This window comes from Thunnus albacares, chromosome 17 (assembly GCF_914725855.1).
Source record: "Thunnus albacares chromosome 17, fThuAlb1.1, whole genome shotgun sequence".
Taxonomy (NCBI): domain Eukaryota; kingdom Metazoa; phylum Chordata; class Actinopteri; order Scombriformes; family Scombridae; genus Thunnus; species Thunnus albacares.
In genome coordinates, this window is record NC_058122.1 from 13,417,181 (window position 1) to 13,556,096 (window position 138,916).

The 138,916-nt window shown below is 40.9% G+C and overlaps 12 protein-coding genes and 1 pseudogene across 28 annotated transcripts in view; 6 read left to right on the forward strand and 7 right to left on the reverse strand.

Annotated features, from left to right (window-relative positions):
* Positions 1–1,333: 1,333 nt before the first annotated feature.
* Positions 1,334–9,834, reverse strand: LOC122967331 (far upstream element-binding protein 2-like). 3 transcript variants are annotated; one of them, XM_044331919.1, is made up of 18 exons: positions 9,602–9,834; positions 8,820–8,925; positions 8,679–8,738; positions 8,397–8,433; positions 8,220–8,272; positions 8,010–8,081; positions 7,861–7,918; positions 7,352–7,523; positions 7,011–7,109; positions 6,826–6,924; positions 6,613–6,715; positions 6,037–6,158; positions 5,402–5,695; positions 5,108–5,223; positions 4,842–4,930; positions 4,261–4,467; positions 3,387–3,574; positions 1,334–3,254 (listed from the first exon to the last, which is right to left on the reverse strand). In XM_044331919.1, exons 1-18 carry the CDS (start codon positions 9,728–9,730, stop codon positions 3,246–3,248), a joined length of 2,013 nt encoding a protein of 670 aa, XP_044187854.1. In that variant the 5' UTR covers positions 9,731–9,834; the 3' UTR covers positions 1,334–3,245. The 3 variants fall into 3 exon arrangements, with proteins under 3 accessions (XP_044187854.1, XP_044187856.1, XP_044187855.1); XM_044331921.1 differs by lacking the exons at positions 1,334–3,254; positions 3,387–3,574 and having other exon boundaries at positions 4,376–4,545; XM_044331920.1 differs by lacking the exons at positions 1,334–3,254; positions 3,387–3,574 and having other exon boundaries at positions 4,376–4,554.
* A 197-nt stretch (positions 9,835–10,031) lies between these two features.
* On the reverse strand, positions 10,032–13,918 carry LOC122967339 (annotated as a pseudogene).
* Positions 13,919–15,307: 1,389 nt separating this feature from the next.
* On the forward strand, positions 15,308–27,064 carry atad5a (ATPase family AAA domain containing 5a). Its single transcript, XM_044330981.1, has 22 exons — positions 15,308–15,703; positions 16,465–16,528; positions 16,635–18,448; positions 18,589–18,667; positions 18,775–18,933; positions 19,454–19,598; positions 19,695–19,955; positions 20,093–20,241; positions 20,478–20,628; positions 20,863–21,183; positions 21,715–21,811; positions 21,931–22,013; positions 22,125–22,261; positions 22,365–22,530; positions 22,644–22,811; positions 22,927–23,169; positions 23,285–23,349; positions 23,532–23,721; positions 23,910–24,070; positions 24,213–25,096; positions 25,278–25,436; positions 25,708–27,064. Exons 2-22 carry the CDS (start codon positions 16,478–16,480, stop codon positions 25,784–25,786), a joined length of 5,562 nt encoding a protein of 1,853 aa, XP_044186916.1. The 5' UTR covers positions 15,308–15,703; positions 16,465–16,477; the 3' UTR covers positions 25,787–27,064.
* On the forward strand, positions 26,761–33,065 carry adap2 (ArfGAP with dual PH domains 2). The gene is made up of 11 exons (XM_044330982.1): positions 26,761–27,180; positions 28,426–28,550; positions 28,693–28,784; positions 29,078–29,166; positions 29,456–29,568; positions 29,929–30,078; positions 30,180–30,263; positions 30,419–30,481; positions 30,838–30,915; positions 31,009–31,237; positions 32,530–33,065. The coding sequence occupies exons 1-11, from the start codon at positions 27,093–27,095 to the stop codon at positions 32,556–32,558; spliced, it is 1,140 nt and encodes a 379-aa protein (XP_044186917.1). The 5' UTR covers positions 26,761–27,092; the 3' UTR covers positions 32,559–33,065.
* Positions 33,066–34,584: 1,519 nt separating this feature from the next.
* Positions 34,585–50,323, forward strand: rhot1a (ras homolog family member T1a). 7 transcript variants are annotated; one of them, XM_044330369.1, is made up of 22 exons: positions 34,585–35,004; positions 36,937–36,995; positions 37,182–37,263; positions 37,398–37,441; positions 37,544–37,597; positions 37,757–37,809; positions 38,487–38,595; positions 39,329–39,430; positions 39,571–39,669; positions 39,889–39,997; positions 40,143–40,263; positions 40,576–40,660; positions 40,882–41,027; positions 41,227–41,327; positions 41,511–41,641; positions 42,046–42,129; positions 42,309–42,431; positions 42,526–42,728; positions 44,520–44,642; positions 45,130–45,216; positions 48,057–48,200; positions 49,000–50,323. In XM_044330369.1, exons 1-22 carry the CDS (start codon positions 34,968–34,970, stop codon positions 49,115–49,117), a joined length of 2,214 nt encoding a protein of 737 aa, XP_044186304.1. In that variant the 5' UTR covers positions 34,585–34,967; the 3' UTR covers positions 49,118–50,323. The 7 variants fall into 7 exon arrangements, with proteins under 7 accessions (XP_044186304.1, XP_044186305.1, XP_044186306.1 ...); XM_044330370.1 differs by lacking the exon at positions 45,130–45,216; XM_044330371.1 differs by lacking the exon at positions 44,520–44,642.
* A 93-nt stretch (positions 50,324–50,416) lies between these two features.
* On the forward strand, positions 50,417–54,060 carry LOC122966298. The gene is made up of 10 exons (XM_044330379.1): positions 50,417–50,614; positions 50,715–50,792; positions 51,007–51,039; positions 51,474–51,560; positions 51,695–51,792; positions 51,958–52,193; positions 52,374–52,478; positions 52,588–52,680; positions 52,766–52,831; positions 52,981–54,060. Exons 1-10 carry the CDS (start codon positions 50,555–50,557, stop codon positions 53,007–53,009), a joined length of 885 nt encoding a protein of 294 aa, XP_044186314.1. The 5' UTR covers positions 50,417–50,554; the 3' UTR covers positions 53,010–54,060.
* Positions 53,208–59,050, reverse strand: c17h17orf75 (chromosome 17 C17orf75 homolog). 2 transcript variants are annotated; one of them, XM_044330376.1, is made up of 10 exons: positions 58,683–59,050; positions 58,117–58,191; positions 57,552–57,677; positions 57,134–57,262; positions 56,923–56,983; positions 56,656–56,775; positions 55,809–55,873; positions 55,543–55,682; positions 55,331–55,434; positions 53,208–54,974 (listed from the first exon to the last, which is right to left on the reverse strand). In XM_044330376.1, the coding sequence occupies exons 1-10, from the start codon at positions 58,823–58,825 to the stop codon at positions 54,759–54,761; spliced, it is 1,179 nt and encodes a 392-aa protein (XP_044186311.1). In that variant the 5' UTR covers positions 58,826–59,050; the 3' UTR covers positions 53,208–54,758. The 2 variants fall into 2 exon arrangements, with proteins under 2 accessions (XP_044186311.1, XP_044186312.1); XM_044330377.1 differs by lacking the exon at positions 58,117–58,191.
* A 904-nt stretch (positions 59,051–59,954) lies between these two features.
* Positions 59,955–65,223, forward strand: LOC122966300 (BUB3-interacting and GLEBS motif-containing protein ZNF207-like). 3 transcript variants are annotated; one of them, XM_044330382.1, is made up of 12 exons: positions 59,955–60,084; positions 60,696–60,822; positions 60,903–61,041; positions 61,133–61,315; positions 61,816–61,891; positions 61,994–62,064; positions 62,230–62,384; positions 62,598–62,690; positions 63,492–63,719; positions 63,942–64,080; positions 64,235–64,357; positions 64,681–65,223. In XM_044330382.1, the coding sequence occupies exons 1-12, from the start codon at positions 60,044–60,046 to the stop codon at positions 64,686–64,688; spliced, it is 1,383 nt and encodes a 460-aa protein (XP_044186317.1). In that variant the 5' UTR covers positions 59,955–60,043; the 3' UTR covers positions 64,689–65,223. The 3 variants fall into 3 exon arrangements, with proteins under 3 accessions (XP_044186317.1, XP_044186316.1, XP_044186318.1); XM_044330381.1 differs by having other exon boundaries at positions 64,235–65,223; XM_044330383.1 differs by lacking the exon at positions 62,598–62,690 and having other exon boundaries at positions 59,956–60,084; positions 64,235–65,223.
* A 4,637-nt stretch (positions 65,224–69,860) lies between these two features.
* On the reverse strand, positions 69,861–76,591 carry LOC122966299 (sterile alpha motif domain-containing protein 9-like). The gene is made up of 4 exons (XM_044330380.1): positions 76,491–76,591; positions 75,494–75,551; positions 75,199–75,238; positions 69,861–73,408 (listed from the first exon to the last, which is right to left on the reverse strand). The coding sequence occupies exons 3-4, from the start codon at positions 75,221–75,223 to the stop codon at positions 69,960–69,962; spliced, it is 3,474 nt and encodes a 1,157-aa protein (XP_044186315.1). The 5' UTR covers positions 75,224–75,238; positions 75,494–75,551; positions 76,491–76,591; the 3' UTR covers positions 69,861–69,959.
* Positions 76,592–78,799: 2,208 nt separating this feature from the next.
* On the reverse strand, positions 78,800–84,095 carry LOC122966304 (zona pellucida sperm-binding protein 3-like). Of its 2 annotated transcripts, XM_044330390.1 has the most exons (9): positions 83,580–84,095; positions 83,358–83,473; positions 83,163–83,266; positions 82,910–83,087; positions 82,717–82,834; positions 82,545–82,630; positions 81,413–81,486; positions 80,639–80,686; positions 78,800–78,897 (listed from the first exon to the last, which is right to left on the reverse strand). In XM_044330390.1, the coding sequence occupies exons 1-8, from the start codon at positions 83,967–83,969 to the stop codon at positions 80,649–80,651; spliced, it is 1,104 nt and encodes a 367-aa protein (XP_044186325.1). In that variant the 5' UTR covers positions 83,970–84,095; the 3' UTR covers positions 78,800–78,897; positions 80,639–80,648. The 2 variants fall into 2 exon arrangements, with proteins under 2 accessions (XP_044186325.1, XP_044186324.1); XM_044330389.1 differs by lacking the exon at positions 80,639–80,686.
* A 1,228-nt stretch (positions 84,096–85,323) lies between these two features.
* On the reverse strand, positions 85,324–87,948 carry LOC122966303 (zona pellucida sperm-binding protein 3-like). Its single transcript, XM_044330388.1, has 10 exons — positions 87,478–87,948; positions 87,284–87,399; positions 87,103–87,206; positions 86,820–86,994; positions 86,617–86,734; positions 86,448–86,530; positions 86,193–86,362; positions 85,844–85,999; positions 85,601–85,729; positions 85,324–85,526 (listed from the first exon to the last, which is right to left on the reverse strand). The coding sequence occupies exons 1-10, from the start codon at positions 87,874–87,876 to the stop codon at positions 85,342–85,344; spliced, it is 1,635 nt and encodes a 544-aa protein (XP_044186323.1). The 5' UTR covers positions 87,877–87,948; the 3' UTR covers positions 85,324–85,341.
* Positions 86,676–96,973, forward strand: LOC122966305. 2 transcript variants are annotated; one of them, XM_044330393.1, is made up of 4 exons: positions 86,676–86,761; positions 89,836–90,192; positions 90,284–90,390; positions 91,110–96,973. In XM_044330393.1, exons 2-4 carry the CDS (start codon positions 89,847–89,849, stop codon positions 91,323–91,325), a joined length of 669 nt encoding a protein of 222 aa, XP_044186328.1. In that variant the 5' UTR covers positions 86,676–86,761; positions 89,836–89,846; the 3' UTR covers positions 91,326–96,973. The 2 variants fall into 2 exon arrangements, with proteins under 2 accessions (XP_044186328.1, XP_044186327.1); XM_044330392.1 differs by lacking the exon at positions 86,676–86,761 and adding an exon at positions 88,040–89,626.
* A 1,003-nt stretch (positions 96,974–97,976) lies between these two features.
* The window catches only part of LOC122966301 (trinucleotide repeat-containing gene 6C protein-like), a 44,408-nt gene continuing 3,468 nt past the window's right edge, over positions 97,977–138,916 (reverse strand). The window contains exons 2-21 of one of the 4 annotated variants that reach the window (XM_044330384.1): positions 133,174–133,276; positions 130,952–130,973; positions 121,949–122,302; positions 109,241–111,763; positions 107,681–107,875; positions 106,635–106,801; positions 106,439–106,516; positions 105,587–105,805; positions 105,138–105,287; positions 104,765–104,884; positions 104,411–104,494; positions 103,955–104,186; positions 103,694–103,858; positions 103,099–103,275; positions 102,404–102,553; positions 101,849–101,959; positions 100,732–100,950; positions 99,836–99,909; positions 99,602–99,741; positions 97,977–99,498 (exon numbers count right to left, since the gene is read on the reverse strand). In XM_044330384.1, coding sequence (XP_044186319.1) covers positions 99,102–99,498; positions 99,602–99,741; positions 99,836–99,909; positions 100,732–100,950; positions 101,849–101,959; positions 102,404–102,553; positions 103,099–103,275; positions 103,694–103,858; positions 103,955–104,186; positions 104,411–104,494; positions 104,765–104,884; positions 105,138–105,287; positions 105,587–105,805; positions 106,439–106,516; positions 106,635–106,801; positions 107,681–107,875; positions 109,241–111,763; positions 121,949–122,302; positions 130,952–130,973; positions 133,174–133,236 — 5,640 coding nt within the window. In that variant the 5' untranslated portion in view covers positions 133,237–133,276 and the 3' untranslated portion in view covers positions 97,977–99,101. Of the gene's footprint in view, positions 99,499–99,601; positions 99,742–99,835; positions 99,910–100,731; positions 100,951–101,848; positions 101,960–102,403; positions 102,554–103,098; positions 103,276–103,693; positions 103,859–103,954; positions 104,187–104,410; positions 104,495–104,764; positions 104,885–105,137; positions 105,288–105,586; positions 105,806–106,438; positions 106,517–106,634; positions 106,802–107,680; positions 107,876–109,240; positions 111,764–113,677; positions 113,783–121,948; positions 122,303–130,951; positions 130,974–133,173; positions 133,277–138,916 lie in introns of those variants that run through there. The other 3 variants (XM_044330385.1, XM_044330386.1, XM_044330387.1) reach the window with 3 other exon arrangements.

Genomic DNA, 138,916 nt, shown 5'->3' on the forward strand with positions numbered 1-138,916 from the left:
AAACAGAAACCACAAATACCGTGAATCTATTTTATGACGTCTTACTTCTGCATGCTTGTGCAGACTTAACACTTCGCATGTGTTTTTTTCAGTTTCAGCAGTCAAGCTGGAAAACAAAATGTGGCATGAAAGTTACTACAAAACCATCAAGAGTTCTGAAAAATACAAAGTAGATTTTGCTGACAAGTATAAAGCCATGGTGTACATGGTGTACTGCCATGCTTTACATGTCATGGGTGCAGTGCACTTGTTTGTTAGAGATATTGTGGCACAGTAGGTTTCTGAGGTATAGGATTAAATGCTTGACTGCACACATGCACAGATGGCTGATAAACTGAAAGGAAAAAAAACAACACGTGTCTGAAGTGTTGAGACACTGTGACACGCCAGACCAAACAGGACTCACACAGTCTTCCTCAGATTTTTTTGATTCACAAGTTTGGAGATTTTGAGTGTTATGTCAGTTACTCTTTTTAATATATACAGACGGGGGACAAATTAAAGGAAAAACCGGTTCAGGTCTGAATGCTTGACCCCTGCAGCGAGGGGATCTGGGGGCTCTGTTATGCTGTAGGGGACATTTTGCTGGCATGGTTTGGGTCCACTTGTCCCTTTAGAGGGAAGGGTCACTGCAAAACATATCCTGTTATGAAACATTTCTATCCTGATGGGAGTGGTTTCTTCCAGGATGACAATGCACAGTGAATTAATTACAAATAACTGTTAGGGTGATGAATATGAGATGATTGTGATGCATGTGGTTGTATATGGAAACACCAACACCGAACTTCATTCAGTATCTCTTCAGCCTAGCAAATTTGGAGATCTGGACTTACAAATATGTACTTTGGATATTGCAATAAAACTCTGAAAGACACCTCGCTCTCTGTGAATTCATCTTAAATTTCCACTGCAGTCATCCTGGAAGAAACCATTCCCATCATGAGACATGTTTCAATAAAAAGGATAAAGGTGATCACTCAGATCAACTTTGTATTGATTTGCAGTCACCCATTCCTCTAAGGGGACAAGTGGACCCATATTATGCCAGCAAAATGCCCCCCACAGCATAACAGAGCCACCAGATCCCCTCACTGTAGCAGTCAAGCATTCAGACCTGGACCAGCTTCAGTATACGTCAATAACCCGGTATTGTCTTCGCAGCACAGTCTGATTTATCAATCAATCAGTGGAAGACTATTGACATCTAGTGGTGATTTCTCTGAACTGTGCTTCTGTTATGTCTGGAGACAACAGGCTGTTTTAGTTTTATGTTCATACTGTTTGTAAAAGAATATGAAACACAACAAAATATTCAACACACATTTGTAAGTAATTGACACTTGCCCCTTTTTAATTCACAGTATTGCTGCTGGTGGTCATTTATTAACAATATCAACACTGCTGCCAGAGGCAGGCTCACAGCTGCCATTCAGAATACAAGAATCATACTTGATACATCTCTGTAAGTCAAAACCAACAGCTTTATATTGCTGAATGTATGTACATATATAATAAAGAGGGACACGTTGGAAGACTAAATTTTTTTGCACACAATGACTGTGGACAGACCGTTGGCGTCTGTAAACCAAGATGTGAAAAGTAAAAAGCAGTAACATGCAAATCTGAGATGAAACACAATCACAGCATAGTTCAACTGCAACATAGAACAACTGTAGTGTCTTTCATGACATGTACAGGCAGAGACAGGAAGCCTGTTCCCATTGTGGTAGAACCTGCACCTGTCTGAGCTGCAGGGGAACAAAATGACCAAAACCTCCACATGAGAAAAGACTCCACCTTAAAGTCCCTACATGACAGTTACAAAGACTACATATGCAGTTGCCTCATTAAGGTGAATGCCCACTAGCAGTATGTGTGTAACTAAGAGCAGGTTCACACCAAGCTGGCCGAATTTGAAAACCATTTCTGGTCTCCAGAATGGACATTTAAAGAGGCAAGAGCTTGGAGTATAGATGTGTGCAAAAAAGCAAAAATAAACTGAGGGAAGGAGAAAAGTCTGAAATCGTGGCAGCATAAACCAAACGTATTACATTAACAAAGTGGTAGACATTGCAACCCCAGAGATGAACACAGAGATAGATAGCAGTCTCAACAATCTTTATGTAGTGATCCTCACACATGGGGATTTATGGCAGGGCCAAGACAACGATGCCTAACCTGGTATAAGGCGCATACATCCTGGAGCCTATGGCTAATAAACAAAGAAAATAATTTTTCCTTCAACCTCCGAGGACACCAGGATGAAGTGTAAAACCTTTCATGGCCTCCCCTGATGAAATATCTTAACATAAACTTTTGAATCCCTAAAACAGCTCATGGCTTTGCATCTTAATCCCTGCCACGTGTCATCATTACAACTTTCATATCTCCAATAGAAGGCCGACTGAAGATGAAGGGCTACCCCGCTCTTTGTTAGATGCCTTACTTGTAAGTGTTTTAAAAATCTACCTCTAGCAGCTTTCAACAATTATCCCACATGCATAAATCAACATTATATAATTCCATTAGTACACTATAAAACTGGCTCACTCATACAAAGTACTGTACTGGTGAACGCATTAATAAACAAAAAGAAAAACCATCCAAATGTTGAAACAGCTAAACACCATGCAAGCCTCAGCAGAGGTAATGTGACACTTTAATTTTAAAAAAAGAAATCAAAAGACTGAGCAAATCAAATGAGCTTTAAAAATGATTTCTCTGATTAATTGCCTGTTCCAGATACATATGACTATAGTTCTAACAGCTTTGCGTAATTCAGTTTAACACTGCAATATGAAGGCAAGTGCTTTAAAAAAAAAAAAAAAAAAAAATGGGACTTAGAAATCTTAAGAAGTTAATAAAAGGCAGACGAGATAGATGTACTGGCAACTCAGTCTCCTCCACAATGAAGTAAGCATTTGCAGGCTTCCATGTTCGTAACAGCATATTTACGTAGAGGCATTGAGAAGCTTTGCAAAAATTGTGCACCTGTCATGACGAGATGATCAGTCTTCTCCCTCCCCTCAGCAGCAAAGCACTAGAACGTTTGTTCAGTTAACATTTTTTTTTATTAAAAAGTATCCAGGTCATGTTTGGTGGCGAGGAAGGGTTTCGCTTCCCCTCACAACAAATAAAAAATAAAAAAATAAAACTTAATAGGCTAGATCCTGGCCTTAAGTTCAAGGTCCTCTTCATCATCCCAACTCTCTCAGGCATCAGAGAACTTCTGCCATGAACTTTCATTGCGCCTGAAATAAAGATGTTGAAACAAAGCACAGGCTTTGTGTGAAAACCACTAAAGGGAACTGGACTTACTACAGCACACGAAACAGGAAGTGTTTTCTAGCCCACAATGAAACCGTTTTTGTTTCTATACCAACCTGTCCTTGCTGGGGAGTGGCTGGCTGACCGGAGGCCTGTCCTGTCTGTCCGTAGTACGCAGCCTGCTGTCTGTAGTACTCTGCCCAGGCTGCGCTGTAGTCCGGCTGGCCTCCTGATGCGGGTGCTGCTCCCCCTGCTGCTCCTGGAGCTGCAGCTGCTGTCCCCGGAGCGGAGCCACCTGCTTGAGCTGGGGGGGGGGGGGGGGGGGCGACAAGAGAGACATGGCCCAGCTCACCACAAAGATGTCTTTAGGATGCAGAACTAAAACTGACAAGCTGTACCTCAACCTGTTGCTGCATGTCATTTATTCAATTTTCTTTTCTTTACACAAGATATTTCTTTCTTTTCTGCGCAAAACATCGACCTCCCTTCATTGTGCAAATTATACAAATCAGTTTGTGGGTGGAGAGATTGAGACACTAGGGATGCTGAATCATTTCCCTAAATAAAACATCAGAAATTACAAAAATAATATGTAAATAAAATATGTAATAATCAATTATTATTGATCAAACTTATCAGATAGAATTATGGTTTTGATATTTTTTCTGTCTTTGATCAAGTACTATAAGATTTTTGGCTTTTAACTAACAACTATTTTCATTATTAATGGAGATTATTAATTAATTTAGTCCAACAACAATCCAAAAGTCTAAAGATATTCAATTTACAATGCTATGAAATAGAGAAAAAGTTAATCCTTACAATGATGTTGTATGTTTTTAGGTTTTACTTTATAAATTATACTTTATAAATAACTAAAAGCAAACCACCTGTCATTAAAGTTGATTTTTCTGTTGATCCGACTGATTAAAGCTAATCAATTCAGCACTAAGATAAAAATGTGCTCGGGAAAGCTGTAGACAGCCTCACCCATCTTCTTGTAGTACTCCTCCCAGGCCTTGGTGTAGTCTGGCTGGCCCCCCGGTGTCTGTGCGGGCTGGGTCTGGTCGCCTGCAGTTTGGGCACCTCCACCTGGGTTTGAGGGGTACTGGGCTGGCACAGCCCCCGACGGCTGCTGGTAGTACTGAGCATAGTAGGCCGCCCACGCTGCGTTGGGGTCATTGGCTGCTGCCTTGCCTAGAAAAGATGCAGGGTGGAGGGGGTGAGGTCCTCATAGGGTGAGGGTGAGCCCCTGCTACTGGCCTGGAGACCGGGCTTGGAGACCAGGGGGGGAAACAGAGACACGGTTAGCCAGAGATGCTTATGGTAAAGACAGTGCATCTCATCACAAAATTTCCACCAGAACTCCTGATGACCATCCCAGATTTAGAAAAAAAAAGTCATCACTCATTTGACATGACTGGGATACAGTAAAACATATAGATTGTAGTTAAGTAGTATTGATGTGTATATAAAGAGGGCCGACATGCTGAAATGAGCTGAAATAAACACGATTCAACATCATTAACCCCTGAAAACCAGCAGAGGCAGTGAAGTCAAAGGTGACTCACTGGGATCGTGGGGTGCCTGCGGCTGCCACTGCTGGTAGGTGTTGCTCCAACCCTGAGGAGTATACTGGTGAGGACCTGGAGGACCACCACTGTGGAGAAAAATGTTATAGTGTCAAACCCCTCTCAGTATTATCACCCTGACATGATGAGAAATAAGATCTTAAATGTTCTTCAGGTCTGCTTATATGTTTGTAAATGAAGTAAAGTGACAAAGACAGCTCTTGCAGTACTTTCTGTGTAGTTGCTCACTGTTTGTAGCTACTCACTGTGGTGGCCCAGGGGCCCCAGGTGGCCCAGGGTTGTATGGGTTGGGGTTGTAGGGACCCATTGGACCAGCAGGACCTGGTCCACCTGGCCCTGGGCCCACAGGACACAGAGGACCCTGGAACACACAAAATAATTAAAATTTAGCGGTATTTGTAAAATAATCTCATTCAGCATAGAAGAAATTAAACAAAGTTAAGAAAACCAACTGAGATATGATAATTCTCGTTCAGGTTAGGCCTCTAGCTGCTGCTTATCAGTTTGCCTTCATGTTCAGTAACTAAAACCAAAAATACCTCAATCTTCTCTTCAATCAGCTGCTTGGCGTGGTCAATCTGCTGCGGTGAGCCACGAATGATAAACAGCTTGAAGTTGGGGTCTCCGTTGGGGGGCGGCTGCCGTGAGATTTCCACAAAGGCTCCTGTCTGCTGGTTGATGGACTTGACGTTCTCTCCTCCCCGACCAATCACAAGCCCACATTTGTGGGCAGGAATAGAGAATGTCATTTCCCCTCCGGGGGGCCCCCAACCACCTTGTCCCCCACCTCGGCCCCTGTTGCCTGCAGGTATTCCTGGAGGACCTGGGGGGCCCTGTGGATGATGGAGAGAGCCTGATGACTTTAGCATATTTCTATATAGTAAGTGTGTTTCATAGAAATATTTATATTGAATAAAAAGGGTTTTATGACTTAAGTGGAGGATATTGCATTTTTTAAGAGTTTAGATCCACTGATGCAAACATTATGCAGCTCTAAAGCAAAAAATAAATAAACTACCTCAAGCCTGCTGCTATACATTTATTATTAGCCACAACTGATTAAGATGATATTTTACTACATTTTAGGGAATGTGTGTATTAGATTATGAGTGGCTAAAAGCATGCTTCGGAGTGTGACAGTTCATTCGTGTGTGTGTGTGAGAGTGATCCATACCCCCTGTCCCTCCTCCCTGACCCTAATGCTCTGCAGCAGGTCATTTATGATCTGTGCTGCATGTTCGCAGCGGTCAGGGGGTCCGCTGATGTGGGCAATCTTATCTGGACCAGTCCCATCATCTGAGAGAAAGATTTAAATTGCATTAAGGAATGTTTTTGATATTAACACTGATTACTGAATGAAAGGTTCACTTGTAGTGCTGGGCCCACTGAGAATCAACACCAACTCTGTAGCTTGTGCAAACAATTTTTTTTTTTTTTTAACGGATAACAAGGTCATTGCTCTGGTGTCTGGTTTATGAGCTCTGACCAACCTTCACAACAAAAGATGTTGAGGGTATGAAAGACGGACAATGAGGCCCCATCTTCAATCAGGATCAAGTGTTATTTAAGATTATTTTTTAAATTGGTTCACTGTGTCAATTAGTGGCATCAAACATCAAATTTGCAAGTTGTCTTCACACTTGCATGTACCTGTACATGAACCTGCATGTAAAGACAATGCAAGATGTTGCATCAAAACATGTGAAATATCTGTAAATGCAACTAGTATAAAGTCATGAGAGGGTTCTACCTTGTTTGAACTGTATCCGAACTCCTGCATCATTCTGGATTTTCTTGATCATCTCTCCGTTGCGCCCAATGACCACACCGACCGAGTGTCGTGGTACCGCGATCTGATTGGAAAACAGATGGTTCCAGATGTTTGCTCTACTTTTTATGTGTTTGGATTTGGTTCAAAGTCCCCTGATCCCATTCTTAATCTTTCTCCTAAACACAAACTTACATCCATGCCTCCTCCCATGCGAGAGCCGTAGTCATTTCTTTCACTATAACCCCCATGGTCTCTCTCTCTCAAAATCTCCTGCACCATTTCCTGGGCTTTCTGAAAGGAAAGACACAATGATTACAGTAGGTGGCAACACAGCACCGCACATTTTTTAACTGGATGAGCTGATTTAATTTTTTTACCTGGACTTTGTATGGATCTCCAATAATACGCAGTGGCTTGTCAACGTTGGGTCCCTGAGAGGCATCCTGGATCAGGATCATCTTCACCCCTGCTCGCTCCTGCAATATCACACAATTAAATATTACGGTTAGGTACCACTGGAGAAAAAAAAAAAACATTTTATGAAACTTTTTCACATATAAAACAGTAAAGATACTACATTGCAAAATTGTCAGTCTGTAAAAACAGCTCAATCAATCAGAGGGTTGGTGCATTTCAAAGTGCTTTTTCAGTAAAACTGTCCCACCTATCTCTGGAAACAAGCCGTCAAGATAGTTATAGTTTATAAAGTGACAGATACCTGTAGCTGTTTGATAGTCTCTCCTCCTTTGCCAATGACAAGTCCTGCCTTGCCAGCTGGAATCATCATCTCATGAACCGCGCCGTTCTGCCCGTTGGTGGACTCATGATAAGAAGATGGGGGTGTACCCCTCCCTCGTGACACTATCTCATCCAAAAGCATCTTGGCTTTCCTAGTCGGGGAAGAGCTGACCAGTTACTCAATATCCATTTTATATGAAATCATGTCAACATGTGGATTCACAGCTAATATAATGGCAAAGGACACTGACCTAATATTATGTCATGTAGTACTTATGAAATTAAGCAATAAGTCATTACAGATCTAGAAATGGCATAATTGAATGGGGCTTCCAACAAAGTGAATTATATGTTTTTTGATTAGGCAACAAACATTTTTTCATAGTTTTGGTATTTGACACAGTTCAACCTGCTTCATCATTAGTGACCATTTCTGATGCTTTCACATAAAATAACAGTGCGCCTGTTTGCATCAAGTCTGAAACTTACTGTATGGACTCGGGTGAACCTGTGAGAGAGACGCTTCTATCTGGAAGGCCTCCGCTGTCTGGACACAGACAGAGTACATGTGTAACGCACCTCAACAGCAAAAGGAAAATAACATTGCAAACTATAATTTTAAAAATAACAGACAGTACCTGGAGCTATCTGCACCTTGCAACCTGATTCCTGTTGTATCTTATTGATCTGTTCACCTCCGCGGCCAATAACTGCAGACAAAGACAGAAAAAGTTGTGCGTTGCTGGTGGGTCACATTTGCAGCAGTGGCATTTATGTGTGTCTTTTATCACAGAAAGGGATCACTGTGGCATCAATATGTGCTAAAAAAAGATTTGGTCTGCACTCACTGAGTCCCACCATGCTGTCTGGAACACTGTACTCCTCTGTGGAAGAGGCGGGCCTGGCATCACCAGCAAGCAAGGATGACAAAAAGGCAGCAACATGTCACACAACTTTCTAATTGCGTATTTGCTACAAAAGACCCTATACTTCTACACAACACACAATCAAGTGAAAAATCTCACCTTTGATGTGCAAGAGCAGCTAGCTGTGCGCCAATAGCTGAGATGGGACAGCAACAGAAAGAAAGAGAGAGTGAGAAAACAGAGCAAGGCAGAGGATTTGGATTACTGATGGACTGTGAGATGAGAATGTGACACAGACAGAGCACAGGAAGCGTGGACAGGCAAGGGTAAAAGGGCAAACTACTGAAACAGGAATACTGTACAACTGGAAAGGTCAACTGTGGGTTATAAACATCCCCAGCAGGAAGTAAACAGACCATAACATAATGGGATGAAACTCACACAACGCTGTGGCTGAATCCAAGTCGCTCTGTGCAGCCAGCTTCTTGCTCTCCGGCTCATCTGTCAGGTGAGCAAATGAAAGTGAGGAGGACTGCATGTGCCAAAATCAAGTGTGCATTTAAACAGTGTAGTAATCTCTACCTGCATCCTCTAGCTGTCGTTTCTGTGGAGTGAACGGAAAGCCATCTGATGCATTGTTGTTGTTGTTCATGGGAGGACCAGCATCGCCCCCGATCTTGGCTGCAATCTGTAACACACAAGTAGAAGTCACCATGACAATTAAACTATAAAATCCCTGACCATACTACTCTGCCAGTGAAATGTGTGCACAAATTAACATATTTATAAGCTAAACAATGAATAGAGCTCCATCTTGATGGCCCAAGAGATCCACTATTATACTGTGGATATCATGATGCCAGACTGGATACAGTAGCTACTACACTACCTTGATGCACTGGTGCGTTATCTTAAATGTTTTATTTTCCGGGCCTTAAGGCTGCGCTTTGCTACCATGTGTGTATTTCATGTCACTTTTAAATCACCCAAAACAATATGTTTAAACATCTTCTGCAAGTGCTAATAGTCACACATTTAATGTCGTTCCTTCATTAACTTAGAGGTGGCCAGTGAATTTAAATGATAATATTAATAGAGCCAATTTGTTGTTTTATTGTTGTTTACACTGTGGGTTTTGCGGTCGTCAATGGTTTGTAACGTATATATTAGCCAACAAGGAGAGACATGACATGTCAGCGTAACTAGCTTAATTGTGCATTTGTTGAAAAACCGTTAACTCGGTAAAACAGGTGAATCCAAAATATTTAGCCCCGTGTTATGTGTCAGACTGTGCCAACGATGCTAGCCCTCAAGCTAACTAGTTAGCTAGCCCTTCCTCCAGACATGCTCCTGTCACATCTCACCTGCCGGGCCCGCTGCACCGCGTCCGCAAATGCATCTTTCTTGACGCCTCCTGCTCCGTTCCCGAGAGTTGCCTGTCCGCCGAGAGGGGCCCCGGAGCCGGGTGGAGGTACCGCGTTGTACTCAGACATGTTGACCCGAGCACAGAGCAGAAAACCGGGATAAGAGCTGCGCGAGAGAGGGGGGCAAAGTCAAGAAACTGACAGGATAAGGAAAGCGCTGGAGACACGACGGCGGCCGGGAAGGTTCATACGCGTCCCAGTTTAGCTCCTTGAAATAATAACAAAAACACTTGCCACCGGCGAAACATGATACATTCAAATAGTATTTGCTTTGATTATTGCTGTTTGAATTTATCACACCAGACAATGTATTTTTAACTTTAATAGGGAAAATTAATTTAAGTCCCCCTCCACTCAAAAATATGTTTTCTTCCTGTTCTTACAGTTGAATGTTTGAGCTTCACTGTGCAGAATGAAATATGTGCAGAGTTTGACACTAGGAGGCGTGTTTAATAATAAGTGAGCCTCACCAACATATTTATGAGAGATCCTCTCTGCACAACTCCATCACTGGTGAAATAACAGACTACCCCAGACAGTGTAAATACAGTCTCTTGATATTTATGAAGTATTCAGTTAAGAGAACATGTTATGTTATTATTAGTCATTGCATTAGTCAATACTGCATTTCAATTTGTGATACTCATACAACATTACTGGAACTAATCATGTTGGCATTTCCATAATTATTTTCCATATCCTTTATATGACTAAAATGTGTTCTATACAGTTATGATTGTTAGGTTAACATTATTGTAAGACTATGATCACTACCTCTTCAGTATTCAGTACGCTTTTCAAGCCTGTAAAGTGTAAACCTGAACATTTGTTTGCTTCATTGATCTCTGTGTTTATGTAAGTCATTACCACTGCTCAGTTGTTTTCTTCCTTAACATGTCAATTATTAATGTACAGATTATAACAGTTTATAATGACAGTAGAAGAAACCATAAACAATATTTATGCTTGCTAAAACACCAGAAAACTATCTGCCATCAAAAACTACTCCCAGTAGATATGGAGCCATCCAGTCCAGTCCAGTGGCTTTTTCCTGTTGGCATTTTTGCAAGCGTTTCATTTCCATCACTGTCACCAGTCAGTTTTTGTTCCACTATGTTTCTTTTTGTTTTGGTGCTACATTTGTTGTGCTTAACAAGAGTGTCTGCGTTGGGTTCCCACAATGTCTGTGGAGACCCTAGGATGGTGAACGATGTCTAACATGATTTTGTCTTTTTCTGAGAACTGTGTCATTGGTTGATGACTGTCATCTGGCAGAGGGCTCACATCCAACCTCTCCACATAACTGGCTGAGGCACTCATGCTGCCAACCCCCAAGGTAATTTCAGAGCTCCCAACTCTAACAGTCAGCCATTCAGACACCCTAGCACGTGCTTTTTGACTCCAAAATGTGCTTCCAACCTCTGAGGGAGCACCTCCGCTCACTGAAAAAAAGAGAAAAGTTGAATGGTGTAATTCATAATAGCAATGCATATATCTGAGTATAATAATATATAATATCAAACTCACTGGTTGGAATGAAGGCTTCATCAATGCTAGCCGTCATCCTCACAGGTGGTGGCATTGGTTCCTTGGGATCTTGTGCTACAGCTTTCAGCATATGGTCTATCAGCTCCTGCTCCCTCCTGTTCCACTCCTCTTCTGTCAGCATAGCTTGTCTTGCTTGCCTTGATAGCACTGGTATCCGTTGTTTCCCAACTTGTCTTCAGTGGTAAAGTAGTGGCCCTTGTTTCGTGTTACCATGTCAATAATTTTCTGGAACAGCTTTATGACCAAAAAACCATCTCCAAAACGATTGCAGTTGAGAACATGGTATCTGTTCTGACACTTTTCCACAAGCCACTGGAGGGCCTTGCCTTCTCTGACAATGTGCTCCTCAATGGATCTGTCTGTGAGCCAGTCTCCCCAAGTGAACAGCACCATACAGTGTCTCCAGACTCTCTCACCGAATGGCGTCAAAAGATCTACTACTGCTTTGTGGTCTTTCTCTGTAAATGCCTTGGAAAGGGGAATAACCGAGAGAAATGTATGATACTGCATAGAACTTCACCTCTGAGCCAGTCAGGTGTCATCGTGTTGGTAAACCAGCCTGGTGCCTCAACGACTGTGATATCTACTCCACCGATTTCGCTGTTGGTGCTTTGCAGACATTGCGCTCCATCTCTGATCTTGGAATTCCTACACAGAGGTAACAAAGCAAAACAAAAATTATATCTATGTTCATGCTTATAATCATAGCAGACTTAACAAATCAAAGCTTGTTCCCAGAAACCCTGTTCCCATATTATTTTCAGCTTTCTGTTTCAGTTTAGGCCATATATTGGGTTACCTTCTTCATCCAAGCAGTGTCAAACAACTCTTCAAAAAGGATTCTGTTTCTTGCCATACTCTTCCCTGACTCTTTCTTGCCAACAAATACAACCTTCACCTTCAGTGAGTGACTGCATCTCTCCTGGAAAAAAATACAAGATTTCTTACTAAACCAATGTTTTTGGAGACATGTTTTGATCATGAAACAATAATAATAACTGAAGGAATTATACATGGTAATTTCTTGATTACCTCTAAACAACTCTCTTAGTACTCTTGATTGTCTTTGAGTCGTCTGCCTAATAATTTCAGCCATCTTGTCTCCAGCCTCTTTCCTTGCCTCCATCTGTTCTGCAGGGCCCAGGCCGACTTCATAATGAGGATCTTTGTTTCCTGCCCACATCTCTTCAATCTTCTCCAGGAGCTCAGTCACCTGCTTCTCATCACTGTGGTTCATGTTGTCAAAGACGTGATACCTGTTCCCACACTTTTCCACTAGCCACTGCAGACCTTCCTCACTCTCTATACGCTCTTCCACAGTCTTCACTCCCAGCCAGTCACCTCTAGTGAACAGAACAATTGTGTGCACTACAACAGCACTATCAACAGAATAGCGATTACCACTGTTTTCTGCAACCATTGCCTCTATTTTATTGAAAAGCACTATGACTTGAGGACTATTCCGTCTGTTACTGATATCGAGAACATGTGTTCGGTTTCCACACTGTTCAAGAATCCATTGAAGTGCTGGCCACATACTGATTTCATCTTCTAAACCTTTATCAGTACATGGAGCATCTACACTAAACAGCACCATGGTGTGATTTAACACCCCTTTGTGGAAAAGTTGCAGGTGCTCTTCTAGTGATGATTTGAAGATCCAAGGAAATACTAAACCAACAGGAATGACTAGAAGAAAAGCATGAGGCCCTGGGGGGCACAGATGGACACTGTTCTCGATTTCTATCTCATCCAGCTCTGGGGTATTTTGTAGTGGATAGCGCCACCACCAGCCTGGAGTATCAACCACAGTGACATGTCTGCCACGTACCTCCTGCTGCCTCACAACACTCTCAGCAGTTCTTCTGTTGGTCTCAAAAACTCTTTTACCCAGTATGATGTTGCCAATCACACTCTTATCACTGGCTTTGCCGCCTAATTCTCTTCCACCTATCAACACAATCCTCAGCTCTGGACAGTTGTGACTTTTCCCTGTAAGAGAGACGTAGTGCATTATATAAAATGAGTAAGGTGTCTTTCCTATAAAATCAACTGATTGACTGGTCATCATGAGAAGAATAGACCAGTAATTTAATCACATGTGCCTGTATAGGCACACAACATCATCCATATCAATTATAAATATATTCATAAAAACAATAATGTCAATACAACTTCATATCCAATAATACAAAGAAGGACATCTATTGTTAGCAAATGCTGCTGTGATTAACTCTTAAATGCCAATTTGAAGCCTCCCAAATCGTAATCTTCTCCTGAGACTTACAGCAACATATGAACGTGGTTAAACCAGAGAGAAAAAGATCAGTGAAACCAGCTGTTGGAGGATTTTATCCTGTAAATTTGAAATCAGATCAGATGAAAGGAAATAGTGAGCATACATTTGTTTAGTTGTTTGCCTGATTTAAAAGCCTAACCAGGGATGTGGGCTGCCAATTAGCTTTAGATAGATATACAGTAGAGTATTACGGAGGAGAAGGAGAACACTTACCAGAGCAGGAAACAGCACATACATTAGGCGTAGTTTTCAATGACGCTGTTGACTTTTCTGTTTCCATTGGGTAACTATATTGATAAAAAGAAAGAAACTGACGTAACAGTCCAAATCAACAACAATCTGTAGCAACACAAGGGAACAGTCTGTACTTTGAGAACTCGGTCTGAAATGAGAGCTAGATTGAAGAACAGAAAGGGCAACTTTTACTGTACTTCCACATATCTACTGCTGAAGGGAAATTTAATCAAAAAAACACAGCCTTTAGTCATGGTGTGTGTGTGTGTCTCTGAGATCATACTTGTTACTCTGGAGTTTTTAAAGTGATGCTTGGAGATAATAAATGAATATGCATAAGATGAATTACACATACAGCACTATAAAATCATTGCAATCTCTTATTTGACAGGAATTTAAAAAAAACACAAACTCCACAGGACATCTAAGTTCTGTGGGGTCCTTGAGAATTTTGCAGGTCTTCCTGATGTACACACATTGAAAAATGGAGACATCTTTTGGATAGTACAAAAAGTTAGGCCTATTAGACTCTTTCGCTGCCAGGTTAATGTGTTGCTTTGGTGGCTGCTGATACTGACTACTATTGGTGGTGAGCATGTGGAGGAATCATCATAAATAATCTGGCAGTTCAATGAAATGCTCTTCACTGAATTTAATATGAAAGTGTAGATTGGTGCCAATTCTATGTGAAACAATATTACTTAGGACAGTTCAATATATATGTATTGCTTTCTTTGCAATTTATTTACATTTATCTTCAAATAATACCTCTGTTGTAAAACTCACAAGTTAAATATATAATGACAAAGTATTTGATGTTTGTGATCACTGGTAAAATCTGTGATAATTTCATGTTGAATTGGTGCAAGGATATTGTATAAACTTGTACATAGATTCTATTTCACCCATAGTACATTAAAAAGGATGGGTCTTTCAGAAAACAATTTATGTTAGAAATGTAATGAAAAGAAAGGGACTCTAATACATGGAACCGTAGTGTTTTCTATCCACTGTGGGAAGAAATCTTAAAGACTATGGAGGAGGGACTGGGCTTTCCTATTCCTAGGACACCCAAACTATGTCTCCCAAACCATAAAACAGAATTTAAAGGCATTAATAAAAGGCTGTTTCAAGTGTTAAGTCTGGGTATAATTACAACAGTGAGACTTATCCTGAGTCACTGGAAAAGCCCTAAAGGTCCCACTTTCATTGAATGGATTAATTTGTTAACTAAATCAGTGTTCTATGATGTTATCCAGAAGATTAGACATATGACACAAAAAGAGATGAAATTTTTTCTTTCTCTTTTTTTTAAAAAAAAAAAAAAAACTGCGTTGTGTTAAGAATTATTTCAAGAACTGTGTATTTATTTACGTTTTTATATGTTTAAAATATAAATAAACTTGGGTAAAAAATGTTGAATCAGCGCAGCCAGCAGAGGTAGCTGTCACTTTTTCCTCTCTGTTAAATAAGTGAACCCCTACAAGCCATCTTTGTTATGGGCGGAAAACGTCAAGCGATGACGAAATGGCATCCTTTCATGTGATTGGTGGAATTTTGCAACGCAAAAGGTCACGTATATTTGGCGCTCTTCATTCACGACCAGCCTGGCGCGTTTTTGAAAGAGCAACACACGTCAAGAATAATGTATCCTGGATTAAAACTCGCAACAATTCGGAAAATGCGAGTTTAACGTTTTTCACTTTGCGTTCATATATCCGTGGCTGACATGTGGGAAATGTTTCGACCACTTTTGGGACCAGCGAGGAGCGGAGATACTTTGAGAGTAGCATCGAGCGAAGTCTGCTAGCTTGTTGTTTTACAGCGGACTTTGTATGTCTGCTGGCAACAAACAGCTGTCCTCCTCACACAATGAACATTGCATCTGTTGTTCATTCACACAGACGGGAGCGTGAATAAGAAACGCCAAGAAGACAGTCTCTGAAGTTACAGCATTATCGGTGAGTGTTTTCCTGACCTTTGTTTTGTGGTTGCCCGTCTGTCATTTGGCACAAAAACTGGTAGTGCTAACTTACTGGGCGCCATGTCGGGAATGATAACAATGTTCATGTTACTTGCTATCCCTATGGGAATTTAAAATTATCTCTATATGATTTATAAACACTGCCTTCTACTGTATACTATCTAGATGGAATACAGCCTTCTATATTAGCAGTTTTCCAATACTGACTCTGCTTCACCAGAACACACAACCTCCCGTATAGCATAGTATTAATGCCTTACTCTTACTTTTACCGTACTCTGTATAATGTGTACAGTGTAAACAGTGTCAGCAAATTACTGAAGGGTTTTGAGAATTGTGCAATAAACATTTAGAGATATTGCTGTGTTATGGAAAACAAAATGTGTTTACATATCAGCTATAAGTCATCTTGAAGTGATTATTTGCAGGTTGTTGGGTTGCAAACTAACACTTGGTCATTCAGCTAGTTTCTCCATCATCCAAATGTTATTTTTATGGCCATTTCACCTTTACTGAATAATTCTGGGAAAGATGAAGAGAGAAAGATGATGAAGCTCCCTCACTGGAGATGATCCAGGGATTTCCATGTTTGACAGGACATGTGACCAAGATTACTAAAACACTAGGAAAGCCAGTTAACACTTCACCTGAGCTGCTGTTCTCTTCAGAGACCTACAGCTCTTTTAGACCTCAAAGTGTATGTCCATGTTTTTTATTTTATTATTTTTTTTACTTTAGGTCTCTTCAAATTATGGCTGGTGTTGTGGCTATGGCATCTGTCATTGAGGACTTTGACACCCAGGTATTTTAATGACACAGATTTGGGTTATATATAGTGTTCAGTAGCTGTTACATTTCTAATTCTTAGCCATTCTCATATTTGATTAACTGTGACACTCCCTTTACAGCCTTGCAAGAAGTCTCGCAAAGATGGTGGCAGTCCTGTTGTCAAGACAATCACAAACTATTTCTCTCCGGTGCCCAAGCCCGTGGAGAAACCTTTCTCTCCTCCTCGCTCCAACAACATCAGGGACTACTTTAGCCAAAAGTCTCTGTCTTCTAAAGTAAAGACCAGCTCACCAGAACAGTCTAAAGAGAACTGTCAGAAGTCCCAGTCTGCAGAAAAACACACCAGCCCAGAGGCCATAGTGAAACAGCCATCTCAGAAAAGGAGAAGAAAGGTCACCAAAGCTGCAAGGAAGCTTGTTGAGGCTGAAACCTTTAGCTTCGCTGAGGAGACAAGCTGTGTGATTGTAGAAGAATCACATGAAAGCAGAGACTGTGCAGCAGAACCAGCCAGCAGCTGTGGTATTCTTGGCAGCGATACAGCAGCTCTGCTGGCCCAGCTTAGTGCTGAGGCCTCTATCACTGCTGTAACATCAGAGATGAAGGCAACTAAGACTGTCAGTGTTGAACAGGATGAACATCATGATGATGGTTCCAAATGTGGTAACCATGGCAAACATGAACCAGAACTGAAGAGTATTGCCTTATCTCCAGTTGTACCTTCAAATGACAAAGCTAAATTGGTCAAAACTGCTGCACGAAATACTAGGAAGAGTCAGCAACAGGAGGCAAAGTATTCAGAACCAGAGGAGAAAGAGGCAGAAAAGTCCTTCTGTGATGTTAGCATGGAGGTTAATGTGGATGAGGCCTCTCAGTTAAACAACAGCACAGTGACTATCTCCTTTGAAGAGTTTGTGCGGAGTCAGAGCCAAGAAGACATAGAAGATGAACAGGATAAAGGAGATGAAAGTAAAATCACAACAGAGGCTGAGGAAATGGACACTGAGCAGTTGGACATCCCAAAAGCGGAAGAAAATGTGGGTTCTGGGGAGCCTCCTCTTCAGGTCTCGCCCCGAACCGTCACCATCCAGGCTGAAGTGCATGTAGTCTCACCCAAACAGGAAGCAGTCAAGCCTGTGGGAAAGGTAGCCTCTATCTTCAACAGGAGAAGAGGAGCGATGAGCCCTGCAGATGTAGCGTCGCCCCCTCACACAGAGGCTGGACACCAACTTCCACCTACCTCTTTGACTGTCAAACGGAAATCCAATGTGGTTTTGCAAGAGGAAGATCTAGAGCTGGCTGTGCTTGAGAGTGAGTCTACACCAAAGTGCAGTGAGGCAGAGAAGAAGCAGTTCATGGCTGCCTTCAAACAGCCCAGCCTGGATGGGTCCAAAACCAAGCCTGGTAAGAGTCAGGCTAAGCAGAGGCAACCTGAAGAGAAGACTGTGGATGCTGCAGAAAAAGTTGCCGAAGAGGACACTGTAATTCCATCCCCTGTTGAGCAAGTCTCTGCTGCCCCTCAGGAAAAGAAGGTAGCTAAAAAGAAACCAGGAAGAAAAGGCGGAAAGAAGGGTGAAGCAGAAAAGGAAGCAGTCACCACCTCACCTGCTGTTGGACCTGCTGCTCCTCCCGCAGAAGAAATGGTGGCCACCAACGCTGAAGTTGATGATAAAAGAGAGGAGCCTCCGATCACCTCAACTCCCTCCATCCCAGCTGTGAGGAGGTCTAGAAGAGAGGCTGTTGTCAGGCAAACCCCTAAGGCCACACCAACAACTCCTATTAGGAACACCAAGAAACAAGACAAGTTAAAGGATGCTGTTGCTTCACCTCAGGACACCCCTGTAAAGATGTCCACCCCAAAGACATGCAAGTCCAAACATGGAGTCTTTGTAGCAGAGATGGTGTGCCCACCTGACAAAAAAGAAAGTCCAATCAGGTAACACATGTATTAAGTTATGATTTAATTCTTTCACGCATTCTATAAAATGCATGTATATGTATGTGTGTGTGTTAAGGGTCATTTTAATGTTTCATGTTTTTTTTCATGTTCTAATTAAATGTTCTGTTTTTCATAAGGATTAAATTTACTAGAGTCCATCAAAATGTTAAAGTGTCCAAGAATGGAAGTGGCATAAACTCTCCTTTGGCTACTAAAGTAAGTATAAGATTTTTTACAAAGTGTGCAAGTTGCTAAAGAAAAATCATCATTAAACATATTCATAACTATGGTCTGAGGATGAGGAAATACTCCATCTTTTTCAGACATCAAATGACTCTAAAAAAAGGAAGCAGGCAAAGAAGTTGGTGGAGAAAGCCATTGCGATTCAGAAGAGTAAGATAACTGCTGTTGAGCAGAAGAGCACCTTAAGGCGTTCGTCACGAACTGAGGCTTCCATCACGAAGAGTTACTGTGAAGATGAGGTACAGTTGCAGACCAACTACACAGATGAATCTCTCTTCTTTTGCAGTTTCAAAGGGATGGTTTGGACATATTGTAACATGCAATATGTATTGTTTGACACTTTTTACGTATTGTTTGGTCTAACTGGTGACAATAACTGATGTGAAACCCAGTGAGAAGCAAGTGTACTCAGTCCATCCTTGAGTGCCTGACACATGTTCACTCACTTGTTACCACTTGGAATTGGTAGTAAAAAAAATTGACAAAATAAGTGCAGATCAAAATTTATGACATCCTTTAAAAGCCTACAGAAGTAATATGTTCACAAAATGAACCAGTTCAGAGATTGTTTGGGAATTTGCTCTTGTTAGGGTATTGCAATTGATCAAATTTGGACATAAATATTGGGGATCTGGACTTGGCTTAATAAAGTGTTCATACACAAAAATTAAGACAAAACCCTAATTTTTGTACACGTTTTTTTCTTTTTATTGTGTGTGAGTTTAACTAAGAAGTTCATTATATGGTTTGTTTTGTCAGGATTCTGTCATCTGCCTGGAGGAGGACCAGACTGCAACTCCTCAGACGGTACCAGAAAAGGGTAAAACCCAGAAGCATTTACGCAGTCTAAATGATGTGCTAGGCAAAGCCGCACCTGTTGGCAAAGAGACCAAGGCACCCCCAGGTAGTCTTTCCCACTCTAAATCACCATTTACTGTTCAGCATTTTGTTGTAATCTCTAGAAAGCTCATCCAATGTTGCTATATTTTCCATCTGACAGGCTCCAAAGTGGCATCGCTCGGCCAAGAGAAGACTGCTCGGAGGGTGTCAGCGGTGGTGTCGATCTTTGATGAGAGCAGCCGCGAGGGCTCTGAAAACTCCCAAGATGATGAGCAGTTCAGGGCACGCAGAGAGTTCTTGAAGAGCGGCCTGCCAGAGTCCTTCAGGAAGCAGATAGCCAAGACCGCTGCAACTAAGGAGGCATACACCCTCTCCTGCTCCTCCTTCCAACCAGTTATACACATGAGGCAATCACCAAATGGTATGCTCTTCCTTCATAGAAATAGACTTGGTGTCATTGTCATTTGATAAGGTTAAAATAATTGTTTTTTTAAATTATACAGATTAATCTAGAGGGTTAAGGGCCCAGTAAAAATTGTGTTTGTTGTGCATTGACAGATTGCCCTCTATGGAGTCTACCATGGCCTGAGTCTTCATTACTGTGTCATTTGAAAGAGCTTTGGAGCCAAGCGTCCAACCTACCTCTATCTGTTAGTGGCTCCTTCTGTTTGAAGACGGAACCATCCCCAAGAGCCTTTTGTGAAAGGGTATGTTGAAATGACTAATGATCTGATTGTCTTTGCACTTGTAACCAAAATGTTCATGGTCAACCTTAGACCAATACTGATTGACATGGTCGACTTTTCAGAAGGCATTGTCCAGTTGATAGCTGCTGCCTGTCTTATGTTCTTATTTATATTTATCCAAATTCTGCTTAAATAAGGAGCTACAGTGGAGTTTAACTGTACACAGTGTTTGATGACAGTATTTTTCCTTTTTGAAGGGTTCTGGCTGGAGGCCTGAGATCTCTGAAAGTGTTCGTCAGCTTTTAATGGAGGACATCAGCACCTCCAACTCTCCCTTCCCTCTTCAGATGTTTATGACTCGCTTCTTGAAGAGACGCACTGATCACCAGCAGCACTGCACAGCCTCGGGTTAGTCTGACAAGCAGTTATTGCACTCATACACTGAAACTAAAGTAAATGTATTGCATAGCAAAGCTTTAATTTGCAGTTTTATTCTAGGTTCTGATGAAGATCTTATTTCCTTCACTTTGATTGTATACAATATTTAACATCCATATTTTATTTATTTTAAATGAACGCAGCCAAAGTAAAGATCACGTTTTTGCATAAAATTACAACCACCATGTTTCTGACTTGAACCAGAGGCTACAACCAGAGTCACAAGCACCTCATTGTCAGCTGAACCAGTAGGAGGGAAAAGGAAGAGAATGGATGATGACGGAGTAATGACAGTAAAAGTGGCTAAGAAGCAGCGGGCCGACTGTTCAGAAGAGAATATCTCCATGTCTGAGGTAGAGCCAACGAAAAGGGGAGGCCGTACAAGACGAGGCAGGAGACCCAAGCTAGAGGAGGAAGAAAAAGAGAAGACTAAGCTCTCACTCAAAACTGCTCCCAACCAGTCTGAAGACGACTCTGTAGTTGTGCTGGATGACTTGCTTTTGGGAGAGGACACTATGATAAAAGGTGAGGTTAAAAATTGTGTGACCAGGTGCTTAACTCATTAATGCAAGTTTGCAATCAATATATATATTAGAGTATCTAAGTAAGTGAAAGCATTTAAATTTCTTAGAAAAGACAGACACACTACTGGACCAACTTATATTACACTCGCTGATGATTGCAGTGACTGTTTTTACTCATGTTTTTATACCAATCGTTCAATATTTGCCTTTGTCGCCAACATGTCTTTATCAAAAAACTGTGCATTGGCTCTGCTATTACAGTGTGGTAAGAGCTCAGTGTTAAGTACTAAAAATAGAGCTGCTGTTGTTGACTTCGCCACAACAACGTATGATTACCTCAAAAGCCACCTATCAGAGGAAAACAGACATTTCATGCAAGATCCTCCAAGGTGCTCTCATTTTTTACATGTTTGCTGAATACCCATCCAGTTGCTGTCTGTAAATGTCATCGACTGTTATGAGTTTTATCACATATTAGATATTTAAAGCATCACTTTATCCCCTGAAACTCAGTCTGCAGTTTATTCCACAGATGTAGTGAAGGAGGAGTTGTTGTGGACGGACAAATATCAGCCCCAGCACCCCAGTGACATCATAGGCAACACCGCCTCAGTAAGGAGGCTGCACAGGTGAGGAGACAAAACTGTTTAATTTCACTGCATCTGTTTAAAAACAGTAGCCACTATATTTGCTTATACTGTATTTCATATACCATATGAGTGTTTCAAGTATTCCTTTTTTTGTATAGTTGGCTGAGGGAGTGGAAACTCCGTGCAGACCGAGAAGAGAGAAATAAGCAGAAAGATAAGAAACAAGAGGAAGGCAGCAATGGTGAGATATTAAAAAATGCGTCTTCTTTTCTTTTCATTTGACAAGATTGTATCTACTTCTGTTGGGTTGATGCACATTTGTTCTGACTGTGTGATGGCTCTTTTTGTTCAGACTCTGACTGGGACTGTGAAGAAGGGGATTCTCAGGATGGAGAGGACATGTTGTGTAATACAGTGCTTATCACAGGACCCACTGGAGTAGGAAAGACTGCTGCAGTCTATGCTTGTGCCCAGGAGCTTGGCTTCAAGGTACAACAGCATTTCAAAGCAATTCATTTGTCAAATGGAGAGCTGCATTACTGTGACACTTGTGTACAATTTGGATTTCCTAACTTCCCTTTGGTCTCCCAAGGTATTTGAGGTGAATGCTTCATCTCAGCGGAGTGGCCGTCTAATTCTGTCCCAGCTGAAGGAAGCCACTCAATCGCACCAGGTGGACAGTCAGGGGGTCAACGCCCACAAACCCACCTACTTCAACAGCTACAGCGCTGGCACCGCCAGGCACGGATCCTCTCCCAGTATGTACAGAGCAGTCTGAAATTGATAGTACTGCTTCTGATGAGTGCCATAATTTTTTCTGATGATGCAGATTTTGAGATGTTGGAAACTGATTCTTCTCAATATCTTCCAGGGAAGGTTAACTCTCCTCGCAGGGTGGTTTCCTCTCCCAGGAAAAATCCCCAGTCGCCAAGAGGTGCCAAAAGAAGCGGCCTGGCTCCCACCTCTTTAGCTAACTTCTTCAAAATGGGCAGACCCGCCAACAAGGAGCCACCAAACACTAAGAAGAATGAACAAAAGGGTAAATACACTTCCACTTTGTCAGTTTCATTTATATTATGATGTAACCTTACAGTTTTTATTAGGACCTTAACAGCAACTAATGGATTTTCACTTTTCCTCATCTCTTCATATAGCTGCTTCCAACAAAATCATGAAAGCAAATGAAGGTAACAATAAGCATAAAGATGCCACTGTAAAATCACCAGCATGTGCCACACCTAAGGAGAAGAATAATGAAGAACAGAGCAAGAAGACAGCTACCTCGCTCATCCTGTTTGAAGAAGTGGATGTTATTTTTGACGATGACTCAGGGTTTCTAGCTGCCATAAAGACATTCATGACCACTACCAAGAGGCCAGTCATCCTCACTACCAGCGGTCAGTAGGAGAAAAGTCAAACGCACTGCCTTACAGTCTAGCTGTTTTTTGACCGTATTCATTTATGCAGTGTGTCTGGTCTTTGAGTTTAAATCACATCTTGCATGTTTTGCAGATCCTACTTTCAGCACCATGTTTGATGGCAACTTTGAAGAGATCCATTTCAAAACGCCCTCAGTGGTGAGTGAAGGATTTAAAAACATTGGGCCTTAGTTTCACTGATAGTATTTACTGACTGAATGCCTTGTTTAATGTGGCTTAATCTTGTGATGCTACTCAAGTGAGAGATCAGTTATCAAAAGTGAAATATGCGCATTATGACTTCAGTAGAGGTTTCAGTTGTCCATCTCTCCCTGCTACAGTCGAATGCGAGCAGCTACCTGCGCCTGTTGTGTCTGGCTGAGGACATGAGGACAGATGTATCAGATGTCGACTCTCTGCTCAGACTCAATGGCTGTGACATCAGGCAGAGCTTACTGCAGCTGCAGTACTGGACTCGCAGTGCAGGGGGGCGCCACATAACCAGGCCATTGGCACACACTGGCAAAAATGGTAAGAAGATGAGTTGTAGAAATGTATGGAAAAGGTTGATTAATAATTGCATCCATAATCTTTATACTACTGCTACTATACTATACTACTTTACAATTACCTGCTATTTTATGTATTGATGCCAGTATTTAACATTTTTTGTAGATGTCAGTTACAAATAAGTATTTTCCCCTCATTTGCATTAAAAGATGAACTAAAACCAGAGACTCATGGAGAGGCAGCAGGCAACACGTCTGTGTGTGCAGTGACTGACCCGTCCACTCTACCTCCCTGTGACACTGGCTGCACTGAGAGCATGCTGGGCCTGCTGAATACTGAACCTGAGAGAGACATCTGGGAGCTGCTCAGGGTAACGTAAACTGTTCATTTACCAAATGCACTGGTAAAAGTCAGAGCACATATGTGAGGTCTCAATTGATGTCACCATACAATTGTTGGTGATTCAGAGTACCTGCTTTAAGATAACGACCTGTTATGTGTTGCATCAACAGAGCCAGAGTCTGGTGGAGGAGGCAGCATGCTGGGAAATGCTGAAGGAGAGCAGTCGACGAGAAGTGAACCTGCTCTATTCAAACATGGAAGCCCTCTTACCTTTACCCCTCACACAGATGACTACTTCCACCCACAGACCTGAGCAATGTGTTTCTGTATCACAAGACCATTCTTCTGTCGATGCAAAAGAGGTGCCGTCCACCAGTCTGCAGTCTGACACGCTGCCATCCCACGCCAGGTTATTGCACACGGCAGAGTCAGCTGAATGCTCAGATGATGGCAGTCCAGTCAAAGTGTCCCACGGAATGAGGAAGAACAAGAAGAGGCACCGCCTACCTGACCAGGATGGACTGCAGTCTGACTCAGACTCAGAGGAGAGTTTTCAATCACTCTACAAGCCGCAGGGTGCCCCTGAAGCAAAGGAGGAAATCAAAGAGAGTTTAGTTTCAGAGAAGGTGAAAAGGAAGCCACTGACTCCTGAGGAGCGGGTAAAAAGTCTCCCAGTCTCTCAGGGTCTAGAATCAATAGCTGACTTTTTAGACAACATATCCTTCATGGATGCCTCCTTGCTTCACCCAGAAGGGGGGGACATTCACAGAAGAATGTTACCAGTCTCTGCAGTGGTGAAAGACGGGATGACAGATGAGGCAAGGTTTGATATTGACAGAGGGAGCTGGGTGAGGGGAGAGCGCAACTTGGACATCCAGGCTGCTGTGGAGGCTCTGAGCTTCCACAAGTGTCGGGTTTCAGTGGCGGAGGCCTGGGACAAAGCTCAACAACTAGAAGGGGAGCTGGGAAAGGAGGCCGCCGCTGAACTCAGCCTCCCTGTGGTGCATCATAAAGAAGGTTACAGCTTCACTCAGGACAGCCCCTGTCAACCACAGTGAGTCCTGCTAGTATTTCTTCACATTATGCATCATTTTCAACTTTTGTACAATATAAATTTGCTTTACTGTGACCTAGTTTGGAAGCATGTTGTTGGTTACAGAATGAACTTTTAACTCTGACCAGTTTCACCAGTTAAATCAGTTCATAGAAATGTAATGTTTACTGATATGTTCCAGGCTGGTGCAGCGGAGGAGAGAAGTTATGGAGAGTCTGATGTTCAGAGGAGTGTTTGGTACTCTGGGCAACAGATCAGCAGCTGCTCTGGACTACTTGCCAGCCCTGCGAACTATCTGCAGGTCAGAGCAGCTCAAGGAGCAGGGCAAGCTCAAACGAAGGTGAGCATGGAAACTATATATATATATATACTGTATATATATTGTTTTTCATTTGGCCAGTGGCAGCAGGTCTTGGTTTTCATTGTGGGCAGGATGTGGTTGAACGCCTGCTTTAACAGACATGATATATATTGGTTTGATTGTGCCTATTGACAGGCTGCAAGTAAATGTGTAAAAGTGTAAACTGAATTGTAAACATATGCAAGACAAAATGCATGCATGCAAAAAATTGCTGCCAAGTCTCTGAGCTGTTATTTTTTTCTTCCTCCAGGTTCCTGCACTACCTAGATGCGAACCATCTGGGTCTTGAAAAGAGCACTCTACAACACCTCGCTGAAGACTTCCCCTAAATCGCAGAGAAGACAAGACGTGTTATCATGATCATAAAGAGGCTTTAAACAAATATTGCCTTTTGAGTGGTCATACTTTAAGGCCCTTGAGTTTAGGTAGTCACGTTTACAGTATGTGTTGCGGCATCAGGACAGACAGTCTGGCAACGATATAAATCAGTGTTGCCTGTTGTCTGTTTGTGACTCTGACCTCGGCATGAGATGAGGTGGTTAGCTGGTCAGTAGATGGTCAGATGTGTGTGTGTGTGAAGTTTCCATGTATACAAGATGGAAATGACTTCTGACCTGAAGGGCACACAACTAAATAACCTCACATCCCACATGGGCCTTTTGTCTAATCAGCACATCTTTTGGTGCTTGCAAAGAATGCACTAAATATTAATACTTATCTGATTTTTTTTTTTTGTAATATTAAGCTGTGCTGGAGTGTGTGTTTTTGTACAGTAGTGTTTTATACTTTGTAGCCTCATTTATCAATTTGCTTTGCATTTTGCAAAGTGTTTTTATCAAGTAGAAATTGCTTTTGAATACCGAGTGTCACTAATGATTTGTAAGAGTTTGACATGTAAAATAGAATTTGTAAAGGCTGTGTGTAAATTGTCATTCTCCACACAAAGTACTGTTGATGCATTCAGGATCTCGTTCATTTTCATAAAATGCAGGCAGCTTTTGACAAAGTTCTGCTGTATTTGTCAGCCCTAAAAGTCACCTTCACATTCATGGCAGTGATTTTAATGTTTCTGTTGTTTTTCAACCTTAAATATGTACACATTCACAATGGGGATTTGTTGTGACCAAATAAAGGTTTATCACAACTAAAAACAAATTGTTCTCAGCAGTTATATGTTTTATTCTACAGTAAAATAGTCTATGCTGTCGTAACTACAGTGTGATTGATATCGTGGGGGAAGGCAGGACATGAAGTGATGGTTTGCTTAGCGCTCAAAACGCTTCTACACCTGCACAGCGGGTAAACCGGTTTCGGGTGAATTTGCCTTTTGCCTCCGTGAATGCTTCATCAGCATTTATAATTGGAAGAAGCGCAGTCTGCGTGGAGCTATATTGTTAAAAGAGACAACCGCCGCTGACAAAAGGACAACCTGTTTGCGACAGTGCAGCAGGATTGGATTGAGAGGAGGGAGTTTATGCTGTTGTGACATCCCTGAGTTACCCGCCGAGTCAAGTTCCAGTTTTCAAATGGACATTTTGTCAGTTGCGTTGCTCCACGTGTGACACTATGTGATCACCATGCTGAGTTTTAACAGCGGGATTTATCAGCGAGCGAAAAGAGAGCCTTTGTACCGAAATGGCAAACAGTGAGCGAAACAAAAAGATCTTACTGGAACTACTGAAACTGCCGGACAACAGTGTATGCGCTGACTGCGGAGTGCCTGGTAAGAACAATGTGCCGCGCCAAACAATGCACTGCTGATCCTTCAAGTTCATGTGCTAAAACTACATGCGTGGCTGCTATTTTTTATTTTAAACTTGCATTGTTTAATATTTTATCAGAAAGTCTGCTTCATCAAATGTCTCAGCAAACAATTTTCAATTCGGGAAACGTTCCGTGAACGTTGCCTGAAGGGTAGAGGAACGTTTGCCGGACGCTACAGCGAATATCACCGGAGGGTTATATTGGAAAGTTGTCTTAACTCTCCAGAATAACCCACAGGGAGCGTTCCCTAAATGTTCTGTAACGTTTCTTTTTAAAATAACCTTTAAAGAAAAGGTAGGGGAAATTATAACCTTCAGAGAACCTTTAAAGAACATTACCAGAAGGTTATCTGATTACTGGGGTGTCAGTGCCAACACCCTAAAGATTTACCTTCTTCCTACTGCTTAAGTTTTTGTAATTATTAGTTACTTTTTTTCTTAAATCTGAAGCTAATTAGTCTCCATTGGTGGAAAAAATAACTCAGATGTCTTACTGAAGTGAAGTTACCATCACAACCATGTAAAAATACTCAATTAAAAGTAAAAGTAGCTATTGTATTACAAACCAGTACTTCATGTATCAAGTGCAGTTCTGGAGAAAAAAATACAATCAATATGTTATCCATGTGTATGACATTATCAGACTAATGCTGATGTTGAGCATCAGTATTTATCTTGATCAGCATCATTTACTGTTGTGGCTAATGGATGTGGAGCTAGTTTGAACTACTTTAGATAGGCCTACAGTTATTGAGTTTAGTCCTGTGGGCACCCTTTAAAGTATCACAAGATAAATCTGGGGGGTCATAAGATGATTTATTAGGTAAGAAAGAAAAAATTAACTGGATGATTTTATCTGGTTGGATTTTGAACAGTTTAAGTTAAGTTTGGAGGGGAAATCTCTCTGTGGTGGAACTGCTAACAACTCATCAACATCTGAAATGTGACAAGGGCCCCCAACTAGACTTTTTTTGTAAGGGGCCAAAAGCCAAAAAGTTTGGGATGGTGTTGAAATCTTAATCTGACATCAAAAAATGTATATAAAGTTGCAAAAAATGGATAGAGGTAAAGCAAAAATCGAAACTACTTGCATAAATCTTCTTACAGTAGTTACTTCCTACCACTGTCTGGCTCACACTGTCACCTCCTCATTTATGTCAGTACAAAGTCTTGCGTTTGAATCCCTCCTCATCTTCACACGGCAGATCCGGACTGGGCGTCCTACAAGCTGGGCTTGTTTGTGTGTCTGAACTGCTCTGGCGTCCATCGCAGCCTGTCCAACCGGGTCAAATCCATAAAACTGGACTTTTGGGAAGATGAGCTGGTGGAGGTATGGATTGCTTTGTCATGTCCCAACCTCTGTTATTGCTATGATAATATATTAGCTCAGTCAGTCAGAATCTTCCAGTGAGAGGACGAATCAGATGCATCCATGACTAATCTTTATGTGTGTCTTTGTGGGACCCGGAAAGTTCATGAAATCCAATGGCAACGCCAGTGCCCGAGCTTTGTACGAGAAAGCTGTTCCAGCTTATTACTACCGGCCCCAGCAAAATGACTGTGCGTAAGTATTTTTCCAAGGTGTTGATATCCTAAAGAAAACTGACTTTGTGACCACATCTGGTCTAGTGTGCCAATATTAATGAGCAATCACATACTGCTGACACAGCAGTACCACGTAAAGAGAAGTGCAACTATTGACTGTAGAAGTGAAATATGGATGAATTTCTGCTGCTAGATCAAAGGTTGATGAATCACGTTCTTGTAAAGCAAATATAAGTTGACTCTATGTTGACTCATTGCTGTAAAACTGTTTTGCATGTCTAAAATTATTTCACATTTACCCTTTAACCTCAGTGTCTTGAGAGAGCAGTGGATTCGGGCCAAATATGAAAGGACGGAATTCACAGGAGAAACCAAGTATCCACCTCTCTCTTATACCACAGGTGATATTTTCACAGTTTTGTTTATACACAGGTCTACTCTAGAGCATAGTATCTATCAGTCTGTTAGAGTAAAACTGATATAAACAATGTTGTTCCTCATACGCCTACAGAACTATGCAAGAAAAACCTGTCCTTTGCACAACAAAAGAGCCAGGAAGTGAAAATTGACAAGAATGTTTCTTTTTGTAACATGTTTGACCATGTGACCTAAACATACTCATTTTGTGTAAGACCTGCGTGAATCGAAGCATCTGTGACTTAGTAGATTTCTTGTATTTGTTCGTTCTAGGTTTCTTTGAAGGGATGCTGTGGAAGAAAGGGAAAGAGAACACGCAGTTTTTAAAGAGGAAGTTTGTGCTGTCAGAGAGAGAATTTACTCTGACCTACTACAACAAGGAAAATGTGAGTTCCCTGCAGCTCTGATACAGCTGAATTACACTGTACGATACATGTATAAATATATGGCAGATATACATACATGCTGATAAACCTTTTGTTCTACTTGAACAACTGTTTCCCCCATCAGACTAGAATCTCGTGTACATTTATTTGCACATAAATTAAATATAATGATGATCTTGAAACAATTTAAATTCCTTAATGCTTCAAGATGTGGAGCTGAGATTAATATTCCTTATGTGTGTGAATAATAATGAATGATAAATCAAAAACAGAAAAACAAACAGCAACATTTCAGTTAAATCCAGCTGTTGCATCCTTTCTACTGACACTGATGTGCACATCTGTGTATTTTCGATCTAGGAGTCCAAAGGCCCTAAAGCTGTAATCCCTATCAAGGACCTGAATGCCACCTTTCAGCCAGAGAAGATTGGTCATCCTCACGGGCTGCAGCTCACCTACCAAGACGACAATCACACCAGGAGCCTCTATGTTTATCACGAGAGTCCTGAGGTGGGACTTGTTGACCATCAACAAGTATAAATAACAGTTAACTGGCAGGTCTTGTACTGATATAGTCATACAGTAGCTTTAGGTTTCTTCTTCTACTCTAGGAAATAGTCACATGGTACAACGCCATCCGTGCCGCTCGCTACGCGTACCTGAAGACGGCGTACCCGACTGGAAGCGATGAAGAAGTAAGCATTTAATGAATGTTACAAAGCTCAAAATCCAATTTAAAAAAAAGTCTCTGTCAAAGTCACCTTTCAGTTACCTCTGATTATTTAAAAGCTCAGTTTAGATGTTTTTAATGTTTTAAAGCCTAACGTGTAACTTTACATCTCCTCATCAGCTGATACCAAAGATAACAAGAAACTACCTCAAAGAGGGATACATGGAAAAGACAGGGCCATTGGTAAGTTAAAGGACAAATAGTTGATAATATTCAAAGATACGTATTATTACTTTAGATTTATTTGTACATTTATTTATAATTTATTTTCACATTCACATTTAGCTGGGCGGTCAAGGTGCAGTCTTCACAACTGGAGTTGTTTTTGACAGTACTTTGTCTGAGTTGTATGCATGAGTGTGTGTGTGTTTCTGTTCCTCTTATATACGCACATACACCCTCGACATGAAAAGTTTTGTAAGAATGGATTGGTATGATAAAAGAGGATGAGAGAATGGAGCTGAGGTGGAAAATGTTGAAACTCTTTTTTTTGTGTGTGTGTGTGTGTGTGTGTGTTGACATTGAACATGTTTTAACAGCAAAAGGAGGCATTCAAAAAGAGATGGTTTATTTTGGACTCCCAAAATAGGAAGTTGTTCTACTTCAAAGGCAAGCTGGTGAGAACAAAACCTCTTCTCGTTTTAACCCTCTATGTTGTGTGCTGCTGTGATGTCGGAGGTTTTGAATTATGTTTGTTGCTTTGAACGCAGGATGCGGAGGAGTTGGGCGTCATTTTCATCGGCACGGAGAACAGCGGTTACTCTGTGAAGGAGTGTGTCCCAAAGCATGCTCGGGGAAACAAGTGGAATTATGGTGTTTCCGTGGAGACGCCTGAGCGACAGTTTGTCTTCATGTGCGAACAGGAGAGGGAGCAAAAAGAGTGGCTGAACGCCCTCAGACAGGTCCTGTCCAGGCCCATGGCACCGCAGGATTATACCAGTAAGCAAGGCTGGGAAATAGTGCACACACAAGCACATATGAGTCATTCCTGTCATGTGAAAGCTTTAACTTGATGCATTTTTGGGTCTGTCTAGTGTATTTTGAAAAGATTTTATTATCTGAGGGGTGATGGAAATGTCAACACATCAAACTCCTTATTTTCCACATTGTATTCCAAGTTGAACATGTCGCATCTGTAGCCACATCACACAATATGACAGAATTAAACAGCAACTTCAAGGGACACAAAGCTTTTCCCGGAAAGTGACGTTAAGTCTTTATCATTAGAATTAATCAGTAAATCCAATTTTTCTTCAAGCGAAGCAGAGCTGTATGTTGATTTCAGTTAGTTTAACAAACATTCTGTTCCTCTAAATCATATCTTAGTTCTTGCTCTTCCTGTTATTAATGATGTCTGTGCCTAAAGTCTGCAGAAAAAGATAAGTGCATCCTGTGTGATCACAGTCTTTCATATGATAATAGTTTTATATTTTTGACTACTACGTCTACAACCATGCGGGCGGCTCTATGAGGTCCTTCTTAGTTACAGCAATGCTTTGAGTTCATTTTAGCATGCTAACATGCTGATGTTTAGCAGGTATCACTATTGGCTAATACTGGCTACTTAGCACTAAAGTAAGCTGAAGCTGATGGAAATGTCACTAATTGTGCAGGTATTTGGTTATAAACCAAGGTGTGGACAAATTAGAATTTTGACCTGATGAAAAATCAGTGGATCACCAAAGTGATTACAGTTCATCCTGCGGTAAACACAAATGTCTGAACCACATTTAATGGCTACCCATCCAATATTTAGAGATATTGATTTATTTCACAAGAAGCCCCCAAATGTCAATTTCACGGTGGCGCAAAAGGAAAAGCCAAAGAATCATCAAAGTTATTGTGATACATCGTCTAGAGGCCACGAATGTCCGTGCAAAATCTTGTGCAGACATCCTGTAGATGTCGTGATATTTCGTTTGGATGAAAGCGGTGGGCTAACTGACACTGACAATCAATAGAGCCATGTCACTAGTGTGGTTAATTACTCAGTTATCAGGTTAAAAATTTCCAGGTTTTACAGAGTTAGTCCAGGCTACGCAGACCTGTGTTCACCTACAGTCCAGACAGTAAGTAAACCCACTCAACTTAAAGCTGAAACTTGGCACTTTAATGTAGGATCCATTACTTTATTTCAAATTGAAGAACCAAAAATGTGTAACTGTCCAAATACAAACATGATGCTGTTATTATACTCAACTTTTACATTATACTTCTGTTTCTCTTTCCAGTTGAAGCAAACATCAGGTATAAAAGATGAACTACTGAGACGTATGACAACAGGATGGCGATGAGACGACAGCAACGTTTGAAAACACAACTGACTGAAGTACAGCATTAGAACAGATGAACAGTGACCTGCTGTCAGTACCGACTGGTCACCATGTCGCTCCCAGTATGGACTCCCATCATCTGTGTTGTAGAAAACCGTCGTACTGACTGCGCACTGTGGATTAAAGACTTCAATCCTCTCATTTCAACTGACAGTGGGTCTGTTGCTCAATCTCAGACTTTAAAACATATGGTATCATTATGTAAAATCCATTCTTAAATACCAAAAATGCACAAAAGATCACCACTGTTATATTGTAATAAAAGATACAATTTACAGTTACAATCATTGCATATCATCATACTGTTATTATACTGTTTCTGGATTTTTTTATATTTTATATTTTCCAATGATGAATAAGTATATAGTTTTGCATTGGTGGTGAACATGTTTCATGACACTATGCTTAGGAAAAATAAATAATTAAAAAAAATATATAAATAATGCGTGTGATTTTACTCATAGATTGCATGTTAAGTGCATGCTGGATAACACTTTACCCATTGATCGACTTTATTATTTAATACCAGATATTATTCCCCCCCATTTATAAAATATTTTTTAATTTTTTAAAAATCTGGTTTTACCATTCGGCAACATTTCTGATGTTATTGCAAATGAAAATTTGATGGTAAATCATTATTATCTTACTGTAATACTTCCTTTAACATTGGTGTAATCATGATGGAGATGTGTTATATACTGTACATGTTGCCAGCCTTCCTCAACACCTCACAGTATTTTCTTTTCTTTCTTTAATCTAAAATTGTATTTTTTTTTAAAGTAGATTAGCTGAGAGAGGAGAAGGACAAGATAAATTATTCCTCCCTGTATTTATTTCACTTATTTCCTTTTACACTGAAACACAAAATGTTAAATACTTGATTTAATTTGATTAAATCAAGAGTCATAAACAACAAAACAAATAAAAAACGTGAGAAGAGAAAATCAAACAAAAAACTCGATCCAATATCAGAATCAGAATCTGTTTAGTATGAAAACATACAAATAATGTATCTTGGTGTTTGTTCCCACAAATGCAACATAGAAGAATAAAAACAGAACAAAAGTAAGGTAAGAATAATAATTAAATAAACAAAGTAATACTAAAATTAAATTGAAATTTCAAAATCTATTTACAGAATGGAATAGTGATAGGAAATTTAGGCATCCAGTAGCTCAATATGATAAATACACACAATAAAATAGAATAAGAATTAGTAATACACACAACAAAAATGAGCCTGTACAATAAGAAATGGTGACTGCACCATATACATAAACTAAAGGCTTGAACTACAAAGTCCTGTACGTATGTTTATGCAGTAGGTGAATGTTTCCACAGTGCAAAAAGAATATGCAATGACATTAAATAAAGTGACTATAACGGTAATTAAAGTGACTATCATAGTAAGAAGAGGAGCAGAGCATCAGGCCCAGTACTCAACCCTCAACTTAGTTAATGCTGCCTCCCTAGCACACCACAGCATAGAAAAAAATGGCACCCACGGACTGATAAAACATCTGCACGAGTTTCCTACAGATGGTAAAGGACTCCACCCTCCTCAGGAAATAGAGCTGTTGCTATTGACTGTATAAAGGAAATATAGACTGTGCTATGGACAAAGAAATGAAGTGTATGAAATATATGAAGGTGACAAAAGCAAAAAATAAAATACTTAAATTATGTAACAGAGGAGGTTGAATGCAATGCACAATGCTGAGTCCAGTTTCATGAAACATCTGAAAGTGACATGTGCAGGGATGAAATGAGGGATGTGAACTGTAAAGTCCAGTTTCATTTATTTAGTAGACCAACAGCTTCTGGAAAGAAGTGTCTTCTGGTGGAGGTTTTTAGGGATCTTTTCCTGAGGACCAGACTTGCAAAGACAATATGCAGTTCTTCATTCTGGCAGGTGAGGGCAGCATAAAGCGTTTTTAAATTTCAAGGTGAGGTTTGTCCCGTACGGCTTGCTGTAGTTGCCGGGGAAGTGGAGGTCAGGCATGCTCATGAAACATCCGCTGCGAAATGCCATGCAAGCGGCAAAAAGAGTATGAATTACATGTAATTACAGACATACGCGCTACAGAGGACTTCTTAAATTGCATTTCAGCTGAACCGAGAAGTCGCAAGTTGAAAAGAAGCGCGTAAAAAACACAAAGAGGCTCCGAAAGCTGTCCGTCCGTTTTGTCCTACAAAGGCGGCGAGAATCTGACAGCGGCAGCGCTTCACTGCGCAGGCCTGACATTAGGTAAACTGCTGGAGGTGGACGGCATCCAGAGGACTACATGAAACAATAAAGACTGTCATCTCTGCAGAAGGAAGCGAGCTGAAACATGAGGAAGGACGTGAGGATACTACTTGTAGGGGAACGTAAGTAGCTGAAGTCTTTAATCTCAAGGCGGCTGAATGATTTATTAGCTAAAATGCTACCAGTGAAAGAGCTAAGTGGCTAACTTGCAGCTAGCAGATGCTCTCATTGAATCTAACAACATAACAGGAGTGTGATTATATGTGCAGTGAGGAGCTGGTTAGTTTATTCCACTGTCAGAGTCACACACAGTGACTGAGAGTTAAACAAAAACTGTGATTAGTATAAATATCTTCTGCTGCTTTGACTTCTATCTGGTGTTGATACCTAATTAATATCACATGGTACATGATGGTTGTCTCAAATGCATTCAGCCTGCTACTTTTCATAACTAGACATAATCAGAGGTCGAGTATATATATGATAAAAATCACAATTTCTCACAATCATAAATCTCTCAAGCCCAAGGTGACATCTATAAATGGCTTGTATTATCTGACCAACAGTCCAAAACCCAAATATTTTCAGTTTACTATGACATAAGATGAAGAAGAGCTGCAATTCCCTGCAACTGTGAAGCTGGAACTAGGAAATATTTGGCGTTTTGACTGCTAAATGACTTAAGCTATTAATGGATTATCAAAATAGTTGCACATGATCTCATGTTGATCGACTAACCGATAAATCAACTAAAGGTTTCAGCTCTAACTTGCACAGAGATGCAGAACAATGGGTATATAGTTTATTTCAAGAACCCTTAAACCAAGAAAAAAAGCAACAGATCCCGTCCTCCCTAACTGTGTTTCACCTGGTCTGTTTGTTCTCTTTAAAGATCATGTGTTGTCGGTACTATTTATATTTCAGCTGTGGCTATGCAGGATGGCCTACATGGCCACATTAGGCAGGTTGGTACTGACTGTTACTGAGAGGTGCAGCCAAAATGCTACGTGCCTACTTCAGTGTTGTTGAAGTTCAGTAAAGTGCAGACTAAGGGTTTACCCGTAGAGCTGCGACGATTAGTCGATCAACAGAAAATTAATTGCTTAACTATTTTGATCATTGATGAATGATTTGAGTAATTTTTAATCCGCTCCAGGTTATTAAATGCGAATATCTTCTGGTTTCTTTATTCCTCTATGATAGTAAACTGAATATATGTAGGTTGTGGACTATTTGTCGGGGCAGAACAATACATTTTAGGTTGCATCTTAGGATTTGGAAAACATTGATAAATAATTTTCACTATTTTCTGCTATTTTATAGACCAACTAATCAATTAATTGATCAACAGTGAAAATAATGGTTTGCAGGTAGATACTCAGCTAGCCTGTTGAGACACTGAGGAGCAAGAAATACTTCCTATAATCCTCCAAACCACAAAAAGTTCTGGCTGTTAAAACATCCATCTTACTTTGGCCTTTTCACTGTTAATCTATGTGCGCAAATATTGTTGTGTGATGGATGGAGGTGTTGTTGTTTTTGATGCTCCCTTTGTGCTTTTGTTTTTGCAATATTGGAGCTTCTTATTCGTAAATTGTGAGGGAATGTGGCAAAATCATAATACTTCTGTAGTTTATGTGGTATATTTTGATGTGGTCGCCCATCACTACAGCTGAATAAATGTAGAGGATTCACTGAAATAGATTTATTTGTCCTATTATGGAGTTCTGCGTTTTCCTGAGCAAGAAATGAAAACCCTGGAAAATTGTAGAGTTAATGCACTTACTGCACAATAACATTGCAACTCTTTGTTCACTCTGTCTATCATAGACTTAATTGCAGATCATGTTTCTTCACCCTGTATTGTGGCTTCGTTCTGTGCTCATTTGAGAACTACTAACTCTCTTCAGCTGCTCATATCTGTGCCTTATCACCTAACACATTACCCAGACCTCTCAAAGAAAATGGTAGAGAGGTGTTAATGCCCATATTGTCTGCAAAAGATGTATGCAATGCCAGATTGTAATAAAGATGTTTTTCCTGTGCACATACAGCCAAGGTGGGGAAGACATCGCTGATTATGTCTCTGGTCAGTGAGGAGTTTCCTGATGAGGTATGTATCAACAGACCGTCTTATACATCCTGATTGTATACAAAGAGATTGCACAATTAATGCTGTAGATGTTGTTGTTCAGACATGTCAGAATCATGAGGTAGAATGAAACACAAATATACGTCTAATATGTATCGAAGCTCGCTTGTTGTCAGCAGTTGAGATCTTATGTCTTCTGTCTTTCAGGTTCCTCTCCGAGCTGAGGAGATCACCATCCCAGCTGATGTCACCCCAGAGAGGGTGCCCACACACATTGTGGACTACTCAGGTATTTGCTATATAAAGTCCAAATCCCTTAAAGGAGGGACATGTCTAATGACCTTGTATTGATAGAATTAAAATGATTTCGTGACACTAATATTTGACGGCATGTAAAACATTGTACCGTTTTGACACATTTAGAGGCAGAACAGTCAGATGAGCAGCTGTATCAAGAAATATCCAAGGTTGGTTTGACTTAATTTTTACTCTCACCCGGTCTCGTAATGTCTGATACCCATGTAAGTCATATGTACACGGAGAGCTAATATTTCTATTTCTCCTTACAGGCAAATGTTATCTGCATAGTTTACTCAGTCAACAACAAGAAGTCAATTGAAAAGGTGAGCATGGACTCAGAACTGTTCTCACAACTGCAGTATGTCTGGAATTTGAAGCAGTAACGCTGCACACGCTGGTCATTTAATCTGTGAAAATGAATTTGTGTTTGTAATGAGTGTTTGCCTGGCTACAGTGTTTGATGTCGTGTTTTCCTCCCCCAGGTGACAAGCCACTGGATTCCCCTCATAAATGACAGAACGGACAAGGATAGCAGGTGTGTGTGTGTGTGTGTGTGTGTGTGTGTGTGTGTGTGTGTGTGTGTGTGTGTGTGTATGTGTGTATGTGTGTATGTGTGTATGTGTGTATGTGTGTGTGTGTGTGTCTATTTCCTGGTGCTGTGTCTGCAAGCTGATTAAGCCCTTTATGTTAAAATGAGCAGATCTGGCTTTTACTAGCTCTTTATGATCTGTCCCATCGTCACTGAGCATGCTTTCTGATTGTAATTCTGATTGATTTGTAGCACATTAACGTGTCGCCTTGTTACTGTTTGTATCTGAAAGTTTTTGCAAACAATGTCGTCATTCGGCCACAAAGAAACAATATCAGCTGGAGTGTGAGATATAAAGACTCATACTGTAGATATCGTCAGTGTTGATATCATTCTGGGTTTTCATTTAAAGGGATCAGCCCTCTCATTAAGTCTTATATGTTTGTTTAAACTGGTGGGGTCAGTAGTCCAGTTGTTGAAACCAGTAGCAAGTTTTGAAATCACTGAGCGATGGGAACAACAGTTAAGTTAACTGAATGATTCATCAGTGTGTTTTTATGCCAAGTAAGGATTTTTGTAAACTGAATATACATTTGCTTGGTGTGCTTCATTAAGCTGAATTTGTATTTAATTTTTTGTGATATTATGAGAACATAATGTAGTAATTAATGGCGTTACTGCAGGGTACCATTGATCCTTGTGGGGAACAAGTCTGACCTGGTGGAACACAGCAGCATGGAGACCATCCTGCCAATCATGAACCAATACCAGGATATTGAGACTTGTGTAGAGGTAAGAGATCAATATAAACACATCCACACCACCCATGTATATATAAACACCTTTTTAGATCCATTCAGTCAGGGCTATTTAGAAGTCCCACTCGGTTAAATGTCAAAGCAAACTTTGATGAAGCACTGGAGAGAGATGAAGTGGCAAACGATACGTGAAAGGCTCACCGGCTGTCAGAGCGAGGCTGGTTGTGTGCAGGACAGATCGGCCCCCAGCTGCTCTCGGGCTGCAGTCCAGCTCCTGACTCCACTTACACGCTGACTGAGTCATTAATAGATTTATATCACTGAACCCTGAGTGCCGAGGCCAAGGCCCGCCGACTGACTGACTGCGAGTGTGTTGAGAGGCTTGGTTGTTATGAAGGAAGCTGGCCTCTGTCTGCATTACAGTTCAATTCAAATTTCCCTCTGTGGCATGAGACGGCTGAGTTATTCCCTCCTCAGCCAGATTAGTTACAAGGATAAAAGAAGGAGATGGGGAGGACGTGAGGGAAGGCACATACAAGTGGAAACAGTTTGGGGACAGTCACATATGTGAGCCAGCAGTGTTCGACCAGGCCCCTGGGGTGGTTTTATGTCCCGCTTTCATTTATAGTTTGTTCTGTGCTGCTTCATCAACACCGTGTTTGATCACTGACTCTTTATTAACACACTGAATCATAATACATAATTGTGCTCCAGACACGCCGTCGCTCAGGGCATTCATTCACACATGTGCTCTTTGTTTCCTCAAGTGCTCTGCCAAAAACCTGAAGAACATCTCTGAGCTGTTCTACTACGCCCAGAAAGCTGTTCTCCACCCAACGGGACCCCTGTACTGCCCAGAGGAGAAGGAGGTGAGGTCTACACTGTAGATGCAAGTCATCTTCACCAACTGCCGAACATCGCACTAGTTATACAAGTGTATAATTGTCACACTTGAAGATGGTTGATTATATTTGACCGCCTCAATGAATGAATTTCTTCTGTATTACAGCTGAAGCCGTCTTGCATCAAGGCTCTAACTAGAATCTTTAAAGTGTCTGACCTGGACAATGACGGCATCCTTAACGACAATGAGCTCAACTTCTTCCAGGTAATGTTTCTCCACTTAAAAGTGTAACTGTCAACATAATTTTCACAACAACATAAGAGTTACAGATAGTGGAACTTTTCATCACAAGCACAACTTGGAGGACCTGATTGGTATCAAGACTGGTTTAGGGAGGCATGTTTAGACTTGAAGCAGACCTGAAAAAAATGTTTGTTTTTTGCTTTTGGTTAAATGTATCACTTGGTGTGTTTTTGTATGTAGAGAACGTGTTTCAACACACCACTGGCGCCTCAGGCTTTAGAAGATGTAAAGAATGTGGTCAGGAGGAACATGACAGATGGAGTCAAGGACAACGGACTCACACTTAAAGGTCAGACACTCTTTCCTCCCTCCTCCTCCTCTTCATTATTTCATTACTCACATTCATGTCCTCTTCTTTTCATCATTGTCACTTCTTCCATCAGTCGCTGGCCACTAACCCCATCTCTTTTCCTGCCTCATTGGTTTTCTTGCAGGCTTCCTGTTCTTACACACCCTCTTCATACAGCGAGGTCGACACGAGACCACCTGGACCGTGCTGAGGAGGTTCGGTTATGACGACGACCTGGAACTCACACAGGAATACCTGTTCCCCATGTAAGTGAGGCATTTGTGTTTTATATGTGTGTTTTATATATATTTATACAATAATATCTTTATGTATTCATTATTCGTCATATAAATGTCAGGTTCCTCTTTTTCTATGAGCTATTTGCAGTTGACAGTTGACATAATTTCCTTTCTGTTGCTACAATGTTCTGCTCCTCTCTATGACCTGAAGTGATTTAGACACATTGTTTCCTCTACTTGTGCTGCCAGTTTAAGTAAATTTGTGACTCAGGGATCCTCGGTCTGTACTCTGGATCTTTACGTTAAATGAGTGTTTTCTGTCTGTCCCCTTTCTTCCAGGATAAAGATCCCCCCAGACTGCACCACAGAGCTTAACCACAACGCTTACCTCTTCCTTCAGAGTGTCTTTGACAAGCATGACAAAGTGAGTGGTCAGACGTCTCATTTTTTCCCCTGTTGTTGAACATGCATGCTTTATTTATTTATAAATATGGTTTGTATCTTTCTAGGATTAAACTTACATAAAAATAACGATGTCTTATTGATAATGGGAATTTTGTTAATGCTTTTTACAAGTCTGCCATGTCTTTGTATGTCTAAGGAGAATCCGAAGTTGGTTAAAGTTGTGTTTCGATGTACGTGCAGGACAGAGACTGTGCGCTGTCGCCTGAGGAGGTGAGAGACTTGTTCAAAGTGTTTCCCTACATGCCGTGGGGTCCGGATGTCAACAACACGGTCTGCACTAACGATCAGGGATGGATCACATACCAGGGATACCTCTCCCAGTGGACGTGAGTGTGGAACATGCCTATTAATACACACACACACACACACACACACACACACACACACATACATTCATAGTTGGACGTGCATCATTATGTAAAACACAGATTATGTTACATATCACACACACATGTAAATCTCAAGCTCTCATACTGTCAGACTCATTACTATCATGTGTCTTATCTTATGTGTTTCCTGTGCTAGGTTAACAACATATCTAGATGTACAGCGTAGTTTGGAGTACTTAGGTTACCTGGGTTACTCTATCATCTATGAACAGGAGTCCCAAGCAGCAGCCATTACAGGTAAGAGAATGTAACTCCATTCAACTCTCTTCTGGTGTTTTATTCACAGCAGCACTGTAACAAAAACTAGAAGTAAATAATAGTAGACACATGATAGACGCTTGAGAAGTTTATTGCAAAAGATATATATTCAAGTTACTGCATGTTGCTACTGTTCATGTATAATCTTGCCTGTTCTTTCAGTGACCCGTAACAAGCGCATCGATCTGCAGAAGAAACAAACCCAGCGCAGCGTCTTCCGCTGCAACGTCTTGGGGGCCCGGGACAGCGGGAAGAGCGGCTTCCTCCAAACTTTCCTGGGCAAGAACCTGCAGGTTAGTGGAATAATGGGGCGCAATCCTTTTTAAGGTCCTGTTAAACTGGTATTTTCATCCTATTTTTTCACTCAGTTTAATTGGCTATCGCTTCTATAGGGCAAAGGCTTACATTTATATCACATCTCAAGTGACTTTCCCAAACCAAAACAAAGTAACTTTGGTCCACTTTAGCTAGAAAACAGATATAATAACTTGCAAAGACTGCATACTTTAGACTGATGGATATGCAGCAGACTAAGGTTTATAAAGACATCTTAAGCAGTAGTGCACACCTCCACTGAAGTTTTTTAGTGTGTAAGCTTGATCCACCTTTGCATTGACCAAAGACTGTGTGTAATTTAGTAGAGTTGGAACTACTCTGATACATGATTATTATTGACCGTGTTTATTTTCCACCACAGCAACAGAGGCGAATTAGAGAAGATCACAAGTCCCTCTATGCCATCAGCACGACCTATGTTTATGGTCAGGAGAAGTACCTGCTGGTAAGGACTATTTACTGAGAGGAATCCTCTTACAGTATCATCTGCTCTTTGGATTACCGTTACATATTTTGAGTATTACACTTTACTATTTATCAGCATTAGTTCACTGCAAAATGTTAATCCCTCCATCTGCACGCTGTCTCTCTGTCTGTCCCCCGTCTTTATCTGCGCACTACTAGCTCCATGAGGTGATGCCAGATTTTGACTTCCTGTCAGAGGCGGACCTGGCCTGTGACGTGGTCTGCCTGGTGTATGACATCAACAATCCACGCTCTTTTGAATACTGCGCCAAAGTATACAAGGTGTGTAACTTTTTTTTTTACAGAGACGCACCGAGGCTTGTAAGCTCCGCTGTAAACAGTGTAACCGGTTACATTGAACGGTTGTGTTTTGCAGCAATACTTCATCGACAGCAAGACGCCATGCGTGGTGATAGCTGCCAAGTCGGACCTGCACGAAGTACGGCAGCACTACAGCCTCTCGCCGCACGAGTTCTGCCGTAAACACAAGCTCCACCCACCCCAGCCGTTCACATGCAACATAACCAACGCACCCACCAAGGACATCTATACTAGACTCACCACCATGGCCATGTATCCGTGAGTATTGAACCTCTTTGTGGTCTCATCTAGATTACCCTTTATACCTCTGTCAGTCCTGAGTCCTTGACTTTTCCCATCTCAGAGTGTCTTTCCACGTTTACCTTCCCCCTGGATGTATGTATCAGGCCGTGACATGTTGCACTTAGTATTCAAAGGTTACAGCTTAGGAAATTTTAAAAAAGTGAACGTCTACATGTTGTGTAACATGTTTAGAGAAGTTAGAAGCTGGGCTCAGTGCTTGAATATTGGTGAGTCAATAAATGAGGACTTTGGTTTCCTGACCTTGTAACCAAGCAGTCAAAACAAATGAAATGCATACTTAAGGTCTGTTCTGTGAAAGTAGCGTCTCTGTGTGTCCCTGCTTGCAATTCTTTGATGTTAATCCTTCGACTTTAAAGAGCTTGTAGAGTGTCTTAACTCCTCAAAGCCCTCTCATCAGATTAGATTTCAGAGTAGATTAATCAGCACTAAGTGGGGCTTGCCCACTAAATCTCATTTTAGCTGCCCAGGAATCCCGTTGTCTAAATTATGAAACCATTGGATCTACTGCACTCTAGGGCAGGAGTTTGAGTAGCGGTGCTTTGAATGAAAGAAAACTGTTTGTTGAGTCAGGGCGGAAGCTTGCCTCTCAGTAAAGAGTTGGAGTCCTGATTGAAGTTGAATCCTGGCCCAAAATTGAAAAGGAAGAAGTTATTTAAAGGATAACTTTTTAGAATTTTTCAGGTCTGTCTTAAAACAGTAAGGTGCCCATATGAACACTGAAAGAGGTTTTCCTCCTGTTCATACTGGCTATTAAAAGTGATGGGACCAAAATCCACAGTGTGTCCACACAGTCATTTTGTACAAAAATGCTTTTAAAAGTTTATCTGAATCTTATATGAGACTTCAGCAGTCTGAGTTAGTCATATCAAGTGGATATCTGCCACATTTACAGTCTTTTTAGCATCAAATTCCCTCTTTGTGTTTCCTCGGACAGTGTTTCCTTGTTGAGCTCTGGTGGAAGTATTGTAACAAAAAGAGGGACTTTGGCATTAAATAGACTGTAATGTTGAAAGATATCTACTTGATTTGACTCATTGAACGGCTGAAGCTTCATATTGGCTTCAGATAAACTTTGAAATACATTTTTGCATGTAACTATTTCAGTGTTCATTTGGGCACCTGACTATTGTTTTAAGAAAAAAAAGTGGAAATCCCTTAAGCTGTCAACCCAGTGCTTCTTAAAAACAATGTTTTAATACAGTTAGATTCCTCAAAGACCAGAGCTGAAGTATAACGTGAATGAAACTGGTCTTTTTTGTTGATAGTGGTGTTTGGATGCTTTATGATCACAGCTGCTGATCTAAGTGTAGCCAAATATTTTTTTTGTTTACCACAAGATAAGCAGATTATAGTTGCTGTTGGTCCTAGAAAGGTTTCAGCGGTCAGAGCCAAAAATTAGACAGATTTTTTAATTTATCCATTGTTGTTGTGAATGTTCCCTTCTTTCTTTGTAGTTTCCTTCTCCTTACAACTCCTTGTATTTATTTTCCTTATAGCTTTAGACTTGATTATAGATATTTGCTCGTCTATACTTTGATTGAAGTAATAGAGTGGAGGAGGTGGCGGTAAATTGCAGCTTGGAGAATCTCCTTTGATCTAGCCTAGAGGTTAAACATGGTTGAGGCTTTTATCTACCTGGCTTTGGCCTCCTCCTCCTATGTAGGTATGTATGTATGTGTGTGTTATTTAGTGCGTGTTGTCTTTGTATGGTGGTGAATACACGCATTTTTGTGTGTCTTTCCGCAGCCACGCCCGTCTCCGCTGCATGTGCGCCTGCAACAGGTGCACCTATTGCCTGTGTCAGAACCTCCTCAAGTTGGAGCTGCTGCGCAATATTAAGGCCCAACTCCGCAGGGTCATTTTCAACAGGTTCATACATAGAATAAGCTCTAGTCTTTTAACATAGCCTCATTCCTCCTCTCTCTCTCTGTCTCCCACCCTCGGGCTAGACCTCCAGGATGGGTTACAGAGAGGCTACTTTTTCCACCCAAGCGCTCTAATACTGGTGATGGTGACCGCTCCTCTGCTTTCCTTCAGTGCTCTCCAGTGGTCAAGTTTACATTGCATATCCACTGCAGGGAAAAAGGGAATATTAAATGTTGGTGGGGATTAAGTGTTTTGCTCAGCTGCACCTCAGAAAGGTCAACCATCTGTCCTAGAGGTCATTGTTTCAGCTAACCGACTAGCGAAACAAATCAGAACTCATGTCTGTGTAGATCTTTTTTACATGTTGCTTCCCACCCGCATGTGAAGCAACACACGAAGCATCAAAAGTGAGCTGAGATTTCATTCACTTCCTTTTGTCATATACTCAAAAACCCATCAGTCATTTTCGGTGTCTTGGTCTCTGCTTCAGCTCCAGACAGCCCACCCGTTCTCTGTACAGTCTGACACAGCGAAGTGTGACCATGCTGTGCCAGTTAACACCCAGGCTGCTAGCCAGGGAGGTAACCGTGTGTTGGGACCCGCATGAAAAATGCATGATTGTGATTTGCATGTACAGTGCTCACTAAATTCCCAATATTGACCCCCATACATAACACAAACATGTTGAGAAGTTGGAAACTGGAAACATTTCAATTTCATTCGGAGGATTTTATTTTTGTATTCTGGATAGTTTGCTTTTAAAACTTGTTTTGTGGAATGTTATAAAGGCATAAATCCTGATTGATGCTGAGAAAATAGTTACAAAACAAGTTTTATGCGGTAAAAATGAATCATTTTGCTGACTTGTGTTGGCTCCATCCTGTCCTCCAGTGGATATGCAAGCTGTAAATCTTGACTAAGCATATCATTTGCATAGAAAATGACAGAAACACAACCATTTTCTTTGGTTTGTGCTTCATTCAAACTGAAAACCTCAGTGAAATCTGCATGTGTGCATGTTTGACATGTCACTTCTTTTCAATCACATACAATTCTCAAAATTCTTCCTGTGTCTTGATTTCTTTTTTTTTGGCACTAACCTTCATCAATTATACATAAAATGCTTGATTGATTGATTATCTATGATGTTTTCAGTCTCACTTTGTCATTTCCATCCGTAAACCCTGAAGTCTATAACCACAGGAGACACTTTATTTTGACAAGCACAGGTCTTACATTAATTGTGTCTACCAATTAAAACCCTTTTGTTTACTGGTTCTCCTGTGGATTTAGACCTCAGAAATTAATATTACTGACTGATGTTTCAAATCAAAATGTTTTCCTTTGATGTTTAAATTGATTGTATTGTACTGTACCAACCACCCTGTCATTTCATCCTGTTTTTTTTTTTTTTCCTATCTTCCTGTCTTTGTGTTTTTCCTTCCACTCTGTAGGTGTTCACACAAACGTTTTTGGCTGCCCCTCTGCCTCTTCCTCTTGCATGCGTTCACCCTCTGCTAATCTGCCTGCTGCTTCTTGTAGCATGGCTCACCTGTTCTCTACCTCTCTGGGTAACCAAAGGCATGCCTCGGTCCTTAGCAAAATATCGCCATCTACTGGCAGCTGGGAATAGCTTTCTCATCTGTCCAATCTCTACAGTAAAGAGAGCTTGGTGTGCTTAATAAGATGGAAGAGTTTTACTGGACCCCTAAGCAGGGTTTGAATGGCTGTTTTTATGGTGTTGGATTGGGCTGTAGTTTGTTGTGTGTTTGCTGATTTTGGCTGATTTTTTTATAATGATGCGTGTGGACGTTCATGGACCCAGGCAGAGCTGCATAGTGTGTCATTCAGCACTAACCCTTTGTGTTGTTGATGCCTTTATAATCTCTGGGAGATGTTGATACTATTAATAGCATGACACTTTAACAGGCTAGCTGTGGCAGTTACAAGAGACCGGCACACCACATTGAATGCCAAGCGTTGTTTTGGAAAAGTGTGTTGGGTGACTGGGTTAGATAACACTGCCTACATTTTTTTTATATATATATAGTGTTAATTCCTTGAAAAAAACTTCCTAGAACAACAAGCAGCAGTAGTTAGGAGGGCAGTGTCCAGAGCCACAGTGGTCAAACAGATACATTAAAGGGGACCTCTTATGCTTTTCCTTGTTTTCAGTCATATATATATATAATGTTACAGTGTTGGATGTTCATATTAAATGTGGCCAAAGTGTCAAATAATGAGGGGCTGAACTGAGGGGCTGCATAAAGGACCAGTTTAAGATTTTTTGACTCTAGTGGAGTCCAAAAATAAAAATATAGAGTTGAATATGAGCATAATAGGTCCTCTTTAAATGAGCAAGAAATGCTTTTCCTTTCTCTTTTTTTTTTTGTAAAGCCACTTGAGAAACCAAATTTTTAAGTGAAAGCTGATGCAGAGGGAATGAAACGTAAGAGTTCCTAGTTACTTTTATTGGTTTGCACTTTGATTTGTTACTTACGAAAAAAAACAGCTGCCAGACAATGCATGTAAAATATGCGAGGACATTTATCAACAGTGAAAGTAGGAAAAAACTGTCAAACTGAATGAAGACAAATTGGATATTACAATATTTCCAAAGAGTCTCCCATTAACTGGCGACAGAGAGACTCTAGAAGTGGCTCAATGTTTCCACTCTGGCTGCCATGTGGTGTGTACAGTCTGTATTTGCGGTATGTGTGTGTGTGTGTGTCTGGCTTTTCATCGTTTGAAGTGTATAGTGATATTTGATTGGGTATGGTTGCAGTCATGGTTGAGCTTGTGCTTCAGAGGTTTTAGTCGGTGATTGCAGTTCTTACTATCGGGGTTGGGTAGAGCTGGAGGATACTGATCAAATAAGACATTACAGTAATATTCTATCATTAACAGACAGTATTTTTGGTAAATTTATTGATGCTTTTAATCTATACATTTAATAGAAACCTCCAAAAATCATCAGTATAAATCTCATTTAGCCAAAATCTAAATGATTTGGGCACAATATCAATTTTGTTTTGACTTGCTGTTTATAATATAATGTTCATAATGTTGCTGTTTTATAATGGGGTGATAATTTGAGCTTGGCTGTACTCTGAAAAGAAATTTAAACAAGAAAAAATGCTGTAAATCATTATTACTAATGTTAATGAAGATATACTGTAGTGCAAAAGTAAGAACAGGTATTAATTTCCTCAGTCACTCACTCACTCACTCACTCACTCACTTATGATATTATGACATCCAAATCCCAGATAATATCTAGTGTCAGATAATGGCGTCTATGATATTGATGCATCTCCCAGCTCTACCTACTGTATTTAAGTGTGTGTGTTTGTGTGTGTGAGCACACCCAGGGCCACTGTGTGACTGGGTGACTGTGTGTGTGTGTGTGTGTATAAGGCTGCTGGGCTGGGTGGAGGCTGTGGGGGGATACCTGCTGTCGGAGGAGGATATCAGACTGACTCAGCGGGTTTCAGCTGTCTCCAACGTGGAGGGGTCCATCTTTATGGAGGCCTCTGCGGAGCAGCTAATTCCCTCAGACAGGTAAAGGCAGAAACTCCATCCACCAGGAGAAGGATGTTATATTTTTGTTCAGGACGAACGGGCGAGGATGCTTCATTACACGTTATTACACGATACACTGAAAGGTTGTAGAGAGACGTAATGGAAGTTAAAGGCTGCTAGAGAGCACGAGTGACTGATGTTGGAGCTAAATAATGTTGTATGCAGGTTTCTCTGCTGATGCTACCGGAGTACACAGGTACTGGTCTTGTAGGTTTCACTGTAAACCCGTCAGTGCTGCTGGAGGGAATTCATTTGCATATAACACTTTCTTCTTTGCTGTCTCCTTCATTGCCTTTTCCTTAAGCTTGCCTTTGTTGCAGTCTATGTAGTTCCTCAGTGTGTGTTTTCTTACCAGGTCAACTGGTAGGGCAGGTGATAACCCAGTTTTAATAATCAGTTGGTTTTGTGCCTCCCAGTGCAAACTAGAGCAGCTGCTTCCTATAGACCTCTCCTCCTTTTCACCCAACTGCTGTGTTGTTTGGTCCTGTTTCCCAAAACCAAACCAAATGTCAAGAGAAAGCACATGTTCCTGTTTGAAGCTGGTATCACAGATATTCATCATTTACAGTCCTGACTCAGGAAGTTTTCTCTGAAGAGGGCACATGACTTTGTTTTGTCATTTGGCAACTCATCCCGCTGTGGTTTTACAAATGTAGAAAATATGGCACAACTCATTTTTTGTTTGTTTTTTATATGCTGCTCCCTCTTTTCTTTCATTTCTTTTTTTTTTTACCCCTCACCTGCTATCTGCCTTTTTTCTCTCGCTACTTTTTCACAGGCACATGGCTCAGGCGGACCTGAAGAACTCAACCTTCTGGCTGAGAGCGAGCGTCGGTGCCACAGTGTTCGCCGTGCTGGGCTTCGCCATGTACAGAGCACTTCTCAAGCAGCGGTGATCAGACAGCATGAGACATCAACTTCCTCCCCGGTCCCTCAGTTGACTCTGCTCCTTTCATCCTACCTGAAAGACTCAAAAGACTGGCTGACCAACCAACCAACCAACCAACCAACCTGGCCCATTGCCTCAGCCCCCAACTCCACCTCGTCCCCCCTTCACTCCAAACAAGAGCAAGAAACAAATGAGCTAAATCATTAAGCATATAAAAAGTACATTTTATATGTATTAAAAACTGAAGAGTCATTCTTCTGTGATTTTTAGTTTTTTTTTGTTTTTGTTTAGGGGGGGGAAAGGGCAGATTATTTTTGAAATATCACTCGTCTATCAGCCGATTTATAAAATGCTGACTTTCTGTGATCTGTTGGTCTAGGCTAGTCCAGGTCGGTCACTGGATGTTTTCAGCCAACGGTCATAAACCAGTCCGCTTTTTGTTTTCTCTCAGGTCAGTATTATTAGTCAGATGGTTGGACACCAGAGAGAAAGAGAGAGAGAGAGGCAGCCATATACAGAAACACCACAAAGGGACTTAAATCTGTTTATAGATGTGTATATGCAGTATATTATGTATGTATTCCCCAAGAATTTTAGGATCGGACCCCTTTAGACAGCATCACAAGCCAGAAGGAGAGCTTCAAAAAAATCGACCGGGAGCAGCTCTTCACACCTACAAGAGGTGTCGGAACAAACAGCGCTACATCTAACACTAGAAAGGTCATGGATGTCATGCACTTGTTTATTTTGTGTGTTAATTTATTAACCTGTTTCTTTGTTTTCTAGTCTGTTTTTTTGAGTGCTTTACGCTGCACCGCATGAAACAGATGGAGGGCATTTTTCATGTATTTTTTGTATTTAGTATTATCAAAGCTATCCTCATGGTGTATGACTATCTGCTTCTGTTTTTATTTTAATTTTTTTTCTGGTTTTCAATTAGAGCTTTGTCCCTCATTATATTTTTATGATATTAGAGGCACTATAGAGCAAGAGATTACGCTATTAACAACAGCCAGTCAGTGCACCTCTCCCACCTTAAAACTATCAAAGTGTTTCTTCTCATTCTTCTCTTTTCCAGCATTTACAATAAAGAATTGTATGATCTGGCACAACTGTATGCGTGTTATTGGGTGAGATGACAGCTAATTTCACAGCAACAAAGAGAATAAAATGGTTTTAAATATCTGTAATAAATGACATTTACACCCATTGACGTCACTGTGTCCTTGTATCCTTGAGAAGAGCATTTCAAAAGTAGATGTGTAAAACGCATGACTGCAGTTTTTGTGCCTAACCGGGAGTTCTGTGAAGCAGAATAGGGAAGTGAGTGTGTGATGTGGGCTGTGAACGATACTGCTCTTAGCGTAAGAGAGGAGGAAGTCACAGGTAGACTAACTTGACACTACCGGCAGTCACAGTGTAAAATGATCTTCTGAGGGACAACATGTCAATAGATGAGAAGCTGTTGTTTGAGGGTTTCTTGCAGAAAAGAAAAGATACTCTGGTAAGTTGCAAGCTGTCTTTAAACTAATTTGAACATATGCTTAATACGCTAATAAAAAGTGCATTTGGTTGTCGTCCATCTATATTTTTTATCCCTATAGAAAATAATATGGGTGACGTATTGGTTCAGGCTTCAAAACACAACCTTGTTCTTTTATACCAAGAAGAACGGCAACGCTGTGAGTAGATATTTACTGTGATAATTAAAGTTTCACATTAGTGCTTTACATTCAAAATTTCCCGCCTATTAGGTCTATTATCTCTGAAGCAAAAAAATAATCAAATATAGATGGTTAACGTGCTAGAGGAAATTGACTTTGCAAGGGTTTTTTTTGTTCTTTTTAAGATTTCATTGATTTAAAAATGATTGCGTTGACATTTTTCTCTTCACAGTCACATTTGAGAGGATATTACTACATTTACACAGTAAGTCCTCCATTTATTACAGTTGAAATATGAGAAATTGTGCTGCTTGAAATTCTGCTTGAATAATTTAATATCATGCTACTTTATATTTCCCACAACATTTCAGAGGCACTTATACTTTTTACTCCACTACATTAAAGCTTTAATTATTAATTACTTTCAGATTCAGCGTATAATCAACAAATTAATTATGATGTATTAGATTAAACAGCAAAGTAGTTCAATTAATTCCACTTTTACCTGCTTAAACTATCTGATAAAGGTACTGCTTACACATTATTCTGCTTACTTTTACTCGTAACTACATTATGGTATTGCTATGTCTACTTCAGTAAAACATCCGAGCACTTCCTCCACCACTGTTGCTTTGTCTCTATTAGGACACATAAAATGTATTTACCTAGATATCTGTCTATATCCGCTTCTCGGGTCAGGTGCAATCAGTACGAGAGGTCCAGAGAACTGACAGCAAGCGCTTTATGTTTGAGATCAACATGACCAATGGGAAGAGAAAAGTGTTGGTGAGTCTCAACTGTGGTTTGTCTGCGTTCTCAGTTCAGCTGGTAAGTCTGCAGGCTGTGAATGTGCCAGCTCTAACCAAGTCATGTCAACCATACCTCCAAACCACTGTGTGTGTGTGTGTGTGTGTGTGTAGGCAGCAGAGACAGATGCTCTCAGAAAGGAGTGGGTAGGACAGCTATGGAAAGCAATGCATCTTTCTACCTCTGCAGTCTCAGACTCCAGAGGTACACAGTAAGTAGGAGGAGGACTTTCCCTTTGTGGCAGATCTGAATTTAACCTAAAAAAAACAAAACACGAATGGTCAACTAGATTTTAACTCTTGACATGCATCTAGGTGGTTGATTTCTTTAATTGCACGGTCTCCTTCACTGAGTGCACACTTTCTCTGCTCCTCAGACTCAGAGTGTGTGAGCAGCGAGAGAGACGTAACAGCAGCACACCCATCTACTCGGAGAGTGACAGTGTGACAGAGTTTCCACCTGCTCGGCCCCTCTCGGCCCCTGCTCCACCGGGCTATATCCACCACGAGAACAGCAACCTCACCTCCCCCGTCTGCCCGTCTGAGGAGCCGGACACTGAGGACGCTCCTTTCCAAAACACACTGCCAGCCTGTAACTACCAGCATCACGATGGTAAACTTTAAAATGATTTGTACCTTTACAAGTTTCAGTGATTTGGGACATAAATCCAACATCCTCACAACAGTGAATGTGATAATGTAGAGGGAACAACAACAAAACACAAGTTCATTTTTCAAATCACTGTAATTTAGTCGTGAATTGAGTTCACATGGTGCTAAACTCTGATTTCAGGTGACAGTCTGAATCAGTCTGAATCCGAACTGAATCTATGGTCCAGTGAGTTGAGTGATACGGAGGACAAACAAGGAGACTATGATGTTTTGCCACTCAGAAACAGTATGATCTTAAATATATTTTAAATAAATAACTCAACATCTCTTTTAACATAACATATAATAGTGGTCAAACGTCCAAACTGGCCTGATCATGTGTTATATGTCTTCAGAGACGTGCACCATCGACATCGACCCTTCAACAGAGACGAACGAGGGTGTGTACGACTTTCCTCTCTCTTACAAGAGAGCTTCTGACAATCAAGGTGAGATGACATGTTTTGTACAACGGCTAGCTTTTAAATAAGTGGTTATACCGAAATAATAAACAGTTTTTTTTGTCCATTTCAGACGCCACAGACAGCATCTATGACGTACCAAGCTCTCTTTTGAGACAGATGTCTGATGACACTGAAGGTTTTTTTTGTCTTCTCATTTATACTTATACATCTACCTAAATGTAGACAGTGGTTTATGCAACAAAAGGCACACATGTCAATTGTGTAACGCCTGAAAACATTATCTTAGCTATTTGTCTCATCTCATCTGTTTGTTTCTGGTTGCAGAGGAGCAGCCGGAGGAAGGAGCCTTCTGAAGTGGATGAGGTCAAGTTAGAGGAAACCAGTGGTGGACTGGAGGACAGCAGCAGCAGCAGAAGCCACCTCTGACTCACCATACATGTAACTTTTGGGACAAGATACAGATTCTTAGTACAGAAGACTGTTGCTGCCTAATTTTAGCAGCTTTGTGTTCAACTTTTGTATGCTAGACAACATGCACAACCACAACAGGCACTTGTTCATTGTTGTATTTATTTCAGCTTCCTATATACAAGACCAGAAACCACACAGATATTTATAACTATACAACACGCTGTACAGAGATGTCTACACACACATACTGTGGGTCAGTTGCACTATGGTTCACGATAGCAAAATGACTCATTTACACGTCACTCAGTTCACAGTTTTTAAAGTATACACCACCAACATTAATATTGCTATATTACAAACTTTGGACTGGTTTGAATGGGAATGAGCTTAGTTCTAAAACCCTTTATGGGTTTTATGGAATATAAAAACCTTCACTTTCTCAGATGAGGCTTGGTTCATTACATCAAACTGTTTTGCTGCAGGCACACGATGAAAGGAAAATAAAATATGGGCATGCTAACATCCACTGTTCAATATGTCATCTTCTTTTATTCTACATTTTAACTCCTTACTTGTCCTCACAACATTTTTTGTGGGTATTAATATACATAGAACATTTTTTGTGGGAGCTTTAAACTAAACAAATGCTTAGTAAATGTAGTGAGCGGCTGGTCACGTAGTGCCCATTTTGTTCTCATGAACTGTTTAGCTGGTGAAGGCTTGGAAGATAATGTTTGTAAACAGAACATAATTTGCACTACTGTACACATGATATCCAAAAATTACACTATATCTACAACACTGCATTCCCAGAGAAGGATTAAACATACATCTAATATCACTTGATAGACATATGTACATACAGTAGCAGTATTCATTAGACAATAATTATATAGTAGTGCAGGTACTGGGATTGAAAGTGAGCAAAAGCAAAGAATATGTAACGTGCTATGCATAAAAGTGATTTGTGCAATTCTCTTCTCATCTTCTATTAAGAAAACCAGTACAATCAAATTAAATACAAAACAATGTAAAGAATATTTGGACATCAACTAAGCAATAGATAATTTCGCACCAGTTTGGATCAACTCTGTTGTGATCATTGTCAGTTAGCAAAAGACTAGTAATAATATTTGGTTCATATTATTGTTATACACACTCACGCAACACAAAAATTGCAGAAGGAAAAGGTTGTGAAAGTGCCACTTTTTTAAAATTCACCTTCACCTGATGTGGGGTATATAGAGGTAACTACCACATGATGCACGAAAATATTTTTATCTCATCTTCAACCAGCAACTAATCTTAATTGTCAGGATCAATGCAGTGAAGTTACTTAAATAATGAAGTTATTAAAATATGATTAGACCTAAAAAGACACATTTGTTGAGAAGCTGAGTGTAAGTTGTCAGTGTTTTACAGTACATATTCCAAATCGGATCGCCACTGTTTTAGCTGAGAGGCAGCAGAAGTGCCAGTACAGGAAACTTATGTTTTATCGCTTATATTTAAGTTCTGGATCTGCCGTAGCCGCTGCCAGAATTTCCCCACTGCCACATTTAATCTGGCAAACATGTTTAAGATAGGATGTAGTGCTATGTTTAGAATGATACTAGGTTATCTGCTTTGTGGTTGGTACAGCAGACTATCTTACCAGGCGCCACAACTTGGACTTAGGTGTTAAAATGGAATCAGGCCTGGGCCTGGGATTGATCCCTGAGGAACTCCTCCAGGACAGTGATGATGCTGCAGGCTTCAGGCAGGTCGCTATGCTCCGCCCTGGCATTCTGCAGCAGCACATCCCCGTTTCCGCAGCCCTGCAGGAACTGGCAGCAGCGAAACAGAGCGTAGTGACTCATCTCCGCCTGCCGCACGAAGCGCTTCAAGCTGTTCATGTCCTGGATGGCCTGTAGAGATGGAGAAATGATTAATAAGAGAGAAAAAAACAAGTTAAAAAAGGGAACAAATCAAGGACAGAAAAAAAAAGTTGATACTGTGTCTGTTAAGAGGAACTGAGAGCTATAATCCAGAGTTTCTCAATCTTGTGGGCTGGTGGGATATTTTTAAGGCTAATATGTATGTGAAACATACAAGTTGTGCAATATTCTACCAATTTTTTTTTACCAATTTCGTCGTCAGCTATAGTCACATAAAAATTACATACAATACAGAAATATGCTATTCTAAAATTAACACGATAGTCCAGAACCCCAAAAAGCTTGAGAAACCATATTATAATTTGTCTGTCTGTATGTTTTCCCACCTTAAGTTTGAAGTTCTCCAGAATCTGTCTGAGCAAGAAGGGATTACACCTCTCTGCAGCGTTTAAAAAAGCCTGAATCCAGTCGTCACAGAACCGATTACTCACTGGGGGGAGAAAACATCTACATTAAACTCCTCAGTTGTGACATTTTGCAGCAGAGAGAAACATTATTTTTCCTGGCTTTACTTAGTATGTCACTGAGCACGACTTACCAGTGTTGGTAAGTGTGGGCGGGCTGGTGGAGCAGTCTATAATCAGGTCAGAGTGTGTGTCTTCTGAGATAGCCTTACACAGAGACGCTGTTGTGGTGTCCTGCTGGGACAGGCCCTGCAAACTGGCTGCTTTAATGAACCTGGTGCAGTATACAGAAGACAGCTATTACATACTGTACTACAAAGAAATGCAGGAAGGAAGACCTCTTAAGTTGTAGGATTTGGTCATGCCGTCGTGTAGGTACAGTGATTCGAACCTAACTCACCTCAACACATCAGCCTTTGTCCTTTCGTCTGAATTGATGATGTCCACGTGTGTGTGACTCAGGGCCTGTGTACAGAAATTGTAGTGGCTGCAATGCATTGTTCTGAGGAAAACGTTTATCTTACAACTGTGTCTAACAAAATAAATAAACTCGATTACTGTGTTTAAATGTGCAGTTCAGCCTAAAACACAGTCTTACACAGAGTGCCATCTATGCATCCAGATACTTTTTGGTAAAATTTACTGTTGGTATGGCTCAAACCTGTACTGATGACATAGCACTTACATGAGAGGAAGAAACACTAAAAGAAGAAACATTAGTGTTATCAGATTTAATTGTTTTAGCGGTTTTAGCACATCAGTGAGCTCCACTGTCCAAGTCCAGACTTTTTTAAACCAAACTGGAGCTATCTGGAAGTAAGCTTTTTAGTGTTTTTTTACTTTCATTTCATTTTACTATCACACAACTCAACAGAATGACTATATATCTATACAGAGCGAGTAACAAATTCACAGACACATTTTGGTAGTTTCACTATGACAATACATACTTTTTTTTTCACAGGGCTTCTGAATGAGCTGCTACAAGTGAGGGGTTTGTGGTCAGGACCATAGTGGTATATTCACGAGGTGAAATGATGAGAAAAACATCCGCACACTCCAATCTGTGCATATTCGTTGACTGATTTATGCATTATTAAATTGCATAAATCTGCATAGATCAGAGTGTGTAGAGGCTTTTCCTATCATTATATATTGTATCTTAAATCCAGCAGCTCAAAAAAGCCTTTTTAGTGAGCATTAATCTTTATATATTGGACATATTCAAAAGGTGAAAAATGACTCACAGCATGCAGCAGGAAGCTGATGTTGCTCTGGACCAGCTGCACCACACGATAAATGTGCATCACAGACTCCTCGTACCACCGGCTCAGATAGGGACGCACCTCTGTCTCAAGATTTTGCAGCTGACACACACACACACACACACACACACACACACACACACACACACACACACACACACACACAGACATAGAGGGAAATGTCAATCTTGCATTAATAATACAATAAAAAACAAACTGCTTAATTACACTGACATTACATTCTCATACCTCTGGGGTTTGCAGGCTGCTATGTAGACCTTGGACGTATTTATCAAGCTCTAACCTAAATGTGCATTTGGTCAAGGAATATGAACTACTGCCTGCTTCTCTGTACAAAGTTACAATGATGCTGAAGCAATGCAACAATGCAGGAAAGCAATAGCAAGGACTGTGTATACAATTGTGCATTTCTATGCAAAAAACTGCGAGCAAAGGATATAGGTTCAGTCCTTTTTCAGAGCCCCCCATAAAGCAGATGACATATCCATTGCCGTCAGCATCAGGCTGTTCAGGAGACCTTTCCTGCTCCAGGAGACAGCAGTAGCAGCCGACTGCCTGCTCTGGGATACTGAGAGGAGTAAATAATCAACACATTTGTGTTAACCAACTCACTGATTTTGTCCATCTCTGAATCTTCATTTCCAGAAGTTACATTTTATTACTGTGATGAAACAAAACAGGCTCCATTCACTATGATATCAGGTATGATATGATATGATAATGAAGATTGTGCTGCAAGAATTATGAGGTCACACATTGTTTTGGGTTGTTTTGTCCTGAGATCTTGACTTTGTGCCCCGCTGGTGGGGAAGAAATGGTGATGGAAAAAGTTATGAATGAATATGTAAAATTATTACCTGAGTTCCACCGTGGCGATGTTGCCCATGCCTCCAAGCAGGGCTCCTTTACTCAGCCTCCTTGAAATATAGGTCCGCAGCTCAGGTTCCGCCTCCAATGGCAGGCTGCTGTCAATCAGAGTCAGGCTGTGGACAGAGCAGAGAGTCAGTACGGATACACGCAGCCAGTGAAGGCGACGAGGAAGCCACTCAAGTCAATGGAGAGCAGATGGAGAAAGCTGATGACCAAAAGCCACATCCAACACAACACACAACTGAGTCACATAGCTGTAACTGCATCATCTCAGTCACTGACAAAACACATATTTTGCCATTTTTTCAACTCCACTTGACATATAGAAGTGGAGATCCCCATTCAGATTGGGGAGAGACCTTAAGGCCATGTAACTCAGCACAGCACAGCAATGAACAATCAGGACAAAATCACAAATGAAAACAGCACTGATTCCATGTTGATTGGATTTCCCGTAGCAGCCCGAGGACACACCAATGCACAACAGTGAAAGCCAAAGAGAAAATGACCACTGAAAGCAAGGAGAAGGTAGGCGGATGGCTCCTTTGTTACCTAAAGTCATCTTGACTGGTTGTGGAGTCTGCTCTTCTCTGGTTCCATGCCACATTTTCCCCAGTAGCCTCAGATCTAAGACAATTGACAGTTTACTCATCATCTGGTTAGTTTTTAATGTACAAATCTGTTTTTACCTACATGAGTGTCACTGTCAGCAGGTTCAGGAACAAGGGACTACAATAATTAAAGAGTGCTTTAGGGTATGAATCACATACTGCATAATAATTCAAACAGTGATACAGACAAACAAACACTCTTAACCCACCAGGAAGCAAGTCGTATTCAGGAAAAAGAACAGTAATTGTGTGATGTCCTGTAAGAAAAGTTTTACCTACTATGTGAACAAAAATACCGATAAGAAATAATCCAACAATAAATGTTCATCAGAAAATGCAGTAAAGACACATTATAAAATAATTCCAATACATTCAACACATGTAAAATGACACACTAGACAAACACTCCTAAACACGACCTTCATTTATTTTAGGGATAGAAAAACAATTTATTAAGGCAACATCGGCTGTGCAAAACAGAAACTGGGACAATTAATTGGCCGTTACCTGGTGCCTTGATAAAGGTAGATGGTGTAGTAGCAGTTCAATTGAATTTTCTGGCTGTATCCAGCAATTTCTTCGCTGTCAAAGTCATCTCTCTCCTCCACGTCGATTGAATCTTGGAAGGACGAGGTTTGGGAGGTAAACATGATGCTACTACTGCTAGCAGCCGGCTAAACTAGCAGATAACGATTGTTTAGCTGTGCTGCTGTGGTAGATACTTATAATTATTATGGTAGATAGTATTATTAATTATTAATGGCGTTGGGATGTCTGGCTGATATTGCAATGATATAGAAGCGCACATACAGCAGTTACAGCTGTGGAACAGCTATCTCGTTTATGTGGCCTTTGCGCATGCGCCAATTGTGTACGTCCTCAAAAACAGTCCGACTATGATATGAATATGTGATGTGCGTTCCTGGGACAAACGTTTATTTATTTATTTATTTATTTATTTATTTATTTATTTTCTTAATATTACAAGACAAACAACAGTTTGAAATTCCATTATTTATTTAGGAATTTATTGATGTGTTTTTAAATGATTTACTTATTGACTGATTTATGTTCTTTTTGTAAATCCCTTTCTAATTTGAACGATTTATTGATAGATTATTGTTTCATCTGTAAATTATCATTATAATTCCTCTTTTTTGTTGCCCATTAAAATATTGAATGATGAATTAATTTGTAATTTAGTCTATTTATTTATGGATTAATTCATTAATTTGTAATCAATTTTTTTATTGTGCAATTAGTTATTAATTAATGACATGCTTTTTTACTATTTCCTTGACACTTCTGGTCCTCCACAGTACAGGGAGTACTGGGGGGAATTAAATAAAATAAACGAATCACAAAAACACAAGAAGAAATAACATTGCACAATGTAAAAGATACATAATACAGAAATTTAAATAGAAAAATAAATAAATAAATAAAAAAACAATAAAAAGTGAATAAGCAATATTGCAAACCAAATTAAGTTATCTGACAATGTTTAATCACTGAAATGTGCATTTGTTGTTTTTTTTTTACTGTGTTGATGTGATGTTAGTTATTTACTTCTAAATTCAAGTGCTTTAACCTGCAATCATTTAAATTATATATATGATAATTCAACTGGCTGATAAATATATTTGTAAAGATAGTCGTATGTAAATGCGTACACAAAACTATGCATGAAAGCAACCATAGTGAAAGACTGTAGTACATATGAATGGTGAGATAAAGGTCACTTATTGAAGTAAATACTGGGTTTGGACCACCGGGGGGCTCAGTGAGTCTGTGCTGGAGGCCCGACGCCATCTTTAGATTAGCGGATTTATTTTAGTAGCAGGTTGAGGACTGGCAGCACAGAAATCATGGGAAGAAAGAAGAAAAAGCAAATGAAGCCGTGGTGCTGGTATCCTTTCCCACATTTTACATGTAGTATTGTAACGTTATCTGGCTTTTAACGTTACTGTCTGTTTCTGTGGTAAACAGTGTTATCGTCGCTTAGCTAACTGCAAGTTAACCTGAGCTTAGTAATAATAAATATGTAGCCAGCTAGCTACAAATAGCTGTCGTCAAGTTAAATTAACTACGGGCGAAGTATTTTAATACCCTCTGATATGTTGTGTTTTTTTTTTAGCAAGGTGGTTTTTGAGTAAACAAATGCTCTGTATTATGTTGTCAGACCTATAATTTTATATATGTGAACAACTGCTTACAAACCAACTTGCACTTTTTTTTTATTATTGTTCGGCCTGCTTCTACAAATTGTGTTTTTCATCTCGTCAAGTTTAGGTGTTTGTACATTTATATAATTTTTGTTGCTTTTGTGCTTTTGCTTGTTTGCTTTTATTGTTGTTATCATTTGTTTTTGTTGTGCTTTTGTGTACTCTGTTAAGCTCTTTGGGTTGCCTCTAGGATGAAATGTGCTATAGAATAATAATTTGTCTTGCTTAAACAAATAAGTCAGCACAGTGTTGCATTTTTTAGACACTTAAACAGTTTCCTAAACTGTAAACTCAGGTACTGCAACAGAGATTTTGATGATGAAAAGATTCTCATCCAGCATCAGAAAGCCAAACATTTCAAATGCCACATTTGTCATAAAAAGCTGTACACTGGCCCCGGGCTCGCTATCCACTGTATGCAGGTGAGGAAACAGCTACATATTTGTTTATATACATGAAGTCCTAATGAACTAGCTGATTGACCTTGTCGTTTCTATCTTAGGTACATAAAGAGACTATTGATGGAGTTCCTAATGCGATACCTGGAAGGACAGATATTGAACTGGAGATTTATGGCATGGAGGGTATTCCAGAGAAAGACATGGAAGAGAGAAGAAGAGTGCTTGAACAAAAAAACCAAGGTATTGACACCAGAATACTTTAATAACAATTTACTGCACTGTTATGGCCTATTCTAGAGACTGATTCTGCTCCTCCTTATTCTTTTTTCAGAGACTCAGAAGAAAAAGCAGAACCAGGATGACTCTGATGAGTACGATGACGATGATGAGCCCGGTCCCTCCTTCCAGCAGCCTGCTGCAGGTCAGCCCCAGGCAGGCTACATCCCCCCTATGACCCAGCCTGGCATGCCTCCTGGCTCTGGTGCTCCTGGGATACCGCCAGGAAGCTACTCAGGTTGGAAACAGTGACTTTACTTGAACTGCAAAAACATCAACAACTATTAAGCTAATAAGATTGTATCAGCATCATGTTGTTTACCAAGGGTGCTTACAGAGCTTTACTTTGGTTTTACCCTGACGCCTTCCACGTCTTCTTGCCAATTTTCTCAACTATGCACTGTGTTTTTTTAATAGGTTTACATGAGACTAGATTCGGACAGTATAGGAAAGGTGTCAAGCATATTGAATACAGTATGTGTTGCGGCATATGTCCTAAAATGTTTCTAAAGCTCAGTCAGTTAAAATTTCCTTCAACACTGACAAAATTAATGCAGCCAAATTCACATACTGTATTTTGCCTAAAATAATAAGAATATGCTATATAGACTACCATTTTTACATTCAGGTGTTGTTTATGTCGTTTTAAAGTAGGAATATTGATTTATGGATGGAAGCATATAAAAAACTACATATAACACACACTTGAGATGGTAAAAGTGAATCTCTTTGTTTCAGGAATCCCTCCAATGATGCCAGGTGTGCCGCCAATGATGCCAGGAATGCCGCCCGTAATGCCGGGAATGCCTCCAGGGTAAATATTTGGTTTTATTAATCAACACTGTGACTTTTTATGAATCCCAATCTTTGCTATATCTTGTATTTTAAACATTGATATTCTTCCTCATGTATTCAGGATGATACCAATGGGTAGGATGATGCCTCCTGGTCCGGGGATGCCTCCTATGATGCCAGGCGTGCCACCAGGTAAGCAGTGCCCTGCCAGCATGCAACCTCAGATAGCACTTAATATGAATTATTTATTTGACATGCGAATTTATAGAAAATAAAGAGATATCATTATATTGTAACACTGTTGTTATTTGCCTTTACATGTTCGCCTATATGATGAATTTGTCTTGCTGTTGTCAGGCATGCCTCCTCCAGTGGCCCACCGGCCCGGGATTACACACATGGCTCAGGTCCCTCCAGCTGCAAATGTGCTGACTAGACCTGTCGTTCCTGCTGCCACTGCCCCCTCAGCCCAGCCAGATGTCACAAAACCTCTGTTTCCCAGTGTTGGACAGGTAAAACCTTTATGACACCATTTACCCAAATGCACTCTCCATCTCCCTCTACATTCTGACATGGCAGAACATTAACGTCCTCCTGAAGGGATGTTTGTGTAGCTCTCTGTGCTCCCACAGGCTGATGTAAAGCCGACTTAAGCCAGAAACTCTTACAACTAAAGGATTATTTTATTCACAGTTCCTATTCTTTACTCTCTCCCTGTGCTACAGATGGGGAGTCGGGTCGCAAGTACAAGTGCAGGCTCGTCAAGTGCAGACTCTCAGTCTGCCTCCCCTAAAGCTCTGTTCCCTATCACATCACAAGTACGCAGCTGTCTGCCTGCTCCACTCTGACAACATACAGCTTTACAACTGGCATGCACACAATTGTGTTTGCCTGCTGTGTACTTGGGCAGATTGCATAGATTAATTATGTTTTATTTGCCAAAGCTGTTTTAGCAAGGGATGACGAAATCCAACCATTGGTGCTTAGAAATTACTTTTAAAATGCTTTTTAATTTCTAGCAACATGTCTTCATTTGCTTCCTCCTTTACTACAAATCTGCATTTATAGAAGACTGAAAAAGTTGCCTCACGTCAACAAAATCAGAAATGGAGAGTTATGCAGATTTGTAAAGTGAGCTTCTTATCTCTGAGCTGCTGTAAGGCAATATAGCACGGCATGCTCTTTTTGATTTGTTTTCTTGCAGGCTTAACTGAATAGCTTCTCCTTTAGTCATACTTTATAAGGTTACTCTCCCATGTGTGTAGCAACAGTGGTGCATTAACATTTTAATAGTATCAACTCAGACCCCTTTTAAAGACACAGAAGACACAGTGTGAGCAGCACTTTAGCAGAGTAACAGCAGCATCTAGTGCTCCGTTGGTGTGTCTACGCAGGATGCGTTCAGGCACAGTTTCAAATGAAAGTGAAAATAAACTTGGAAGTGAGAGGCAAAGAATAGACTCGAGTGAGGGAATCATGGATGAAATTAATGGACTTGGGATGGATCCATTAACGTCAGTGATGGGAGTAACCTCAAAGTATGACTAAAAATGTCCACTTGTGAAATTTTAAGATCTTTCAGCAGTGTTTCTAATGTGTCTTCCTCTCTCTCCTCTCAGAGTCAGCAGACAATGTCAGGGTCCCCTCACCCTCCCCCCTCTACCTCATCTGAACCCTCAAAGCCCACATTCCCGGCCTACACTCAGGCCACCGCAGCCGTGGCCAGCCCCAATGCTGGCAGCAGTACGGTCTCTAAACCTCCCTCTACTGTGACCAGTAAGCCTGCCACCCTCACCACCTCTAGTGCAACCAGTAAGTTGATCCACCCCGATGAGGATATCTCACTGGTAAGTAGTCCAGCTGGAACTGTCTCCCTTTATAGTTTTTTACAGTAAGTAGCATTTTGAGAAAAAAACAGTCATGGCAAAAGTTTTGGTGAAAATCATAAAGTCCATAAATGTCTTTTCTTAAGTAAAACTGATTCATGGATTTTCTTATTTCTCCTGGTTGAGCTGCATAATTTCAGTGTCAAATTATTCTTCCTCTCATTTGCTCTCTGTGTCCTGTAGGAAGAGTTGCGGGCTCAGCTGCCCAGGTACCAGTGCAGTATTCCCCGCCAAGGCCAGGCCACTGCTTCTGCCCCGTCAGTGGGTCCCGTGGGTGGCATGATGTCTCCTCAGCAGCCAGGCATGAGGCATCCTATACCTGGTACATACCATCTACCTTAAGTTCACAAATATTTCTTCATAAGTGCTGCAACTTATTATGTAACACTGAATGAATATATGTTTATAATTGAAAAGCTGTATGGTTTTTGATATCGATTTTTAATTAAAAAGCCAACAAACATATGTTCTTGCAGGCCAATATGGTGGTCCACCCCAGGGGATGCCAGGCTACATGCCAGGAGGGATGCCTCCATACGGACAGGCCCCTCCTGTGGTTCCCCCAGGGTACCAAGGAGCCCCTCCACGGCCACCCATAGGTATGAGACCCCCTGTCATGTCTCCTGGAGGCCGCTACTGAAGCCTCCCTTCCTCTCTTCTATAGGTTTGGACACTCAACCCTTTTCTAATGTCCTCAGCTGCTAGTAGACAAACCAGTATTGGTGTTATAGTACCACAACGTATCGTTTATTCTACTACTGTGCTATGAGGAAGAGACACTGAATAAGCAGCAAACAAAAGAGCTATAAAAGCAACACAGAGCGCATGGGAAATATTCACACTGTACCTAACCGAGACTATGAACTGTTGTTTCAAACCAACTCTGTTCTGTGGCTTTTTTTCCTTCTCATGTTTCATTTAGGTGTGTAGAAGTGTAGTAGATATGGTTCGTAGTGTTGTGAAGGCGCTGGAGTTACATGGGCAGTACACACCCTTTATCAAGGCAAGTTTTATGTAAATACATTTTTGTTCTATGCTAAACAGTGAGGCCTTCACAGCACGCAGGTGCTGTTGGACTTCATGTCCCCAACTATGTTTGGTGAGGGCTTCAAATAACTGTTTATGCCTTTGTTCTGTTTTATGTTAATCCTCCATTAATTTTAATGAGGAAACTCCCCTAAACCTAAACAGATAAAGTACATGGTTACTAAATGAAATGGTATATGTATTGCTGTAAAACTGTATTGTAATAAAATGTGGCAAAAATTTAAGACTCTTCTTTGCGGGACGTTAGTGGGAAAAGAAACGTCACAGCAGGTTTGTACTCTAGTTATAAGCTACGTGACTACATGGTGATTGTGTGTCTTTGTTGTGTTGAAAGATGAATAATATAAACAGAAATGTGCTTTTAACCTTTTGTTGAGTTGAAATTAAAATGTTGGTAAATATTCTCTTTTGACTATAAGCAGTATATTGATTTTTTTTTTTTTTTAAATTGATGCTCTGTACATGGCACTGGCAGACTGGCCGTTGATGCACTGAGTGCTTTGTACAGCTGCATAACTTCCGGGTTGTTAGTGGCTGTAGTGCTAAAACCCAGATTTCTCTTCTCCCTGTAGCAATGCCATGGGGGACTGGCTGAGGCCCTGTCTCAGTGTAGCCCTGTTTCAGCCTGAGGCAAGTCTCACCATTTTCTGTCTTCTCATTCATTATCAGGGGCCCTCACAGCGTACATGCTGTTGGATCTCAATGTCCCCAAACTTGCAGCAAGTTTGGTGAAGGCCCTTGTTTGTGTTGTTGCATTTAGGCACCATTTTCTAGCTCATGTAAATTATATTCTTTCTTGTTAAGTTCTGATGTGCCACTGAATCTCCATTTTGACGTGTCGGAGCACCAGGAAGCTCTGTTTTCATTTAATAGTTCTCTACTGAAAGAATAGAGCTATTAAATGAAACTATATTCCTTTAGAGACTTTGGATATTAATTAGACCTGTAGTCCACAACAGTTTACTGTCTCAGCTATTGATGGCTTGGTCAAAAGTCAAATATTTTGTTAGATTCCCACATACAGACACCATCAGCAGTCTGTCACATGCAGCCATATATATATGTTAATTGTGTGTTGGGAGGTGTGTGATGAACAAATGACTTTCAAATGCTTGTGAAATGGTTTTACCATTTAATCCTGTTTGTTTCATCAGCTTTCCTCACTTGATCATTTGAATTTAACTTACATGAAGGAGAATCCCTACCAGTAACAGGTTAGTTAAAGCTGTAAGTACCACTGCTGTAATTTCCGTCGACCTTTGTTTTCTGTGCACACATAATGAGATCATAATCGTTTGTCACCTATAGGTTCAAAACAAAAATCAGCCCACAACTCTTTAGCATTTGACACTAATGACAGTCAACTATTCATTTATGATCTCCAGGAATAGCTTGGATCAAAAAGTCTAATAATTAATTTGAAGCTTGGTGTGTAACACGCAATGTGATCAACATCTCAACATAGTTTTTGGTGTGAATAACCTCTATTTAAACCAATGATTTAATGCTTTACATGAGTAATACAGGCAGAGTCTTCAGTGGTAAGTATTGGCTCTTTATCTCATGTTAAATATGCTAATTCAATTAAATTTTGGAACATTGTTTAATTTCTCCACCGTGTAAGAAAATAACGAACCAAGATTATTGGACTTTTTAGATGTTGCACAACAAAGCTACAGTATAAATCTTTTACTTGCTAAAGAATACAGTATTATACAAAGATGTAACGCATTTTCTTTTGTAGTTATATCATACTTTTTCTGAGAATATGATGGTACTGGGTCGACTTAGACGCTCTGGTTGCAGGGATATTTCTTTTGGTTTCAACTGTAAGTTATGTTTAAAAACTGAAGGTTTATCATTAATATTTGTTTCAGGATTTGTCCCTTTAAAAGAACTCTAAACAGGATTTTTGTGTAATTTCTGTGTCCAAGTCAGAATGTGACTGTTTTATCTTTGAATAAATCTGTTCATAAACTCTGATTTGTCTTTGTGATGTTTTCCTACCATGTTTTCATTGTTTCATATTTGTAAACAGCAAATAGTTACTCCTTGATATAGTTAAAATTTTGTGTTATCAGGCTGTCAATAGAGCCAATGATATAAAAAAATACTATGATCATTTTAGTAGTAGTGCAGAATTTATATCAAGACTGAATTGTCACATTTTTGCAGAACTGTGTTTTCTCAAAATATCCTAAAGTACAAAAAACTGGTGAATGGTGAGAATGGCTCCATTTTAATTAAATAGCTTCATACTGATCCTAGATATCTAGATGTTATTGAAATATGAGGCTATTTTAAAAAACAAACTAAACTGAGGGATGAGTGTGAGATGATCAGATTTATTAGACAGAAAATCAAAAAACAAAATGCTTGTGAGATTCAGTGTATGAAACATTGTTTACAGGAAGATATATGTCAGATGTTCTACACAACTGTATTGTCTCAAATGACCTTTATCGAAAAATCTCATTTACAATCTCGTCATGATATCATCTGTTTTTTATTATACACAAACATAGGACAGACTCTCAATTACTGGTACCATTAAATTTACACTTCATCATTTAAAGTACAAAAAAAGTCTAAAACTGAAAATATAGTAATGATTCAAAATGATAAATGACTAACTTATTCCAAATGTGCATACTGTGTAAAAAAGGTTTCATGAACTAGTTACAGCACTTCTTATTCTTGGTCTATAATATTTCCATTAGATCATTTTATGTCTTGATCTTTTTTTTCAAAATCATTTGATCAGAGAATGTTTAACCTGCATTCACGATCATTTTGATACCTTAATATCCATAAGTCGTGTGTCTTGAGAATCATACCCCAGTAAAAGCTTTATCACTGGATACATCTTTGTGTATACAGCAGTGCTTATAACAAAATGGATATTTAGAAATATTTTGCACAGACCATTAGACCACTATTATAGGCAGTGCTGTTATCATCACACATATTAGAGAGAAACCCCAACAAAACACAAAATGCTTATGAGATTCAGTGTATGAAACATAGTTTACAGGTAGTATACGTCAGATGTTCTGGACAACTGTATTGCCTCAAATGACCTTTATCCAAAAATCTCATATTTGCAATCTCATCATGATATTGTCTGCTTTTTATTATACACAAACACAAGGCAGACTCTCTGCTTACTGGTACAATTCAATTACACTTCATCATTTAAAAGTAAAAAGTAAAGTAAAAAGCATAAAACTGAAAATATAGTAATGTTAAAAATTATTCCAGATGTACATACTGTGTAAAAAAGATTTAATGAATTAGTTACAGCACTTCTTACTCTGGCTCCTTAATATTTCCATTAGATCATCTTAAGTCTAGACCCTAAAAAGAATATGTCTCTTGCATTCATGATCATTTTTGATACCTCAATATCCACAATTCGTGTTTCTTGAGAATCATACCCCATGAAAGTCAGCTTTTTATTATACACAAACACAAGGCAGACTTTCTGTTTACTGGTACAATTCAATTACACTTCTCTGATCATTAACAAAGTACAAACAAGTATAAAACTGAAAATATTGTAATGTTCAAAATAATTCCAAATGTACATACTGTATATAAAAAGTAAAAAAACAACAACTGTTTACAGAGTTTCTTACTCTGGCTATTTCATATTTCCATTAGCAAGATTCTAGCGATATTTTAGTTTAGCTAGTCAGAAAAAGTCATATTTTGTTGACTGTCTATTCTTCAGAATTGTTCTGAATGTATTTACTTCAACCCTGACGTTTATTACAAAATGGTAGGTATGATTCAAATGATATTCTTGTGTTTGCTATGCAAATGCAGAGACTAATTTCACATGTAAATAGTTGTCATATAGAAACAAGGAAAGGCCTACAAAAGTCTTTGTGGCTCTAAGTCTAAGGGCTATTGTAGCTTAGCACTGATTTATGCAGATCTTGAGAGGTGCATTTGGGAGCATTGGAAATTACTCCATTACTTGGATGTCAAAGGCAACCACTCCATCAAACGAGAACCCTAAGTAGAAGGTGACACTTTCATTTCCATTTGGCAGGGAGGCAGAAAATCGAGGAAAGACCCTAATTTTGCTGTCTCTGGTTGTACCTTTGACAAATAAGTTTCCATTTTCTGTCCATCCTTCAACACGTTTCAGTGACTGCACAACTTCCCTGGTTTTCCATACCTCCCCTCCAAGCCATTTCAGCTTTCTTTCACTTAGAGTGCCCTTAATCTGCTTTTCAATAGCACCTTTGTGGACAATCTTGTTAAGACCTTTTGCCTTTGCCAGAAAGAAGTGGGTCGCGATTCTGCTTTTCCTTGGACGCACATGTTGAATTTTTTGCTCATAGATTCTCTGAAGTGCATCAATGGCTGATGAGAGGATCTGACTACCAGCAGAACTGAGTTCATTGCTAGTCTCAGGCCAAAACAGAAGGGAGAGAAGGAAGAGAGCACTTGCTGATGACATGTTTCTCCCCTTTGTAATAAATCTCTTGCTGAGTTCTTGAAGCTTTTGAAGAGACAGGAGCTTTGAGGACCCAGGTAGAGTACAGTTGAGAGCTATTTGGCAAAAGATGAAGTTTGCAAGTTCTGTCTGGTCAAGGTAATTCCATGTCAGGTTTTCTGGGTACATGCTGATTATTGTCTCAAGTTTTTTTCCAGCTCTCTGTGGGTCTCTGTCATATAGTAATGAGAGGATGGAAGTAACATTTCCTCCACCAAGCTTGTAGGTCTTCATCTGTCTTTGGAATGGAGAAAGTTTTTCAGCTGGACTGGCAATGTCAGTGCTGCCGCTTTCAGCTGTTTGGTCACCCTCATCTGGTGTAGTGCAGAAAAAGCCAGCATATACAGCACTCTTTTTTGTCAACCATTTTCTAGGATTGTATACTTGTTCTGGATCCCTTGCATCAAGCTCTTCATCCTCCTCACTAATATCAGTTTGAAAGTAGCTGAGGTCTTCAGAGATGCACTCAAGTGTGTGGTACAAGCTCTTTTGTAATCCTTTCAACTGCTGATGAAACATCTGCCAGGGTTTTTGGACCTCTTCTGGTATGTAGTCTGTTAACAAGTACTGCATCAACTCTGATTTTCCAGTATCGTTTGAAAAAACATCAACACCTGACAGGAATTTCAACAGCCTGCAGCCAACATCTACCTCTCCGTAGTACGAACTGTTAAAGCTGGCAGTCTCTTTCTTCTTTGCTTTTTCGGAGGCCCTGAAGGCAGAAATTCCTCTAAGTGCAATGTGTATGATTTCAGTTCCCCTTTCAGGTGATGGTTCTTTTTCCTCAAGAGTGTCATACAAGCGATAAAACCACCACTTGTAAACTTGTCCCAATGTGTCGAGGACAAATGTATCATATGGAAGAAGAAATTTTGCTTTTTTGCCCATTCTAGGGCCTTTTCAAATCTCAAGTTTGTGTAAAGCAGCCGGGCAAGCTGTTGTGCCATGAACGCATCTTCTCCCAAACCTAGGTAAGCAGCTTTCATGAGATCAACAGCTTTCTGAACATGACCTCTGATTTTTCTGACATGCTCAATAAGGGGTGAAAAAGCTGTGTCTTCAGGATCCCCTCTGCTCTTTTTGTTGCGTCTGATGAAAAGAGTTTTGATGAACTTCAGGAACTCATCTCTGTTGAACCTGTGATTGATAAATACCTTGTCGTTGATGAGATCCATGGCAATATCACTCTGAGGCAAATTTGCAGACAGCTGATTCAGAATTTCCTTTGCCACCAGTGGATGAATAATCCGTATTGATGAGATGTGTGTTGAACCATCTCTAAGGTGGATGAAAATGAGCCTAGCTTCCTCAGTGAGACAATCCACAAATGCATGGTGCTGAGCTCCTTCCACATGGGTAGCTATCCCGAGAGATGCTTCACAGTGTGATACAGATATGTATGAATCTTCCACATAGCAATTCAAGAGAGCCACAAATCTGATGAGGCGAGTGATAAGTGATGAATAATCAATGTTATCTAAAAGGTTTTTCACAAAGTCCTTAATGTAACTTTCACTGAACTCTTCACTCATCAGCACAAACATGAGGATAAAGCCTGATTCAAACTTTTTGAGTTGCTCACGCTTTTTTGTGAACAAAGGCTTCTCTGCCATTGTCAGCTTATGTGTGACTGCTACTGTTTGAGATGGCGATGCTCTGCACATTCTTTCTGGGTCATTTGACCTGTTGCAGATGAGCAGGATGAAGCACAACACAGACTGACTTATTTTTTTGGTTGCTGTGACATTTCCAAGCTCCCGTCTGAGATCATGTATGTCATCTGCATTACGATCCTCCAGCAGCAGGAGTACTGGAAGACAGTTGTTTTTGTCTCTCTCATCATGTTCCCTCAGTCTCACTGCATGCTCACACACAGTTGTGATTTCTTTACACTGTTTAACAACTGCACACCGTACTTTTGTCCTCCAACTCCAGAGGACCTGTCGTGCCACTGTGCTTCCACCACTGCCAGGTTGGTGGTATATGTTCACACTCTCAATTGAACGAATGACGTTACTACAATGTACCATGTTGTCCAGGATTGTGTTTGCTTCTTGGTAGGCATCCCTCTTTATGATATCTCCACACTTGTGTTTGTCAGCAAGCCAGAAGTTGATCCAGTCTATCTTTCCACCTTGATAAAAGTAGCTCTCAATTTGTTGGATTTCCTCTTCGCTCATGATCTCCAGTTTTGTATCATCACACTGGTCAACACTGATGATTTCCAAAGAATCTAGCATGGCCTCTTCAACTGACTTTAAGAAGCATCGTCCGCCATTTAAGACGGGTAATGTCCTTGTGAGTTGATTCTTTGAGAGCTGAATGCTTTGAACAGTGGCATCCACATGACTCAGTGGCATTTCAACAATGCTGATCTCTTTAAGTGTAGACATGTCACAAGACATTTCTGCAAGATTTGACCACTTTTTGTAGATTTCCTTTGACTCTGATATGACTGCCAAAAAATCATGTCCATTCATCTCTGCATAGAATTCATGGAATGTCTCAACAAGTGGCTGCTCAACATCAGACAAGAGCAGGAAGAGGACAACAAATGAACACCTTGGAAGGATATCATTGCAGATGAGCGACACTGCTTTTTTCAGTTTCTTTTTTCTTGTTTTGATCCAGGTTTTTTCATCGCAGGTTTGTTCTCCACCAGGGAAGTTGTTTCTTCCATTGCAGAAAATCCAGCTTGTTCTCTCAAAAAGCTTCAAAGCATGTATGACGTCAACAGTTTTCAAGCCATCATTGATTGCATAATCATCAAGAGAGTGAAGGTTTACAGCCTTCTGTTCCTTATATCTACCACAGAGACCTGATGCCTTTGAATCAGGGTCAAAATCAAACACACAGAAAAGATTCATGTGAACCAAGAAGCCTATGCTGTCGAGATGCTCTGGGTGAAATTTGTTTGTCACAATGATGTAATACAGAGAGTTGTCCATGTGTGTTTTTCCACATGTTAAGAGGATGGAGAGTTTCCTCTTTTGGTCCTCTTTAAAGTCAACAGCTGTTTGATTGCTTGAAGATTCTGCCTCCTCTCTCTGTTGGTCTTTCTCTCTCAGTTGTTGGATGAATTGAACAAGGTCATCTTCAGGTATACGGGGTGTGTTAGCTCCCACTCTGTGATAGGGAACTTTCTCTTCACATTTGACTTTGTTGTCCTTCTCAGAGAATTTTGGGACACCAACAGAGTAAAGCTTATCTTTTACAATGCTTGCTTTTGGGACAACATCATATTCAATGACCCATGTTTTCTCAGTAGTTTCCTTGTCAAAGACCTCAATGAATCGGGGGTTCCTTATGCAATTCCTGGCATCAGACTGTTGATTTGATCCTTTGAAGCATTTTTCAATGTAGTCTAACGCATCCACAAAATCTTCTTGATTCCTGACAGGTATTCCTATAATTTCACCATGCTGGTGTTTGCCTCTTAATTTGTCCATAATCCCAAAATGAATTGTGCCATTGGTTCGCATATTCATGCATGCACATGCAAATCTTAACACCTCACTTGCTACTTTTGTTTGTAGCTTTTTTGACTCTAATTTGTGGGCAATCTCCAGTGACTTATATTCATGACATGGAACAATCATGTTATCAATCCCTGTCTCTGGTGGAAGCACATTGTGTTTGACATATCTGCAACTTGGTTCACGCTGGTCAAATTTCTGATAGTCACAGAAAGATGAAGTTACTCCGGTAGAAGTTGAGTTGTCACTGCACTCTGTAGGAATATTCTCTCTTTCTGCTCTTTCACAAGGTTTTTGTGAAGAGGGGTTTGGTTCTTGTCCTGGAATTAACAAGTCCTCTTTTATGTCATATTTACTTTTACCACTTAAATCTTTTCCTTTTTTCAGTTTGTTTGGTTCGGACTTTAGAAGCTGATCTCTTTTCTTGAGTAGGTGTTCAATTTGGCCACGTTTCATTCCAATTGTTGTGCTGAGGAATTCCCTCTGGAGAGTTGTGAGAACTGGCCCTGTCACTTCCTCCTCTGACAGTTTTATTATGTAGTTCTCTTTTATTCCAATACCTCTCAACCAGGAGCTCACATGAGATTCTGTCCATCTGTCATAAGGCAGTTCCTGCCATCCTGTGGAACAAAATGTTAAAACCAAGTGTCACAAAACAGCAATTTAATACATATTTGACATGTACTGAGGAGTCATTTTACTATAGCAAGAAAAACCAGCAAGTGCCACACACTGTATAGTTTCATGTCTTTGAGTAACAGTGATCATGTGAATGGTCATAATTGGGCATATTCTAGCGTACTCTCATCAGTCACATGTTCCTCTGTTTGATATTTTTTGTTGTTGCTGCCATTTCCTTATTTACTCTGCAGACTTTTTTTTAACCTGCAGAAATAATCATTTGCTTCATTTACATCAAAAGAAAAAGAATAAATAAGGTTTTGTTGCTTGAGCTTAAAAGGGCACAAATAGTATTTAACTACTGCAGGAGACATTTGTCATTTTTCATACTGTGGTGACATTCGCATGACACTGCGGATTCCTGTCATTGTTTACTGTTAGTGTTGTTAAAGATCAACAATCAGTCCTTGATGTTTCTACTTGCTATGCATGTAACTAATGCTTATAATAAATATAATACTAAAATAGACTCACATTTGAGAACAAGGAAGGTTGGAAAGCCAAATGTAGACAGGTTTTACTGACGTGTAAGTTGTTTTGTATTGAAAAGTGAAATGTTTTAAGTACTTCTGGGTTTAAAGGGTCAGCTCACCCAAATTACTGTATAAAATATACATTTTTCCACTTGTTCCTTGTGGTCCCAGCATTGCATCTGTTAAAGGCTAATTCATCTAACTTGTAGTATGTTTAGAATCACAGCTAACACACATGTGATTCTATACATACTGCAATCGGGGGTCAGCTGATGCATTCATGACAGAACAACAAAAAAAGTCTAAAAAAGAAAATTGTGCATTCAAGCGGTTAATGAGATCTTGACCATGAACCATGGCCATGAATGAGCTTTTTTTTTTTTTTTTAGAAATTAGGATTTTTTTTGTGTGTGTGTGTGTGTGTGTGTGTGTGTGATTTGAGTTCCACTTTGTTCCCCTTTCCATTTGGTACTGTCAATTATTCTGAATTAATCTCTAAATATAACACCTAAAATGCACTCTTGTCAAAGGGCAACTTGTAAGGAGGTAAAACACTGCTGCACTGACCTCTAGAAGATGAGAGGTTCAAGTCTTTTGCACTTCTGATCATGTATTAGTGAGCACAACCAACTGTGATCTGACATTGCACAGTTGTACACTGTGAAGTGTAGTGGTGTACAAGGTTGAGATAAGAGCATGGCAACAGCTAGAAGGCAGTGCATGCATAATCTAATATTGATGCCCAGAACAATTATCACCCTGGTGTCAATATTTATGTGTAAACTGCTACAGTTGGAAAACAGAAGAACAAGATGAAGAACATCTTGGGTCACATGTGCAAATTTAATATATTACATTTAAGATATCTTGTAAGTGCAGTGCAAAACAATGGAAAAAAATCAGGGTTTTACTTAACATGTCCAAAAAAATGTATCTCATCACAGTGTCATCTTGTACAATATTTTATTATGATACGTTGGCTAATACTGAAATGCCAAAGCACAATTTTTATGAAAGTGTGTGAAGACTTTATATGGACATGTGCCACACAAACTCTATTAGAAGTGGTGACTTTGTTTAATCAACGATCAACAGCTCTTGGACACAGAAGAATTAATACTGTTTCCTTGAATTAGCACTGGTACTTAATGGCACCAGACTAACTGGATAAAAGACTATATTTATAATTGTACCATATATCCTGCCCTTATTTCTACTACACGGTAGCAATACAGTATGCAACATTTTATACTCACCCATTTCTGTGGAGCCGCTTTCCATTTTTCATAGATGTTCCTAAGGACAGCAAAAGATTAACATTTAATATTTGTTACACGATACTGTAACTTTGTTTTTTTTAATAATCATTGACGTGCACATGTACACTAGACCAAATATCACACTTAACATATGCAGCACAACATTGATAGACTGTCTTCCTTTGACTTCTTATCCGTTCACTACAGCTATATCCTGCACTCGTCTCTACTTGGTCTCCTTTTTTTTTTTAATAATCATTCACATGCACGCTAGACCAAATATCACACTTACCATGTGCAGCACAACACTAGAGCACTTGTATCATTGTTGATCAGGTATCAATCTTGCTCTGTCTTTGTTGGTGAAAAAGCAGTGTTAGCACACATTCCCTCAACACTCTAATGTGTTTGAAATTTACTTGTATACAAAGTCAGAATGAAAATTTGTTTTTTCATCATTTATTTTGTATGTATACGAGTCAGTTTTATAACATGTAGTTATCTGCCTGGCAAATATATCTCTCGTGGCAGTGATTAATGATAAAAACTACTGGCTCTTGTGCTAGATTATGCATTTATACCATGTAAAGTTTTTATGTATGGACCAAGTCAAATTTCATGAGCAAATTTGTACTCTGTCCTCTTTACCTCATGCACACAAATTAGTAACTCCTTCTGGAGTTACTGTAGCAGTAGGAAATAAAGTTGCAGATTGTTGTGGCAACCAAACAAATACATTCCTTCATATTAATTTATTAATTCAGCACACTTGTGCTTGTCCCTTTTCAATATTATGTTCTGCACACAGTTTCCTCCGAGTGTTTTCTCAATTTACTCAAAACTTGCTAATGAATGTTTGATAAATTGCCTTGTTTGCACCACATATATAAATGTGTAAAAACATAGAATATAAAAATACAGTATTTCTGTCACAAGTGTTACAGAAAAATAAATGAAGCTCTAGGAATCCTTGTGCATCACTGGTCTTTGGGATAGTAATATGGTGCATTTTAGCCAATGTGATATCCTGTCCACAGTTTTTCAGTGAAATAAGCCTGAGCGAAACAAGATCCTTAGCATGTTTCTTATTAATTCAAGCTGCAACTTTATCCCCACAGGTACAATAGACTAAGCCAATGTCCATGTATCAATTCTACCAGCGCAATTCTATTATTCTAATTTGCCTTGAACAACATCCGATATGTACAAGGCTTTCATTTGGAAAAAAATATGCCCATATTGGACTAGCAGTGCCTGAACTCCAGGAATCAAATTAAAACTACACTTACTGTGAACTTCTGGGCTTTGTGATTCTGTCCTCCTTCAGACTTGTTATCTTTTCACTACAACTATAACCTGCACTCGTCTCTCCTTTTAACCAAACCCATTCCTCCTGGGGTTGTCTCTTCCTGAAAAATGAAAACCCAACACAGAAATGAGGAAAATTATCCTCTGGTTCACTGCTTTTTTAAAAAAATCTAGTTTTTTTTTTTTACTTGGGTGTGTCTCATTCTGAGTCATAAAAGTTTATCTAGTGTAACATTCAAGAGCCCTGTTTTATTGCACCTTAAGTAAGCATAATTGTACAAATAGGACAATGATCAACTTTATACATCAATAAACTAACACATTTGGTTATATGTTCACAAATGACTATTTATTTCCATGTGGATAAAGCCACATTCTTTAGCTGCAGAACGGAAAGATTATGATCGTCCCCAGACACAAAACGTGGCAGACAAAGAATGAAAACATGTTTTGGAACATTAGGTTATAAGTGTATTAGACTGAATCGGATAAATCTGCAAAAACAGTTATAAAAAGACTCTAAAGCTTATAAAACTCATTGCACCTACCAGTATCCTGATCTCATAGGAAACCTCTATTCAACAGCCCACTTCCTGCTTTACTTGGTGCATTAAGTACTGCGTATTGTTCTGTTATTGTCAGGGGTGTGTCTCTAGTTTGAACCCTGATTTATTTTTATATAGCACATACACTTGACAGTTTTCCACTTACTCACTTGTTTATAAACTGATTTTGCCAAATGAATGTTATTAAAGGCTATACTGTACAACTTCATACTAGACAATATTTGTTGATCAACCATCCATCTTTATATACTAATCATAGTATATGACAGTAAAGCTACTTTCAGACATGTACCTCTTTACATTAATCTGATAGCAGTTTAACATGTCAATCTCATGAAGAAGCACCTGGGTCACTTTTATGACATGCCTATAGACGGCAGTAAAAAGTGTTGTAGAAAGGCTCATTTCATGAACATCTAATGATGAATACATGAGGCAAGCAGCAGCAAGATACTCATTTTGACCAGGAACTGTCATCACTCTTTACCATACATCTCAAACAGTAAAATTGTTGTGTCACTACTGCTTAGCCTATGACTGAAACATAAAGGATCCTTTGTGCTGCCCTCAAATGCTTGGTTGTCCAAAATGAAGAGATTATTTTATGAAGCAGACATGGACCTGTTCCAAAGGTGATTTCATGTTGTTTGGGTCAGCTGAAAATCAAAACTATTTTATGTTGGCTGAGTTACAAGATATGTTTCTCTCTTTCTCAACAGGAGAACAGAAACCAATAAAAACTGAATGAGTAGGAATAGAAACTTAGCAGGAAATTGAAACTTAGAGAGCAACACAACCCTGCCCAGGCAGAATATGTAGCAGAGGAAGGAGGAAAAAAAACCAAAAAAAAAACACATTTTGAAACAAGAATTTATACTTGACATTTTTGGACATTTAACTTGAATAAGAGTGTTGGGTGGAGAAATTTCCTTCCTAAGTTTTCTTGATCATTGGGGGTGAACAGAACCCAAGTAAGTATTAAGCTGGACACTCCAAACAACTAAAAGGCTTCCAGTAGCTGAAAGAAAGCTCAGGACTCTCTGAGGGAGGAGAGAACCATTAAGTTTCCTTTCCTTACTGCTTCTGTAAAAGCAACATTGATTAATGCTCATTAGAAAATTAGTGCTACTTTTATGTACTTTCTTGTATTTTATTGTTTTATTCAAAATTTTAAAAAATATATATTTGAGTATCTGTTAATACAATTTCTGTGTGTGTAGTGCGGAGGGGGCCACAACTGCATTTCATTGTGCAACCCTGTATTGTGTAATGACTGAACCTTGTCCAAAATACTGTCCAGATGTGTGGGTGGAATAAAACTCTTGTCTCATGGTGGTGCCAGGTGATTAGAAAGATGAGAATAAAACTGATGATAACATCCACCCTCTCATTATACTCATTTACAGGATACAAAAGATAGAAATGTGTTGATTTTGTACACAGTCATTAGGAGATGTGATTTCACTTTTGTTCTGAGTGAACTGTAATTACTCTAGGCAACACTTTATATGAAATACATTGCACAACCATTTGTCATAACAATTTGTCATACCACTCACGCATTGAGCCAATCCCATTTGAAGTCTTTGCACATCAAACTCTATGGTCTATCTCATGGAGTTACATTTTCAAAAAGGACATACAGAACCTCTTTAGTATCTAAAACAAAAGTGTTATGTCCTGTAAATCTGGTATGAATCATTTTAAATGTCACCACCAAGGGAAATATTTGACTGTTTATTGTCCAGATATTTGTTCTTTTCCTACTTGCTTGGGAAAATCATCAAAGGGCCAATAGTCGCAGTGCCACAGACTGTAATATCTGAAAAAGTCAAAATATTTTGCAAGAGCATTAGTTGACCATAAAATCAACAGTCAAACTTATTTAAATAGCACATTATGCATCAAATGCAACTCCAAGTGCTGAACATAAAGAGTTAAAAAGAGCATGAGTTTAAATAACATTTAAATGAAAATAAATAGTATAATAAAACTAATAAAAAAGATATGAGAAAGTAAAAGTGCAAGTTGAAATAAATATGCACTAGATAAAAATCTAGGCTAAAAAGGTGTGACTTAAGTTTCTTTTAAAGATATCCACACACTCTCAGGTCCTCCAGCAGGCCATTCCACAGGCTGGGCCATAGTGGCTAAAAGCGGCCTCACCGTGGGTCTTAGACTGGACCCTAGGAACAACCAAGAGCCAACTACCAGAGGACCTCAGGGATCTAGTGGGTACATACCTTAAAAGCATGTCAGACAAGTAGTCGGGAGCAAGACCATTTAGTGGTTTGTAGCTCAATAAAAGAATCTTAAATCAATTCTAAAACCAACAGGTAGCCAGTGCAGTGATTTTAAAAACAGGTGTAACGTGTGCTGTCCTTCTGGTCCTGGTCAGCACACGAGCAGCTGAAGGAGTGCATTACAATAATCCAGTCTACTAGTGATAAAAGCGTGCACTCATTTCTTAGTATTGGCCAGAGAGAGAAATAGACAGTCTGGCAATATTCTTCAAATGACAAAAGGCAGATCTGATCACATTCCAGATGTGTGCATCGAAGGTCAAATTAGAGTCTAGGATGACAGCTAGGTTTTTAGCCTGGTGCCTGGGAGTGTCAGTGACTTCAATTTAGAGGTCAGTTTCTCTCTCTCTCTGTGCCACTGCACCAATGATGAATACCTCTGTTTTATCCTAGTTGAGCTGAACGAAGTTCTGAGTCATCCAAGCATTAATGTCTAAAATACACTTGTGGAGGGCATCTATAGGGCTCATGTCATTAGGAGACATAGCGTTATAGAGATGAATATCATTGGCGTAAATGAAAATTGATGCAATGTCTCCTGATGACATTGCCAAGGGACAGCATATAAAGACTGAAAAGGACTGGACCAAGGATCGAGCCTTGTGGTATGCCACAGTTGACATATTTCTTAGAGGAGATGCAAATAAGATGTAAACCACTTAAGAACAGTGCCAGAGAGGCCTACACATTTATGTAGTCTATGAGAATATTGTGGTTGACTGTATCAAATGCTGCACTCAGGTCAAGGAGAACAAGGATGGAGAGTTTTTATGTGTTTAAGTTAATTCTAAGATTGTTCACAACCTTTACCAAAACTGTTTCTGTGCTTTGATGGGCCAAAAAACCTGACTGAAATTTTTCAAAAATGTAGTTTGAGGTAAGAAAATCATTTAGCTGCTTAAAAACTAATTTCTCTTAAATTTTCCCCAAAAATGGAAAATTAGAAATTGGTCTAAAATTGCTGAGTACAGATGAGTCAAGGTTATTTTTCTTCAGGAAGGGTTTCACCATAGCAGTCTTAAGTGTGGTTGTCTGCAAAGAATAGTTAATAATAGCTTGGCTCTCATCTGATAAACAGTTAAAAATTGTTGATGTTGAAAAGGTGGTGGGGATGGGATCAAGAGGGCAAGTGGAGGGCTTAAGCTGTGATACCACCTTCAGGAGCATTTCAGCACCAACCAGGGCAAAAGACTCTAGGGTTACTTCACATAGTGAGGTATGGTATTCTGGGCTATCACACTTAAGATGAGTAACCTAGACCTGATGGTGGTTATCTTATCCTTGAAGTATGCTGCAAACTCTTCACATCTAGATGTGGAGGAAAGATCACAAGAGTCTAAGAGGAAAGGGTTAATCAGACGGTCAATTGTTGAGAAGAGGATATTTGGATTATTCAGATCATCACAAATCAGTTAGGAGAAATGAGCTTGTCTAGCATTTCTGATGCCTTATTGTACACACCAGGATGCTCCTGGAAAATGTCATGGTAGACATGTAATTTAGACTTTCTCCATTTTCTTTCTGCCACACGAACAAAGATTTAATTTAGTAATTTTGACATTTTTTCCAGGGGGCTCTCTGTTTGGGGTTGGCTTTTTTTGTTTGTTTGACAGGGTCAACAGTATCTATATTTGATATAAGTTTGGCAGTTAGGTAATTTACCAGATCGTTACATGAGGAGGGTAAAATAACTGCTGGTATGCTGTCTACTCAGGTCACGAAATTTGCTGCAACCTCAGCCTGTGCTGTTCAGGCTAAAACCGAAAAAGAATACACGAAAATTATCAGGCATAGCCACATCAACAATGGGGGATACATAAACAATAAGTCCATGTTATGGATGGGACCAGTGAAATGCTGAGTAAAATCCATATAAGTCATAATATTTAAAAAAAATTCCATTGCTTTGGAATCTGATTTATTGTTTATGTGTAATTTGTTGTTTAAGCCTAATCTAAATCTAATGTATACAACATTACTAATGAAACACTTTGATCTTGTCTGCATGCTTATTTAGCTCTAGAGCATACTTACCTTTTGGAGAACTTTCATGACACCTACTGTCACAACACCAACAAACGTCATCATTTCCGTCTACATTTTCCCATCTGAAGAGAAAGGAATACTTGAGTATGCTTTGTTATCAGTATTTTGATTTAATGGACTTTGTCTTACACATAAGACACATTCTGTAGTTGTGAGCTGTCATAACATGCGATTACCAAACATGTAGTTTGGAGTTAGTTTGCAGTTTCTCTGGTTGTCATTGTTTTCTCTTACAGTTTTAGCATTTTTGAGAGAAACAGCTAATCTGGGTATAACTAAATATCAACTTTATTCAGAATTGCTTTGGGAACTCTTCTCTTCTATCACTTTAAATTGACAGATCTCATCAGTGTAGTACAATTTCTAACTTTGGGAACGCACACACAGCAAGGTGCAGAGCTTCAATTCAAGTTCATCAAAAGTAAAACACATCTCACAACTCTTCTCCAGGAACACCATTAATTTTGATTACCATTTGTTCAAACATAAATTTGGATTTCAGGGATGCTCACTTTAGTAAACCAAAGTAAGCCTATAAACATGTGCATGACATATCAGGAAAGTTAGCTGTACTCTTCTGTTCCCTGAAATTACAGAAAGTTGAAAAACTCAGCCTGAGTTAAACTGCTTGAATAAGTTCTTTGTTGTGTACTTTTCAGCTTAGAGTGATAGAAATTTTATAAATCAACCAACTGTGAATATCTCTTACGTGTACTTGCAACTGACAATTTTACAGCACTGTGCTGCAGTGCATGACAGCAAAGTTCTTTTAAGAACCCTTTAACAAGTTGATCTTACAGCTTTTTATGACTCAGATTCTTTATGATTCTTGCAACATAGAATAAAGTCAGCTGTCGGCAAGTTTCAACAATTACAATGAAGGACTTTTAGTGACAACATATTCTGATGGATTAAACATCAGCCACTAGATATTCCAAGCAGTTGAAAGATTTACTGCTACATTAGAGTCTCTCACAGATTTCTTGTAACGCATCTTATTGAAATGTGCCACTATGTGTCAGGTGGAGTTGAAGGCTTACTAAACCTGTACAAAACTTTGTATGGTAAAGGAAGGAGCAGTTCCCAGGTGGTCATATTCAAAAGGGAAAAGAAAAATCACCTTGAATGCACATAATTGCAGGCCTTGTTGATGGGGCTGCTCTTCCACATTTCAGAAGAAGCCTTCAGTTGGCATGTGATAAATATCTAAACAGGAGACCATAGAAATGTCATTATACAACCTTGGAGCATTTCCAATAATTTTTAAATTATGGTGGTCATAAGTGGCTCACTGAGTTCCTCGGATCCTGGTGAAACAGGAACACATCAAGCTGCAGTTGAAGTGCATTGGGCCTCGTTCGGGGTTGGAACAGTGTGTTTGATCCTTCCTCTTTTGCATCAGTGAGGCACCTAACAAAAATCAGTTTCAGCAATACAGTCAAAAGAAAATTTGTAGTGTCGCACTGTACACTGAGCTACTCTTACCCATTGTTTTCGATGAAGTAGTATCTGGGGACTGATGCTGCATCAGGTGTCAGAGTGGCAACACAGCTGTCAACAAAGAGTTGTCTTGGTCCTGGATCAGGACCAGTGTAAGATGCTTCGAGGTGCAGGACGTCTCCAAGGTAAAAGACACTGGAGAAAATCTCTCTTGTCCAGTCATCTATATGTAGACAAAGACATCATTACATGAACGTGTATTAAGGAAAAACAAAATAATGCAGGAGTCTACACGTACCAGTCATCAGCTTTAAGGAGAAAGCAGAGTTCCCTGTTGAATACTTTGCAGAAGTTGAGAGCGTGAGGGGCAACTGCTGAGCGCTACTGCTCACAAAGTGTGTCCTGTCCCAGTAAGTAACACATCAGACATTATGAAGCAGCCCTTGAGCAAAACTTTCTTCTCTGTACAAGATAATGGTTGAAATGTACATACCTTTTATAGTGACAGGAAACAGGAACTACAGCATGGGTCATCCTTGTAATGCCATGATAACTGGAAACTGGTGAGAATATCAGCTCGTTTGAGTAGATCACAGAGTCTTCAGTTATCTAGACATGGATATCAAAACAGCAACTTACTGAGAAACAGAGGGTTACTTAAAAGATCACAAATAAATCCATCAATGTGGCATATGACACAGTATGATCAACTTACAGTTAAGTTAGACCCACAGTCTTGAAGTCCAGCCTCTATGACATATTCAGTGTCACTAGCAGGGGCAGCTTGGCACTGACTGCTCTCTGAATGCTCCGCTTCTCCCAAAAAAAGCTCTTCCGGAGACACAAGACGCCCATTTCCATACAGGTCAGCCTTTACCAGAATGATCATTGATGCTTCTGTGCATTGTACACGGACAGTGGATCCGTCATTGAGTTGTGGTCCGTGGATGTTTTCAGAGTCAATTCTAAATGTAGCAGATTTATATTCCCTTCCCTCAGGATCGATCATGGGTCCATCTTTCAAAGATCGAATGGCATCTGCAACAACAAAGGCAAATGATAACAGCAGCAGCGCCAGAGAAACTGTGTGACTCGCAATCAACATTGTCCTCTTTGTTTGCAACAACAGGACAATTTCTGGAAATGTGAAACACAGTAAAGCAAAGTTAAGTGATGGTGATTTAAGAAGTCAAATGCAGAAGACTTAAACACTCAAGGTAACTCTCCCAGTATCTTAAATACTCCTCAGTTCAGACCAATCAAATCACATGGAGAGGACAGCTGGCTGCAATTACTAATTACCTGATGTGGCAGAATTAGAAAAAGCTGCAGTCACACTGAGTTACCTGCATATGATTGGTCCACACTCAACATTGTACTGGAACACATGTGCACTGATGCTCTTTCCTTGTGTATCAATAGTGAAATTGATAAATACTGAATCCATAGATAACTGATATTCATTGTAAATGTTTCCCCATTTTATCTCATTATTGGCGACATTTTTCTTTCTTTTCTTTTTCATCTTTTATATCATGACTGACAAAGTTATGTTGCTGCATGACATTATTGTACATCTTCAATATGAAGTTTGATCATTTTTGATCAAACTTTTTGGAATTTACAATTTATGTGAATCAGTGTGAATTGCAGAAAAAGTTTTGGGAAGAGACACTTTGTCACTGTACTGTAGATAATGGTTTTGTTTTTGTTGTAATAGTCAGAGTACTCTGACCAGACTCTCATACAGCTTTGACTGACCAAAATGTTCAAATCGAGATCTGAAATCACAGCTGAGAACAATGTTGTCAGTACCAGGCAGGATAGTGTATGACTAGTACAAAAACATGTTTTCTCTAATGAGACAAATACACCAATAGATTGTTATCCATACCCCTATTTACAGCTATAAGCAATCATTGTTTCCTACAGTGTACAGCAGGGAGAACAGACAATATTTAGACTAAACATGCTTTATATTCTTGTCAACCAATAGAACTATATTTCTTGGTAGTGATTGTTTCAGTTACTTGTGTGCTTTCAATTTTTGGTATTTTGAGAGTTCTTGCACACCATAAACCCTCAGTGACAGGTGTGCAGGACCCCTTATCTGAAAACTAAAGATTCCCCACACACTGTTCATCACTTGAACTCACCATTAACTCAGGTGTTTGAATTCAAGTGATGCAGGGGGTAGGATTTTGGGTCCTTTTCAAAAGGTCAAGGTTTTACCAGTACATCAACTCAAAACCAAGACTTTAATTCAGTGAAACAGTTGTGTGGTTCAGTTTGAGACCCTGCATTTAAAAAAAACAAAAAAAACAAACACCTTCTGCAGTGGCTGCCTCCATACAGTGCTAACAGTGTAAATAGATATAAACTTAACTTCTCTACATACTCTCAGCCCTTAAAAGCAATTCATCAGGTCCAATGTGCAGTCAAATCAAAAAGCAAACAAGTGTAGTTTTAATTGTTTATTATCTCTCATTTGTATGCAAAAGGTCAGATTCTGCAGCAGTTGCATTTGACAGCGTCGTCACATCCACCTTAAACTGCATAGTGGGGCTGAGGTCACTGGGGGCTGCGGTGGTGTTAGTGTCCAGTGCTGCTTTCGATTTCAGTGTGACCTCAGGAGTTGTGACTGTATTGTCTGAGTCTCCTTCTGTAATTAGAGAAACAAGTGTTATCGCCACATATTTAGAGTGCAGTTTTAAGTGAAATCTTTTCACACTTAACCTTTTGGATCTGTTCTGCTTTTGCCCAAATCCACATGGGAGCCATCTTTTTTCTGCTCAGAAGCAACAGTCAAATCCTCCACCTGGTCTGAGGTAGATGGCGGACCAGGAAGCAGTCCCTTCTCCAGATCTAAGATGAAAATACAGTGTAGCATAGATGTTTATTGTTGAGCCATTTACTACACTTAAATCCTTCAGGGAGGAAGAAAAAAAAAAAAAAAAAAAAAAAAAGTCCAAATCGTACCAGTTCTGGGGCTTATACCACTTTTCCACTGACTGCCATACAGAGTAGGTCTGCTGATTTTATGGAGGACTGGAGGGAGATCCTCCACAGGTAGAGGCCCACTTTTCTTGGTTGGCAAGACCAACACTGGACCCACTCTTGCCTCCTGCTCCCACACTAGCAAAAGCAAGACAAAAATTCAAGCATGACAAATGTTTATAGTTACTGCAAGTTCAAAACCATGTGTGAAGCCTGACATCTAATGGTGAAACACATGTACTGATTTGCTTATTATATTGGCTGGTCCTAGAGCCACAATATGACTGATATAGAAGTATCCATTTTCATCAGGATGTTCAAGAACCTCTACCTTTGTTGGTGTTCAGTCCACCCCTCCAGGAAGTCTCAGCTTCATTTGACTTCCCAAACCCACGAGGAGCAAACTTGCCAGAGCTGCTGGGCTTACTGTGGGTTTGGCCCACTTCATTTTGGCCTTGACAATACCCACACAAGTAGTCATTACCGTCAGCTGACCGCCATCTGAAAACAATCATTTTTCAGCACACATTTGGTCATGTTGTAAGAGTGTAAATTCGTGACACATTTCAGACTGGTTAACACTTGCCTTCCATTTACTAAAGTGCATGCTTGATTTTGTGCCTCTGCATCATTTACTGGTACAGCATTCAGGTGACATGTGATGTAGAGCTGTGAGGACAGAAATTGCAACTCTGAAAATAAATTGTACATATACTTTTGCAATTATGACTTAAGCCATTTAAGTGCAACCTCACCTCTCCTTTGTCCTCATTGTGGAACCTGAAGGCATCAATGACCAAGTGGAGCTTGTCATCCTGTGTCCTGGGTAAGAAGTGGGACTTTGAACCTGGAAGCTGGGAGTCAACCAAGCACCTATAGAGGGGAAAGGTCAAAACTACTGTATGTGTGCTTTAATTTAACATGAAGTTACAGCTGACAAAGTGTGTTGAGTGCTTACCCATTTTCAATGAAGTCGTATCTGGGATTAGAGTATATGTCTGGGTAGAGTGTGGCCACACAGCTGCTTATAAATACTCGGAGCCCCATGTGATGTCCAATTCTGACAGAGGCTTCGATGCCGATGGGCTCGCCGAGGTAAAACACATTAGAGCCTCTTTCATATAGCCAGTCATCTGCACAAAAAAAAAAAAAAAAAAAAATCAGGATGTAGTAAGCACAAGACAAAAAACAACAACAACAACAACAAAAAAAAAACATCTTGAGAAGTCAACTTAACCCACTTGTCATGATTCTCAAGTCAAACTCCAAGGTTTCCACTGCAGCTTGAGTAGACATGAAGGGGATCCAGGTCGGCGTGAGTGAAGAACTGGACAAACTGTACCTCCTGAGAAACAAGAGCAGCATTTTAAAATGCAGGTGTTGCCCAGAGATTTTGTAAAATGCACTTAAACTTAAACAGACCTTTCATAATGACACTCAATTGGAATTACAGCCTCATCCATTCGAATCACCCCATCAGGCGACATCTCAGGAGAGAAGATGAGCAGATTCGTGTAGACCAGAGAGTCATCAGTTATCTGTGGATAGTAGATGTATTTAGAACTATAATTTATAGAATACAATAGATGCCTCAATTGCAATAAATTCATTGTTACCCAGTGTTTGGTGCCACAGTCCAGTAGTCCAACAACAATTCTGTATTCATCTCCTGAAGACGCTGTAGCTCTACAGAATTCATTGTATTCAACTCCAAGGCGCAACTCATCCCCATTAACAGGAGCTCCAACCTCAAACATGTCAGCTTTGATAACAATCTCCAATAAGTCCGGATGGCAGGTCACACTGACCGTGTTCACCTTCTCTCGTTCCCCTGCCAGAACCTTCAGGTGCTGCTGTGCAGTGTGTTTGGAGCTCTGGCTCCCTGTAAGCTGAGGTTTTTGAAATGAAGCATGCTGTGTGAAATGTTCAGGCGGAAAAGCCAAAGATGATCTGACACAGATTCCTGACAAAAAGAGTACAACAAGGAGGTTAACCTCAAAAAACAAGGGCTCCATAAATGTCTCTTAAAACAGCAAACTGGTTCAGAATGCAAACACTTCTCTCTGACCCACAAGGTAACTAAACTGTCAAACCAGTGGAGCATTTTAAACTAGTGCAGACAATCACAGGCTCAGCAGAAAAGCACCTGAATCCAATTGTCTACTAATCAGAATCAGCTTTCAATTACACACCCACTGAGCCTCCTCTCAGTTAAAAGTCTGATTAGTTGGAGTTAAAGGGGATTTTTTTTTTTCACCAGATATCTATATTAAAAAATCACACACATTTGCCAGCATATTTCAATAAACATTGCTTGTTTCTGTGAAAATTTAATCAAGCTACAGTTCATCAACATGTTAAAAACAGAAGAATGCTTTACAGAAATGCAGTGCACAGCTAGCAGGGATTCAGTGAATATTGCATGTTGGTGATCTACTTTAGATGTTCATCCTGCTATCTGTGTTGCCCCCCCCCAAAAAAAATGACACTACAAATTCCAGTTTGACATGTTTATCAAAAGTAAACAGTGTGTTTTTATTTAGCAAATTGAGAAAAAAAAACCCTCACAGCTTAACTGCTAAAAATGTTTGTTAATATGCTGGTATGCATGTGTGGAAGTATGGATCAGTATTTTTTTATTATATGAATTACAGATAACATATGAAATCATTGAGTCTGACCTGTAAACAAACCTTTAACTTGTGTGTATTTGTTGTCTCGTATTTGTCTGTGCATAAAAAAAGGTATTAATCAGTTTCAGAGTGAAAGCAGGTTTTAATCCTGTTTTCTGAATTATCGTTTTATTTACATTTGGATCACAGATTTACATTGCAGCACCATGAACTCTTTAAATGACTTCACAAAGATCCTAGTTTATTAGGTTCAATCTACTGCAACATTCTTGCAATAATGTACAGTTGTTGTACAGTTGTTGGTGGTATATTGGACTCTACTATTTGAAATGTTTTTAATGTTTTGTCCAACCCTACATGAGAGCAGACTTCAATGAGCAAATTACTTCAATGAGCAAAACAATGAGCATGAAGTTGAATCAACAAGTCTCAAGTTACTGCACTGCTTTACCTAATAAACGGGAAAGTCAGTGCATTTAGACTAAAATGAATATGTGTTCAAAGTGTAGGTACTAAACCACTTCCTGTGAGGCTGCGAGGCAGCGAGGCACTGAGGATCTATTTAAACCACTGAATATCAACAACCAGGGCTTACAGTTCTGCTTCTATCAGGTGTCTGATCTGTCTCTCAACTGCACTTGTACACACCAGACATAACTTGTTATATCATAACGTGACCCACATTATGAAACAGAGCCCTCGAGACAACATTAGATTTCAGTATTTTGGTGCTGAAACAGTTGATACAGTTGATATCACTAACATATAACAAGGTAAAACCTTTGAGGAGAGTTTGATTTTTAGTTTAGTTTGATTTTATATGTTTATACTTATTGCATACAGCAGCTGAAGTCTTTAAAATCCTGATAGCGTGCTTAAAAACTCAGACAATCCGGGTGTGCACAAGACCAACGGCTGCATTTTAACGGCAGTTTTAGCTTTGAAGTCATCTTCCTGCTTTGAGACGAGGAACAATAAATACAGTTAGGCTGTACAGAGGTCTCACAAGTGTGTAGGAAATAGGAGGGGTACATTATGACTTAGCTTTGGTATAATCTCAGTGCTTTTATAACTGAAAAGGCCATGAAGACGAGCTTGGCACGCATTGTGCTTTTTATTCAGCTCTTTGAGGGTAAGAGGGACATTTTACTCACAACTTACAAAAACTATGTAAACTGATTTTTGTCAGTTTTGCTGATTTTGTACCATTTCTCTCCAGCACAATGTGTTTACACTATACATCCACGCTTCATTTATTGGAAGGCATTCATCAGACCACAGTTGTGTGGCTTTGGTTAAACTTTTACATGATGTTGACACTTGATATTTTTTCTCTTCCAGCCTATGCAGAGATGATATTTAAGAGTCTGACAGAGAATCAGTCACTGGAGCTCTCCTGCTCCCCTCAGCAGGAACACGGCAGCCTGACGGGTCTCCACCTGTACCACCGCAGTGCCCAGAGCCAGACGACCCTGCTGTCCATGGATGAAGGCAGGGGGCTCAAGGTCCACCGGGAGCACAAGGGGCGTCTGCAGCTTTCTGGAGGACTGGACTCCCTGCCGGTCAATGTAACCATATCCCGCTTGAAGCACAGTGACATGGGGCTCTACATGTGGGAGCTGAGCTACAGAGAGAACAGTTCTGACCAGATCATCCTCTACACTCACAAAGTTTTCTTGTTGGTACAAGGGACATCAGGTATGTGATTGAAACACCTCACAGTACTTTGCTGCAGTTGAAACCTCTGTTCAGATTTTAATGTGTATTGGTGTGCATGTCGGTGGTGCAGGGAGGACATGCCAGTGCTCTGCCGGTTACCCTCCTCTGCTCTTGGTCATCTTTGCAGTAGTTGTGCTTCTTCTGCTCACGCTCAGCTGGCTGGCTATAGAGAGATGTGTGAGTATTTACACTTCCACTAATATTTTACAAAGCAGTGATGCAGATTTAACTCGATAGGTTATTTATGAGGCTATTTGTTTGCTAAATAGTGAAGAAACATTGTGTCACAATTTTCCTGTCTTCTTCTTTGTCTCATTAGGCTACATAATTGCATCCGCTGTAGCCTAAATTATAAAATAACAAAGATGAGTGAGTCATATGAAGCTGAATATCAATTAGTGTGTCAGCTTTAATAGAGGCCTGACAAATGTTTGTGTTAGCAAGTGAGTTTTCAAGGCATCTTCTAAACAAAGAGGCCTAATTATTAATGCTGGAATTCTCGGTGCATGAGTCACACAAAATGCTACAAATCAATATGAAGTGAATTACTAGTACAGCAGGATATCTGCTTAAAGGGAACAAACTACAGACTCAAAAATGACCTCCGAGGTCCGTCAAAAACAACTGCAGCCCTGAAAAAACCCAAATATAATGAACTTCACCAAATCAGTGTTTTAGTGCATGCATACTGTGTTGTAAAGTGTTCCTGTAAATGTGTACACTCACTATGTTGTGTATTATTTTGCTGACCAGGCCTCAACAAACCTGTTGTGTTAATATTACAAGTCACCATAACAAAATATAAAAGTTAAAACTAACAGATACATATAAACAGTTAATATAAAATGTGTTTAAATGCTATTCTGAATATAAACTGGTTTCTTAATGTGTTATAGGTGAAGGTGAGGCATAATCACACACCACAATTTTCTGCTCCTATCTATGAGGAAATGACCAGGAAGCAGCAGCAAAGTACCGGAATCCCCCAAAATAACCACGAGGCCCCCTCACACCTGGAGGAAGTCAACTTCCCCATCTACGCTAACCCCAGCTTCAGACAACCAGAGGACAACTACTATGCGTGTCCCAGACAGCTCGCCCTCAGAGCCTGATGTGACGTCTGGCATCAGACTAATGGTGCAGCAAACGCAGAGGAAATGAAACCAGCTCAATGGAAAATATCTGATATTGGAGCTACAAATAACTTCATCATGTCATGGGGGGAAGAAGAAAGACCTCGGTTTGGTGGAGCGAAGAAGACGCATAGAGACAAACACCAAATAAACAAATGGCACATTTTTAACAGCCAAGAAAAAAATGCTATTTTATTAATATTTGAAAGAAGCTCCATAGTTCATGAAATAATTTGTTTCGGTGCATGTCATTTAACAATCACATTCTATGAGGAGAAAGAGATATACAGAGAGAAAAAAAATAAAACATTACAAGCCACTGACTTTTCATTAAATCTCAGTACAGACATTTTTACTTAATATTTCAAAAAACAAAACAAAAAAAAGGCAAAAAAAAAAAAGCAGCCCTAATCCCAAATCCCCCATCCCACCCTCCGATATCCCAACATAACAACTGAGAGAAACAAAACAAACAAACAAAAAAAACCCTTGAGGGTGACAGGCTAGAATCCCACAGTGCTAAAGAGTGAGACGCTCATTGGTTTTAGGAATACACAGCATGGCGATGTAGCGCTAGGTCAATCTGAATCAGGGGAAGGAAGCTGGAGGCGGAGGGCTTGACATGAATAACCTCTCCACCCCCTTAAAAAAAAAAAAAAAAAACAAAACAAAAAAAAAAAACCAGTACAACACATTGGATCCCAAAAACCCCTGCAATAGATCAGCCACTTAGAAGTCGGCCATAAAATCCCCCCATCTTCCACCCCCCCCCCTCCCCCCAAACACTTGTGCATAGTTTCATGATCCTTTACAACCAGCTCATGTTTTATAAACATCCTCCAAATGTGAAAAATGTTCCACAAAAGTCTGATTTATCTATTAATAATACCCGCTGTGGGAGAATGAGAGAGAGATAGAAAGAGAGAGAGAGAGAGAGAGAGAAAGAGGAAAGAAAGAGTAATGCACAATGTTCCTGATTCAGTCAGGACGGGACCTCATTAAGAAAACACAATAAAGATTCAAACATACAGCATTTTGCATGTTATTCACTGTCTTTCTTTTTTTTTTAACAATCAAAATCATTGACCATTTTTGTTTTTAAATGTAAAGCAATTTTAATATATAGATTTATATATAAAGCACTCCATTTTCATTTAAAGTCCATTATTTGGTTATTATGTAACTGCTACGGATTTAGAAACAAAAGGTATTTTCTCTTCTTCTGAAATCCATAACTTTCAGTGCTTAGAATTGTTTCTTTTAAATCATCCTTTTTTCTTTTTTTTCTCTTTTTTTTTTTTTTTTTTACTCATCATAAAAATGTACATTAAAATGGCGTGGAGTTGGTACTCTGGAACCCTGGCCTTCCTGAGACAAGATCCACTTTTTCGTGTGTGTGCAAGATAGTGAGCAATTATGTCTTTTTTTTTCTTTTCTTTTTTCTTGTTTTTTTTTTTTTTATAAAGGAAAAATATATATAATCAACATAAAACATACAGGCTTCAGATAGTCCATGAAATCAACATTAACACAGAACAAAGAAGGTTAAACAGAACAAAACAACACTGTTCAATCCCAGAGTTCTGAAAGTAGCACAATAAATCTTCATTCTGTGAAGTGTTGCGTTGCACTTTTTAAAAATGGAAGCATTTGTCCTTTTTTTTTTTTCTTTTTTCCAACATTCCCATGGTATAATTCCTTTGTTTCGCTGATTTTTTTTTTTTTTGAACTCCAGAAATAAACTAAGTGTTTGTAAACTGTCAGTGGCCTTGCAGGAAAACAAACGACAACATGAGTGAAATGAACATAAGTGAAAACAGAACGAAAGCTAACAAACCAAAAAGGTAGGCACCTCTGAGGTGAGCCCTAGAAGCCAAGGCTCAGTCTGATGTCTTGTCCTTCACTCTCTCTGTTGCTCAGATTTGGGAGAGCAGAAGTCGTTCTACCCCAATCTATGGCCACAGGTCTGCAAAATACTTTTTTTGCTGCATTTTTTTTTATACATATGTGATTTTTTTTTTTCAGTTTTCTTTTTTTTTAAATTTTTTTTTTTTTTAGGTTTATAGTCTGAAAAATGGTGCAATACTCAAATATGATCCATACTTTCTTGGATTATTCCACAATGAAAGCCACTAAGGTAGATAAACATTACATTTTTAAAAACACACTTATTTTAGTCCTTGAGTAAACATTTACACGTGAACTGTCCCCGTCTCCCCTCAGTACTTGTATCATGTTGTTCGTTTAGCTGGATGAGGGGTGAGGCCGACACTCAGTGCAACGCTAGAGGCTAGTAACAATTAACATCAGAATATATTTTTGACAAGCAAAAAGAAAAAAAAAAAAAAAAAAAACCAAAACAAATCAACAACAAAAGTATACTGAATTGAAAAGAAACACAAGGCGGAAATTCCTCCGCTGTAATCACGAGCTCTCGCACATATTTTCACCTCACACACACACACACACACACGCACACACTAAAACATTCAATCATACAACATACAGTACAAGCAGCCTTGTGCAAACACTCAAATACAACAGATGTAAATTTGCCTTGATAATCGATCTTTGTTTTCAACAACACTCGTATTTCAAATTTAATTCACTCTGAACCGATGCTATCAAAAATCTCTGAAGTGTATGAATGAGACAAAAAACCACTACAAAAAGTGTTCACATTACATTATTGGCGCTTCTTTTGATTCAAGTATTTGTTTTCATTATTTTGTATTACTCTGATATGTTTATGATCTTGTCTTCTGGGAAATATAATGTCGAAGGAGGATACACAGGGTAAGGGCTGAAGCCAGGGCATAGGGGGAAAGGGCTTAGGTTAAGTGGAAAACAGAGAGATCTAGCCATATACACACATACACCCGTACGTACTCTTGGATGTATACTGTATATGAACTAGCATGTGCATATTCAACCCAGGCCTTTGTTTTTTTTTTTTTTTAAAGAGAGATTTGCTAATTCAACTCTTTTTGGGGCCCCTGCCCCAGACCCTTGTCTGATCCATGATTGAGAAGCATATTTTGCTCGTGCTCCAGTTTCCTTTGAGTCCGTGTGACTTTAAAAAAGGGAGAGCATCTGATTTCCAACACTAGACAGGTAGATAATAGTGCAGGTGAGGGGTGTGGGAGGGGGGCGGGGCTCTCAGTGCTGGTGCTGCGCCAAGAAATCCAGGGCACATCTGAGACTCGACCTCCGTCCCAGTCACCCGTCCTCCCACTCTATTCAACTCCCCACTTCAACGCCAGTTCCTTGATTCAAGTCCAGTGTGGAGTAAATGCAGGTTTTCAGGAACAAACAGACACACAAACAAACAACACAGGCAATAGTGATTGTTTTGTTGAATGACACGAGTCTAAAAGCGACTCTGGAAGAGGGCAAATCCCCTAAATTTTAAGACTTGGTACCGAACTTGAGGTGTGTCCCTGTTTCTGCTGATACGTTGGGTCCCTGCTTGGACCCCGACCCCAAAGCCAGATGTGCAGAAATGACCTGTTGTATATATTAGCTGGCACAACCCTCAGGTTGGAGGTCCAGAATGAGCCTCCTGGATACAGCTTCCCCAGATGTGGCCCAGAGAACGAGCCTAGACGGGGCGAGTAGGCGGCAGCTTGCAGAAAAACAGAACACAGGCATCTCAGCTTTGGAGTGCACAGCTGAAACAGACATTTTTTTTTTTTTGTAGTTTCTAGTTTTTGCGAAAAAACCTTGATGATAAAGAAAAAGATAATGTTTTTGGTTTTTAAAGAGATGTACCCGATGTGACCCATAAACAGTGCACAGACACATACAGGGACCACCCCCTCCCCTCCTCCTGCAGCCAAAAATTCCAGTCCCCTGTTGGTGAAAGACCAGCAGCACCATTCATCTGTCCTGCCCTTCTACTCCTTGAGCCTCCTACAGCTGGAGCTTGTGATGTACGCCGCTGCAGCAACAAAAGAAACTTAAGTCTCGTCACGCTAAAGATAAATTAGGATAATGGCAAGGTGGAAGTAGAAATTTGTAGATCAGTTGGCACAAGACTGAAGAAATGTTTGCCAACCACTAGTGCCTCCAGCAGGTCATTTAGTGTCATCTAGTAGCTCTGTCCACACAGTGGGAGACTAAACCCTTGAAGAGAGACTCTTTCAGTGTCCCCTTCATTTTTTTCCAAAGGGGGGGTGGGAGGTTTTCAAGGGAAGCTGCCTGGTAGTAAAGGTTGAGAGGTAAATGACGATTGGCAGATGTGGGGAATGGCTGTGATTTTTTTTCTAGATGGCTGTGAACGAACACCTCCTTGTCTTTTGCATAGAAATGGAAGGCTGTTTATCAGTTGAGGTGGTTCTAAGTGTAACTGAGTGCTCCCAGAGTTAAACATAAAGCACCAGTGTGAGTGAGGCTCATCAACACTAAAAGGATGTGTGTGTGTGTGTGTGTGTTATGAGACAACATAGAGCGTGGAGGTTGCGTGCCCCAGGATGGACAGAGGAACCTCGCTCACTATCCTGGAGAATCTTTTGACTACACGCGGCTGTGGCTCAGGAGGTAGAGCGGGTCGCCCGCTGATCAGAAAAGATCAGCGGTTCGATCCCCGGCTCCTCCAGTCCGCATGTCGAAGTGTCCTTGGGCAAGATACTGAACCCCGAACTGCTCCCGAAGGCTGTGCCATCGGTGTGTGGGTGTGAATGATTGGATACTCCTCCTGATGAGCAGGCACCTTGCATGGCAGCCTCTGCCATCAGTGTATGAATGTGTGTGTGTGAACGGGTGAACGTGGTATGTACTGTAAAACGCTTTGAGTGGTCGGAAGACTAGAAAGGCGCTATATAAATGCAGTCCATTTACCATTTACTACCTTTCCGATTTGATTTGACTCTTCAATCTTACTGTCTGACCGGAGATCTGCAGTGTTTCGTACAACCTTGCCTTTCATCCAGACCTCATTGCGCAGCTGAGGCGTACCTCTAAACTACAGACCGGTTCTGCCTAGGAGGCGATGGGAGGGGCAGGAGAGAAGCTGAACACTGCATAAAGACCAATATTAAAAAAAGCCATGAATTCATCATCAGAAAACAATCATTAACTATATCATCAATGATAACAGCAACAATAACAGCAAACTTCATGACAACAATAAAATAAAAAATGCACACTGGCAATTCCATAAGTGAACCCAAGAAAGAAAAAAAAAACAAACAAACAAAAAAAAAACACATTAAACGCCTCCATTTCTGGCTAAAGTGATCCTTGCAGGAGAGAGACAGAGAGAGTGGAAGTGGAGGTTGCTGAGGACAGACTCTGGCGCAGCAGTAGTAGTAAATTTAATACAGGTGGGCCAGTTCTGAAAGAGCTGCTCTTGGCCTTGAGGCCTATGGGAGGAGGAAGAGGAGGAAGAGGAGGAGGAGGAGTAGGGAAGCCAGTCTGTAAGGATCTGCAGGGAGGCAGCGAGCGAGCGAAAGAGGGGGAGGGCGGGGTGAGGGCTGCTGCAGAGCACTGCACTCTGCAGCAGACAGGCACTCAGTGGCCACACTATCACACAGGTTGGCAGGGCCTCCGATAGAAAGAAGACAAAAAAAAAAAAAAAAAAAAAAAAAAAGGACGATAGAGATGGCGATCCTCCCTGCTGGACCCAGTAGAACATAAACACGTTGAGCCTTTCCAGACGCCAAGGCTAAAGATTTCAAATGATGCAATGTAACAGTGATATTTACTTTGATAAAGAGGGTGAGGATGGGTGCTTTGGGGGTGTTTTCCCTGCTGCACCCATCATCAGTTGAGTCAGTTCTTTCTTTGTATTTCCCTTCACTTTGCTACCATGTTTGACATCCTTCCTGGTCCCATCCACTTGAGGGAAGAAGGATTTGAAAAAAAAAAAAAAAAAAATCTTCACATCCATGTTAAGTTAAAAAATAAGTATATAGAGAAGCCACTAAGCAGATTGCTTTTTTGTCTTTGTTTTTTCAGTTTTTATTTGCCAGTGTTGCTTCTCCTTTCTTCTATTCGTTGGCATTGAGGGTATAATGAGCTGCGATGCTCTTGCTAAGTGCTATGATAGACCACCTATTCACAAACCGGTATCCTTTGCTTCATCCTTTTCCACCGACGCAAATTTGGGCAAAAGAAAAAAAGGTCATCTGGTCTTCTGCGTAAAAAAGGAAACAGGCTCCTCTCGTTTTGGTTTGATGCCTTCTCCCCAATCGCGCGCACACACACACACATACATACACACATACATACATACACAGAGACACACACCTGTCCCTCCCTCTCCCCCAAAACTAGTCACTGGCATAAGTGTGGAGAGTAGGCTGGCTGAAGAAGTGCTTTGTGTGAACGTCCTTGTATTTCAGACAAAAGATGGTTGAAGACCAGCTTGCTACTCTCCTGAGCTCACACACTCTTGGGGGGGGGGTAAGGGGGGATGAAGGTTAGTAGTGGCAGTTTTAGGATGGGGGTGCAGGGCAGATAAGAGTTTTTGCAGTTCAATCATTCCTTATAGTCTCCTCTCTTTCTGTGAGAGGTCATGGTAGGGTGCTTGGACGGTAGAGTCTGTGGCTTATATTGCACGTCACTTGAAATGTTGTTTTGCGCGTGGAGCGAGTAGGGGTGGGGGGCAGGGGCGAGGGGTGAGTGGGGGGGGGGGGGGGAGTGGGGGGGATTCATTGACTGCACACCGGCGAGAAACATTTACGACTTGAGGTTTTTCCACAACATCAGTGAGAAGGTCCGAGACTGAGACCGAACTGCGAGTTTTGCCCGCAGATGAGTTGAGGTGCATTGAAGTGTTTGTCTTTACAGTTCCATAGTAATAGCAGTGGTTCATTTTGTCGTCCATCACACCTATAACTGTACATGCGACGACCCCAAACTCCACCCCACCACGTAAGATTGACAGACACATTTGAATAATATCATTTCTTAACTTTGTTTGCAATGGTTCAAGAAGAAAATTAAAAAAAAAAAAAAAACACTACAAAAATAAATGGCTTGAACGAGGCGAACAGAGTTGCATCATTCCCTTTGAGCATTGTGTGGGGAACTCAATCTGCTTGCAAAAAATGCACTGAAGTTGTGAGCTGTGGTTGCTTATGTTAAGCCGCAGCAGCATGTACTCTCCACTCAGGTTTCACTGGCTCAGAAATAAGGGTGTGCAAGTGTCCGTATGCTTCTTCACCAAGTACAGAGTGAGTGAGGATAGCAGGGCAGGAAAGAGGTTAAGGCTAATATTAGTGCTGAGAGAAACAAATGTTGAGTCTGGACCAGCTGAAAGTTCTACAACCACTCTGATTGAAGGGTTTTTACTTTGGGAATGATGCCTTTTTTCATGGATCTCTGAGGTGCAGTATGATTGCCTCAAAAGGCAGAGAGGGATTACGCAAGTTAAAAGATGGCAGCTCGTCATTGTGTCAGTTTGACTAAAGTACATGTTTCACACGGCGAGTTCTCAAAAGTTCATTTCTGTAAAGTTCTCTTTCTTTTTTTTTTTCTGAATGAAAGACTTCTTCCTGTGTCTCCAAAAGTAAAAGCTGAACACTGTGACCAAAATCTCTCACTGAGATTCACAAAAGAACTGCAACTGAAATGTCATTAAAAACAAAAGAGGAGTAGAGGAGGTTGACGAGGGTGAGCAGCGAGGATGTAGCCTCGTCTTCCTCTCGTCTCTCCCTTCACCGTTAACACCCACACTGATTATCTCCACACTGATTTGCAACAAAAGGTTTTTGCTCCTGTTGGTATTTGTTTAGTCTGGGCTCTTCTGTCCTACATGGACTCCCCACTCAGCAGGTCCCCAGGCAGCAGCGTATTGATTGGGGTGGGACTCCCCATAACACGTCCCTCCTCTCCACTTGGGGGTCCCCACAGGCTGGAGTACTGCTGCACACCACCCCAAAGGAGTTCTCCGCCTGTCTTTGCTCCGCCTGCTCCCAGCCCACCGCTACTGCTGCTGCTGCTGCTGCCGTTGTTGTTGTTCCAGTGGGGTGAGTGACCAATGGGGTGAGAGGCTCCAGACCCGGTCCCACCCATCCTTGTCTGATTGGTGCCTGGATTGGCCTGCCAGCTGGTTGTTCCGCCAAGTGACTGGCCCTGTGCAAAGAAGCGATTCACTTCCTCCTCCCCGGCAAACTCTGCCAGAATGGTGGTGTTCCCGAGCACGCACCTGGGCGGTGATAGAAGGAAAAACATTGATGATTAATGATTAAATCTCATAAACAAAAATCAACTGAGCCAAACATCTCAAACCAATCCATTAAGAGACATACATGTGCAGGGACTTCTGAGCCTTGGCAGCTTCATCCTTGGAGCTGTAGCGCACCACAGCGTTGCCCTGTGTCAGGTTGAGGTGAAATGTGATAAGGGGGCCGTGCTGCATGCACAACGTACGCAGCGTTGAACCATCAATCTGGGACATAAACAAACCAGCAGAAAGAGTGAGTTCAAAGCATAAGTTCAAACTGTGAGGGCTTAAAAAAGAGCAGCGGATTAGAAACTGTTACCTGTGGAGTAAGATTCCTCAGAACCAGCCAACTGCTGGTCCTGGTGGAGCTGTCTGTACTCCATGTGGTACCTGCTGAGTATGAGAGAGAGAGAGAGAGAGAGCGAGGGAAGGCACAGGTCTGTTAGCATGAAGGTCAAAACCAAAATCAGTTACTAAAACTCAACAGGTGTTTCAGGTGGTGAAAAGAGAAAAACCACTCCGTGTCAGTTGGCACTTTTTCAACCACAAGATTTGGTTAAGGCGTTGTCAATTCTGCCAACTCTGTACCCCAGCCTGTGGTTGTGTGCCACATCAAAGTGTCTCTTTCTCTTCGAGTACAATACTCATACTGCAAACTTCATATCCTTATGCACTAACACACTATGCCTCCATAATCTGACTTTAAGACAACCTACACTTCACAACAGCATAAGAATAATAATTTAGGTTAAATTATTATTCAGTAAATTTCAGTTTATCTGATTTATCCTCTATGTCCATTATTTTCACATAAAAAGCTTGCATCCTGTTTGTCTTTACTGCTAGATGTTCTAAGAAGACTGTTAAATATATTCACTCAGTCATTTTAGGACATTTTTTCCTGCTCTCTTTAGAGTTTGAAGCCATTTCTTTTGATAATACAGGATAAACAAAATGTTTGCAAAAAGATATAAGAAAAAGTTCAGAAACTATAAAAAACTATAGCTTTGACTGATGGTGGAGCTTAGATAGATTGTTGTATTAACCTTGTAACCCTGTGGACTAATAATTTGCCAATTTTTGTAGAAAATAAATAAATAAATAAACAAATAAAAGATAATTCTCAAAAGTTGCAGCAGGTTACTGTTACAGGTGGAAGCAATTAAGGAGGGGAGCATGGTGCCTAGCTCCTTAACTAGTTCACAATGTTACTACCTGTGGTGTAAGAGCTGCTCCAGCCTTGGGCCAGACCCAGAGAGTTGCCACCCCAGGTTGAGGAGGGCTTGGTGTTTGTGAGGCCAGGCGGGGGGCGGGAAGGGGCCGTGGTGCTGCTCCGGGGGCCCTGTGGGACCTTCCACAGCTCGTGGGACAGCGAAGCCTGGCTGTGAGAAATAGGGCCTGGAGACCAAGTAGATTTCATCTCTGACAGTTTACCTGGATGGAAGAGAGGGAGGGTAAGGTTGGCCTGTGGAACCAAATGGCCAAAAAACACCTGCCCCCACAGGAGGGGGTCCTGCAGAGCAAAATTAATGCTCAAATGCCTCGATAAAAAGTCTGAAAAGTTCTTTCATATTTGTCCAAAGGAGAGTACAAGGCTGGATGTGAAGACTCCAACAATAATTGCATATCTATGACACAACTAAACATTTTTAAGTTTTGTTTATTCCTCTCCAAAAAAGTTTTGTATTGTCAGGTGCTAATAATAAGTAATCAGCATAAGGAAATATACCAACTCGGTAAAACATGCCTTCACAAACACCCTGTGCACAATGGCATGTTTTATGTATAAATCTATCTTCTGTTGCTGTTGTTTAATAACAAAAATAATAGTAATAATATCACTTTTGCATCACTTGGCTATCTTTAATGCACGTGTGTCTGTGGAGCATAATGCATAAATCCCTTCCCACATGACCATATATATATATATATATATTTATATGGTATGTGTGAGAGAGACATTTACTCTACTCACACGGATCAGTGGGTTAGAGTTCAGTCCACATTCTACAGTCACAATACATCAAGGAAAACAACAAGCTACACCCTCCTCTGTCTCACACTTCCCATGCCACACACAAGGAGGAAGAGGATACACTAACACCACAGGGGAAATATACACTGCATGAGAGGCAAAGTTGACTGGGAGAGAGCTCAAATGAGAGTCATATTTAATCAGGTGCAGTGATTTGAATGGACGGGAGAGATGCGGTTCTTCAGTGAATGGTTGAGGCTCTGGGTATTACAGTAACAGGAGGGAAAGGATAATGTTGATCTGCAGTTATTCATCCACTGCGATGTTGGGGGAGAGGGTTATGGACAAACTATGTACCTGCATCGTCTGTCTCCGGGGACGACAGACTGAACGAGCTAGTGTAGGCACTGACTGGCCAATCAGTGGAGGGAGGCAGAGCCTCGTTCTGAGATGAAGTGGGAGAGGAGCCTGAGCCGATGCCAGCAACACAAACAAATAGACAGACAAAAACAAATAAGGAAAAAATAGCAGAGAGAGAAAATGGAATAAAGGAAAAATGCACTAAAAATGATGATAGTAAGGTTATTTAGAAGAAAAGAGAATAACACGTAGAGTATAAGCTGCGTAAATGACAATGATTTCAGAGGCAGTTAAAAGTAGGAAAATGAAGAAAATAACAATAAGAAGCAGGCTCTCTCTGGTGGCAGCAGCTGCTGCAGATAAGGTCAGACATTTTAGCGCACTCGCAGTACTCAGCTTTGGGGGGTCAGCTTGTTCTATTCAATTTCTTTTTTAAATCAAGGGCAAATGGATCTCTGAAAAACAGAGAATCTTACTTAGAAAGCACAGAGAATTTTTCTGCACGTTAAATGGTGTAGCTCTTGCTCTAAACCCATTTGACCTTGCTCTCACCTCCACTCCTATCTCGCAGCAGGTAGCGGTTGACATCTTGGATGTTGGTGTTGATGGTGGGCCCACTCGGGACACTGCCGGGGGTCACGTTGGGGTCAGTCTCGGGGTCGATATTCTGGAGGCCCTTCCATGGTACACCAGGGCAGAACTCTGAAAATCAAAATTAAAAAGTTTGCAAATGTTTTTTTTTCTTACCACAAGGACAAAGAATAAACTGAGTAACTATAGCATAATGTAAATATTAACCACTGATAATGTAAAATATGTTATTAGCAGGTAGTTGCCAACCAGCTAGTAACCAGGTGTCAGTTTTTGTTTACTGAGGTTAACTGATAGTTATCATATTCTACTTAATAGATGGGGCGATAATAGTCCTGTGTAATTATATGTCATATTTCAGTAATAGAAACATTATTCACTATTCCAAATTGTGTTATCCACTCATCAGTGCACCAGCTGTCGTGCTCTGCTACAGAGTTATCATTTAACTTTTGTCAGTTTTGCTATTTCTGACCAAGTAAATCAATAATACTGTCTTTCACCAAGGTGGAAAAGTCTACACTGAGGGTGAGGGATACAGCAGAAGTATTTTAATGGCCAAGTGGTTGCTAACAGGGGTAACAAGATGACACAAAATCGTTAACAGCTGAGAAGCTGAGAAACCATTAATGGTTAATACTGCGAAAGTTCCTAACCTGGTGGCCAGTTGATATTGGTCCCATTGGCCATCTTGTCACTGCTGCTCTTTCCCTGCCCCCAGCTGTCTGGGGGGACCAGGGGGCTGGTAGGAGACTCAGAGCTGGACATCAGGTTGTAGGGGCTGTAAGAGTCCTCCAGCTGAGGAGGCTTACCAGGGGGGCCCAGGTTGGCACCTGAGAGTAGTGAGAAGAAACAAAAAACAGTGTTTAGAGGTTGATATCAGTGAAACATGGGGACAGTTTTGCATTTTTTCTCAACCAAGTAAACAATGAAAGACAAGATATGAGTAAGATTAGAGGTCTGAAGTCTGAAATGTACATTAGTAAGTATTCAGTCAGCCAAAAAATCTGATGTGAAAATCAACTGGTTTTCAAATTATTCTGTTCAGAACAGAATTTTTAACATCTTTGTTTTTCTATACATTGCAGTGTCTGCCGCATAGTAAGCAGAAACATTTTGTCCTTGTGTAAAAGAGACTTACAGAGAATTATCAGTCATCATAAATACAAACTTTGCATCTGATATGACAATAAATACTCGTACTTCTCTAGTGGTGACTTCTCATTATTAACTTTTAACCTTCCTTCTCACCATGCTTGCTCAAGTTGGGTTCTAGAGGAGAGGAGGTTCCAGAGAGGCTTTCGATGGAGTTGGGGTGCGTCCACTGCGACAGGCGCGATTGGGGCTGGGGAGGGTCCTTCATAGACAGACTCCCCACATCCATGCAGTTTACATTCATGTTTGGATTCAGTCCAGCTGAGGAGAATGACAGAGATGTTACTACACAAGTCCACGAGGATTAGCACAGCCTTATCTATTTGCCATTCAAGGAGCAAGGTCAATAGCACTCACAGAGAGAGTAGGGGCTGTAGGTGTTAGATGACTGCGGCTCTTTGGTCTGCAGGTCAGGGAGGCCTGGAGCCTGGGGGTGACCTGGAAATGAATCCAGGGTGGATTTGACCCCACCAGGATGCAGGCCAGAATGGGAGGGGGGTGGCTGCTGTTGCTTCATTAGCAGGGCCTGGGCCAGCTGACGCTGGTGCTGTTGGATCTGCTGCTGCATGTTATTGATTGTACGTGCAACCTGGGATGACATCACAGACAAGGTATATTTAGGATATATAACGTACAGGTGTTACATTTACCAACAGAAACAACATCGGCCTGGACTGTTTTTACACATTTTTTTCTTCAATTAGCTTTATTTAGGCAAAATATTTATATACTTAGTAAAATTTGAATTTTTTTAGTGAGTAATAAGAGAGTTGAGAAGAAGAGAAAACTTATGGAGTTAAGAGGAAAACCTACTTGCTGCTCTTGTTGTCGAATGGGGCCAGAAACGTTGCGCTGCGCCTGTAACATCTGCTGCTGAATTTGTAAACGCTGGTATGCCTGTGAATCAGGTACAGTGTAAGCATGGTTTCAATGTCAAAGTGTGTAAGTGTGTCTGTATACCCGATTATAACTTGGTACCCAAAGATGAAAATGAAAATGGCTCTACATGTATCCTCTACATGCAGTACGTTTAAAATGCTCTTAATGCATTTAGGGTTCTTCATGGGTTTGGGGTCAAAGGTATGTGCCATGTACGCTCTACTCCAGACAATTAAACTCTGATTATCAAATAAAACCGAAAGAAGAAAAGGGCTAAATGAGACTCACCAGTTGCAGCTGGTAAAGTTGATTCAGAAGGGTCATTTGTTGAGGGTTTATTGGTGAGGTTAAAAGTGCAGGATTCAGACCAATATTTTTTGCTGCAAACTGTAAGAGCTGTGCTTGAACCTGTGGGCCAAGTAAGAACACATTACAAACACAATAATTTAACAAAATTAAACAAAAATAATCTGCATCTTTATTGATGTATAAAAGCTTGAAGTAATCTAAACTGATTCATAATAAATGAGCAACCTAAACCTATCAAGATGTTTTTAACAGACTGTAATCTGAATATAAAAGATTTATCATAGCATACATTAAAATGCCTTTCCAACTAATCGTTTGTATAGTAACATACTGTATGTGTGTATGTGTATACCTGAGGGGAGAGAAACTGAGGCACTTGAGCACGGAGACTAGGCTGAGAGGAGCTGAGAGGTGGCACTGGCGGCTGAGGAGGCGGCTGCGGCTGCTGCATGGCCCGGGCTTGTGCTGCTCCACCACCACCAAACATTCCACTCTGCATCTGCTAGACGAAGAGTGAGAGTCAAGACAGAACTCTTCAATTCAGTTTCAAACACAGAGACTACTTCCATCAAAAGAGGAGGTTCTTTCATGAAAATTAAGAGCAGCTTGCCTCGGATTTGTAGTACAAATGTCTACTTACTGGCTTACATTTAACTTGGAACGTTCACAGAAAGACCATTCAAGCACACATGTTAAATATTTACTACACCACATATGGTGCTATTAAAAATTGGCATTCAAAATTCAAGATCATTTCATGTTCACTAGATTTTTATGTAGATCTGTAATTGACTGGATCACCTTATCCATGAAGGGCAAGCGGGGGTCCGCTGAGGGGTCTTTGGAAAGAAGCGGAGGCCGTGGGCAGCTCATGGGCTTGTTGATGAGCCCGTTGTTGTAGTCGTGGCCAGCTATCCCCATCCCCCGCTTGTCCAGCTCTGTCTTCTTCTCCAGCAGGGCACTCATGGCCTGGTCCAGGTTCATGTTGTTGCTCTTCAGAGCCTCCTCTGCTGGATCCCTCTGTAAACAAACCAAAAAGCAACAATAATGCAGAAAACAACCAATATCAAAATGTGAATAACATATTTCAAACTTCCCTTTTAATAATAAGTAATCCTAAAAATACAAACATCACTTAGCCTGGTAAGTAGATTCAGGTTGCTCAAACTGCATGTATAATGACAAATCACAATCATTCTCAAAGTGGACGACTTAGTATACATTTAACATGCAAAAACAAAAAGAAACGACAGATTTTTATATCTAAACTAAAGTTCAATATGAATAAAGACAAAAGCAACCATAAAAAAATACATTTAGGCAAAACAAACATTAATCCTGCTATTTGGACGTATTATGGTTTTAAAAAAAAGATGATACAGAGAAAAACCAGGCTTCCACTGGTGTCTGCCACAGAGTGTTATTTGATAATTATACTGTGGGAAAAATTCTACATATATTGGCTTTACATGCTCGTTTCAATTTCCCTTCTTGTAGAAAAAATGCTTCATAGTACGTTGTGACAATCATCACTGGTCAAAGATAAACCAAAAAACGTAAGATCTATTAATGAATAACAAAAACACAAACAAAGGTAATTAGTTCCTAGAATTGACTACCAGCAGTGCAGCGGTTAGTATAACTTCAACTCACAGGGAAGCCCATGTCTGTCAGCTGTTTGATAAGACGATTCATGATCCAGGTGTCTTCCTGCTTCCCAGGTACCTTCCCCTAAGGGATGATGAAAGACAATTATTACCACACTAACTCAACAATATTTTACAATGAAAATTTAAGACCAGAATGTTTCCAAAGGACCATTCGACGTGTAATTAACCACACTTCGCACCTTCTGTGGGCCCTTTTTGGATGCATTGCCCCAAGAGTTACAGGAGGAGTTGCTCTCCTGGGAGGCAGTGTTGTTCCACATGTCTCCCTCCTCAGCATCCCACTGTCCCCCCGACAGGCTTAGCTCTTCACCTCCACCTCCCCATCCGTCTTGCATAGGTTTGGGGGCTGGATAACACACCACAAGAGAAGATGGAAATAGTGTTGAGGACAAATGCGTTTATCTGGACACAAGCCTTATGTGGGAACATTATGACTTATTAAAGCACAAGTTACTGTTACTAATTTATCCTCCCAAAAAAAGAATATTAAATCTAAATTATCACATATATTAATGAAAGCCTAAAATGTGTTCAGCTAATCAAGTTTTGCACAAGTTTGATATATTTTTCTTTAACAAAAAAATCAAAGCCTTACAACAGCGATATAACTTTGACTGTAAAAGAGGTTTGCATTTGAGAGATTTAACAAGGCCTCTGTCATATGGCATCAACCTAATTCAAATTAAAGTTAAGCATCAGCATGTTGTCCTCTTGATAGTGAACTTTCAGGTTTTAAAGGCCCTACACACCCACAGTCCATCAACACAGGTGTTTTCAGTCATGGTGCCTGATTAAACCACTTCTGAGGATGGGGCGTGTTAAGACTATGCTTGATTGACATCCAACTTTAACCTGAACAGATGCTTAATCAGCCAGAATAAGTTAGAACACCTGAGTGTGCAGGGTCTTTAATAAATATATATTATGATTAAAACAACTCTTTGGTGAAGGAAAATAAAAGTAACAAACATGTTTCACATTACTACATAAAAGTAATCAGAACATTCTAAAATATTAAATGGCCACTAGGGGTCAGTGCAGATTTGTGTAAAATATCGGGTGCTCTTGCTTCTCTTGAACCATGATGTCCTTGATTTGACTTATCATGAGAAAACTATAGAACTTTTTTTCAGCCGCAGAGCATACAAGTGGTATCAATAATCCTCAAAAGTACACACACTTGGTTAAGACTAACTCCAATATAACATGGGGTTAAGCTACTTACCAGGTTTGCAAGATGCAGATGGCATAGTTGGGTTGCCCCTACCATAGCTGTCTGGGTTGCTGTCTCCCCAGCCCCCACAGCTCCCAGTAGGTTTTCCCCAGGCAGACGTACCGTTGTCCACGCTGACCGCAGAGGGTGCAGGCTCCCCCCATGAGCTCTCTGATTTTGTGTGGGAGCCGGGTAGCTCTCCCCAACCTGGAGAACATACAAGGACAACAGCCTGTCAAAATACTTCTCACATATGTACCAATTCCTACACAAAAATATTTACAGCAAATTAACATATTGTTTTTTCAGATACAAATCATACAATCAAGTTGTTTCCACATTTAAGAATTCAATATTTTTATTTCAACAATTGCATAGCTTAATTTGCAATGCATATCAATGATCTATCTACAAATTCATGTTTTATGTGGTTTTCCTATTTGTTTATATCAACAGACTTAAATTTAACCCAGACTCTGGTAGACACCATCACCCCATTTATCCCCATTCGTGTAGGGAGGCAGAAACCTGGGCTTGGCTTAGCAGGATGGTTGACAGAGGGAGAGGATGCCCATTTAAGATTTGGCACAGTCCGGTTGTTCTTGGCATCAAAGACGCAGTGCTGTCTCTGGGCCTGGGGCAGTGCCAGGCTCAGCTTAGCTCACTCTCCAGGGAGAGATCAACTCCTAAAGGCTGCTCCAAAATTATAGTTAACATTCAACCTTCTAGCTTGACTGGCCGAAGAGCCACACTGATCTAAACATGACATACTGAGACAAACAAACTATCCATTTTCTCCCCACTTTCTGCCTATAGTGATAAATAGTATTAGAGGGGTTATAGCTCTTTGTTATTAACCACAAGATCAACAGCCATTATGCCAGCATAAGGGGCTGCAATCAGGTTTTACTGGGAAGCAATGTGGATTCAGCATGCAGGGTCAAGTGTGGGACGGCAGGGGGCGGCTGCCCCAACTCAGTTCCTCCTAGTACCTCCTCCCTTCAACTACTGACAGATGGTGGCTCCCATATAATCACACACTTCCGATCAGTCTCAAACAGTTTGTGGTGAATTGCTATTTTCACGAGGCACTTTGTAAACAGAATTCTTGTGCTTCCTGGGTGCTACCTATGTGAGGTTGCTAAGGTTACACACACAAATGTGCCTGGTGTTGTGAAATGTGAAGAGCCTTACGGAGAGATAGGGCTGGCACTGCTTAACTCATTTGGATAGTTGATTAGATGTAAATCCAAAGAGGGCAAACTAGGTCAAGATTTTACTTTTAAGTGGATCAACAGCTTGGAGATTAACAGTACACTGTGCTAACTACCTAACCAGCTTTCCTGTTTTACACCTTTACTTTAACAGTGAAACATAAAAATAGAAACAGGAAAGAATATGCAATTAATATAATTTATCTTGAATTACATCACCTTTACAATCTAAATGTTGACAATGTAATGTACCTGAATACTATAAGCCAATGAATCTGACTAACTTGGCTACACATGATAGGTGTGGAATGTCTGGAATCATTATACATCGCGATATCAGAGCATTATGTTGTCTTACCTTGAGCTATAAGGGGACCCCTGTTGTGGGATGGCCCGGACTGGTGTTGCACAACAGGTTCCATAGGCCCACTGGTGGGGCCTGGGTTTTGGGAGTTTTGGGTATGATTTTGTAAAGGTGCAGGTGGCCCGTGGTAGGGGTGATTGTGAGAGTGGGGATGGTTATTGCTGGGGCCTGGGGGGTTATTGCCTCCAGTGGTAGATTTAGCCTGGGACATTCCGGGATTGTTCCTGTCCCACAGGTTGACTGCCTTGCTATAGGTACCAGGGTCGCCCCAAGCAGAAGTCCCATCATCTATCTCCATTTTACGTCGGATTGAAGGTGGGGAGGGCTCTTCCCAGCCTGTAGGCTCAGCTGAGGTCTCCTGCTTACTGCCACTCCAGCCTCCACCCTGCTTCACTGAGCCTGAGCCACTCCAAGAGCCTATGCCTCCTCCACTGCTACCACTGGGCCCGTCCTGAGGCTTGCCCCCCCAACTTTGGGAAGGGCCACTGGGATGCTGGCAAACTGGCTCTCCCCAGCCCCCATTTCCTCCAGCTCCAGATATTCCAGGTCCTGAAGCAGGCATTCCCCAGCTTCGTGGGTTTTCCTTCCAGCCTCCCGATTCTCCCTCCCAGCCAGGGTTGGTAGGACTTTTTTTGCTCTCTTCTGGTTCTCCCCAGTCCCCTGCTTTATTGCTCCCTCCACTATTGCCCCAGCTGTGGGATGCTTTGGGTTGCTCTCCCCAACCCTGGGATGTTGCCTTGATGTGAGAATCATCCCACCCTTTTGACTTCTCTTCTCCCCAGGACTGACCACTATTCTTGGGTATACTGGTGGTGGGGCCTCCTTTTGGTGGATTCCCCCAGCCACCAGGGCCACCTGGGGGCTTAATGTTGTTGGGTGGCTCACCCCAACCAGAGCTGGGCTGGTTGGTAGCAGCTATGCTCCCTCCCCAACGTGAAGCTCCCTGAGAAGCAGGCACATCATTTTTGCTCCCAGAATCGGTCCTCTGAGAGGGGCCCATGTTAGTGTTGGTGGGCCCCTGGGCATCGCTTGGAGTGGTTGGGCCAGAGCCCCATGATTCAGCACCTACATCATTCTTGCGTTTAGTATCGTCCATGTCCCAGGAGGTGTGCTGGCGAACAGGGGTCTGTCCCCAGCCAGTGTTACACAGCACCCTTGGGTCCAGATCCTGGGCAGGCAGAGGCGGAGCTGGATTATCTCTGGACGAGCGGTCTCTGAACTGGGAATGTCCTTCCATGCTGTCACTGCTCCCTTCACTGGCACCAGCTGTGCTCACTGCTCTGCCCCAAGGACTAGCCTGTGAATCCTGGGGAGGAGAGATGGGGCCATCCCAGCCTCCCTGGGCCTCTTCAGTGTGCTTCTTCCCCCAGTCTCCACTGGACTTGTCACCCCAGCCTCCAGAGTTTCCTGCTCCACCTCCTCCATGGCCCCAGCCAGAGTCCCAGCCAGGTGCCTCCTTAGATGAAGGTGCCTTTGATTCGCCACTGTTACCCCATACTGAGCTACCATCTTCTCCATTGACTTGTGGGGCCCCTGGTGGGTGCTGGCCCATGGAGCCCAAGCCTACAGATGCACCACCCCAGCCAGGCAAGTTGTGGATGGGGCTGGGGGGTTCCTGCTTATTAGTGTGATTTGGTCCATCAGTTTTAAGGTTCTGAGGTTCTGAACTGAAAGACACATTCGTGGACGGGGAGGGGTGTGGCTCTGAGGTGTCAGAGGCCATTATGCTACCCCAGGCGCTGCCAATCCCCGAGGAGTTGCTGTTAGTGTTGGCTCCGGTACAGGTGCTGGTCTGGGCTGGTGGGGGGCCAGAGGGGTTACAGAGGTTGGGTGTAGGTTGAGGAGGTGAAATGGTGTTGGCTCCCCCTGAGCTGCCTCCCCCTGTGCCACCCCCATCATGCCCCAACATGGGCCAGGCAGATGGGTTGGCATTAGGGTTCAAGTTCAAGTTAAAGTTGGTGGTGGAGGATGATGAAGAAGAGCCCCACCCTCTGCTGCCTCCTCCCACTGGGCTGTCACTCTTCCCTTCACTCCCCACTGAGGACTGAGGGGGGCAGTGGGAGGGCCCAGGCCCAGAGCCCCAGCTGCGATTGACTGCAACCTGGCTAGAGTGCATACTGGTTCCAGTATGATTGGCAGGGCTGGGCCCACTGTTGACCTTGCTTCCCAGATGGTTGGCAGGAAAGTGGCCTGTCTGGCTATTGGCCCCTGTGGCCATACTCGCTGTACTACTACTACTACTACAACTACTACTGCTGCTGCTGCTGCTGCTGCTGCTGCTGCTGCTGCTGGTCAGGTGACCCGGGTCAGTGTCCAAAGGGCATCCTCCTGGAGGGGCCTGGCTCTGGCTAAGAGTAATAGAAGGCCAAGCCTCTGTGTCCTTCTGGTCAATGATCAGTTGATCCCAGACACTGATATTGGTGGAAGTTGCAGCACTTGTGGCACTCCTGTTGGCTGGCAGGTGTCCCCAAAGGGGATTATCATACTGGGCTCCCTGGCCACTCTGTGGGGGCAGTTCTGTATGGGAGGAAAGAGAAAGCATGAGTAAGAGGAGGAGAGAAGATGGGTATAAGTTATGTACGTCATCACACCCACATATGATTAATGAGGCTGAAATACCATGGCAACATGTGAGGTGTCTACTTATACGTAAATTGACTTCACAAGATGCTTTGTAAATGAAAATAAATACCACCCACACTGAAAATGCAAGCACAGAGGAGAATGAATAATCTGATAGCAAAGGGAGCTTTAATTATACAATAAATACTACATCTATGTATCTATTCAAATACTACATTCTCCATACATTTGAATCAAGACAGGACCAATGCTCTCCCTGATTTAACTAAAATAAGATAGGAAAATATTCTGTTACTACAGATTATAATAGTATTGTTTAAGCATTTGCACAACAAAAATATCTGTCAAATAAAGCTGTCACAGAGTCAAAAACAAAAGACTTGTCCCACTTGCTTGATTGGCTTGATTTTTTTTTTTTAATCTGACAGGCTTCAAAAGTTTGTTTTCTATATCTGAATTCAAAAAAACCAATTACTGCTGAACCTGAAAAGAAATACCTGTTTTAAATGTTTTGTTTTTAAATTTTATTTATCAGTGTAGTGGCAACTCAGACATCTGTGGAGCTCTTGTATAGTTATCATTGAAAATATAATTCAAAACAAGTATGCGCTTGTTGTCAAACTGCTTGTGCCGTTTAGGTTTTTGAAAATACTATAACAAACAGCATCCCATTTTAAAAATGAAAATAGAACCTTTAGATTTCATATGGTTGCATGCAACACCAGTGATAATAATAAAAGTTTACTTTGCTGGTAGATTTAGTACAGTGGGCTAGAAATGAACCAAATGAAAAATTGTACCACATGCAAAATCATCTTGTCTAAATCATAAAATGATGCATGCTTTTGTCACATATGAAGAGAGAAGGCCTAATATCTAAGTAGTATATGTTCCTAACAGGTCACCCCTAAAAAGACCTGTCATATTTGGGAACGTGAAAGAAGTGATCAACGACCGGGGACGACAGCTGTGTCATCTTTAACTTTTGACCTCCTAACCAATGCAGTTATGACCTTACTTGACATGAAGTATGGCATGAATACTCTGCACTAGCCCTTGGCAGTCTGTCTCCTCACCAACACATCAGCTTCCATCTGCCTGCAACTGCTCTGACAACTCAAAGTAATGCTTTGGCTTATTTGTCTTAGAGCCCTGTGGAGTAAGTCGTGCGAGCTCCCTGGAGTTCCAGTGCGCAATATGGATTGTTTTGGTACAAAATAAGCCCAGTTGCAAATCACAGTTGCTGCACTGATCAACCTGGCGCCACTTCATCGCCCCTTTCTGCTGTGCCTCATGCTGCAGGCGCTGTTGTTTACATGTGCCTTTACATGCATGCTTAGTTTGTATGCAAAGACTGACTGCCACTGCTACATGGTAGAAGGGATAGCATTTTACCAACCACTGTTTTCAAGCCTACTTCAATGCTTGCAACTAAAGGAGAGAGAGAGAGAGAGCAGGCACTGAGAGAGCACGGGGGGAAAAAGAGGGCACTGTGTTTCTGACACACACAGCGCTGTCGTTCTGTAGCGTCCCTCTACTGAGAAGTGCAGGACCGCCATTTTCTCAGTCCTGAACTAGAGCCAAAAAGGCTCTGAGCTACCGTCTGTATCTCCTCTATAGCTGCATAATAGCACACATGTCTCACCCACTATGATAAACACAAAGCATAACAACTCAACACTGCATGCCCGCAATGCACTGTTGCTGCAGCTTTAATGTTTTAAAGTGCTCATCCACACGCTGTGTAAATACAATCCACCAAAACAACGCAGAAGAGGCAGAGAGAGAGAACAAACAGGGAGATAGAAAAGGAAACGAAGGTAGATGTGCAACACTATAGTGAAATACCTGTGGAGAGGTGCCTCCCAACCATCCTGTAAAGAGCTAGGTTTTGTGCGACACAGCGACCATCCTTGTCTCAATATGTCTGCTCGGCTCGCCAAGCTTCTGAGGCTCATATCTGAAATGCTGCCAAGAAGTTGCACAGCTCTTGCGCGGCATGAGACAACCCCCCCCTCCCTTCCTTCCTCACCCCTCATGCTCTGTCCCTCCCACCAACACTGCTTTGGCTGGGTCTCTCCTCTTCTATCTATTGCCTCCCTCTGCCTTTTTTTATATCATGCTCTATTCCTATCCTGACGGAGGATATTCTCCCTCTCTGGAAAAGCATGCACTGAAAGAAGGCTGGCTGGGGGGAGGGGATGGGAGCGTCGGAGAGGTGGGGAGCAGTATTGTTGGTGGGCGGGTGGGTGGCGGGCGGCTTGGTTAACAGCTCAACGAAAAAACCTAGAGACTTATGCACTCACAAGGCATGAGGTAAAACAAAACAAAAAGGGAGAGTCTTCTAACCCCCCTCCAACACCCGCCGCCCTCACATCTTTCAACCTTTCAAAACTGTCACTAAATATTTAGCCAAGACCACTCCATCTGCAATTAGCACAGCCTTCCACAATGGAAAGCCTCTTGAATAGTAGTGGCAGGCAAGAGAGAGCAAGAGAAACCTCACAAAAGCCTGCTGCACCCCCTCCAGTGCTGGAATGGCAATTTTCTCACACATGCACGTGTTTATGTATGAACAGGCATATCATCAGGACAGACGTGATGACAAATGTCTGTTTTTGTCTAACTTTATGACTACCAACCAGGAATGCAGTGATTATAAACAGCAGAACCAGGCTTTGGACAGAAAACGGCCACTTTCAAGGGGGTGCTTTCTTGGCACAAGGTAAGACATGAGATGAGCAAGCTCATATGGATCAGGTCACAGTGCTGTATTAAGGATTAGTGATCTGAACCCCCCAAAAATGTGCTGGACCTACAGGGGGGCAAGAGGTTGCATAGAGAGACAAGCTGAGAAGCTGAACAACAGAGGAAGACATGCATGAGACTTAACAGAGGGCATGGAGGGAGGAGGATATCAGGGGCTGGGAGCTCGGCAAAAGAAAAAAAAAGGCAGCAGTTCCCTGGATCAAGGCTGGTATTGTTTACAAATGATCCCAGCGCCCACGCAACAACACAATAAGTCAATGTTTTGTAGAGAACAGAGTCCTTTTATGACTGAGGTTCAGCCCCCTGTGCCTCTCCACTGGTCCTAACACGCGGTGAGGTTATCCCGTGCTACTGCATGGCCACTCGCTCCTTTGTGTGTTAACATACACACAGTGCAGACACTGCACCTACTGTGTGGATGCAAACACACTGGAAAGAAGAAAAACACACACTATCTCCTGAAAGCACAGACCTGTAACCTGCAGGCGAAACCTTCCTTTCCTGCTTTCTTTCAGCCTCCTAATATTTTTTTTTTTAATTTTTTACAAAACAAGTGGACATGTGGGGTGGAATAGGAATGAAAATACAAAAGACAGACATGACAGAATATGAAGGACAGAGATGGATGTTGAGAGATGGAAGTAGGAAGTAATCTACAAGGGATGTGTGGGCCTCAGCTGGACTGATCCTGGCTTAATGAAGTCCCTCAGGGGCAGAAGAGACTGAATGGTACAGAGCTGACAATGCATGCTGCCAGCCAGATGAACGAGCTCTCTGACTCTGACACACACACACACACACACACACACACACGCACACACACACACACACGCACACACACACACGCACACACACACACACACCCCAGTTGTGTTAGATTTGATGCATTGAGAACAGTACATAACTGTATAGATGAATGCAGTGACCGATTTGTGCGTTTCACTATCTAGTGGTGCCACCATTACTGCGGTGGTAAGTTGTAGTGACTCAGTGTCTGCTGCTGCCTGCTGACATTGACAGCGGCATGAGTACTTCGACTGACGACGTTAGGCAGTGGCCCCCAGTTACTGATGAAGTTGCCTCATATGGATGGTGATCTTAACGTTATTCAAATTTTACTACTGTAATTTTATGTTACTGTACTATCTAGCTAGCATAATCAATCTAGAGTTGCATTTAATCATTACTGACCAGTTACATTAGTAAAAATAAACAAAAAAAAACAAACAAAAAAAAAACAATTCATGTTTTTTTTTATAGGTATTCAAGATTATTTCATTAATCGCCTAGCCTGTGATGAGCAACAAAATGCCAACTACAGGTCACTCATAAAGGGTCAAGATTACCTGAGCTTCGGATGGGTTGGCCAAATATTACACACTCTACCAGATGATGAACAAATCATTCTAAAAAGGACCTGTCCAATACTCACAGTCCATTAACAACATTCATAATGTTGAATTAACTCTGCAAAGGAAGGATGGCAAAGTTGTAGGTGTGAACTCTGGCTGTATGGCCAACGGAGGGAAGTGCAGCAGTCATACAGCAGGACTACTTTAAAAGGTGAAAGATGCTGTGACCCAAGGCTTCACAGGCACAGCCTGCACTGACTAAGTGTGTGCCTGGAACCAATCCACCTGGAAAAATGTGGTGCCAGACACAGTTAGAGAACATTCAAGGGCCAGACCAAGGACCTAGGAAAAGTACGAAAGTTACAGCTACAGCATTTGAGACAGATGCAAATGTCATTCAAGCCTTTTCATCCCCCGAGTTGGCTTAGCCATGATACCTGGAACCATTTTACATTATGGGTTGACTGCACAGCCACAGAAGAATGCAAATATTTAACTAACTACCCAAAGATCATGTACAATGTACTGAACACAAATGTAAACTCTGCAATGTAGTTTTTTAAAGATATATCAAATGTGGGATGTGTGGGTGGAAAGAAAACTGAACTGCAAGTTTGTTAGAAGTACAGCCACTAGGTCCAGTCAAACATCTGAGCCTTTGGCTAGAAAGTGTTTTGAGGAGACCACAGGACAAACTGTGGTGACTACAGGTCTCGTTGTGCATGAGACAGAAAACTGGCTCAGTGCCAGCCTTGATAGAATCACTGACACAGATATCATCCTTGAGATTAGGTTTCCTACACTGAAGACGCTTGGGGCCCACGATGGCAGTCTGCTAAAAACAGATTGAATCAAACAAATATGACGTAAAACATATAAATGGAAGATATGTTCTTAGGGAAACTGCATAAGGATTAGGCTACTATTGCCAGGTCCGAGTAGTGATGCATTGTGCGAACAAAACAAATTGTAAGTTCCTGGTATTGATCCCAAATGAACACATTATCATGGATGTGCCATACAACCAAGAGTGGACAATAGAGAAAATCTTCCCCGTGAAGAAGGTTTACTTTGAGGATCTGCTACCAGCAATAGCTACCAGAATAGCATAAGGAAATGAAATAATGAAAGTTTATGGACTCAAGTAGTTCTCTTTTGACTTTAATGAGGGTCAAACTTATACATTACATCATTTTACATTCATATGTAGCAGATTTATTGGTTGGACAACTTTAGTTCTACTTTATCTAGACTATTTTCTGAAACATTAGCATCACTGCTTTTTTTTGCATTCTCAGAATAACCTTTCACTTTTTATATGTCATGTGTAACAAAGTTGCTTAGTTGAACATCATTTGTTAGTGCTTAGCAGCCCCTAGACAGTGTGTTAGCCCACTTATGTTAGCTAGCTAAGCAGTGTTAACTTAGCGGACATTACTTGTTTCACCATGTTAGGCTAGGCAGCTGCATGCTAGTCATTATGAGATGAATAAAGATTGATTACTGTTAACCCAAACCTACTGTGCTGTTGTTATTGGGAACAAAGTCCTTTCTGTTAATATTTTTAATCCACTTCTGAGGAAGAACATGGTCCTCTGCACGCCCAGGGAATCTATGTAAAGCATGTGGTCTTCATGAAGTAAAGGCTTGTGTAATTCGCATTCAGTTTTTTCCATAGTTGAAGTCTGCCACTACTATTGGAGCGGCTGAGAACTGCAGTTTCTTCCTGAACTCGTAAACATCGTTGTCAAAAGTAACATTACATAGAAAGTAAAGGTAAAAATAGAAAATTGTACACTTTGCATTTGAATGTCCGTGTATTGTAGGGAGACACCACTGCAGTACAGTGACTTGTTTAATTCCGGTGCTTCCCCAGATCTGTGTATAAGCCCAGCACAACAAAGCAAGGGATTGATAACTATTTTGATAACTGGTTAATATTTCAGTAATTTTTCAAGCAAAATTGCCAAACATTTGCTGGTTCCAGCTTATCAAATGTGCTGATTTGATATCTTTCTTTGACATACATAATAGTAAACAGAATATCGTAGCATTTTGGACTCTTGGTCGGATGAAAAAAGCTATATGAATATGTCACCTTGGGATTTTTCACTACTCTGACAAAGCAATTAATTAACCAAGAAAATAATCCGCAGATTAATAAATAATGAAAATATTTGTGAGTTACAGACCTAAATGTGTTTGCAGTGAAGTGTAGTTCATGCATAATGAATGTATAAGAAAAACTAAAATTATTTTACCGAAGAGGATTAAACTTGAACATTGAATTAGAGTATTGAAAATTCAAACTATGATTACAGTCGACATCAACTAATATTAAACATCTATATAAAAACAGCATTTGCCTTAATACGTATTATTGCAGCGGGCCATCAATTGGTATATAAAAAGGTTACCACCACTTGCATTTTTAAATACACACAAACACACACACACACACACATACTTCTAACTAGGTAAAAGATAAAAACCTTTTAGTCCTATAGCGACTTCAGCAGATCTGTTGGTTTTTAGATATACGGTTGTATGTGCATGTTACAGAGATTTAAGGGTATGAGAGTGAGGTTGGGTCAGGGTGGCATTGCAACAGTGGCCAGCATTTCCTGTGTGCCTGTCCAAGCAGAATGAGAGACAGTGCCAGGAGACAGAACCAGGAGAGTTTGTGCAGGCCAAGCACACAAAACAATCAGCAGCGTTTTATTACTGCTATGTTGGGAATATTCTGAAGTGGCACAGTTTGTTGGCTGAATTGTATTCAGCCAAAAAACAAAACCAAAACAATAGCGGCTTAATGAAAGGGAATGAACTGAAGAAATTCTGTTCCTTGTAGGTGCTTTCTTTGCAGCTGCATTGCTGATAATGCAATGTTATCATCTCAACAGTAACTAAAGAGGAAAAGACTGAGAGAGAGACAAAACATGTCCTTTAAAAAGCACACATCTAAGACATCTGGTTGTCATGTTTGCCTGTGAATATCCTCTTTCTGCACCCCCTATGAAAGGATAAACCAGGTCAAGGGCTTTCTCCAGCATGCCAGTCTTAAAATAACTTGCTCTCTCACGCCTCCTCTACATGAAAGGGCCTTGGGATATGGATTGTTAGCCAAGCAAAAGGCAACACTGGGAGAAGGTTATAATAATGGGAAGACTGACACACATACGTGTAGTATGTGCTAATCCTGGCTGCCTTGGGGCCAGTGAGGGTATGTGTGAGCCGTGATGTTGGTATAGCAGAGGTGGAGGTGGTGAGCACATGCTTGAGCGGACGAGCATGGCAGAGAGAGTGAGAGGAACAGGGACGCATAGCAAGTGAGACAAGATAGAAAAAAAAAAAAGAAGAAAGTGCAAGCACTGAACACTTGTGGTTAACAGAGAGCCGATGTTTAATCACATCACAAGATGTCCCAGTCCTCTTTGAGGGGATTCCCAAGGCTCTTTTACAGCATCATCAGCAGACTTAAAGAGCACATCAAGTCTAGCCTGCATACACTCTATCTGTTCTCCGCTAGAAAAGCTATTAGCACATTAGCCACACTGTTCTTTAACTAGATGAGGCCTATTTACATTATGCTGTTTTTATTGTGTTGGCCTCTATTGTGCTTAGCAAGTGCAATGCCTACTGGTACATAAAACCTTGATAATTAGTTTATGGGCTTTAAGTAAAGTGTGTCAGACAAACGCAAAAGGAAGTGGCTATAAATCTTGAGTGCTATCACCAAACTCATTATCATTAGTTAACAGACAAACTCAAATCACAGAAGGCAGAGTTAACGAACAGTAAATGCATCTGATTTGAGAAAACAACTCTATGTCAATACATGACATATACTTAATAACAATTTACATTGCACTCTTATGAATCTTGATCATTAAAACACAACAGTAGTTGCTGCTGCTTGTCTTTACAGCAGAATAATACTGTGTGTGTCAAGCTGAGCAGGGGCACGTAAAGCTGAGCCTGCAGAAGAAGAGAATGTTTGTGTTTACATACATGCAAATGAATACACGTGGACGCAGAGGCCAAGTTTATCACCCCCCCCCCCCCCCCCTTTAAAAAAAGCCAACATGTGACCGGGTGATGAGAGATGGGGTGAGGGCGAGGTGGAGTCAGCGGACGAAGAGAGCAGGGAAAGGGGAGGGAATGAATGCAGCTAGTGTGCTTCTACTGTTAGCTATCGGTGAGAAATGAAAGCAGGGAGGGGGACAATCGTTCTATCAGCAGACAAGGCTGCTGCTGGGGCAGGCGGTGTTGTAAGGACAGAGTGACGGGGGTGGGATTACCTTTGGTGTGTGTTAAATATCGTTGCTAAATTTTCTACAAAACAGAAATGAAACTGTGAGGCTTTTAAACTGAGACATCATTTATTTTGGGGACTGTAGTTTGTGCTGCTGTTGAATTGTATTTGGTTATATACGGAGAGGTGTCAAAGTTGAACTTAATAGAAAACAATTTTAACAAAAGCTGAACGTTATATCTTCTATAAAAGTGCGATATTACTGCAGGGGTGTTGTATTAGACTTCATTTGTTTTAGCTAGCAACTGAGTGTAGAGTGAAGTTTCATGCTCGTGCGAAACTTACATTCAACTTGCCTTGAACTTGCCTTTAAGCATCTGTATAGATAAATACTAAAACATCCCAGGTTCCACAGGACCCCTATCTGTCCTTCAGTCTGGAAGGTCCTCATGTCTGTCTGTCCTAATGCAATCAGTCATTTCAATGACACACAGAGAGCAAAAGCAGAGCAGTGCAGGCCTGCCAGAGAGGGGAGGAGAGAAGCAGCAGCTTTTACCGTAAGCCATGAGTCACTTCATCCCACAGTACTGGACCTCTGCCATGCTCACTCTCTTCTTTCTTTCTTTTTCTTTCTTTCTTTCTCTCTTTCTTTCTTTCTTTCCTTCTCACTCAGTCTTTGTATCTATGCCAGGTCAGGCCCACTGAGGTGCATAGCCAACTAGCTAGCTCCATTTTGCTCCTCCTCCAAAAACAGGAAATAGGGCCGGTCAGCAAAGCTCGACGAAGAGTAGGAGGATGATGATGAGAGGGAGGAAGGGGAGGAGGAGGAGGAGAAAGAGACGAGGATGGGATAAACATCTCATTGCCATGGAGATAGAAGTGCATTCAAACAGCCTCAGAGGAGTTGGACGACGCTCAGACACACGCTTAATGTAAAATTTATTTTCCTTCCCAGACAATGGAAAGTGCCAAGTGCCCTAAAAAGAATTTTCAACATCATCATCTTCAAAGAGGAGATGATTATAATGAATGAAGAATGGACCTTCACCGCTTGGAAATACATGAGAACCTGGTTTATTGTGACACGCAAAGCCTCAGGAAGGAAAACACACAGACACATACTGTGATAGCCAGCTGTGTTTACTCTCCATCCTCTACCCCTGTATTCCTCTAGCCCCATTTCTAATTCCCAGCCAGGCAGAGGCAGAGTGAAAATAAACAACAGTCAACAGCACCTGTGATGCCTCTGCACTGCTCTACAGGTACAACACACTGTTACAATCACAGTGCCATACAAAAAAAAACAAGAGTAGGCATAGCCGCTGGCTGTCAAGAATACCAATGTTAGCCATATGCCAATACCAGTGTATGCAAAACAAAACCACTCTAGGGCACAATTGATTTAAGTCAAAGATATGTCAGGATAAGAAAATTGGCAACATCGGGTTTACAAAAATATTATATGACAGATCTTTGTGGAATCTATGTGTTTATAAAAGTATTTGCAAATAGTGTGATGACATTTTCCTACTGGAGCTGTCTAAGACTACTAAAGCTACTGAATTCCACTCAACCAATGACAGACCATAGATATACTGGATATATTGAAAGTAATTCGCAACAACTTTCAACTCTCCTACAGCAACCTCCACTGTTGCATGTAAAAAAAAAAAAAAAGAAGCACATTGCAAAAAGCACATTAATTGCATTCTGCTTTAACACCATCTGAGTGTCTTGGCTGACCTGTAGGCAGGCTTGCTGTGGAGGAAGAGGAGCAGGAGGGAGAGGAGTGTATGGCTACTGCTGCTGCAGGCTCAGTAGTGGCAGGACGTCCCGTGGTGATGAGAGGCAGGGTCCCAGAGGGCAGAGGCTGGCCCCGCTTCAACAGCTGCTTGTGTTCCTGCTGGCGGAAGCGCGGGGGAACCTCTCTGGGTGGGTAGCGCTGCTGAAGCAGGGTCTGGGGCTGCTGTGCTGTCTGCGGCTGGCCTCCACAGGGGGCGCGCTTGCCATTGCCACTGCTTGGGGGTACAGACAGGATGACACTGGGGTTGACGGGGGGATGAGGAGGGGCGGGGTCGAGTTTGGCAGAGTCTGGCACTGTGGAAGTGGGGAGGGTGGTGGGGGGGGGGACAGGTAACAAAAGAAGCAGAAATTCAGGGATGATGGGGTTGCAGGAGCATTATGCAGAAGCAGAATTGTTGTGTGAACACTAGTGCCAAAACAATTATTGACTAATTAGTTGATAATTAGAAAATCAATCGATGGCACTTTTTGATGATTGTTTAATTGCATTTGTCATTATATTGACATTGATATAGATATGCTGATAAAAATAACTGTTTGTTGGACTATGCAAAAAAAACAACCACGAGTACAGCTTTCTTTTCTGGAAAGCTGCTGTGGCTGAGCATTTCCTCCGCTGCTTCTTTTCAAAGCCACGGTCACTTTTGGATTGGAACCATGATGTTAAATTCAGAAAGGCAAATGAGGAGATGTCTATAAATGCACAAGATTCAAAGTCACTCCTGGATGCCTGAAGCTTGATTCTAGGCAGCGGTCAGTCTAAACACATGGCTGCTCTTTGGAGAGCCAGAGGACTGTAATAATCTCAGGGTGGTACTGTAATAAACCCTCAGGCTTTAGGGAATGCCAAGATACACAACTCTCACAGTCTAAGAACTGCCATGGTGCCTGGTCACAGATAAGAACTGATGAGGGGGTCAAGTACCAGATAATGGACTTAGACCTGCCTGCTACATTATTGTGGGCTACTGTCTTCATGAGGACAGTACTATAAAGAGTGTTCAGTCCCATCAACATAAGCTATTCATGGTTAGTGGCAGGTTATGACCCCTGAAATGATCACCTCTCAGTGCTCTACCGAAGCTGTTAGTTATCAACTGCTTCTACCGTTGCAGAAGCCAAGTGGCTTGTCCCAATAGCTTTAGTTACCCTTAGCAACAGAGTGTGATTCTCTCTCTCTCTCTGTCTCTACATATATATATATACCTACTCACAACACAAACACACACCTTTGCTATGACCAATTATTTCCCATGGTTCTGTGTCTTATCTTTTTGCAACATTTCAGCCAGGCAGAGACTTGAGAGAGGCACTAATATTCAGTGCAATTTTCTGTGCTCATCTCGCATCAAAGATAAGCTCCACATTCAGATTTGGGCGACATGAACATGAAACATCACTTAATTTCTTTTGTAAACAGAGCCAAAAAGGAGAAGAAGAAGAAGAAGAAGAAAAGAGCCGTGAAGTGAAAAGCCCTCTGTAGGCTAATATAGTGTAGCTGAATGTAGAAGTGCAAGGTTAGAGGTCAACACTAAGTCAAACAGGATAATCAGCTTGGGGTCACAGAGCCACTGCTGGGTGCGATGCATTATGGGACACAAAGCACACTGAATAATCGCCTCAGTACATTTCATTACATAATAGAATAAGCTGGTAAACTAGAATGTAAACAGGATGCAAAAAAAAAAAAAAAAAAAAAAACGTGTTTAAAGCCTACACGTATTTTACAAGAACATGAACAAGCCCAAGCATCAGCTGATCAAACATAACGTGCGCTGAGCCAATGGTATTTTATTTCTGGCTAGTAATAAAATATACGGTAGGGGAAGAAGGAAGGGAAAAAAATCACTGTAAAGCCAGAAACCAAAAGAAAAAGAAAATCTTTGTGTGGCCTAAATGAGTTATAAAGAGCAGCGCTTCGCCATTGGCTACCATCCCGAGTGTGTGCAGTGAAGCAATGAATAACTCGCACACATGCGGCCAGCCCAACACACACAAAAACAAAGAGTTATGTAATGCTGAGGCCCACACTGAGGGGAGACGACAGGATGGTGTGGTGGAACATACATTCACACAGCCTTGTAAATACAGACAGGCATGTTCGTTCACACACTAACAGCTTCTCTTCCTCATTTTTCTGTGTCTGTCATGTGCATGTGTGTTTGTGCGTGTGTGTGTGCGTGTGTGTGTGTGTGGGGGTTCCTATTTAATTTGTGCCCCCAGTACTGTAGCCCCTCTGTATGGGGCTGTGTGGTCTGATCCAGTTTCACCCGTATCTGTCTGCGTGTCTCCCTCTCCCTGCAGCTCAAGAATCGGGGGGGAAGCTCTAGAGCTGGAGCTCGCCTCTCATCAGATTTCTCTACATCTGCTCCATTTCCTCTCTGCTCTTGTGCTTCATCCCTCCCCACCTTCCTGTGCTCTCCTCTTCCTTTCTCCTTCATTCACTGTGATCTACTATTATCCCCTTGTCATTACTACTGTATTAGGGGCGGCAGATGGACACAATAATTCCAGACCAATTTTCTCCGCTGATTTTAGGAGGTGATTTCCTCTTAAAAACAGAGGACTTGACGGTTGTGCCACAATGTATGATAATAGTTATGGAAGCGATCGTTATACAGTTGGGACTCTCTGATGTGTGACGTAGATTCTTCTGGAAGCTTGGGGGAAGGGGAAAGCTGGCTGGCTCCTCTGTCGGCCAATCAGAGGGAAGAGACAAGAAGGGAGAGGGAGGGAGGGAGCGGGTGAGAGAGAGAGAGAAAGGGAGAGCAGTCATACAGGAGGAAGGGAAGGAGGTAGAGCAGGGAGAGTAAGTGATGAAGAGAATGGTGTGTGTGTGTGTGTGTGTGTGTGTGTGTGTGTGTGTGTGTGTGTGTGTGTGAGAGACAGTCTCCACCCCCTTGAGCTCGAGTCTCACTGCCGGAAACCAGCTTGGGTCTAAATCCGCTTACAATTAGAACACTATTTGCCTACAGTGTGCCATGCCGCTTCGGATTCTTCTTTTCGAAAGAATGACACGAGTCCTGCACGTTCAGTAACATCAATAACATCAAACTGACTGAGGCATTAAAACAAAATATTCCCATAGATGCAAATGTTGATGATTTGTAAAACAAACAAACAAAAGCCCTAAGTAAAGGCTTCTGCAAGGTGCGACTTATTAAGCACAAATCTCACAAGGCAGTGCTTTGCAGAGAAAGAGTGAAACAGAATAAAAGAAGATTAGAGTTACTCTCTCTGACAGCCTATTTGCGAAAAACACAGTCCTCAGCTGTGTGGGTGCACAGGAGAATTCCCAGTTCATCAAAGATGCACATCAAACCGTGGCCTTGGGGCTGTGTGTGCTTCACGCAGAGGAAGACATCTCATTTTCCACTTTAAAAAGGGGTCCTAATTTTCTGAGAGAAAATATGATTGCACGCTTGCCTGAATGTTTAAGACCTAGATGTTTGGGGGGCGGAGGGGGAAGGAGGGGGGGAGGGGGGGGTTGTCTGGGGAGATATCAGAGAGGTGAGAAGGAGAAGGTGGAAAGCAGCTCTCCCTCTAAGTCTCTCTGTCTCTCAGTGAAAGTAGAAAAACTGGCCACATGACCTTGAAGATAAAGGATCCTTCTGTGTGAGTCTTATGAGTAGAGGTGCACAGATAGCAACTACTCATGACCAAGAGGAGAACCTTACACTTTCATAAGAAAACTGGGCTATGCAAGTACCTGTGATAAAAGTATAATTTCATCTAATCACACACTGCTCATTGCACATATATGCAGTGGTGACTGACAAACTAAAATCAATTATCAAAGAAGAATACCCTGCTTAGTCAGTGATTTTTCTAAACAAAATTTGCTGCTAATATGAACTTCATGAAGCCTTTCAACATTTTCAAGATGTTTCTTCTCTTGCTGGAAAAATGTAATATTGTGCAAAACAGCATGCCCTTTAAGTATTGATTATGGCACAGCTTCAAATGTGGACCTAAATAAAAGAACTTGGGAGATGGATCACAGCCAAGTCACTCAAAATCACAATCAGTGCACTTCTACCTACGACTTTAATAATGCTGACTCTGCTCTCCGTTCATCCGAGTGGGTCGCCTTGCTCTTGGGTGAAGCGTACACAGATACGCATACAAAAGTTCAGTTTGTGAGTGATTATAAGCTTTCCATAGCTGAGCCTTTAATCGGCCAAGTTATGGCCTGAACGAAGCTTTTACAAACTACCTAAAGAACATCTTGTTGCTATAATCAGGGTTGCAGTTGCTCAATATCCAGTAGGATACATACCGCTACTCTCACAGGCATGTTTGCTGGCCTTAGCCACTGCTGTTCTATCAAACAACAGAAATGGTGTTTTGTACTTTTGAATGGCAATCCTTAAACAGAACAAATGGTGCAGTCACAAATTCTATAAAAACCCTGCGCAAGAAAGTTCAATATATAATAATAAAATGTTGAGGAACCTGGAGGATTTAGTTAACTGTGAACTAAAACCTGTCTTCTTCGTGTATCCACCTCTAAGAACACTGTATTTCAAATGTATCGCATTGCTGGCGTTTCTGTCAAAATGTCATAGTGCACCACCCTAACAGAAGTTAAAAAGGAAACATGAAAATTACTAGATCCTTATCAGATGTCTACTAAAGAAGAAGCAGCAGAACGAGTCTCGACGAATCATGAGCGAGGGAAGGGAGGCATGTCTTAAGGGTTCCCCATCTCTTTCCTCCTGTGGGCTTTAAAATGTGAGCAGCGGGCCTCACCAGAGAGAAGATTAAAGGGCTTAATTAGAAGTGAATAAATATGACACTGTAGTTAAGAGGGAAAACCCTCCCTTGGTGCATCACATTCAACACAGACAAAAATGCTATTTAAAAGCACTTAATGTCTGACAGCACAGTGTGAAAAACACAAGGCTATATAGGTCAGAGCATTTATCAAATGGCAACCAGAGCTCTGAATGATGCCACATAATTACACACCTGAGTGGTATAATATACTGTAAGTCAACACCAGTTACTCTCACTATCTACTATCACTTTTGTGTTTTATTAAGTGTTTTTTTGGCAATAAGTATTCTCAACCTGCAGCAGCGTCAACATCAAAGCCAGCTGATAGAGCTGAGAGTGATTGTAGCTCTCAGAAGACAGGTGGAGGACAGAGACAGACAGATTCCCTGGACTCATCACTCCCTTGTCCCTGGCCTTTTGTGCCAACAGCTGCGGGCAGACCAGATTCCACTGTCTGTTATGATTTAGAGGAAGTGATGTGTGAAAGAGAGTGGAACGTCCTGTCCTCCTGACCTGCTGGGCCAACACAATTCAGTGAAAAATGACTGAGATCTATATTAACTTTATACAGAAACTGCAAGAGGCTTTAATTTTATCTGAGGGAGAAATGTCAAACACGCCTTATTATACAAGATATCATGGTGGGTTAAGATTTTATCTTATTCAAACTAAGCAAATTCTATGTCTCAATATCTCTTTGAGCTTTTTCGACATTAAAGGGTTGAAATCCATCCATAAATACATTTTTAGACATATTTAATATAACCGCAGATTTGCCCTGTCGCCCTTTAATTCACAACTTATAAAACCACTTCACATGGTTTTAAATTAACACCACCGCTGCATCCATAAAAATTGTGCTTCTTGGGATAAGACACGAAGAAGAGGCGGTGACGATGACAAGAGGCACACTGGTATAAATTCCCCCTGATCACACTGCAATTTATGACTCTCCAACACAAAGCACTGGGTGTAATTAAGCGAATGTGGAACGGCAAATTAATCTGTTATGAAATTACTGCCGTGACACAACTTTATAATAATGTTATCTTTTATTGTGCTATGTAAATGTGCGCCCTGATGTACATGGATGTCGTGCCCCATCTTTGATAGGGATAAAAAAGCGCCGCATGAACAGAGACACAATAACTCATTAACCCACAGACATTAACTCTTGCATAGCTTGTTGATGGCAGCGGGCCTCCGCTGTGCTACGCGATATCTGTGATGGGGCTGACGCTTGTTACGCTCGTCTGTCTGGCACTTTCTTCACCTCCTGCCTCGAGACATTGGTCCTTTAACCCTTGAGGATGAGGGTTGGTCCGGAGCGCAACACAGGAACTGACGGCTCAAGGATGCGAAGTTACAACTTGCCTGGCACACACTTCATCAAAGCATGACTCTATTGTGATGTTGACCTATGACTGTGACACAATGGTGACACACAGCGTGTCCCCTAGGAGAGTTATCAGTACTGAACTGAGCATTACAATACTTAAGGGTGGTAAAATATTCAACTGATGACCCTGGAAGTACGTCAAAGGGCCTTCCCATGAAGCACAGTGACTTGTCTTCGGACAGTGAATTTCTGAGTAGGGAGTGAATGACAGCTGCATTAATTTAAAATATTTATGCATCAGTAGATTTATGCTACATGTTATGTTAAGATATTTGCATACGTATGCATTTTGGTATTTGGAGATGAATGTGCTACATTTGAAATTTATAGCACTCTCGCTGTGGGCTAGTGAAGCGGAGGGGTCAACATGAATAAAACTATACGTGTGTGTTTGCACAGGCACACAACGTACATTTGGTGATGGTGTTTGCTTGTCATTAGGGAACTGGCCGAGGGAGTGTGTGTGTGTGTGTGTGTGTGTGTGTCAGAAGTGGGCCAGTAGAAATATCCTACAAAGGGCCCCCTCAGCTGTGCCGGCAAACAGGAAACTGGAGTGCATTCTCACAGTTTCACATGGCTCCGTCTGTTTCTTTTGCTCTCACATGCCCTTTCCTAGCTCCTTCAAATCAACCGAAGGCAACACGTTTTAGCAGCTCTCTACGTACACTTTGCACAAATGTAACCGCAACAATTAATTCTATCTCTTTCCTTACAGCCCACCTTCTTCTGCTCCCTTTTCCCTCTGCTCCTTCCTCTTGTTGGTCCCGGGGTGGGACTTTCTGCCTGAACCAGACAGGAGTTGGTGTAGTGTTACTATGGTGCTCGGGGTCTTTCTGGAGATCTCCTGTGTATGGATGCCTGTTTATTCAGCCTCCGCACTAGCCTTGTTCTCCTAATTAGCTCCCTATATACCCTGCATTAATATCACAGACAATCTGCCTCTCTTAGTTGATTAGTCAATTAATCACTCATTAGATTAAGAACGGAATTTTTAGTCTTTTTGGTTTTTTATGATTTTTTTTTAATGGTGAATGAGCCATTTGTCTTCATTACTATAAAATTACACTCACATCTCTGGCATCACAATAATATTTATAAATATGCTTTGATTTGAAATAAGCTGAAGATTTTAAGAGATCCGTCTGCTCTGATCCTCTCTGACTGGATTTATCTGTAACAATAATACTGGAAAGACCCTTTAACAGGTGTTCAAACATATAAACCAATTGATTATTTGAAGAAAAATGATAATCAAATTACGAATTTCTTAAACCAAGATGATGGATATGAGCACAGTGGAGTAGACAAAAGTGTACAATGTGCAGGAAAGTAAAATGTGACATTTGAGAGGGTGAAGATCACAGTAAAATGAGGCCGTGGCACATTGCTCTTATGAGCAGCAGCCAAGAAAATAATTGTGCATATCACAGCCTAGTTTGATGATGGGGAGAAAAGCATAGTATATAGGTCAATTTGCGGATGCAGTGAAACAAAGCAAAGTAGATAAGAGACAAAGAGAATACTAACAAAGCTATCCCAGATCACATTCATTAGTGCAGCAAACTGTGAGAGGGTGAGGGTGACTCAGACAACAGGAATAAGAGGTAGGAGGGGGCACCTCTATGACATTACAGTCTCATTAATTCATCCTTCAGGGAGAGAGTGGGAGGTCATGCTGTTGACCCTTGACGGGAGAGACTTCACAGTTTTATGCACACACAAGATGAGAACACAAGTCAACATACTCCTTTTTACTGACCTAAGTGGAATTAGCCAACAAACCGACACACGCATTTGTCTGAGCACAGCTTTGGGCACAAAAACACAAAGACACTCACTTGTAATTAGGCGTCCATTCTCGTGCGGTCATTAAACTACAGTAAGGCCATGCTGCCAACGCCTACCAGAATTTCTAATCAGATTTCGCCCTGCCTATCCCTTGCGAGACATTAAGTCCCTCTCCCATCTGCCTGCTCATCTTGACAAGGAGATCTGCTCCTGGGCTAACTGACTGTCCATCACTCCCTACCCGCCTCTTTCTGGTCGTTAAGAGCATTGGCTTTGGGAGTCAAAGTGAAGAGTGGGTCTGCAGCTGCCACAGATCAGCAGTTCAAAACCTGCAAGCTAAGCACACTCTTCCCTACAGGAGTCACCTTTCAGTTAACTTTATTCACCTCTTTTTCTCAGGTTTGTTTTGTGGTTCTTTGGCTCAGTTTTCCTCTCTTCTGAGATTCGTCCTCACCTACATCCTCGTAGGTATGCCTGAGGAATCTACTGGGAGGCCTGAGGAGCAGCTGCACCATCCCCATGCTCCTTATTAGTCTTGTATGGGCACCTGGCCTTTATTTTGGTTCAGGTACTTTGGGCAACCTGCCTGCTGCTAATGTTTTCGGTTAAAGATGTTTTACTATAATAAAAGCTAATGCTTCATATCCAAATTGCGCAGCAGTAGGCAAACTGAGACTCAGAAGCAAAAAAGCAATCCTGCACAGGGTTACTAAGTTATCCATCTGATCAAGAGGATACACAATTTAAAACACTCACACAATCAGTCTCCCTAGTGGTTGAAAACATCATATCACAACCTCATAGCAAGATTCAGGGCAGATAAACATAGCAAAGTATAATTTTGCCAGCACAGAGAAACCTTGTGTTATTGCATGTGCAGCATACTCAATGAAGAAATGAACTTAGAGGTACTATTTTATATGGGTGATATAGAATACACTGATTAAACAAGAAAGATACAAGTAGCCACAACTCACCTTTGGTTATCTGTTCTGTGGCCTGAAAAAAGAGGAACAAATATATTAACAGCAGAATAAAGAATCATTTATAAGGATGCAATCAACCATCTTTTCCACCTATATGTGAAAATTATGGACCTAAACGTTAACGCACCCCGAGTCACAGAGGCTGGCTAGCCAGCTACACGACAGCGCTGGAGCAACTAGCCAGGGCTATTGGAACAAAATGTTCAGGGGCTCGTTTTGTTCATCTATTGAAATGCTAAAAGGTTCATGTTCATTCTCACTGCTCGACGGGGTGAAAGAGTTCATGGGGTTTGCAGCAGGAGAGGGAGAAAAATAGAAACGCTAATGTTCCTCTCATAGATTAAGAAAGACACACAAACATACTTTCTCCACTATTGACAAGAAGGGTCAACTATACATACTATGTAACACTGAGAACAGTGTTTTAAGGGGGTGGGGTGGGGGTTACAGGGTAAACATGAGTATGACAACTACATAATGTTCTTTTTAATGCTTCCAGTGGAAACACGGATTGACAAAATGTATGTGCTCAATATGCATGTCATCAATATGATATAACTGCAACAAAAACACCTGAGCCGTTTGGAGAGCTGCACTTGGTTATGTATCACCTAAAATTTAAAGTCCAACTAAAATCACATTTAGCCGTCCATTTTTGCAGTCAAAAAGAATGACAATGTGTTGTTAATATGTATTGTTAACAGTTTTTTATTATTAAAAACAAAGGAAAAGGGTCTTTTTGTTTCAGCTGGGTGGAGGGGCGTGTCGGTGTTTGATTGACAGCAGCAGACATCTGAGCTCTGGTGGCACCAGTACGACAACAAAAAGACAGTAAAAAAACCTGTGCTGTAGTTGAAAAGTCATGGGAAGTGTTGAACAGTAAGGACCATACCAGCAACTTCAAGATCAAGATTACTTTATTTGTCCCTAGGGAAATTTGTCTTGGACATAAAGGCTGTCACATAAATAAATACATAAAATTATGTTTAACTATAGTCTTCTTAAAGAGCATTTAGAGGGAGGGATGCTCCCTCACCCCCATCACTTTCAATGCTGTCTGTTTATTTGTGATTTTAACTTAACAGATATGTTACCAAACCAAGCTGAGATTCTGTAATGTGATATACTCTCTATCATCACAGTATGATAAAATAACATCATTACCCTCTGTCCAACCCCAAACACCCTGAGTCTGCGCAAATATAAAGTTGCTGTTGGATCCTAGTGCATACAGAATTCACATGGACATTCAAAGTCAGACTACAGTCAATATGTAAGTATCTGTGTTTGCAATGAGATGATGGTCATCACAACATTGTAAAAAGTTTTTTAACCTCCAAACTAAAGCCAGAAATGGCACACAATATACTGGAGCAGTGGATTTGCTCAATCACAATTAAAACACAAATTATGCAGCAGCACAGTTGTCCGGGTCGCTTACAGGGCAGGGCCACCAGAAGTGTTATCTTAACCGACCAAAGTGATATTTTCAGCTGTTTAATCTGCTGCATCTGAGCAGCTAATTAGTAATCTAGCATGCAAACTGATATTAGTGGTGTACTTTTATCCAGTGAACGTTTGTTTGATGGCTTGTTCAACAAGCTAAGGTGCAGGTCAAGACTTTTGTTTCATGTCTGTAACTTAGATAAGAAGGAGACTTTAACAGGAAAGCTAATGTTAGTTGTTCTTGTGTTATGTAGCCGGCTGCTGTCAGGCTTAGTGTGACCATCTGCTCTGCCTTTGATCGAATGCTTACGTTACTGCTTTATGCATGATTTGATGGGCTGTATGCAAAAAAGTTCTCCATCTATGTAGATGGATAACTAATGGTCAAATTAATTCAAAACTAGGGGGTGCCATACGAAACCAAAAAAATATAAAATAGAAATTTCTCCCTCTTGGTTGCTGAGTTTTCCTCAAAAGAGAACACAGGACAAGTGATTTACAGTGAGGCTATTGTATGTATCTAATTTTAGTTTGACAAGCGCAGATGGTGTTAAAGCAGCCTTGTCTAAGATTGGCTGAGAAAAAAGGAAGTGAAAGTACTGACTGACTCGGGGAGCATTTCATTTTATTGCTGGGAGACGTTGGCCATGCGTGAACCAGCATTAAACTGGGGCTTACAGTATCTTATCTAGGTTGGTCATGATGAAACAGTAGGCAGCAGCAATTAAAGCTAAAAAAAGGAGTGTGTATGTGTTAAAGAAGTTTACCTTTTTCTGAGCAGCTTCTTTCTTTTTCTTCTCTTCTTGCTTTTTCTTTTTCTTATCTTCCATCAAATGGTTCTCTTCTCGTATTTTTTCCTTCTTCTCACAACTTGAATAAAAAAAAGAGAGAGAGACAGACATGGTTTTAATACCAAACACCAACAGAAGGGAACTCTGCTTCAACAGGTGAGCATCTACAGCAGTGATTTCTTTTCATTTATTCAGCTGCATTATCAATTCTTGTACCTTAAGGTGAAATCAATGTTCTCAATATCTGCTGTTGCAACACACAAAATCATGTATGTAGTTTTTTAATACAACTACCAGACAGAAGGATATGGGTTAATTTTACTTTTTGCACTTAACTCTTAAGCAGCATATTTCTTGACAAGCTGTAATATTTTGAACTGTGCATGTGTTTAGTTTGGTGGTCTTGGTTCTGGAAACCATTAGGGAGGCCTTGAAGGTCTAGTATAGTGGGGGGAGGCCCCCCGTTCTTCAGACTTCACACCCAGCCAGGGCAGCAGCTCCCAACACAACTAATGTGTTTGCAGACCACAGAAAAACAATACATGCCACTATTCTGGGTCGTTGACAACTTTATGCACATCTTTGATCTGTTGACAAAGTCTCTAAACCTACATGGTTACAGCCTACACCTTCAGTACCCAGTCATTAGAGGAAAAGTGTTCACAAGAGACACATGCTGTAACTGAAAATCACCCGACAATGCCCCATTGTTTCATAAGCAAGTGCATCCAGTTCAGAGCTAGTCCATATCTAGCCTAATCCTCTACACAGAAAAACAAATAAATAAATAAAAGCTAGCAGCCGTGTTTTTAAGGACAGTGGGAAGAGGAGCTAGCCTGAAAAAATACATAAACTGGAATCAAGTTCCTTGAACCTTAAATGTAAAATTGTACATAAACCGTCATCCTTTTCTGCTGCCAAGCCTATGCTGCTGCAGGTGACAGCGGTGTGTGCCATTGCCTGGCAACAAGCGCTCCCTAAGGCCCTGGTGAGCATTCAGGTGGAGACAGACAGCGCCCTTAAGCACTGTGCTAAAATCAGTTTGGTTGTGGATATCCAATAATGAAACTGGAAAACGAGAAGCAAGATGAACTTTGACAAGCATCATTTGTTAAAGCACAAATATGACCTTCCAATTAAAACAAATGAGACAGAGCTCCAAGCATGTCACAAGAGCACTGGTTCAAGAGATGGTTCCAAATCCTCAAAGAAAAAAAAAACAACAAAAACAAACACTATGTCATCTTTCTGTTTCCTCAATGCCTTTCCTTGATGCCGACCTGGACCCCAGCAAATGTAATGAGGTCAACCTAAACTGTGAATATAAAAAGAAAACAACAACCACAGTGAAAAGAAAATTAAACTAAGATCACATTTAGCTATGTTACCCTACATATCTATGTTTTTCATGTCCCTTCTTTTAAATATTGTACAGGGATTAAAGCAAGAAAAGATTAGTGAGCCTGAAAAGTTGTTCAGTAGAAAATGTGTACAATGTATTGAATTTAAAACTGCTTTATGCCTGAAATCAGGCACGGTGCCTGAGAACTTTAACCCCTGTATTGTAGGATGACAACAATATTTCCTTCCCTTTTATGAATAAAATAGCAAAGAAAGAAAGAAGGCAGAGACCCAAGCTAGCATTTAATAAAATCACTTGGTTTCACCTAAATATGATCGATCATCTCAATTCAGTGAGATATAGTCTTTGGAGCTGTTTCTAATTGTGTCACAAATTAATTAGAGGATAAGCAAAGCTCACCAGATATTATCTGGTTTACAACAATGCAGCATTTTCTCTATCAGTGGCTGACTGTGTTGGCTGAGAAAGTCCTAATGAAGATAATAAACACCACCAATTTTTAAGTTGGATACAGTGATTCTCTATTGGTTTTTTTATGGCAGAGGGAGGCTATTATGAATGGTATGAAATATGTGCATGTTATCAACATAATGTATTGCTATTAGACCCTGTGAGTAACAATCTTACACATATTCTAATGTTATGCTTAGAATTATAATTGTAACAGTGCATATAACAGTGCCACCATCTACCAGAGACCACGTCCACTGCTTTATGGCAGGCAAACAGGTGACACAGGGTGACCACAGGGAAGCCTCCTGTTCACTGCAAAGATCAGACCCCACAGTATGTTATCTGCTCTTTATATCCTCTTTAACACTGGCATCACATTAGGGAGAAATACAGGCTACAGGCTTCTCATTTTTAGCCGACCGTTTCTAGTTAAAATGATTAGATCAGCTGTAGCTAATTAATGTCAATTCTGTAAGGACTAAAATAAAGTTTGGCCGTTCAGTAGTTAATGTGCTCTCCGCAGCTTGTGTCTGTATTCAGCCAAAGATTGCCTATGAGTGAAAAGACACATCACTCTGTAACAACACTGTACAACTGAGAGTGGAATGTGTGTTGTAGTTTCACAGTGGCGACTCTAGAGAAACGATCAGACGATCATTTAAAATGTCAACATTATAATCTGACTCACTTAAAGCTGGAGTGGGGACTTTTGTCTCCCCCTTCTGGCAGTGAGATTAATTACAAAAAACGCTGTTGATGTGTTTACGTCACAGGCTCCTCCGTAGCCTACTCCGTCGCTACTGTTGCGTCTGTAAAACAGTGGATAAATTGTTTCGAGCGTCACACAACCCCCATGAAATGACTTGTTTCATTTTCAGAATTTGATCCATTCGGTCTGATAACATTTGGAAAGTCTAGAAGAGCCGCACGATTAAATTATTTTATCCTCATTTAAGTTAGCAGAGAGCTAACTGGAAGTTAGCCGGCTTGGCTGGCAGAAGCCTCTGGTGTGCATTCATCCGGCCGGTGCAGGAATGTCAAACATGACACCAGATTAAAAACTGTATACTGTGAAATACAGAGAGATTTATCTGGCGGTGATAAGCTTAATCAGCAAAGTGTGAACTCGTTTGGCAAGCGCTCGGATGTAACGGACGTTCATTTATATGTAAAAGTTCCACACTGCAGATTTATTATAACTAAATCAGGACCTTTTGGTATTTGGAGTAAGTAGCTGGTTAAGTACAGTTGGCTGTTGCCTGAATGTGTCAGATACATTTAATGAACATTTCGTATGTTATGCTGTTCATCTCATGTTCAGGTTGTAGGTACAGGTTTGTTAATTAGGCTACCACTATGAACTGTAGTGTTTCTGCACAACAACAGGTGATCAGACATCCTTGAGTTGTAATTATTTTAGTTACTTGCAAATGTTGAAATGTGAATCTAACAAAGATTTAATAAGGGTTTCAAAAGAATTTTGATTCAACAAGTGGATTTGATATTGGATGTGAATTGATTAAATGCTATCAAACCACATCCCTATGTCACGTGGGGAAAAAATGTTACAGAAGTCCAGGAAGTGAGAAATGATCACATTAGAGCACTGCAAGTGTTGCTTTTCTTTGAGGAACACCTACGCATTCTACTTTCTGTGTGCATTATGTTAAATTGTTAGTAGAAAGTCTTTCTTTGCATCAAACGGCTAATGGATCAGTGACACGTAATTCACACAGTGAAATAAAGAAAAAAGGACTAAATAAATAAATTAATAAGTAACTGGAATAAATAACAATGTAGTAATCAGTGATGGCAACAAAGGTGTCACATATTTTTGGTCAGCCACTGGTATTTGAATGAACTGATACTGAACAACGGATGCTTTGCAAACTGCAACATCGACTGGAGATAAGTTCAACATTGAATTTGTTGTTGACCACTTTTATCCCATTTTGCAGCAAAAAGATCAATTGAATCTTTGTGAGTTATCTACCACTGCTAACAGACCCAAATAGGGTCAAATAACAACTAACCAAACACAAAAAAAAGGTTTTAAAAAGCTAACAGTTTAATGAGTCAAGCTTTCATTTCCTTGACTTATTATTTCTTTTCATATGAACTTGTTTAAAACAGAAAATACCAGCTGTAACTATGGACAGTCACAAATTAGCTAAACATATCAGAATATTATTTTTAGTCAGTATCACTCACTCATGCACTGGCATTGGCTCAGCACATGCCTTTAACTCTACCAATCCTGCAGCACTCCAGGCCTGATGAGTCAAAAGAGCAGCAATCCAAAGGAGCTCAAAGATAATTAGTGCGTCTTTATAACTGGACTGTTGTCCTGACAGTGGGCCTGAGACTAGGTTGTTGGAATCGACACAAAAACCTACTGCTGCCAAACACCTATCGACCAATTCACATCATAAACACTTATTTTTACCTCCAAGAGGCTGGGTATGGAACCTGCTGGGGCAGCTGCCACGCTAAATATAGCTGGTGCTGCTCCTTTCAAAGGCATCAGTGGGGCTTGTGTCATGTAGGATCAGAGGATAAGAGAGATGCTCCAGTTAATGTGAGCTGCTGTCGGCCTTCGACCCGGATAAGGAGAGTGAGTAGCGAGAAAAGTGTCAAAATAATTTCAATTTAAGAGACATTTGGTCCCTGAGCAAGACAGAGGGAGTCTCTCTCACTGAGAGCTGCCGTTTCATTTCCAAACATCTGCCAAGCTTGGAAAGATGTGTGTCCCTGAGACTCAGAGGGGTGACTGAGAGTGAGATGGGGAAGATGCAGTAATGGTGCCTCCTGCCCCCCCCCTTTGGATGCAGTGTGTGAATGGGTTTGAAGACACCACCATGATAATGTAAACAGAACTTTAATTAAACCACAATTTAAAGATACAGACTCATCAAACATTATTGATCATTTTTCAAGAAGCCCTTTTTATCAAATGTATATTAGAACATTACTAATGACATCAAAAAAGACCATTCAGTCACACAGAGGAGGCTACGATGGTGCGGTTTTGATTTGACATGTACTCGTAGTATCGGGCTGAGCTACATCACGAGCGGCTGTTTGTAGCAGGGAAGCACAGCTCGTGTCTATATGCAGGACGGGGGTCAATGAGCTCAGCGCTGTTGTGGAATTACACTCTCCTGTCAGAACAACAGGATTAGAGCTCAGTGTCCCTCTTAAAACCACACACTCACTGCGTCGACAAAGGAAGGCAAAAAGAAAAAAAACAAAACAAAAACAAAACAAAAACAGTCACACTCGGGAGAGACCAGCCTAATAAAAGCAGCTGTAAAATCGGTAGAAAATCGAGTGGCGATGATGAGATGAAGGAGAGTCAGCGTGTGCAAGGTGAATTGGCACAGCCGTCTGTATTACTGCGGACATGTAAATACCTTGCTGCCCCACATTGAAGCGATGAAGATGAGGGGGCTGCTATTGATGGGGCTGAGAGGGTTGATTTGAATGCATGTGTGAGAGATGGGGGAAGGGGTGCTAGACGGCAGTCGCTGGGCACAGAGCCAGGAATGCCATCGCTGCAAGCCAAACAAGAGCATGGTGAGCCCTTGGGAGAACGCTCGCTAGCAACCTCAGAGGCAGCCGCCACAGCTATGGCAGAATGTGCAGCCCCCCCCCCGTGCTCTTCTGCACAATCGCACATTAAGCAACAGAGCTTTCTGTTGTGAAAAATATCTGATGTGCCAGTTTTCAAATGCAAAACCTCAAACGCATCACAAAGAAACATAACAAAAATGCATGAGAGCGAGCAGTTACTACTACATTTCGATTTGTGTGAAGGTTTAAAAACTGCTGGGTAAGCAGTCCTTGTGCTCCGCAAAGAGGATTGCACTCTTTAAAGTACTTGAGGCTATTCTCAGTGTGGTC

What these genes read in the sequence shown, in the direction of transcription:
- rhot1a (XM_044330369.1), top strand. Translation starts at nt 34,968, where the DNA reads ATGAGGAAGGACGTGAGGATACTACTTGTAGGGGAAC. An exon ending in ATATTGAGACTTGTGTAGAG is followed by an intron (nt 38,596 to 39,328) that starts GTAAGAGATCAA and finishes TGTTTCCTCAAG; the next exon opens with TGCTCTGCCAAAAACCTGAA. An exon ending in TCCTGGGCAAGAACCTGCAG is followed by an intron (nt 41,642 to 42,045) that starts GTTAGTGGAATA and finishes TTTCCACCACAG; the next exon opens with CAACAGAGGCGAATTAGAGA.
- LOC122966300 (XM_044330381.1), top strand. Translation starts at nt 60,044, where the DNA reads ATGGGAAGAAAGAAGAAAAAGCAAATGAAGCCGTGGTGCTG. An exon ending in CAAATGAAGCCGTGGTGCTG is followed by an intron (nt 60,085 to 60,695) that starts GTATCCTTTCCC and finishes CTGTAAACTCAG; the next exon opens with GTACTGCAACAGAGATTTTG. An exon ending in TGTTCCCTATCACATCACAA is followed by an intron (nt 62,691 to 63,491) that starts GTACGCAGCTGT and finishes CTCTCCTCTCAG; the next exon opens with AGTCAGCAGACAATGTCAGG.
- LOC122966303 (XM_044330388.1), bottom strand. Translation starts at nt 87,876, where the DNA reads ATGGAGCCCTTGTTTTTTGAGGTTAACCTCCTTGTTGTACTCTTTTTG. An exon ending in ACTGTGGCACCAAACACTGG is followed by an intron (nt 87,400 to 87,477) that starts GTAACAATGAAT and finishes TACTATCCACAG; the next exon opens with ATAACTGATGACTCTCTGGT. An exon ending in TGGTATAAGCCCCAGAACTG is followed by an intron (nt 85,730 to 85,843) that starts GTACGATTTGGA and finishes TTTTCATCTTAG; the next exon opens with ATCTGGAGAAGGGACTGCTT.
- atad5a (XM_044330981.1), top strand. Translation starts at nt 16,478, where the DNA reads ATGGCTGGTGTTGTGGCTATGGCATCTGTCATTGAGGACTTTGACACC. An exon ending in AGAGTTACTGTGAAGATGAG is followed by an intron (nt 18,934 to 19,453) that starts GTACAGTTGCAG and finishes TTGTTTTGTCAG; the next exon opens with GATTCTGTCATCTGCCTGGA. An exon ending in CAGGCACGGATCCTCTCCCA is followed by an intron (nt 22,531 to 22,643) that starts GTATGTACAGAG and finishes AATATCTTCCAG; the next exon opens with GGAAGGTTAACTCTCCTCGC.
- LOC122966304 (XM_044330389.1), bottom strand. Translation starts at nt 83,969, where the DNA reads ATGTTGATTGCGAGTCACACAGTTTCTCTGGCGCTGCTGCTGTTATCA. An exon ending in CTCCTTAAAGCTGATGACTG is followed by an intron (nt 83,088 to 83,162) that starts GTACGTGTAGAC and finishes GTCTACATATAG; the next exon opens with ATGACTGGACAAGAGAGATT. An exon ending in TGCAATTATGTGCATTCAAG is followed by an intron (nt 81,487 to 82,544) that starts GTGATTTTTCTT and finishes CTTTCTCTTCAG; the next exon opens with ATGGGAAAATGTAGACGGAA.
- LOC122967331 (XM_044331919.1), bottom strand. Translation starts at nt 9,730, where the DNA reads ATGTCTGAGTACAACGCGGTACCTCCACCCGGCTCCGGGGCCCCTCTC. An exon ending in AGACAGCATGGTGGGACTCA is followed by an intron (nt 8,082 to 8,219) that starts GTGAGTGCAGAC and finishes CTTTGTCTGCAG; the next exon opens with TTATTGGCCGCGGAGGTGAA. An exon ending in GGGGCCCCTGGGCCACCACA is followed by an intron (nt 4,931 to 5,107) that starts GTGAGTAGCTAC and finishes TTTTCTCCACAG; the next exon opens with TGGTGGTCCTCCAGGTCCTC.
- LOC122966298 (XM_044330379.1), top strand. Translation starts at nt 50,555, where the DNA reads ATGTCAATAGATGAGAAGCTGTTGTTTGAGGGTTTCTTGCAGAAAAGA. An exon ending in CCAAGAAGAACGGCAACGCT is followed by an intron (nt 50,793 to 51,006) that starts GTGAGTAGATAT and finishes TTCTCTTCACAG; the next exon opens with TCACATTTGAGAGGATATTA. An exon ending in TGTTTTGCCACTCAGAAACA is followed by an intron (nt 52,479 to 52,587) that starts GTATGATCTTAA and finishes ATATGTCTTCAG; the next exon opens with AGACGTGCACCATCGACATC.
- adap2 (XM_044330982.1), top strand. Translation starts at nt 27,093, where the DNA reads ATGGCAAACAGTGAGCGAAACAAAAAGATCTTACTGGAACTACTGAAA. An exon ending in CCTACTACAACAAGGAAAAT is followed by an intron (nt 29,569 to 29,928) that starts GTGAGTTCCCTG and finishes TTTTCGATCTAG; the next exon opens with GAGTCCAAAGGCCCTAAAGC. An exon ending in CGACTGGAAGCGATGAAGAA is followed by an intron (nt 30,264 to 30,418) that starts GTAAGCATTTAA and finishes TCTCCTCATCAG; the next exon opens with CTGATACCAAAGATAACAAG.
- LOC122966305 (XM_044330392.1), top strand. Translation starts at nt 89,578, where the DNA reads ATGAAGACGAGCTTGGCACGCATTGTGCTTTTTATTCAGCTCTTTGAG. An exon ending in TTTTATTCAGCTCTTTGAGG is followed by an intron (nt 89,627 to 89,835) that starts GTAAGAGGGACA and finishes TTTCTCTTCCAG; the next exon opens with CCTATGCAGAGATGATATTT. An exon ending in GGCTGGCTATAGAGAGATGT is followed by an intron (nt 90,391 to 91,109) that starts GTGAGTATTTAC and finishes AATGTGTTATAG; the next exon opens with GTGAAGGTGAGGCATAATCA.
- c17h17orf75 (XM_044330376.1), bottom strand. Translation starts at nt 58,825, where the DNA reads ATGTTTACCTCCCAAACCTCGTCCTTCCAAGATTCAATCGACGTGGAG. An exon ending in TCTGAAAAAGGACTGAACCT is followed by an intron (nt 56,984 to 57,133) that starts ATATCCTTTGCT and finishes GACCAAATGCAC; the next exon opens with ATTTAGGTTAGAGCTTGATA. An exon ending in GCCCACACTTACCAACACTG is followed by an intron (nt 55,435 to 55,542) that starts GTAAGTCGTGCT and finishes TTCTCCCCCCAG; the next exon opens with TGAGTAATCGGTTCTGTGAC.
- LOC122966299 (XM_044330380.1), bottom strand. Translation starts at nt 75,223, where the DNA reads ATGGAAAGCGGCTCCACAGAAATGG. An exon ending in AAGCGGCTCCACAGAAATGG is followed by an intron (nt 73,409 to 75,198) that starts GTGAGTATAAAA and finishes TTTGTTCCACAG; the next exon opens with GATGGCAGGAACTGCCTTAT.